This window comes from Amblyraja radiata, chromosome 27, assembly GCF_010909765.2.
Source record: "Amblyraja radiata isolate CabotCenter1 chromosome 27, sAmbRad1.1.pri, whole genome shotgun sequence".
Taxonomy (NCBI): domain Eukaryota; kingdom Metazoa; phylum Chordata; class Chondrichthyes; order Rajiformes; family Rajidae; genus Amblyraja; species Amblyraja radiata.
The window spans coordinates 18,291,965-18,436,143 of record NC_045982.1 but is presented as its reverse complement, the minus strand read 5'-3'; the positions used below and the strand labels follow the sequence as shown (position 1 = coordinate 18,436,143).

General features: G+C 43.4%; 1 protein-coding gene across 2 annotated transcripts; it reads right to left on the bottom strand.

The window, feature by feature from the left end:
- Positions 1 to 27,569: 27,569 nt before the first annotated feature.
- fhl3 (four and a half LIM domains 3) lies at positions 27,570 to 126,431 on the bottom strand. 2 transcript variants are annotated; one of them, XR_004415978.1, is made up of 7 exons: positions 126,122 to 126,431; positions 43,989 to 44,163; positions 40,975 to 41,149; positions 39,173 to 39,342; positions 36,852 to 37,038; positions 29,864 to 31,131; positions 27,570 to 29,830 (listed from the first exon to the last, which is right to left on the bottom strand). XR_004415978.1 is itself a non-coding variant. In XM_033045332.1 (6 exons), exons 2-6 carry the CDS (start codon positions 44,142 to 44,144, stop codon positions 30,980 to 30,982), a joined length of 840 nt encoding a protein of 279 aa, XP_032901223.1. In that variant the 5' UTR covers positions 44,145 to 44,163; positions 45,974 to 46,277; the 3' UTR covers positions 27,570 to 30,979. The 2 variants fall into 2 exon arrangements, 1 of the variants encoding a protein (XP_032901223.1); XM_033045332.1 differs by lacking the exon at positions 126,122 to 126,431 and adding an exon at positions 45,974 to 46,277 and having other exon boundaries at positions 27,570 to 31,131.
- Between the last annotated feature and the right edge of the window lie 17,748 nt (positions 126,432 to 144,179).

Here is a 144,179-nt window from a genome sequence, read left to right as displayed (position 1 = left end):
GGTTAAGTACTGCCTCTTGGTGGATGTTCGAAGGGATGCCGACATGGTGGTGATGGTTTGTTTGGACGATCCCAGTTCCAGGTAAGGTCTGTTCAAACTTGCAACCCAGGCGTTTAATTTTCTCATGGCATAGTTCCGTAGTATTTATCAATTTGTAACCGAACATGCAAGTGCTGCATATTAGATACATATGCTTTTAAACCATAAAAGGCGCCCAACATCTCTAGATAGTTAATGCCCAGTGTAAGTAGTAATGATGACTCTAGTTTAGTCCATCTACCACTTGTGCTGGATATGGAGTTAGTCGCTCCCCAGCCTTGAGCACTGGCATCTGTTTGAATAACTAAAGTAGGGTTAGTGATAAAGATAGGGCTGAAACTATGCCAAACGTTTTCTGCCCACCACTGTAGCTCTGATATTGCTTCAGTGGGTAAGTTCATGACACGATCATAGTGACCTGTATGTCGTTTTATTGCCCGTACCTTTGCTCTCTGTAAATTTTTTGATAGTGCAAAGTTCCGAATTGTGTAGCCGGAAATGCTGCTACCATTTCCCCAATTACTCTTGCTACTTGTCGAATAGTTGGTCGCTCGTTGACCATTAATTTGTTGCATGATTGTGCTAATTCAACCATTTTTGACTTTGGCAAGGTAACAGTCATATGGACTGAGTTAATTGTGAAGCCCAGGTAGTCCATGATAGTGGATGGCTTCAACTTAGATTTATCTGGATGTAGGACGAACCCCAGAGTTTCGAGGAGCTGTTTTGTAGCTGATACTGCTGCCACAGCCAATTCCATCGTTTTCCCTACTATCAGAATATCCTCCAGATATGCCATGACAATATGTTTTTGTTTTCTTAGTATTGCCATGGCTGGGTTCAATATTTTGGTGAATAATCTTGGGCTGAAGTTCGCCCATAGGGCAATGCTTTGTACCATCCAGATAAATTTTAGGTATCTGCGATGATCCTTGTATATGGGTACTAGATAGTAAGCATCTTTAAGATAAATGCTTGCCATGAAGTGTCCTTTGGAATTCAGTTGTTTGGCAGTAACATATGTCTCCATTTTGAAATGTATATACTTAACAAATTTGTTTAGTGATGTTAAGTCAATGATGATGCGACAGACACCATCTTTTTTGGTTTTAGTGAATATATTCGATACAAATTCCAAAGGTTCATGTTTGGTCTTTTCGATGACCCCCTTTGTGATAAGTCTCACCAGTTCAGCTTGTCCCTCACGTTTCTCTTTGACGGAGGGAGAAATACCCTTTGGGGCCATTGTTGAACTGGCGGCGTTTTTTCTGACATGAATTGTATTTTATATCCTGTAATGTTGTTGAGTATATACTTGTCACTCGTGACCATACCCCATGCTTCTTTAAACAAGTGTAATCTACCCCCTGTTAATAAAGCACCCTTATTCTCTATATGCTGGTAGGGACCAGACCCACCTACCTCCATGGTTATTGGCGATTCTGTTTCTTCATTTTCCTGAAGATTTTGTTCTGACGTGCTGGCGATGTTGGGGGGAGGCGCATTTTCCAGAGGGTCCGCTGCGGGCCCTGATCTAAAAGATCTTTGGGGATAATGTGCGGACCCCAAGCGTTCACCAGTCCCATATTGCGGACGTCGACTGGTGGATGCCGTGGGGTGCTGCCGCTTGGGTATCGGAGGTCTTGGTTTGCTCGTCCCGGGGCCTGCCCTCATTAGGCCGAAGGTTTTTGATGCTTCCTGCATCTCCTTCAGTTTTTTATTGAAATCTTTCCCAAATAGCAGCGCGTCCGTCTCCGCAGCTGGAGCTTTACACAAGCCAGCAAATTTGGGATTGAGGGCAAGTCTTATGTTTCCCTCCGGAGATTGTTGATCTCAAATTGTGTGGTACACATTAATGCCAGCACATCCTGCTGGCAGGTATCCATCTCCGTGGTCTCCACGGAATGAGCAAAGGCTGTGATGGCCGACGTCATGAGCCTTAGGATCCGCTGTAGCTTGAGTTCTTGGGTCCGGATGTGTGACCCACATGCCCCCAGATTTGGCTGTTGACACTTTTTACTTTGAGGGCCTCACCGTTTTCTGGTGCTGTGTTGTTTCAGCACCTCAGCGAGCACCTTTTCCAGTAATGGTTGATGCTGGCCGCCATTCTTGGTTCCAGCGGTGCTCCAGCCCGTGGGGTTGCTACAAGCGGTCCATCACACCCAACAGCTCTTCATGTTCCTGCACCCCTGGCATACTCCCGAATTTGTCCGCCTGCCCCTGTTCCAGACCAGCCCAGCCCTGGTCACCAATGCTAGCCTCCAGTAATGAGGGAGCAGAGGGCAGTGCATGAAGCACTGTGGAGGGGGTGCCTGACCTCCCTCCACGAGAGCGCTCTTTCTGCGCATCTCGCTGGAGCTGCTCCAATTGCTGTTGGATGCAGCTCAGGCGGCTGTCTCTCCTCCATTTAGGTGAAGACATGTCCCCGTCCGACGGATCGGACGCCACCGGCCGGATGCCTGTTTGGATGGCTAGACATCCAGCCCGCAGTTCAGGCACTAGCGGGACTGGGCTCGGCGCGGTGATGGGGATAGCGGAGCGCCCGGTAATTGTTCCTACCGCCTTCTTCTGGAGCTTTTGTGCCTTGTAGTAGCGAGAGCGCCCCTCAAGCAGCGCGTCTCGCAGGCACCTGCACCGAGAGCCGCTCCAGCGGCTCAGGCGGCTCTCTCTCCCCTCGTGCGGGTGGAGAGACGTCCCGTCCGACATCAGGAACACCTGCCGGATGCCTCTCGAGTGGCTATGCGTCCAGCCCGCTGCTCAGGTACTAGCGGGCTGGCCTCGGCACGGTGTCAGGGAATTACGGAACACCGGGTAACGCTCCTACCGCCTGTTGCTGCCCCACTCCCCAACGGGAAAACGGGGGACAGTTTTGTTCTAGAGCCTTTTTCTCTGCCTGTAAAAAACACAAGCAGAAAAAGGCTCACCTGTAAAAGAAAACCCGACCTCAGGGTACTCACCTGACGGTCCGGTTAATTCTGTAACGGGAGAGCCTAACTCCCGTGGCAGCCGCTGTTGCACTGCTGGCGTAATGCCGCGCCTGCGCACTGAGCGGGTTCTTCACGTAGTCACTCACGTGACTCCGAAGTAAAATAGTTGATGTAAAAATACCTACTCATTCTATACCTTTGCTGTTTTATGCTCCCAGGGATTTTATCTGATATATCTATCTTATATTTTCACCAGGAGTTAAATTCGCCCTCATACCTCCCGCCATGTGATGTGAATATCATATTTGATGCACATGGCAGCATTGACCTTTGCACAGTGTAGGCTGTAACCTCCATCTCACAAACCTGCACTTAGATCAACAGCAGTTCAACAGCTGAAGGCTGCCATTGTTCTGAAGGTTTACTTTACTCTTTTTCGTAAACTTTGAAGAGTCGGATGCTTAAACAAGACTATGGCGTAATTGTAGCGTAAACCTGGCAGTGGAAGAGATTAAATTGCTTCATATGGTGCTCGCTGAATGGTACCAATTGTCTGCTTGGAAAAATTGGGGGTAGGGCAAGGTGAAGGCTGACCTTCATGTTCTTACTTATATTCTGGTCTTCATTTTCTCTCTCTCGCGTTCCTTTTAAAGCCGTTATTTGTTGTATCAAAAAATAAAGTCCTAGATACTTTGTCTCTGGATTTGGCAGCTCATGGTTTGTAGCTATCCCTATCAGTTCTCAGGCTCAGGAATCTAAAGCTATATTTACAGAATCACATTCATTATGTATTACGTTCACATTTACGTGCAGTTTGTTTGTCCTTCAGGGCATGGTGCCAGTTCCAACTGCAGGTCCCTTGAACTTTAGAAAATCTCACCTTTCACACTGTCTCTCTCACTGGACCACCAACAGTCTTCTTCTCCCTGCACCCTATGTTCACAATCATCAAACTACTATCTGATGACAAGCCACAAATCCAATCCAGTTCCCACCACTACTTCCACTACTTCCAGCTCTTACCGTTCCACTCCCTAACTTTGTTAGAAGTGGTAGCTTCAAAATCAGTTGGCTTCAAGTGTGCCATCAGAGAGTCCGCATCCCCTGTGTGGGCTCAGGTACATGCATCATTAGTGTGGATTCCCAACCAGAGAGATGTCAGCACAAATAACCAGTCCAGCACGCCACTTTGGAAGAAAGTGCTCCACAATCAGAGACGCCACTGACCCATTTAACCAAGATCCCATCTTTTTGCAGGTAGATGTAAAATATCTCATGGCAGTCTTCAAGAAGAGCTGGAGATTCCTGGCCTGTGTTTAGCCCACATTCAACAAAGTAAGATTACCTGCGTAGGAAAGAACTGCAGGTGCTGGTTTAAACCGAAGTTAGACGCAAAATGCTGGATAACTCAACGGGACAGGCAGCATCTCTGGAGAGAAAGAATGGGTGACGTTTCGGGTCGAGACCCTTCTTCAGACTGAGAGTCATAAGGAATAGGAGCATAATTAGGCCATTCAACCCATCAAGTCTACTCTGACATTCAATCATGGCTGATCTATCTCACCCTCGTAACCCCATTCTCCTGCCTTTTCCCCATAACCCCTGACACCCGTACTAATCAAGAATCTATCTATCTCAGCTTTAAAAATATCCATATGAGTCAGGGGAGAGGGCTCAGAATTACCTTTCAGTCAGCAGGTTTTAGGTTCAAGACTTCTTAGGTTGGTGTTGCATTCAGAGCAATGCTGTCTTTCAGCTGCACCGTTAAACTGAAGTCTTATCTGCTCTTATAGATAGATATACTTTAAAGATCCCAAGGTAATGTCTTAAAGAAAAAATTGTTGCAGCCAGTGTTTCCCTCAAACCCTAACATCACAATAACATATTACCTGGACACTACTGTATTGCAATCTGGGTGAGTTTAGTCTGCACAAAATGTCTGCCATGGTCCCCAGTTCATAACAGTGACCACACTTAGAAATACTCAAGTGATGGTAGAGCACTTGGAGACGACAAGAAAGGCGGCATTTAAATGGAAATCCTTCTTTTCCCTTCTGATTCTTCGGAATGAAGCCAGATGCAAAAACAATTGTCAATATTTTACAGCTTTTTAATCCAAGATACTGTGTTTTTGGGTGGACACTGGTGTCTTAATGATTGAAGAATTTTCCTAGCCCAAGATTAACACAACATGATTAATTGCTGCATCGTACAGTGCACTCTATGTACCTGACAAACAGCTTAACATAGTAGAGGCAAAATGTCACAGCCTGACATTCCAGGGCTACTGGGTGCTATGTGGCTAAAAAAATAAATAAATCCCTTCTAGGCTTAACAATTAAGAAGTGAGATTCCAATGTCATGACTGAAATAGAAGAATTGAGAATGAAAATCAACTTTAGATAAATAGACCCTAATGCTGACTGCCGCTTGTGATCAGTTCATTAAACCACACCTCACCCATGTTGACAGATTCATTTCCCTGCTTCCACACACGTCACGCATACCCACCTGATGTACACACAGCATGTCGTGATAACATCAATCATTGTGCAAGGCACATTTGGCACGCAGCCTGCCAAAATCAGTCTACATTTATGAAACTAGCACATGATGGGGGCAACACATTAAAACCGTGGTAATTTAAAGACACCATCAATTATGTGGAGCTTTGTTGAGGATTCACTTGAAGGAAAGATTGTTGGGAGCAGCAGGACTGCGTTTACAGCTGTAAATCACTGCGCAGATTGTCCTGAACTGACTCTTGTTTTATTTCCAAAATTGGGTACTGTGGTGAAGTCCTATGAAGCCTAACCAGTAGCAGCAACTGATGGGGGGCACAAAGGAGGGATGGGATAAGCCTTGTAGAGCTGTTGTCTTCGAGTTCCACTGACCCAGGTTCAACCCTGACCTCAGGTGGTGTATTTGTGGAGTTTGTAAGTTCTCCCGGTGATCATGTGAGCTCCCTCCTGGTGCTCCAGAACCCTCTAGTGTCATAAAGACAGCTGGGTTGGTAGGTTAATTGGCCGCTGTGAATTGGGCAAGGGGTACAACCTGAGGGGATTTGATGGGAATGGGTGGAGAAAGAAATGGGGAAACAAGGAACTAGATGCTGGTTTATACCAAAGATAGCTACAAAGTGCTTGAGTAAGTCAGAGGATCTGGCAGCATTTCTGGAGAACATGTCTAGGTGACGTTTCAGGGCGGGGCGCTGAAAAAGGGTCCAGACCCAAAACGTCACCCATCCGTTTTCGCCAGAGTTGTTGCCTGACCTGCTGAGTTAATCAAGCATTTTGTGTCTATGTTTGAGGATAAAATGGGATTAGTTTAAATGGGATTGGGATTAGGAATGGCTGAAATCAGGATTTACGGGCCCTTGCTGCGATATGTTTTGGCATTGTGTGGGGAGTGTGTGGAGGAATGGTGGTGGATCAGTGGCTAAATGGTGTAAGGGGTGGAAGGAGGACACGAATGGGCCAAGCAGCAGTCTGATGATTGGCTGAGGTGATTGGGGGGTAGGAAAAAGGGGAAGTCAAACCCCAACCTTTGCAGCAGGGTCTTGAGACTGGAATATCCGACTTGCCTGAGAAAGAATGTTAGGGTAGCACAGAGGAGCAGCAATAGAGTTGCTGCCTTACAGCGCCAGAGACCCGGGTTCGATCCGTGCTGGGTGCTAAAGACGCTGTCTGTACATAGTTAGTACGTTCTCCCTCTGACTGCGTTGATTTTCTCTGGGTGCTCCAGTTTCCTCCCACATTCCAACGGTGTACAGGTTTGGAAGTCGATTGGCTTCGGTAAAAATGGTAAATTGCCCCTAGAGTGTAGGATTGTCCTAGTGTACGGGGATCGTTGGACAGCATGGACTCGGTGGGCCGAAGGGCCTGTTTCTGTGCTATATCCCTCAACAAAAGTAAATGTTTTTGCCATGGAGCGAAGGGTCACCAGACTAATTCTTGGGATGGCAGGATGGGATGTGCAGAGCGATTGAGATGATTAGCTTCTATTCACAGAAGAATGAGATTTATAAAATCCCGACGGAACTGGCACACTAGTTGCAGGAAGAATGCCGCTGATGGAGGGAACATCAGGACGATGGATCACAGCCTCAGTATGCAGGGCAGGCCATTGAGAACTGCAATGAGGAGAAATGGCTTCACCCAACGAATGATGAGCCTGTGGATTTCTGTACTGCAGAAGGCAGCTGGGGGAAATCATGAAATATATTCAAAACTGAGTTGGATGTAATCCTAAAGAGATCCAGAAATGTGGGGAGAGAATAGAAACAGGGTCTGGTGGATAATCGGCAACCATCATATAGAATGATGGGCAGATTGGCCAACTCCATCTTGTGGTCCATATGTTTATTCCGCCAGGTGGATGCAGAAGAGGAGCAAGGCCAAAGTACAAAGAGTGGTGGAATATAGAAGGTACACAAAATTGCTGGAGGAACTCAGCGGGTGCAGCAGCATCTATGGAGCGAAGGAAATAGGCGACGTTTCGGGCCGAAACCCTTCTTCAGACTGATGGGGGGTGGGGAAAGAAAGAAGGAAAAAGGGAGGAGGAGGAGCCCGAGGGCGGGCGGATGGGAGGGTGGGAGGAGACAGCTAGAGGGTGAAGGAAGGGGAGGGGACAGCACAGGCTAGCCAAATTGGGGGAATTCAATGTTGATGCCATAAGGGCGCAAGGACCCCAGACGGAATATGAGGTGCTGTTCCTCCAATTTCCGCTGTTGCTCACTCTGGCAATGGAGGAGACCCAGGACAGAGAGGTCGGATTGGGAATGGGAGGGGGAGTTGAAGTGCTGAGCCACCGGGAGGTCAGGTAGGTTAAGGCGGACTGAGCGGAGGTGTCGGCGAAACGGTCGCCCAACCTACGCTTGGTCTCACCGATGTAAATTAGCTGACATCTAGAGCAGCGGATGCAGTAGATGAGGTTGGAGGAGATACAGGTGAACCTTTGTCGCACCTGGAACGACTGCTTGGGACCTTGAATGGAGTCGAGGGGGGAGGTGAAGGGACAGGTGTTGCATTTCTTGCGGTTGCAACGGAAAGTGCCCGGGGAGGGGGTGGTGCGGGAGGGAAGGGAAGAATTGACGAGGGAGTTGCGGAGGGAGCGGTCTTTGCGGAAGGCAGACATGGGGGGAGATGGGAAGATGTGGCGAGTGGTGGGGTCACGTTGGAGGTGGCGGAAATGGCGGAGGATTATGTGTTGTATTTGCCGGCTGGTGGGGTGAAAGGTGAGGACCAGAGGGACTCTGCCCTTGTTGCGTGTGCGGGGATGGGGAGAGAGAGCAGTGTTACGGGGTATGGATGAGACCCTGGTGTGAGCCTCATCTATGGTGGCGGAGGGGAATCCCCGTTCCCTGAAGAACGAGGACATTTCGGATGCCCTGGTGTGAAATGTCTCATCCTGGGAACAGATGCGGCGTAGGCGGAGGAATTGGGAGTAGGGGATGGAGTCTTTACAGGGGGCAGGGTGGGAAGACGTGTAGTCCAGATAGCCATGTGAATCAGTGGGTTTGTAATGTATGTCGGTCAGGAGTCTGTCCCCTGCAATGGAGATGGTGAGGTCAAGGAATGGTAGGGAAGTGTCGGAAATCGTCCAGGTGTATTGGAGTGCCGGATGGAAGTTGGTGGTGAAGTGGATGAAGTCAGTCAGTTGTGTGTGGGTGCAGGAGATGGCGCCAAAGCAGTCGTCAGTGGTGGAATATAGTTTAGTTGAGAGATACAGCAGGGAAACAGGCCCTTTGGCCCACCCTGTACGCACCGACCAGCGATGCCCGTACACTAGCATTATCCTACACTCTAGGGACAATTTACAATCTTATGGAAGCCAATTAACCTACAAACCTGTAGGTCTTTGGAGTGTGGGAGGGAACCGGGGCACCCGGAGAAAACCCACGTGGTCATGGGGAGAAAGTGCAAACTCCGTACGGACAGCACCCATAGTCATGATCGAACCCGGGACTCTGGCGCAATAAGGCAGCAACTCTACCACTGCGCCACCGTGCCGCCTTGTCAGGATGGGGCTGGTGTAGTTTTAAAGTGGGAGGAAATTGTAAGCATGTATCTCAGTGTTTCACTCAACCTTCAGACTACCAAAACCTACCCAGTGGCCATCAAATCATTTTGTCCAGCGAATGTCTATCAATGGCAGCTCCCAGGACCACATGCGAGGGACTATGCCAGTTCCCCTGCCGTGTTTACAAGGAATGTATGACTTCATGTTCCTGATACAGTAACCACATTGGAATTGCAATGGTGATTCATGACTGGAAGTGCCTGGTCAAATTTCCTGACTAGCCTTATTTGAACTGGAGATGTTACAAATGTGAGTTACTCCGGGATAAAAAGATTTTTCAGTTCCAGAGTGCCAGGAAAAGCAGCAGGATGCAATCCAATCCCCTCATTCAATGTTGAAGTTTTGTTCTTTAAAATGCTGTGCTTTCCTTGTCGAATACGTGCGCTGAAGGGTTTTTCCATTTCTCCACGATGTGGTTCAGAAGACTGAGGCAAAAATGCAATTCAAACCAGATGGATGAAATGCACTCACCTCAAACTCCTTTGCTCTCGGCTCCCTCTCCTCCCCTTCCCCCACTCCCCCTCCCCCCATCTACTCCACAGGGGCAGCTAACGTTCTCAGTCTCCATATATGGAAGAGCAGACTGCTGTGTGAGTCCGCCTGTCTGTGACTGTTCTGATTGAAGCTGACCCACATCTGCAGGGCTGATGCCCTTTCTCAAGAACGGAATCTAATACTAAAACCCAACGTTAAACGGAGACAAGAAAGGTCTACGCACGTAACTTCAAGACAGTATTTGAGGACTATTTCTACAGAGGGAGGGGTGGGAACTGAAAGAAAGGCAGAATGTGTCCAGAAAACACAAAAAAGAATTATAAATTAACTTCCAAACAGCTCATGGGGTAATTTATTTTACAAATATTTTAATTGAACCTCTGTTAAACATTATAAAATTCACAATAAAAGGCCACAGTGTACTTCTTACGGTACACTGTAAAAATAAGTTCCTTGAGCTTTAGAGTTGTGTAACATAGACGAAAGACTTGGATGACAACATAAAACAGCCACATCAAAATCTGAGCAATTACCAGATTAATCCCAAAATCGGATCCCCGCCATAGGTTTCTTGCGATGCCTTTTATGTGTGTTATGTTTTATTATATTAAGTTTTCGGTATGTCAGAGAGGATTCTCTTAAACATCCACAGGTGTACAATAGAGAGCACATTGACTGGTTGCATCACGGCCTGGTTTCGGCAACTTGAATGCCCAGGAGCAAGGAAGACTGCAAAAAAGTGGTGAACATTGCCCAGTCCGTTACGGGTGTTGATTTCATTAAATGGCTTGCAGATCTCATCGGTGTCGGACGTCTCTTTATTGTGCTAGTCACAACAGGGTCCTACAGCAGATATTACACTCCCCAACACTGAAGGGATTTACAAGGGTTGCCAGCATTATCAGAGACCCACCCCTGGCCACACATTCATTTCCTGCCATGAAACTATCTCCCCAGGCTATAGAATACTGCAAACTCCATAAGAGCTCTGAACTAGAGCTTTAATGACTTGGGGCCATTGGTTTTGTATTTTTGACCTATTATTTTTTGTTTTTATGTGTACGCATGCACGTATATATATATATATACTGGACCAAATGCAGACCCGTTGGGTCTGCTCCCCCAACGCAGCCGTTCCCTACCCGTAGCCCCCACGGGAGACGTGGTCCTCCAACTGAAGATTCGAGCACTCAGCAGTGCGGCTATTTTTAAATGACGTCTTTGAGGCGAGAGGCGGGCGCCAGCAACTGTTATGGTCGCTGGCCAGCAGGAGGCAACAGAATGAATGAGTGGTCGGGGGGGGGGGGGGGGGGGGGGGAGAGGGGAAGAGTTGGCAGTGACAACAGACCAGGACAATCTGGACTAGCCGTAAATTACCTCAGGCAGGGTTGTGCCTTAGTGGGCCCATTGTATAGACAGATGCAAAATGCTGGAGAAACTCAATGGGGCAGGCAGCATCTCTGGAGAGAAAGATTGGGTGACGTTTCGGGAAATGGAAAAAATCTGGGCGGTTGTGGGTCTGGTGTTGGCGTAGCAAAGGCTGGCACCCACAGGCTGGCAACCACAAGACAGGCAGAAACACACACACACATACACAGTTTTAAAGAAAGATAGATAGATAGATAGATAGATAGATAGATAGATAGATAGATAGATAGATAGATAGATAGATAGATAGATAGATAGATATAGATATATATATATATATATATATATGTGTGTGTGTGTAATGTTCACTACATATACTTTATATATAGTGAACTTTCTCACTTATTATATTTTTTACAGTGTACCATGTTTACATATTTTGTTTATTGGGTTGTGCTGCTGCAAGTAAGAATTTCATTGTTCTGTTTGGTATAGATGGCAATAAAACAGTTGACTCTTGGCTCTCTTGTCAAACGTGGACTGATTTCCCTTGGCCATGTGCACATTAAGCTGGTAAATAGACTTTTTTTTTAATAGGGTGCCTCAGGATTGAGGATCACCTTTTCCCACTCCAGTTTTGTGGGCCCTGAGATGTGTGCTGAGGCCAATTGCAAACCACACGCTCTTCCCAGCTCTTCCACAGATGGGACAGGTGATGGCTGACAGGACGTGTTCGTGGGTAGTTTCTGAGGTGGTGTGTTCCTCCTGACACGTTTGCACGGTTTCTGGATGCTCCCACTGTATGGAATCAAGGTTCTCAATATCATCCCAAAGATCTAGCCCAGAACTGTTCCAATTGGAGATAAACATAGAAACATAGAAAATGGGTGCAAGAGTAGGCCATTCGCCCCTTTGAGCCAGCACCACCATTCAACATGATTATGACTGATCATCCAAAATCAGTACCCCGTTCCTGCACTCCCCCCCCCCCCCCCCCCCCCCCCCCCCCTCCACCAATGGATATGGGGGGGAAAGCAGGAACGGGGTACTGATTTTGGATGATCAGCCATGATCCTATTGAATGGCGCTGCTGGTTCGGGGCCGAATGGCCTACTCTTGCACCCATTTTCTATGTTTCTATATTTCTACATCTCTCTCTGATTGGAACAGTCCTGGGCTAGTTCTCAGGAATCAGTGGGAACATTGCATTGTTTCGATGTGTCTATGAGCAGATTCTTGAATATTTTCCTGAGTGTCCTGGCTAATCTCTTCTCATGACAGAGCTTGGAATTAGTGTCTGTTGTGGGTCTGGTGTCTGATTACCCTTTTTTTCAAACTGGCTGATAATGCACACAACATGATCTCAAAAACAATAGTGTCTTGACCTCGGCACGGCTCCGAACTTCCAATTTTTTCCAATTCTCCCATTTGTGTATTATCATACCAGATCCCAGGTTACTGCATATAGGAAGTCAGGCCAGGGGAGGTCCTTCACAGTGGATGGCAGGACCCTGGGGAGTATAGTGGAGGAGAGGGATCTAGGAATGCAGGTTCACAGTTCCTTGAAAGTGGTGTCACAAGTAGATGGTGTGGCCAAGAAGGCTTTTGGTACATTGGCCATCATCAGTCAGGGTATTGGGTATAGATAGACACAAAGTGCTGGAGTAACTCAGCGGGTCAGACACCATTTCTGGAGAGAATGAAAAGGTGATGTTTTAGGTCAGGACCCCTCTTTAGACAGAGTTGGGGGTGAGTGGGGGTGAGTGGGGGTGGTGGGGGGGGGGGGGGGGGTGAAGAGTTGGCAGTGACAAAAGACCAGGACAATCTGGACTAGCCGTAAATTACCTCAGGCAGGGTTGTGCCTTAGTGGGCCCATTGTATAGACAGATGCAAAATGCTGGAGAAACTCAATGGGGCAGGCAGCATCTCTGGAGAGAAGGATTGGGTGACGTTTCGGGTTGAGATCCTTCATTGTATAGATGTTTGGATGTGATATTACAGTTCTACAAGACCTTGGTGGCTTGGTTCTATGCCTCCTGGAATTCAGCCATTTGTTTCTCAATATGATCCTTGCCCATAAATATGTTTTGTGAAACAAATGATATAGGTCTAGAAATTCTAACACAGCTGAAGATGCAGCAGTGGAAAGTTAAAATGAATCTTTGCAATCTTTTGTATTCGAAAGGTGTGTTTTGAAGGAAGAGAATTTGGGAGCAGAGGGCAGGTCTGAGTTAATGGTTGTGTGGGAACCAGCATAGGGTATTGATCAGTCTGAAGAAGGTCTTGACCCAAAATGTCACCCATTCCTTCTCTCCAGAGATGCTGCCTGTCCCGCTGAGTTACTCCAGCATTTTCCTACACATGGGGTATTGGAGCTTGCCACTGCTGAGTGGGAGGAGGGAGGAGGGTGCAGCTGAAAGGTGCACCAGGAGGAGGTTGAAGGAAGAGAAGGGCACTGCTAAAATGGAGAGGTTATTGGGTAGATAGAATGCTTCAAGAGATCTCATCACTTAATAGGCTACCTCAAGAATGATATGATCTTGTAGCATTGATTGACTAGGGCTGATACTGATGGGGTTTCAGGTTCCTAGCTTCTATTTAGCAAAACCCCCCATAAAAACTGGAATAAGCTTGTGAGAATCACGAATAATTACAGCAACAACAATAAAGCAGAGTGCCACTACATCTGAAGTTTGAATCTTGGGAAGTGGGATAGATGCATGTTTGGGTTTGAGATAGGGATCAGAACATGAACGTGGAATGGTATTGTCACACGAGACACCAACGATTAACCGGCAAATAACAACATGGACATGATTTTCACATCCCTGTATTTTTGTAGTTTAAATGCCAAGAAGAAAAACAAGGGGCTATTTCAGAAACAACTGAAGTAGTTCATCAATTATCTCACAAATTTGTATCTCTTCCTTATTTCCCTCCTCTTCTCTCTCTTCCCTCTATCTCTCCCCTCATCTTTCTCTAGAGGTAGTGAACCATTTTGAAGGGCAGTTACAATTATCAGCTTCCCCAAAGCAACTACTGAGTCCCACAGGCAATAATAAGATGACAAAATAATACATGTATTTTTGGTGATATTATTGTGATAAGAACGGTCTATAGGACAGGAGCAGTGCAACACCACCACATGCAACCTGATAGTATACTGATGGATCACCATTCTTTTATCATTGCTGTGTCTAAATCCTGCAACCCCTCCCTTACATTGCTGTGGAAGTACTTGACTCACCACAACCATGAGTAACTCGGGATGGGAATAAATACTGCCTCAATAACCAGTAAACAAATAAAACAAAAATATAAATATTCCCCTACTCAGATGTCACTTCTCAGAAAGCATCCAACTTTTTGAAATGTAAACCATGACGTTGCGTTCATGTCCTGGAATGGGGATGATGGCAGCTTACTCAGGGCCAAAGACCTGGGTTCAATCCCGACCTCAGATGCTGTCTGTGTGGAGTTTGCATGCTTTCCCTGCAAACATATGGATTTCCTCCAGATGCTCAGGGTCCCCCTGCATCCCCAAAGATGTGTGGCTTGGTCGGTTAAAAGATTGGCCACTGTAAATTGCCCTGTGTGTGTGGGTGATCAATGGACAGTTGATAAGAAAGTGGTGAGAAGAAAAGAGTAGGATGAATATGTGGATTTTGATGATCAGTGAGGATTAGGTTGGCCACAGGGCTTGTTTCCGTATGGTGTCTCTCCCTGACTTGATGGCCACAATATAACATATGCTATGAGAGATGTTATTAAAAGGGGAATAACAAAGAGAAACAAACAAAGTGGAGAAACGTATGTGAAACTTGTTTCTAGTTTGGATATTTTTTAAGGAATGTAACACATGACCATCTCAGCCACCTGAAAAGATCGCAAACCTCAGAGAACTAGGGTCTGAGTTGGGCCTGAGCGTATACTTGCTAAGTTTAGTTTAGAATTACAGCTGGTAAACAGGCCCTTCGGCCCACCGAGTCTGTGTCGACAATTTAAAATTGTACCAAGCCAATTTTACTTCGTAGTCACGTGAGTGACTACGTGAAGAACCCCGCCAGGATGCATGCGTGTCATATCGCTACACGCATTGCGAAACAGTCAGGCGGGGTGGAACGACGTTCCCCCGCAGCGGCAAGTTTAAAAGCCGGGACCTGCAGTTAAGAGATACTCTGCGGTCTTTTTTGTTGTTCCCATACTGTTTTACAGGTGGGGAGTCAATGGACAAGTCCAAGAAAACAACGAGGGCTGCGACAAAGCTGGCAGGGGAGGACCGCGGCGTTGCGGGCAGCCAGCAGCGTCCAGCAGCACATGAATCACCCGTAATGGGAACAGCTGTGCCCGACTTCGCCCCCGCACCGGCCAGATCCACACCGCGGCCGGGCGGTAAGGCAAAACAAAAAACCAACAAAGTCGTTGACTCAGATGAGTCCGACTTTGAGCAGCCGTGAGCGGCCAGCGACCGTGAGCGCTGGAGCCGGATGGAGCGGTGTGTGGAGCAGATGCTCCAACGTGACAGGCTCCAGGAGATGGAGTCCAGTCACTGTGGGCACTATATCACACCCACAGCAGCACCTCTTGTAGGGCTGCACAGTGCATCTCCCTCGTCAGAGGGGAGTACTGGGGGTCAATTCTGGGCTGATCCTGAAGAGGGGTTTGCAGAACAGAATTCAAGTGTGCAAGGGGGGCAGGAACATGAAAATCTACTGGACATGGTGTCCAACTTTATACAGCCAGACCAGACTGGCCAAAACCTGGAACAAAAACTAGCCGCCAGTATTGATTATATGTCCTTTAACCAGCTACAGGAACAGGCTGTGATGGACACCACGGCAAGACACTTGGCACCGGGTAACTGTATATCCCTGAATGTTCCCATTGTAAATAATTACATATGGAAACATGTCGGAGCAGGAGTTAGAGGCATGGATGTCAAACTCCAAAAAGTACTAAACTCCTAACAGCGGGAATAACAGCTTTCGCCCGTACTGTAGATGAAAAGGAGATGTCGCAGGATCAACAGGATGCACTGGCACTGCTTTGCAACACACAATATGAAATAAACAGCATCAGGAAGAGTGCCATCCGACCTGCTCTAAACCCGAAATTCGCAGGTCTGTGCAAACCTGGAAACACAAAACCACCAATTTTACTATTTGGAGGTAACCTATCCAAGCAAGTCAAGGAGCTCGATGAGGAGGCAAAAACCCTGGGGCTCATAAAAGCGACATGATCAAGAACCTACCACGGCCATAAACAGCACCCTTACGCACCCACCAGTAGAACAAGACAAACTGGTGAAAGCTCAAAGGCCCGGTACACCGAACATCGGTCTTTTTTAGGCCATGGCCCAGACCGGCCTTTTTGGAAGATACGCAAACCTTCAACACCACCCCAACCACAAACCCAGACACCGGCGCCTCAAGCTCCACGAAGGATTTATAAAAAGAAGTAAACCTGCCACTGGTAACCATGGAGGTAGGTGGGTCTGGTTCCTTACAAATTGCAGGGAGTATGGAGGTTGGGGGAGATTACACTTCTTTCTGGATGCATGGAGTATGTTAACTACCGACACTTATATTTTAAGCAGTATCCAGGGATATACCATAGAATTTATACACAAATATAGCCCTCCAGTTCAGCATGTACCGAACCGAATGTTCGTACTTTCAGGTAAAGAAAAATCAGAAGCACATGCTGAACTGGAGCGGCTTTACGCAAAAGGGGTAATTGAAAAATCCCAACACGAATCACTGGAATTTGTGTCCAATATCTTTATCAAAAACAAAAAAGATGGTGGTTGTCGCAACATCATAGATTTGACCAATTTGAATACATTTGTACAATATATTCATTTAAAAATGGAAACCTTTGTTACTGCAAAACAATTGATTTCCAAAGGTTACTTCATGGCTAGCATTGATTTAAAAGATGCTTACTATTCAGTGCCTATACGAGGTGACCACAGATGTTACTTAAAATTCAACTGGATGGGACAGCTCTGACAGTATAGAGCGCTGCCAAATGGGTTAACATCAGCCCCCAGGCTGTTCACAAAAATTTTGAAACCAGCCCTAGCGTTTCTGCGGAAACGAAAACACATGGTCATGGCATATCTAGATGACATACTTATTGTGGGCAAAACTTGGGAATTGCCCAAACAAACTGTAACAGCCACAAAACAAATATTTGAAAAACTGGGGTTTATTATCCATCCAGTTAAATCTAAATTAACGCCTTCCACTACAATGGATTATTTGGGGTTCACCATTGACTCAGTTCACATGTCGGTGACTTTGCCAAAGGGAAAGGCTATAGACTTAATAGAGGCTTGCAATAACCTCATTGACATCAGTAAACCGTCCAACAGATTGGTAGCAAAAGTAATTGGCAAAATGGTGGCTGCTTTTCCAGCCACACAATTCGGACCTTTACATTACCAAAATTTACAGAGGGCAAAAATACGAGCACTCAAAATTAATGCTGGTCATTTTGACAGACCAATGAAGCTACCAATCAAAGCTATAATGGAACTGAAATGGTGGAAAGATAACATTCGGCATTGTTCCAATCCAATCATTATCAGCAACCCTTCTATGGTGCTACAAACTGATGCCAGTGCACTTGGTTGGGGCGCTACCAATTTCATCTCCAGCTGTGGAGGTAGATGGAATGCACAGGAGGCATCATTATTACAAACACTGGGCATAAACTACCTGGAAATGTTGGGTGCATTCCATGGCCTAAAGTCATATTGTTCTGGGTTATATCACCAGCATGTTAGACTACAGATTGACAATACCACCGTGGTAGCATATATCAACCACATGGGTGGAAACAAATCGACATCTTGTGACAATCTGGCTAATACAATTTGGCAGTGGTGTATCCAGAGAAATATTTGGATATCAGCTACTTACCTACCAGGTAAACTAAATTTAGTGGCAGACACCAGGTCACGCCAATTTAATGAAAACACCGAATGGATGTTGAATAAAAAAATATTTGCTGATATTACAGCACGGTATGGAACACCAGATATCGATCTATTCGCATCCAGACTTAATCACCAGTTATCAAACTATGTTTCATGGGAACCAGACCCTGGGGCAGTGGCGACAGATGCATTTTCGCTGCATTGGGGGAAATTGTTTATTTATGCATTCCCTCCTTTCTGCCTCATCAGTCGGGTATTAAGGAAAATACAGCAAGACTCTGCGTCTGGTATTTTGGTAGTACCCGATTGGCCTACTCAACCATGGTTCCCTGTGATACTCGACATGGTATTAGAACCATGTATCACCATCCCGAATAGACCAGATTTATTGGTTCATCCCGTAATAAGGGATAGCCACCCATGTCATAACTATATGAACTTATTAATTTGTAGAGTCTAAAAATACCTCTACTACAGCTGGGACTGACGGACCGAACAGTGAACATTATTTCGGCGGCCCACAGACAGTCCACCAAAAAACAGTATCTGGTATATATCAGGAAATGGGAGATGTATTGTCACAGAAACAGCATCACCTACAGATCAATGAACATCCCGTCTGTTCTGGAATTCCTGGCAGGCCTCCATTATGATGAGGGGCTCAGTTATAGTGCCATCAACTGCGCCAGAAGCGCCCTGTCAACATATCCATGGCAAGGAACAGAGCGTCATTCTGTTGGGACTCGCCCCCTGGTAACAAAACTTACGAGGGGAATTTTTAATATCAATCCCCCAAGAACCAGGTACTCTCAAATATGGGATGTGAGTAGTGTCCTGACTATGCTAAGGAATTGGTCTCCAGCAACAGCTCTGTCCCTACAAAGACTGACACTGAAAACAGTCATGCTGATGGCTTTGGTCACGGCACAAAGGGTACAGTCGTTACATAAATTAAGACTGGACAACATGACTTCTTCATCTGGGAATATAACGTTTCATATTTATGAATTAGTCAAGCAGAACAGACAGGGGTCAGCAGGCCTCAATATAGAATTTAGGTCTTACCCGACAGATGATCGTCTCTGTATAGTAAGACATTTGTTGTTATATATGGAGAACACTAAAATCATCAGATGCAATGAGATGGCACTTCTAATCAGCCACAAGCAACCACACAAAAAAGTGACGGTCCAGACCATCTCAAGATAGCTGAAAGGTTCTAATACAAGCTGGGGTGGATACTAACATTTTTAAATCTCATTCCACCAGGGCTGCAGCTACATCGGCAGCTATGCAGTTAGATGTACCAATGGACCAAATCCTCAAGACAGCAGTTTGGTCAAGGGAAAAAACATTCCAACTATTTTATCATAAACCAGTAATTAAACCTGGAACGTTTGCAGAAACAATTTTAAGTTCTGTAATATAATTTCACCCCATAAATAGGGGCTATAATTTGGTGTTAATAAATTTATCATGGATTTCAATGTCGGATTCATGTCTAAATTAGGTTAACACAATTCCTCCCACAGTCATTAAGGCAGATGTGATGCCTGGACTCGTTTCCACGGCATGAAATCACAGAGCTTTGAAATCTTCACGTAGTCACTCACGTGACTCCGAAGTAAAATAGTAAGATTAAACGAGAACTTACCAGTTCGAAGTTTGATCGTTATTTTATGAGGAGTACGTTGAGGGAATACGTGCCCTCCGCTCCCACCCTTGATCATATACTCAACTGGTATCTTCTTCTCTAATCTTACTATGTTCAGTCATTACAGTTATCTGTGATTTCACACCGCTGCTTTGAAGAATGACACGCATGCGTCCTGGCGGGGTTCTTCACGTATTCCCTCAACGTACTCCTCATAAAATAACGATCAAACTTCGAACTGGTAAGTTCTCGTTTAATCTTACTATTAACCTTCAAACCTGTACGTCTTTGAAGTGTGGAAGGAAACCGGAGCACCCGGAGAAAACTCACGCGGTCACAGGGAGAGATGTACAAACTACGTACAGACAGCACCCGAGGTCAGGATTGAACCGGGCCTCTGGCGCTGTAAGGCAGCAACTCTACCGCTGGGCAACCGTGCTGCCCGTGCTTTGCTGCTTCCCAAACCATCCACAGGAATGCCCTCAGAATTTCCTGCCTATCTGTATTGATAATCTGCCTCTGAAGCCAAACATTTACAAAACGTGACACTGTGTCACAGCAGACAACTTACAACAAGATCAACGAGAGTTCCACAACGATCGTGTTTAACACCTCTCTTTTCTCCTGCATGCTGGTGTGTAAAAGTGGGAAGGGAAGGAGAAAGGAAAGAGGCAATGCTTAGAATTTAAATAAAGGATTAGGCAGAGCATTCATTAATACGTGCTTTTACCTCTTATTACAGTGAAGAAGTAAGAAATCAGGAGAAGTCTCATCCTGGCAATACTTTCCCATTTTCAATTGAAACTCCAATTTATGTCTGTCTTCTGTTACATTCAGTCAACGGATAATAAAGATGTCATCACTTTAATGATCCAGTTCTTCCTGTCAGTCAAAGGTCCAGACCACAGGGTTAGCGTGTCAAGTGCTGAGCTATGCCCATGTGATCCTCCTCCTTGAAATAGACTGCAGTCTCTTTGCCGGGAGTGTATCCTTTAGTCAAATTATTTTCCAAGAATATAAGGGTGGAGCTCATTGTTTTTGATAAATGCCCAATTAGTCCCACAAAGACTCGTTCCTCTTGACCGGAGCCAAGTCAGGATTATAATGCAATACCAACCAACCACATGGATAGATGTAATTGTAGCAATGGTTCATGATTCTCCCAGGATTATGTGGTGCATTTGATAAGTGGTCGTACATTCACAAATTCTGCATTTAACTCTTCCACTACTGTGGCTCTGTGATGTACCATCTATGGACTATGCTGCAGTTACTCACCAAATTTACTCATAACACCTCCCTGTTCTTCAAGCATGAAAGGTGGAACAAGGAGGACACAGTAATAACATCACCTTCTTATCCAAATCATGCTTGTGGTGTCTTACAAAACCATTTCCAAAGTCATTCAATCTGCAGAATTATATTGAAGCTCTAATTCAGATTCAGATTAAATTATTATTATTTATATCAGGGTGCAATCAAATTCCTTGTTCGCATGAAGCTCATATTGTATATGATGATAGATACAACAGTAAATCTGGTGTTATTTTACAAATAAGTAAACAAAATGATTGAAAATTCACCATTCTAGCATTGGAGCTATGTAACTCAATGTTTATTATCCATAAATCTTTAACAGTTATTCTGTTTTGATTTAAATTTTTTATGTAAACTTTAAAGTTCTATGTTTGAAAATTCTGGAAATATGGCTGGTGAACAACCAATGATTAATCAAAAATGATTCAGCACTTCATTCATGAATCCAAACACATCAGTTGATGTTTAATGCATGTTTGCTTAGAGACCATATATATTGTTGTGTAAGCATGCTCGCCTTATGATGCAGTTACACATATGGGTAGCTATCACTGCAGAATGTATTTGGATTGGATCCCATTGATCTGAAACAATCCATCCTCTAGCAAATAAGCTGATAGAACTAAATTTCAGGAACAATACATAATAAGCTACTAGTAAGTGCATATCTGGTGTAAATAGAGGATGTATTTCTACCCCTATACCACTGTTTCTCTCTCCATCATTGATGTCTAACTTTCCTGAACTTACTCTGTTTTGGTGCTGATTTTCAGAATCTGAAGCATTTTACTTTTGTCCTTTCAATGCAGGCACTGCATTCAGAACCAGGTGTAAAGATTGGGTTGTTGATTAAACACAGTTGAAAAAAGTAATGAACACAGTTGCAAATCAACATGTTAAACTTTTACTGCTTTGATTTTGAGTCTTCATGAAAGAATGCAGATGTTGTAGTAAAAACAAAGTTTCGCACAATGGTGCCAAGGATCACATTGAAACTCAAAGATAGACAAAAGTGCTGGAGAAACTCAGCGGGTGCCGCAGCATCTATGGAGCGAAGGAAATAGGCAACGTTTTGGCACGAAACGTTGCCTATTTCCTTCGCTCCATAGATGCTGCTGCACCCGCTAAGTTTCTCCAGCACTTTTGTCTACCTTCGATTTTCCAGCATCTGCAGTTCCTTCTTTATCACATTGAAACTCACATCTTTTTCGAGCTAAGGCCACATCGTTACATCAGAGCTCCCCCAAACCAATACACATTGTCTCCTATCACTGCCACGGCCTGAATACCTAAACAGGGTGGACAACTGAGCTAGTACTTCCCTAAACCCTGGATGTCAGGAGCTTCTCAAGTCCCTGTAATCCTTACATTACAAGCCCTCGCATTTCCTTTACTGGGTTGCTTGAGGCAGCGCATTCCTTCCTTTATAAAGACCATTGAATAGGAGATAGACAAAAATGCTGGAGAAACTCAGCGGGTGAGGCAGCATCTATGGAGCGAAGGAATAGACGATGTTTCGGGTCGAGACCGTTCTTCAGACTGATATCGGATATCTCTCCATACCCCCTGATCCCTTTAGCCACAAGGGCCACACCTAACTCCCTCTTAAATATAGCCAATGAACTGGCCTCAACTACCTTCTGTGGCAGAGAATTCCACAGATTCACCACTCTCTGTGTGAAAAAAGTTTTTCTCATCTTGGTCCTAAAATACTTATCCTTAAACTGTGACCCCTTGTTCTGGACTTCCCCAACATCGGGAACAATCTTCCTGCATCTAGCCTGTCCAACCCCTTAAGAATTTTGTACGTTTCTATAAGAAACGTCGCCTATTCCTTCGCTCCTTAAATGCTGCCTCACCTGAGCTGAATTTCTCCAGCATTTTTGTCTATCTTTGATTTTTTTCAGCATCTGCAGTTCTTTCTTAAACATTGAATTGGAGATCATTTTTTGGTATTTAACTCACTTGGCATAATACGTAATGTTGGTCTCTGCATGGTTTGCCCACTCAACCTTGGACCGTAACTCCAAGTGCACAGTGAGCGGGTCGAAGGGCCTGTTTCCATGCTGTATCTCTAAATTAAACTAAAAGCAGGGAACAAAGTTAGATCCCAAGTTAGTAACTGCTTAGATGACCAGGGCAGCATTCTTGTGCTTTCTATCTTGTGCTTTCTTTCATCCTTACATTCATTGAAAGCACAGCAGCAAAAAGGAACATATGCACCAATGCCCTTGGGCACAATTTATGCTCTCTGTTGAAACTCAGCCTAGTTTAGAGTGTGCGATGTCTACTGGGATATCCATTACATCATTGCTATCTTACATAAATTTGAGGTTATCCGTGACCAACAACATGACAAGGATAGAATCCAGATGTCCAGTGCTAGCTTTTCCAAGAAAACATTAAGCTCTTGATTTCCTTTTTTGGCAATAATAGCATAGACTTTTTGCAAGGTTAGACTCAGACTTAAAGGACAGTTTGTGATGCACACACACGCGAATATACGTGCAAACATGTACACACACGCTCCAGTAGAAAATACATATTAAAATGTTTTTGTTTCTTCCTGTAAACATCGCAAAACATTTTCAAATTATCTGTTTCTATTAACCAAAATGAGTGCAATTTCCAGACCAATTTAGGTAATTAGTTTTCAAGAAGGAACTGCAGATGCTGGAAGATCGAAGGTACACAAAAATGCTGGAGAAACTCAGCGGGTGCAGCAGCATCTATGGAGCGAAGGAAATTAGTTTAGTGAGATTAAAAAATATTTGTGTTTGATATCATCACAATAGTATGTTGTTCTAATTAGCACAGAAAATGTTACGTATTAATATTAAAAGTACTTTAAAAGTCAACTGCCAACCCACCTTTTGTATTATTATCTTGCCGACATTACATTAATGATTGTACTCGCAAAGAATAGTTAACTTAAAGGAGGACTTTAATGCAATTCACGGTGAAATCACTGTCTTTATTACAGTTTTTATCATGTTTCATATGTACGAGACCAAACTGCCTTACAAACGTCAGTTACAAGCTCCTCCTCTCAAAGTGATGATTTACCTTTCACCATAATATTTAATGTTGCATTTTAAACAACTGCTACCAGTGGGATTTATGGGGTTAGCAACTAAATAATTTTAATCATAGGGCACTTTTAAGATTGTGGGCAATGCAAGGGTGGCACAGTGGCACAGCTGGTACAGCTGTTGCCAAACAATGCCAGAGACCCAAGTTTGAACATGACCTCGGGTGCTGTCTGTACGGAGTTTGCATGGTCTCGCTTTGATCACGTGGGTTTCCTCCTGGTGCTCCTGTTTCTTCCCACATCCCAAAGACATGCGGGTTTGTGGGTTGCCTGGACTTTGTAAATTGTCCCCAGGGTGGAGGAAGTGGATGCAGAAGTGGGAAAAAACATAGAAATGGTGTGAACAAGTGATTGATGGTCAGCATGGACTTAGTGGACCAAAGGGCCCGTTTCCATACCGTTTCATTCAATCAATCAAAGTACAAATTTGTTGTAAATAAATGATGCTATGCTTCGTTTGGAAAAAATACTTATCACAAAGATATTACAACAAATATAGAAAATGCTGGAAATGGTTAGCTTGTATGATCCTATCTTGGGAAAAGAAGAGATTCTTTGTTTAAAACATTGACTTTTTTCTTTTCCACACTGATGCAGCCTGACCTGGTATTTCCAGCATTTTATGCTTTTATTATAAATTTCCAGCATCTGCAATTAAAAACATTTCCATTACTTCAACAAACTATTTTAATGTAGTATAATTACCTAGTAGAACTTGCCTCCAATTTTTGAGCTGTCAACCAAATTCATGGCATGTGCTGTATCAGTAAGACAATGTTTTTGCACAAAGTCTGATTGATTTGTGTGGGGGGGATGGGGGGGGGGGGTGGTTGACTATCAGTGATGAACTTGGTGGGTCAATATTGGAAGTAATTTCAAACTTGCTTTTCGGCAGCAAGATGATCCCTGTGGTCGGGCTGGATTCAGTACAGGAAGGATGAATGAATTAATAAGTTTATTGGCCAAGTATATTCACGTACAAGGAATGTGCCTTGGTGCTCCACCCGCAAGTGACAACATGACATAGAGGGACAGTTAGGAATGACACAAACATTAAACATTAATAACAAAACATTATCGATTAAAATGTGACAAATTTAACCGTGGGGATGTTATTCCATCCCCAACTCTCTTCAAAATGCCTGAGCAACAGGGAGAAGTGGGGTATCAGGTAGGAGCAGATCATCACCATTTTAAAGTAAGTTGTTTAGTAGACAGTGATCATGTAGGAATCGTGATGGGCAAGGGCAGGAATGAGGAAAGAACACACGCTGCTCTGACTGCTTTGGAAATCCGTATTTCACATTTACATTTCCCAGCCTCGTTAAATCCACGCCCGACATGCATCACTTCTGCATTCAATACCTGACTTGGGCAGCATGGTGGCGCAGCAGTAGAGCTGCTGCCTTACAGAGCTTGCAGCGCAGGAGACCCGGGTTCGATCCTGACTACGGGTGCTGTCTGTACGGAGTTTGTACGTACTCCCCATTACCGCGTGGGTTTTCTCCGAGACCTTCGGTTTACTCCCACACTCCAAAGACATTCAGGTATGTAGGTAAATTGGCTTAGTAAATGTAAAAATTGTCCCTGGTGTGTGAAGGATAGTGTTAATATATGGGGATCGCTGGTCAGCACAGACCCGGTGGGCCGAAGGACCTGTTTCCGCGCTCTATCTCTAAACTAAACTTGGCTGGGCTAACACTGGTGATTTGTCAACAACTGAGTCATCCCCTCAGTTATAATTCCCTCTACCACCAACTGGTTCACACGGAGGTGTCAACATTCTGTCCCTTGCATCCCCCAACCAATCTGATTCCTTCGCCTTTCTACATCTCTGTTGTGAATGTGCAGAGTATTCACAGTCACACTTCAAACAGTAACCCCAGACAATGTGGTGAAGAAGGCATTTGGCAGTCAAGAGTCTTTTTTTTTTAAACTAAGTACAGCAGTTGGGACATGATTTTACAGTTACACAAGACATTGGAAGCCCATATGAAGGTTAAAGAATTATGTGGGGGCATAAAGAGTGTAGATACTCACAATCATAATCATGGTCTTTTTCCAAAAGTAGCTCTTAATTTTTTTTAAAAACTAGAGGGCATAGCTTTAAAGTGAGTGGCATGATTTTTCATGCGGGCATGCGGAACAAACATACATGGAACAAGCTGCAGAGATAATGGCAGAGGCATGTACAATTAGAACATTTGAAAGACACTTGTGCAGATACATGGAAAGGATGTGAGAGATATGGGCCAGAGACATGCAAGTGGAACTCGAGCTCAGTTAAGCAACTTGGTTGGCATGGATGAGTTGGGTCAATGCCTGTTTAAGTACTAAAATTCTCTGACTTTAATGGACATCATCACTCTTTAAATCCGACTTTCTTTAAATTCATTTTTCTGCACTTGCAAATCCAAGACGGATTTGATCTGAACCACCACTTCCCACGAGCTCTCAATGTTCCTCCGACCTCTCTCCCCCATGATCCTGCCTTCAATTTCAGGCATCGTAATTTTCTTTGTGAGAAAGCTAACCACATGACCTTACAATATACCTGAAGAGTACAGTACAATCCTCGACCCATTCCCTTTCCCTTCAAACAGAGCATTGTTTTCACTGGGTCAAAGCAACATGCCGTGAGTGGACACATCAGCTCAGTGCACAATGCTGCTGATATACACTTTGGCATATTACAGTTCAACCTTACACAGTAAATATCCAAACTTTGGACCCATTCTCTATGGATACAACATTGAAAAATCAGGGTGTGCACGTTGCCAGAATTGGAGAAGTTCAGAGAATTTTTGCTGAAGAAATTGAAACAATCCCATCCTCTCTTTCAATATTGCTGTGCACTTCTCAGAAAGTGATGAGGAACTAGGAACCCAACTTTTTTTCCTCAGGTTGGGGCCAGAGACCAATTGGTGTGGCCCATTGGTCATTGTGTTGTGTTGTACAAGGGAAGCTTTGTACAAGGGAAGACCATTAATTCTGCTCTTCAGTGTCTTATCCTCATCTTGGCACTAGAATGGATGTTCGCATTTAATGAAAGGACAATATACAAATGGGATAAAGTGAAATCAGGGCCAACAGAAAGTTCAGGTTAATTTCTTTATTTTTGTGCAAGCATTTTAGAAAAAAACATAAATGAAAAAGTAAGTCAGTCAGGCAGAAAAACTAAACTAAACAGACGTTTTAATGCTACGGTGCATATGTTAAACAATGCACAAATACTCTGACTTACCAGCATCAAAGCTTTTACAAGTGTTATATATGAATTTGGCTTAAGTGGTTAATTTAAAATAAAACTTGACATGCATAACATTCTGCTATATGTAAACTCTCTCGTGAGGCGTGGGACTGGCCTACTATTCCCAATAGTATTTGGTTACAAATCACGTGATCAAAACAGGCAAAAAAGATTTCAAAAGAACAACAAACAACAAGAAAAAAAAATCAATGCGCACACACACCAACATTTGGCAATTTTACACTTTTTTGTTTGTTGTAACATCAAGGGAATTTCCATGAGGGGATAAGCAGGAATGTGGGTACCACAACACAGAAGCCATCACCAAGTTTCCATTGTTGGTGGACTATTTTATTTTACTTTTAGTTTTCTCACACATTCATTTTTTATGCACCGTTCCAATATCATAGCTTTGGGTCGCAGGGTGGTGGAAGGAGGTTTGATTCTGCCAACGGTTATTGTTTTTTTTGGGCACTAGTAATAAATCTTTTGGGCTTCTGGAATTCGTTGGATAAGGAGCATACCAGGTTCATGTGATCTACATGTAGGGAGCCAAGTCATTTAAAGGTTATTTTGTACACTTTGAGGCGTCTCTCCTCAATAACAAAGTCAGTTTAAGTAAATGGTATTTGATAAATCACGATCAAGTCTGAATGTCCTCAGCTGGCACTTCTAAATACCTGGTGATGTCTGATATTTGTTGCGGTTTTATGGCAAATTATTCCTTCTTGAGTGCAGGACTGTTGTGGCTAACTTAGTCAGCTAATAGAATAGAGATCATGACAGGATCTGTGCTTGCTGTTAAACATTGTATTGAGTGAAAGTACTGCAAATATTCCATGTTGTATGTGATAGTTGGAGCCATTTTGCTATTCAGTCATCCCACCTGCAACAATGTCAAAGAGCACATTCATTGAAAACCATTCTGCAGTACCATTACTGATAGATCAACTCGAACCAACTATTCTACCCAACCCTTCTACCTGTAGTTAGGCCATATCACTTCAGCAAGGGGCTCAATTGAAGAGTTTGACAAACCAAGCTCAAAGGTTCACTGGATTGATGAAACAAAGTAAAATCCACAATACTTATGGTGATTTGCGGCTCACCCCATTGTGTCTCTATAATGATTAACCACTGTTCAAGTATCACACTGCGACACACAATTACCGGGAACTATTGTGAATTCCTCAAACAGGAAACTTGTTACAGTAAATACAAAAAAGAGATGACTATATCTGGACATATGAATGACAAACTACAAACCTCTAAATCAGAGAGTTGAAGTGTTTGGAATTGTATCAACTCATCTGTAAACAAGAACTCCGTCTCAGTAAGATTTTAGACTGAAGCCAGTGACGCAGCACCAATGTTTGCATTTCCAATCCTTTAATCCATCTACTTCTGAGCAGTTGAAATGTAACTTACTCATTGACTTGATAGAATCAGCTCTCAGTGAAACTCAGCAACTTATCTTATGAAACTAGTGAAGATATAAACCTCCTAGTTTCAGTGAGAAGAGTGTTCAATATTGCTGTAGGGCCATATCTGTGGCCAAAACAGATGATAAAAATCTAGTTGTTGCTTCTAAAATTATTGACAAAGCAGCCAATTGATGATTAATATTGCACATCTCTACTTATTATATTACTGCTTGTAGAGCGTTGTAACCATGTCTTTCATTAAATGAAAAGAAACCCTACGTGCACAGAGCATCTTCCCTCTCTTTTTCTCTGACACTGGTCAAAACAAGAAAAAAAGCAAGTGCCAATTTCAACATTGGGTGAAATACAACATTCCAATCATGGTGGACTATTAACTTTAAATCTCTTCAAAACAAGTGCAGCCATGCACTTCTAACCCATTTGAACCCACTGAGCCGCATCACAACACACGGGTAAAGGAATGATGATGAACCTTGCAAGGTCGGATGCAACTTTGCTAAATACCAACAGGTGGAACGGGCCAGGTTTTTGTTTCAAATTTATCGAATCTTCCAAATTGGTGGACGCAGAGAAGGCACAATCTGCTGCACAATGTGTAAAGGGCATAATCACTTGATTGCATATTCGCATAACAGAGTTTTAGAGAAGAGATTAGGCAAGCATTGATTGAGTGATCTATTAATTGATCCTAAGAGCTGGGGAATTGTTCAATCCAATCGCGCAACACGCAAATTCAAGAATTCACTCACGGCCAACTTTTTTCATGTGACTTACTGCAATCCGAGTGGTGTTTATTATGCCTTGCTAATAAGAACTGCAATGAACCATTGTGTTATTGGCAAATGAACTGATGTGGATTCTGGATGGCTGGCTGTGGAAAAATGCGTTTATTTAAAGATCGGGTCAATTAACTGGTGGGCGGAGACAGGGATTTCATCAGCGAAGCAGAGTTAATTATACCAGCTGACGAGTAACAGATGGAATGATATCACTGGTTACCATCAATCAAGGAATGGGTATCCAGTTTAAAAAATAACTGGAAGGGTATTGAGTTGCGAAGTCTATTTTCTCCTAGTCTTCCAGAATACCAACTTGGCTGCCTTTTGAGTTGCAATATTGGTGTGTTTCATAAATTAATTTAGTGTTTGCACCTCAGCCACTCCACTTGAAAACTGCTCGAAAGGATGGTAACATTTTCATAAATAATTACTCCCAGATGTCTAATCAAAATCTCCATCTCCCCATTTCCAAACAATTCTGTTGTGTTCTGCTGCCATTGATTTGCCCAAATGTAGTGGGATGATATGGGACACGGCTGCATTTCAGGTTCCTCAGGAGGTTTACACACCAACCCATGCACGCTTGTGTGTAAGGTGTGTAATGTCCAGTATCACTCCTTGTTGGTGTCAGCGATGTAGAAAAACACATTCTGAGTGAATACCTAGTGATGGCAATGATTTCACTATTCATTCAACCAATTGGAAATGGTGTCTTGCAGGAGAGACAAGAAAAATATTCCATCTTAAGTACCTTTATGACAAACTATTTGCTTGTATAACCTTGGTCAGGCTGTGGAGGAGAGGGTAGGGATGGGGTTGGAGTTGGCGGTGGAGGGTTGCAAAATAACTGGCAGTCCAGTTCTATCTTTATTTAATATCCATACTCAGGGGTGCTTCAACCAGCGATCACCTGCTCTGGACCAGCAGTATTAGAGCTAGCAGTATCTTTGGCTGTGGTTCTGCAATTGTAACATCGTAAGGTGACCATGACTGAGAAGAACACATTCACCACAGTCTAGGGAACAAACCAGAGTTCTTCAGGTATGAATGGCTCAATATGATCTTAGTTTGAGTGGGCATGTAGCATGGTTGGGACCAGAATGGTGCTTGTCACGCATACATCTCGTTCTATCCATGGACTCAATGGATGATGATATGTGATGGGAAGCATATTTAGCATCATTTTGTGCCCTACGGGTTGAGTTTTTAACTTTTTGAACATTTACCTTTTAAACCATTCAGAAGTTTGTGTTACTTATTTGGCATCTTAAATGTGTCGCGATAGAAAGCATAACTTTAACACTATTGAATAAGTAACAGAAATTACTAATTTCAGCGATGTGATTAGGAGAAAATATCCGGCTGCAAAAACTCTTGTCAAGAGTTGCTTAGCCTCTCTATCTGTAGAGTGATGCTAGGAGGAGATGAGGCATCCTGCATGGTAATAAGTGTATAAAATACCACTAGGAAAGTATACAGAGGAAAGATCTCCAGGATACAACCCGTGCTTGAAATGGCCTAATGCTGGACTGGTGCAACTTAAATGTACAAAAAGGTATATGAAGAATGGAACTGGAGTCAACAATCAATTCACAAGTCACTGTTACATTCACGGCAAAGAATATCAGCCTTCTCGGGAAAGAATCCTTTTCCAACCAGCGAGGCCGAGCATCGTGTGCAGGAGAAGCAGCTCTGGTGCCACTGGCGATCTTCAAAGGAAATGTATTTGCCGCCTCCAAAACCTTTAAAGACAGATAGGTTTGTTAAGAAACATTTAATCAATGGTGGCATGCCTCAGACAAACTGTAATGGTGCTCTGTAAATCCTGCCAGGAAGCTCTGCTCAATAGTAGTGATCACCAACTCTTGCTCTATCAGTCGGTCATAAGCTTTTATACTCAACATATACTTTTATCATTTTGACAGCTTGGAAATGTTTGAGATTTTATGTAATGGCATAAATTTTAATTCTCAACCTTGCTATTAATAGCAGTGGGAGCAATTGCAAACATGTTTGTCTTCTGGATTTGCCATAAACATCCATATTGGACATGCATCTTCCAAATAAATGTTGCAGAAGGTGAACTATAGAAAGTATCAGCACGAGGCGGTGAATAGACTTTTGACAAATGTATCATTTAACTTTCCTCTCTTTTCAATAAAATGTACTGATTTCAAGACAATTACCGTTACTCTTAATAGTTGGGCATCACCAGGTTTGATGTGCAATCTCTGATAGTCCAGAGAAGTTTCCAAAGGTTCAAAGCACCTTGGAGAGACTCACACTCTGTTTGGCACTTGCCGCATCCAAGGTCAAAAACTGTAGCTGCATTAGTTCCATTAACTGAGTGCATGGATGAGTATCAAGATTAGCAGGTCACAAGCTTGAATACTTTCAAACTTAACAACAAGTAATTATTGAGCTTTTCCAAGTCACACCAGTTTCTCGTTCTCACCTAGCAAACAGCTAACGGGGCTGTCCCACTTGGGCGACCTAATTGGCGAGTTCAGGAGAGTTTGAAAAAAATGTCACGTTGAAGACCTCCTTCGACTATGGAGAAGACCTTCTTCGACTGTAGAAGACCTCCTTCGACTATGTTGAAGACTAGCTTCGACAAACTATGACTAACTTCGGGAAAATTGGTCACCGAATAGTGGAGAGTGAAGACGACCTCCTTCGACTACCTTCGACCTCCCTTCGACTACCATGCCGACCTACTACGACTAAACCTATGAGTAACAAAAGTATCGATTTTTTCCTTGGCGACCTTTTTTTTACTCGCGGGCATTTTTCAACATGTTGAAAAATACGCCGCGACCTAGCTGAGGTCTCGAGTACACGGGGACTCCTCTCGAGCATGAAGGAGAGTTACAAAGACCTCCTATGACCTCATGTCAACCATGCTGCGAGTATGAGTTGAGGGCAAACTCACCAGAACTCGCGGATTGGGTCGCCCAAGTGGGACAGCCCCTTAACAATGGCCGGTTTCCTCTATCATCAGTACTTTTTGCATATCTTTCATTCATTTGTTCCATCTATATCTTACGTTTTCCTTTCCCCTAGTCTGAAGGAGGGTCTAGAACCGAAACGTCACCCATTCCTTCTCTGCAGAGATGCTGCCGGTCGCGCTGAGTTACTCCAGCATTTTGTGTCTATCTTTGGTTTAAACCAGTATCTGCAGTTTCTTCCTCCAGACTCCATGTCCTTCCATCTCTCCCACCTCTGCGTCTGCACCATAACATTAACCTATCTTCTTTCTTGAAACCACAATATTGAGAGCCCTGGGTTTTGCCATTTATCAATGTAGGTCTAACCAGCAAGTCCCAGTAGAGTTTTTGACTGAGGAGCTGGAAGTGGGTTGAGGCAGAATCCAGACCTAGACCAGTCCTCCAGCATTTCCACTGTTCGACTGAAATCAGTATATTATTGGAGGAGAAAAAAAAGACACCAATTTTAGGAGGAACTCAGCGGGTCAGGCGACATCTCTGGAGAACATGTGTAGGCGATGTTTTACAGGACCCTTCTTCGAACCTGAAACCAGATGTGTGTGTCCTGTCTGAAGAAGGGTTCCAACCCAAAATTTCACATATCCACGTTCTGCAGAGATGCTGCCTGACCCACTGAGTTACTCCAGCAATTTATTTATTTTTCTCTAAACCAGCGTCTGCAGTTCTGTGTGTCGACAATTAGAGAGTTAAGAGTCCCCCATAAGTGCTCCAGTGTTCTTCCTGCTACTCCACCTCCATTGAACCAAACACAGCTTTAGACTAAGCTCGCCGACTCCCACTGTACATATTTCAGCAGCATACCAACTCTCCTATTTACATAATCTGGGTTATTTTTGTCATTTGATTTTCTCTGATTCTTAGTTGAAGGAAGGAGGGGAAGCAACCTTATTACAAAATTCAACCAATTTGCAAGAATTACTTTAATTCGCTGGAGTTAGCCCACTCTTAGTTCACTCAGCCCACTCCCAAATGCACATTACACTGTGACAGAAAGTACCCAAAGACACATAAGCAGTATTTCATTCAATTCAAAATGACTTGCCTAATTCAATAATAATTCCTGAATCTCAATTAAACACATGCACACCTATAAAGCTTTATTAATGGCCCCAGAAATGTGTGTGTACAATGAAGTTGGTAATTAGAAAGTCATAAATTAGAGCAGATTATTTCTATGGCTTTTAATTAATACCGGATTAATTAGCATTCACTGCCTAATGCTGGTCCAATTATCAGTATTAACAATGCTTTATTAGAGCTAATTTAAAAGATGCCACAGTGTTTACTGAACAACTTTATCAAACAATATTTGATCCCAGCGAGACCTCTAATCAAAGCTTTATCTTTAGAGTTTTGGCACAGGATTAAGAAAAATACTGGGATATCTATAATTCTGACGTCTGCCTTTCAAGTGTGAGAGAAATGTTTCTGATATTCCTGTGACTAGGGCAAATCATGCCTGGAGGTGTCACTCACAACTAGAAGAGAACCGTTTATTGCATTTTAAAAAAGATATCAATGACATAGCTTTGTAGTAAAAGCAAATAGGTTAATGGAACTATTTAAAACAAAATTGTCAACAGTCACTGCCTCCACATTCAACACATTCTCTGACATTTTTCTCCATCTTCAACGTGATCCCACCACCAATACCATTTTCTCATCCTCACTCTTTTACACAGACTACGTCCTGCACAACTCCTTGGTTCATGATCCTTTCCTACTCAAACCATCTTCTTCCCGGGTAGTGCTTGAACACAGCCCTTGAATTGGAGTGTCAGCCTTAATTTTAGTACTCGATTCTGGGAATAAGGCTGGAGGCCACCATCTACTCCAAGGAAAGATATCCATTTATAGAAAGATGACACTATTTGTTTCCTCTCCATTCCAGAGATGAATTCCTTCTTTAGTGTACAATGCCAGTTCTGAGCCACAGAGTACAGCTTACAAAGCAATCAAATTCAAATATCATGTGCGATTGAGGCACACAAGTAGTGTGGCGGTTTCCAAAGCTAGAAGAATGGTGTGAAAGTTTACTTGGCAAAGTGGTTCAAAGGGACACAAGAAAATTGGGCATCATTTGCACGTCATTTACGCAACAGGCCGGTAGTGACTGACGAGCGACAGTTGCGCGAAAATCGTCTAGCAGTACGACAGTCGCGCGCCAAGTGCTCTTGAGGGCCCTGCTTCTTTTGGGAGCCATTTGCAATGTTGTTCGTAGTTAGTCCAATCTCCGTGGCAAGGATTTTCCCAGTGACAATTTTTCAAAACTACGCGCGCTTTATACCCAGGTGGTCACGAGGTGCAGCGCTCAAATGACGCGCAAAGGGCACACTGACGGCGTACGGGCGGTGCATGGTTATGGACGTTGACGCATGGTGATGCATAATAAATTAGCATTGGCGATGTTCGTGCGTCACCGTGTAAACATGCGTCACCAGGAGCTACACGTACGGCGTTAGCGTACGCCATCAGTACGTCAGCGTGTGCAAGGGATATGTCACGTAGGTGGCACGTGAGAATTTTGAGCATTCCAAAAACCTGGGTCACCGCGCGTTACTGCAAACGCCACGACGCGTCAACCAATTTTTAGGATGTTGCGTAAATGATGCGCAAATGACACCCAAGTGGGACAGGCCCTTAACATATCTCTGCTAAAATCACTGGATGATGCCAAAAAATCTACTTTTGGCATTGACGTAAACTTTTTCCACATGACAATGTTTTTCATTACTTTCGGTAGACGTACAAAAAAGGTCTTGAGCACAAATTGATGATGGGATTTGTTACTGTCCAAATTCACAATACTTTGTTCTTCCCAGAAACACTACACGCTTACAGGGTAAACCTGCCTCATAATCGGCTGATGTTCACCGCATTGCACAAAACTGGTCTAATCTAATCTCAAATCAAGAAAAAAAACAGTTGGTTCTGTATTTGGTCATAGGTGCGCCGTTTAATGCTGTCTACATCACTCGAGAGCGTGGGCCTTAGTTCAAAGCTAATTTTAAGTGAATGTGCTAAGTTGAGCCATCTCAGTTTTGGTGACAATTAAGATAAAAAATTACAACATTTAAAAAGACCATTCAGGCCTCTCCACAACTTCCACAAACACACTCCCAAACATCTGACTCATTCACAAATTCATTCATCCTCTTTCTGTAACCATTTATCTATTCCTAAACCAGTATCTCAACTTCAATCATTAATCATAATGTATACATCACAGCTTCACAATCCATGTACAAAAATCCTTCCTCGTCTCTGTCCCAGTCTTTTCATGTGTAAATCTTTTATTTTTCTTCATTGCGGTCTCAAATGCCAAAACCAACATGTGTCTTTCTACTGTGCCTCATCACTTCAGAAATGTATCCGTTTATCCTCTGATACAATGAAAACATTCTTAGTTTAAAAAAAAAATTTGCCTTGTATTTATATTCCTTCCCAGGTGGCAGCGTTTTCATGAATCTGCTCTGCACCCTCTCGATAATGTTGCCATCCTGGGGCTCCTTGTAACCTTGAATCTTCAATGCAAGGGTTTGCCCCATTGAAATTGTGGTATTTGCCACATAGATCTTCAATGCAAAATGGATACCTTACTTTCCATTAGCTCAACATGAGAGACTGGACCACTTGGGAACTTTAAAGGAACACAGGTGAACATCTCACCTTGTTGGGAATATTGTTTGACAGCCTTCCTGTGAGGTGCCAAAAGATATTTAGCTACATAGAAAATGCTCTGTTAAATGTTTTTGCCAAGTTTAAAGGCCACATTTATAAAGCACTTGCACAAATTTAAGAACCCTCAAAACAGTTGACTGCTAATTAAGAGTTTTGAATGCGTAGTCGCCCTGGTAATGCCATCAATTTGAGTACAGATTATTTGATATCTGTGCAAGTAAGAGCAGATGGGACCTTGGTTTAATATCTCATCCGAAAGACAGCACCTCTTGCGTTATGTCAGAACACAGCACTACACAGCTCCTCCTCAGTGTCAGCCTCAATGTGCTTATGGCCCTGAAATTCGACCAAAAGGGGCACAACTAAATCAAGACAGACACCTGGCATTGCTTATAGTCTGTTAATTGCTAACCATGATTGCAATTAAACTATGAGAATTGACCCACAATTAAAGCACTTAATTATAAATAACCTGGACTTGCCTTGCTTGAAAATTGTGAGTCCAGAACATTTCTGCCAATGGCCACCATATACTCTACAGTTAAGGAAACGGAATGCAACACCACCAAGCTCTTGCTACAAATAAAACTTTCTTATGATGTTACAATCTTAACTTTCAATAATGGCAATTTAATTGATCTACAAAAGTAGCTCCACCATTTTTCTGCAAAACATCTGACGGAAATTCTACCACAGAGTTCGCAGCTTGAGTTGTATTGGCAGTCAGCCAGGAGGGCATTTGGTAGTGGAGGCTGCGGCGCACAGCTATTTACCTGTGATGGGTTTAACACAGGCTGCACATTTCTTGGCATACAGGTTCCCAAAGCACTTGAGACAGTACGGAGATTCCTCTCGGGAGGTGAAGTGCTGGCCAGCCAGCTGAGTCTTGCATCCACAGCAGACAAAGCATTCCTTGTGATAAGGCTCCTCGTGGTAGGTTACCCCTCCTTTGGTCAGAGCCTGCAGGAGTTTTAGAAGAGGAGATTTGAATTACCACTGCACAAGATTAATTCTTTACTGTTTACATAAGCACAGTCAGCAGTGTATAGAGGCTGGTAAAAACTTTGTAAAAGGATATTCAACTTGTATTAATCAGAACCAGCAAGTGGCTTAGCTATTGTTGACACCATATTTCTATGATATTAATCTATGATATACAATTGTTGTTCTGACACAAGTGTTATTAAAATGGGAGAAATCAACACCAGCAGAGAAGCAATGATATGTTGAGCTCTCCAAAATAATAGGAAAAAGATGTATGAAAATACATCCTAGTTACAGAGAAAGGTTGAACAAGTTAGGGCTTTATTCTTTGGAGCGCAGAAGGTTAAGGGGGGATTTGATAGAGGTCTTTAAAATGATGAGAGGGATAGACAGAGTTGACGTGGATAAGCTTTTCCCACTGAGAGTAGGGAAGATTCAAACAAGGGGACATGACTTGAGAATTAAGGGACAAAAGTTTAGGGGTAACATGAGGGGGAACTTCTTTACTCAGAGAGCGGTGGCTGTGTGGAATGAGCTTCCAGTGAAGGTGGTGGAGGCAGGTTTGTTTTTATCATTTAAAAATAAATTGGATAGTTATATGGGCGGGAAAGGAATGGAGGGTTATGGTCTGAGCGCAGGTATATGGGACTAGGGGAGAATACGTGTTCGGCACGGACTAGAAGGGTCGAGATGGCCTGTTTCCGTGCTGTAATTGTTATATGGTTATATTATATGGTTATATGGTTATATTGAGTAAAATGCTGATTTTATTTAGTTGGGGAAAACATTCATGACTATCACAGAAGGGGATAAATTGATCCAGAAAACCAAGTTCATTCTGTCCACCACGAGAAATCGAGGAATAATTCCCCCCCCCCCCCCCCCCTCATGGTGTGGGCTTGAAACACACTGCCAGAAGGCTAATGGAGGAACATGCCTCCTCATGTTTATGCAGTACCTGGCTGAGATCTTGAGGTAGATTAATTGACATGACCACGGACCACGAGATGATTACTACAATTCATCTCAGTTGTTCTCTTCCACCCAGGATGGAAAGGCAGCCTCGACTGGAAAGTACATTCTTACGCCTTTGAGAGTTTAATTTTGACCACTGCTAGAGTGTGATCCGAATTCTGCATATTCCAAAGCTCAAAATTCAGACTTAAATATACTCTGGTTTCTCAGCTAAAATTCTCTTAATAGCAACTTGTGGGCACGGAAATCGCTATCAAAACATGCGGGGGACAATTTCTTGGCGGCCGCGCATGCGCATACACAAGTACACGCACGCGCAAACATGCGAGGCTTCAGCTGAAGCTGACCTGGTTGATGACCGACTCCGAAGTGCAGCAACAGCAGTTTCGTCCGCTCTGAATCGTGGGGCTTGAATCGGCCCGTTCACGGGGTCTTTCATCGGCCAGCTTTCATCAATATCAGGAGCCTCGATAGCCTTGATGCAGCAGTTTGATTTTAAGCTATGCCGGGCGCTGAAAGGCCCCGCGAATGGACCGATTCAGCCCTTAGAAAGCGTCTGATAAAGTCCAGATTACAAAACATGGGGGGGATTGTCCCCCACCTCTCAAAGCATGGGAGGCGTCCCCCCCCCCCGGATTTCCGCCCATGGCAACTTGTACATCTGTTTAAGTGACAATCCCACAGCTAACAATTTATTTTTCCATACAGTTGCAGTTTATACCCTGCAGTGCAGACAAGAGGTTGCACATGTCACAGATATGACTGTGCCCACTTTTAAGAGTCGAATCAAGAGCGTTTTATTGTTTGTACCAGATAGAACAATGACATTCTTTAATCGTGCAGCAACACAACAGAATATGTAAACAAAGTACACTGTAAACCATATAATAAACAAGAAAAAGGTTATATATACACAAATATATACACACACACACACACATATCTTTATATATATATATAATAAACCATATAATAAACAAGAAAAAGGTTATATATACACAAATATATATACACACACACATATCTTTATATATATATATATATATATATATATATATATATATATATATATATATATATATATATATATATATATATAACACACACACACACAACATCAAGGTTCTGCCATTACCTTCTTGCAGTGGAAGCATCGTGGAGCAAAGTGGTTCTCGTAGCAAGGCACACAGTAAATCTCACTCTTGTCAGGCACAAAGGCCTTTGATCCTATGGGCTGCTCACAGGTGTGGCAAATGAAGCAGCCTTCATGCCAGGTGTTGCCGTTGTATTCAAGTTTCCTGGTACCTGATCGGGAGAATCAACCAAAAAGACCTCATTAGTAACAAGCTCCAATATTGAATTAACCAAAAGGTTCTCCATGAAAAAGAGTAAAGTTCATAAGTTATAGGAGCAGAATTAGGCCATTCAGCCCATCAAGTCTACTCTGCCTTTTAATCTTGGCTGATCTATCTTTCCCTCTTAACCCCATTCTCCTGTCTTCTTCCCATAACCCCTGACCCCCGTACCAAACCCGTACAAACTCCACCTTAAAAATATCCATTGGCCTTCTGTGGCAATGCATTCCACAGATTCTCCATCCTCTGACTCAAGAAATTCCTCCTCATCTCCTTTCTAAAGGTACATCCTTTTATTCTAAGCTATGGCCTCTGGTCCTCGTCTCCCCCATTAGCGGAAACATCCTCTCCACATCCACTCTATCCAGGCCTTTCACTATTTGGGAAGTTTCAATGAGATCACCCCTCATTTACAGGATACAGCCGTCATTTTCTGTCCCTGCCACAAACTCTATACCTTGGACCTGAGCTACAGAAACTAAAGGCTACCAAATGCTCTCCGACCCAGTCCAAACTTGCATCACCCATTCACTACACTTGCTGGCTTTAACTGGCTACTGGTTAAGCAACACATTAAAAACAAATGATCACCCTTGATTTCAGATCTTTTCCTACTCTCCCAAATCAAATCAGAATTTATGGCTGTTGAGGTCACAAGCTTCGGAACTCCTCCCATAAATGTCTTGGCTTCACTGCTGCTCTTTTCATCATCAAGGTGCTCTGGATTCTTTGATCAAATCTTTGACCACTTTCCCCAACACCACCAGATGGCTGAACACCAACATTGGTTTGGCATTGCTAATGTGAAATGGCTTGACATACTTCACTGTTTCAGAGATATTGTATAAATATTGAAGTTGATGAATATTGGCAGGATATTTATTAGTATTGTAGGGCAAAGAGTAAAAACAAAATCATTAGTGCTGAATTCAGCCCTGAACATACAAGCTTTCAAGAAAATGTGGTTTTAAAATGAAAAATATCTCTGTGGAATATGCATTTATCAGATGTATACAGCAGTGTGGTTGCCCTCGTTATCTCAGAATCTTAGTTTAGCTTAATTTATGTAATGTCACTTTTATGTAATTAATAATGTTACCTCAGAATCTTAACTTAGTTTAATTTAGAGATACAGCGGGAAACAGGCCCTTCGGCCCACTGAGCCCGCACCGACCAGTGATCCCCGCACATTAACACGATCTTACACTAGGGACAATTTTTACATATATACTGAGCCCATTAAACTACAAACCTGCATGTCTTTGGAGTATGGGAGGAAACTAAAGTTCTCTGAGAAAACCCATGCGGTCACGGTGAGAAGGTACAAACTCCATACAGACAAGCACCGTACGCAGCCAGGATCGAACCTGGGTCTCTGGCGCTGAAAGTGTTGTAAGGCAGCAGCTCTACCGCTGCACCACCGTGCCGCCCTTAATCTTAATTATAGACATTTTATTCGTAAACTTCGGAGATATGTTATCACACGAATTGATGGAAGAAAAGACTTGGTCTGACGGATGACCTCAGCAGAAGTAGGAATGAGCAATAAAGTGTTGGAAATATGAAACTGCAAGGCACATACCAGGCATGACAACCTTGTCACAGGAAATACATTTTGAAGAGAATTCACTGCAGTAGCAATCATTGCATAACAGCTCCTCTTCTTGGCATGTAAATGGCTCATCTGCCAGAGATCTGTCACACCGATAACACCTGAAGCAATGCTCGTGGTAATGACGGTCTTCGTAGAACAGTTCCTACCCAAAGAATCAATAAAAATAGATGCTTAACAGCAATGAGCAAGGCAAATTTGTAATACCATGAATCAAGTATGATTCAAAAGTTCAACAATCATTTTCAAACTCCCGTCAATAATTCATGAGAGGGAAGAATTCACATTAAAAAAAGCCTTTTATGAACTTATCATTGCTCCAATATACTACCAGCCAATGAATTACTCTCAAGTATGGTAATTATTGATACAGAGCCAAATATAGCAGCTAATCTGTGGGCTAGATGTCACAAACAATAATGAGATGACTGAATAATTCATTGTTTTTCTGTATGTTGGTTGAGTAATGATTCTTAATTACTGTTATCAGATAGACAGAGAGTCTGTATAACAACTGCCAGGCAACAAAATCATTCAACAAGATACTCAGCCACAACAGCAAATATCTATCATAATCACTAATGTCTCTCATTTTTGCTCCAGTTTTCTTTGATACCTCCTTAATCAAACATGGTTCTGCCTGGTACCTTCGTTGATCGTGTAAATTGTGTTTTGACTTGGGGTTGAGCAGAGTGCATTCTACCTTAATCTTCTCAGGTAAAGGAACTCTGGGTATGTTTTTCCTTTCAATGATGCAAGGGTAAGTAAGCACTGATACTGCAATTGGTTAATACAGCGTATATGGCTCTCCAAGCATGGGAACATCCCAAACATCAGCTGCAGTTCCACATGGAACAGAACATTTACCAACCACAAAATCAGAGGCTTTCTTCTGCATTGTGGCATTCTTTCCACCGTGACCCTCTCTACCAGCCATTCACAAGTTAATATGCATTTAATACATTGCACGAAAATGTACCAAGTACTTTCAACCAAGGAAATGATGACGTCAATGTTTGCAATTTGAAAGGCAGGATATTCTTTCGTGATCAGCATCGTCGAGAACATATCTCTGCATTTCTAATGGAGCCAAATGCGGTATGAGAAAACAAAGGGCTACCTCATTCTCTGCGCCAACCATCATGTGTTGTCAGTTCTGCGTAGTTCCAGCTACATCAAGGGCAATGTCTAAATAGTGCAGTGTGGACTGTTGGACATGCCTGGAGATGCATTGGTGCACAATGATTGTGAGTGGTGCACTTAATAGCTCTCATCCGAAACGTCACCCATTCCTTCTCTCCAGAGATGCTGCCTGTCACTCCATCATTTTGTGTCTATCTTCAGTTTAAACCAGCATCTGCAGTTCCTTCCCACACATTTTGTCCAGTTAGTTAGTTTAGTTTATTGTCACATGTACTGAGGTACAATGAAAAGCTTTTGTTGCATGCTAACCAGTCAGCAGAAAGACAATACTTGATTACAATCGAGCCATTCAAAGTGTACAGATACATGATAAATGGAATAATGTGTGTAACATTTTAGTGCAAGACAAAGTCCAGTGAAGTCCAATTAAGGATAGTCCAAGGGTCTCCAATGAGGTAGATCGTAGCTCAGGACTGCTCTCTAGTTGGTGATAGGATGGTTCAGTTGCCTGAAAACAGCTGTGAAGAAACTGTCTCTGAATCTGAAGGTGTGCGTTTTCACAGTTCTATTCCTCTTGCCTGATGGGAGAGGGGAGAGGAAGGGAGTGGCCAGGGAGCAACTTGTCCTTGATTATGATGATGCCTTGCCGAGGCAGCGTGAGATGTAAATAGTCAATGGAATGGAGGTTGTTTTGTGTGATGGTCTGGGCTGTGTCACATTAGGAAACATTGAGACTACTAGTTTTGAAGCTTGGTCTCTGAAAGTTGACTTTTGTCTTGCATTTCACACTGTGGAAGCCATTAGGTTGCTAGCATAACCTAATAAAAACTGCAGATGTAGCAGTTAATGGCTGCAGTTAAGCACATGGAAACTATTCAGTTTCTGACGTGCTCTCACTGCACAGATGATCTGAGAGAAAGTAAACTTATTCTTGTACTTCTGTGATGAAATGAACTTTTCGAACATTAAACAAAAGTAATCTTCAAAGCCTGATCTTCCTTTAAAATAAATAGGCTAATGAGGTTATCTGGCATCATCCCAAAATAAAACAATGAAACACTCCAAAGGAAACTAAGCAAATTTACCATGCTCCCAAAATCCTCGGAAGGATCAACTGCTTTGGGAACAGCAATTATAAAGCAACATTTTAAAAAGAGAACTATTAATTTGGACGGGCAAAGTTTATGTACACATCAAATCCTTTGTTTATGATAAATTTAAGCAATGTTTAATTCATTTTTTGATTGATATTCATTAAGTACCAGACTGTGTAATACCAGGAACAAGACAAACATTACGTCTCTGCTGTCCGGTCATGTCCTCATGGAATGCAAGTTTGGTGGGAAGTGAATAAACATTATTTATTGAGGCAAAAGAGTAATATGCACAAATCGGAAAGTGCTCAGGTCATGCTTATTTTCAACAGGAACCAACTTCCAATTAGAGGAAATCGTTTAATTCGTGAAGAAATATAATAAAAGCAAATTTTCAACCTTCATATTTTGGAAAAGAACGTGATGGATGGTTGGCATGGACTTGGCGGGCCAAAGGGCCTGTTTGCATACTGTATCTTTAAACTAAACTCCAGCTGGATTGAATGGTCTGGTCTTGAACCAAAATGTCACCTATTCATGTACTCCAGGGATGCTGCCCGGCCCGCTGAGTTACTCCAGCACTTTGTTTCTTTTTTTGTTGTAAATCAGCATCTGCAGTTCCTGGTTTCTACATCTTGAATAGCTTAAGTGCATGTGTATATTCAGAATGTCACAGGTTTGGCGGATAACCAGAGGGCATCAGCATTAAGTCATCTATTTTAATGAGATGCAAGTCACGGTACTTACTCTAGCTTCATGGCCAATTAGTTCTTTGCACTCATCACAGGTATTGGCAAACAGGGTATCATAGCATGGGATGCAGTAGGGGTTTTCTTCTGAGAGGATGTATTTCCTGCCATACAGCGACTCCTTACAGTTGTCACAATCGAAGCGCTCACTCATCTTTCACGGGCAGCTGTCACTGCAAAGAGAAACGAGTGAAAGCCGTTATTTAGACATTATCCGTTAACGCCACATGAGATCGCTGGCATGCGTATACCTCGAGCAGAACTTTCTGCAAGTGGAAAGCCTGCTAATCTGCAGTAGTTGGCAAGATTCATGGAAAAGTGACTGGAAATGTAAATATTTCTCCTCCCATCCTGACAGGAGCTGAATAGGAAAATTGTGAGGAATGGGACATGGAATCCATGGACCTGTAGTGAACTCTTGGTCCATACTCCAGCCCCAACGCTACTTATTTCCCTGAAGGCAATGACTCATGCTGGCACACAATTCCACACAGGCAACGTGCCAACATAGTCGCTGATTGTATTTTGAATCAAAGCAATGAGTCTTGCCAGACAATTCAACCATAAAGGATAACAGAAAGATACCTCATCCGTGCCTTCCTGATGAACATGCCTGTACTTAGTGTCACATCTTGGGTATCTCAACTGATAGGAATTGTAGCAAACTTGATCATGGGCCCCCATTGCAAACTTCTACAGTGCCCAAGACTTGTGGAACTGATCAAACGTGTCTGGTTAAATATCTGGAACGGTGCCAAATAACACAGAATTTCACTACCAAAAGTACATTTTCAATTTGGGGAACGGCATTAAATAAAGAGAGAACAAAGCAATCTATTTTTTTAGGCTATTCATTTTGGTTCCCCTCCCTCCTCCTCTTATCCAACCCTGCTCATATCAAATAGAGTGTGGAGCTACAGCTCCAGAACCCATGAACTTAAGGTAAAACTGAACCTGAATGTAGATTCATTTGCAAACACGAGGAACTGCAGATGCTGGTTTTCAAAACAAACACAAAGTGCCAGAGTAACTCAGTGGGTTAGGCAATATCTCCAGAGGACATGGATATCTAATGTTTCACGACGGAAGTAGGGTCCAGACCCAAAACATTGTCTATCCATGTCCTCCAGAGATGCTGCCTGACCCACTCCTGCTTTTTTTACCCCCATGTGCAGACAATTCAGTTCCACATGGCAACAGTGCCCTCATTTACTGAGCCGTCAGCTTAACTGTTAATTGGTGTTGGTCAATAGGTCAAAACAGCGAGGTACGGAGAATGGAACAAAAATAGCCACACATTCAGCAAAGTGTAGAACGGGTAAAAGCCAACTAGAACCAGTTACAATAGAAATGACAATCAAATTAATTTAAAACCATTGGCTGTAAAAGGCTGCCGAGAAGATGAAAGACAAGAACAGGTTTGTTAAAAATGACCAGACATTCTTCGAAATATAGGGATCGAGATATATGTCCAACAATAAACCTTCGTTCACAGAGTGGATATGTTATAGTTCTCGGCTGATTGCCAATACTCCGTAAATATACAACTTTTAATACAGATTGTACATTGGGAGTCTGGAACTCTACAGACTGGGATTCCCGATTGGTGTGGGATGATTAGGACTATCTATATTAAGTCTCATTTGCAATACACTAACACTTTACTACCGAGTTGATTAGAGCGTCAATCGTGCATTTAATCGTGGAAAAAAACATCTGTCATTTTTACAACTGATGATTAAAGGCAACGACCAGGTTATTACTTTAATCTCTAAAGATTGACTTTTTGAAACTTTCAAAATGCATACTACGCCTGCAAGGTTTTTTATTGCTGAAAAGAGTCTTGAGGATATAAAACTACAGCAAACAATGTGTCCCACTTCACAGCATTCCTGAAGAAAACAAGCTGTGATTAGGTTACGATCATCACATTGTTAGAACCAGCATGACAAAAATGTAAAGGAAATAAAGTTAAAAACTTACGAGGTGATTCCAACAAGTATCCACAGCTATCAACAGGATTAACACTGACAGGCTAGGATACACAGCACTCCACAATTCTCTCACACCAAATGCCACACTTAATAGACTCGTTTAGGCAGGAAGATGACTTATCACAAGAAGATGTAACACATGGGCTATCAAAGTAGCTCGTTACTAATTCAAATTGTCATTCTTTTATGTCCAAGAGAATGTAATTCGCTCAAAGAAGGGTTTAAAGAAAGTGAATCACATTTGCGGTTCAACTGGTAGCTTCTCACTGAGTCAGAGGAGTGTGGGATCAAGTCCCACTTCGATCCATGCAAAACTAAAGAATTCCTGGCTGTGGGAGGTACTCGTTTACAGAGGAGGTGTCACGTACTCTGCTCTCACTCCGCTGGATGTGAAAGATTCCATGGTATAATCTTAAAGAATGACAGGAAAATTATTCCTGGGGCTCTGACTGATATTTACCGTTCAACCACTTTCACTGAGGGAAGTCCAGATTACCCACTCGTTATCCCAGTGCTGTCTGTGGAAGCTTGATGTGAACAAATTGACTGTCACCTTCCTGATATTACAGAGTAACTGCATTTCCAAACTATTTATCTGGTTATGAAGCTCTTTGGTACACTGTATGAACCTGAAATAAATATCTGAATGATATATTAAAAATTGGGGCAAGCAAAGCTTTCAGTTAAATAGTTCATGAAAACGGCTGAAAAGCCAGAGGTTAATACTCATTCAACTCTGGGTGAGAGCTCAAATGTTGGTAATGGCAATCTGTTATGGTAACCCTTTCTGGCCCTACCCTGTTCTTGAGTCTAACATGCATCATCTTTGCTACTTTGGAGAAAGCATTAGTAATTGCTTCTGAGTAATTGTCTTTTTGCATTCCCCCATGGATCAACTCGCAGAGTTCTACTGCACATCGTGAAGAAATGCATGTATCATATTTGAAGTACCTTTTTAGATCAACCACTGCCATAATGGTGCAATCAAGCAGGGTAATATGTTCCCACATGTCCATGATTGTGCAACTGTTAAATTAAATTTGGGCATTCAAAGCCTGCAAAAACCTGCCTCTTTGAATGTACTTCATTCCATTCCCCACCTCTGGCTCAAACCCATGACTTGATTAATTAACTTCTGATTGATTGCAACTGTTTTGTGAAGCTTACGTGTGTCAGATGTTGATGACGCATTGCTTCTTGATGTTGGAGCAAGCCTTATGTTGAGTGTTAGCATTCCCCTCAGTAAGAGAGCAGAGAATTTGAACCATTGTATATACTTCACACTTGGCAAATGGAACTCTTGCTCTGCAGTTCAGTTGACATCCAGTGGGTTGAATGAATATTTTTTTAGCTCCTCTTCACTGTACAGCTGGATGATCCCGTCAAAAGCACCAGCCTCTAGGATCAGCCACCTGGTAGCCAGTTACACACTGACGTTATGACAAATCAGAGTGTTTATCAACCTCAAATCATTCCTCTGTATGCTACCCTTCAGGGGAAGAGGGCAAGGACAACTACTCTATTTTCTGAAGCCAGTGTGGGATGAATTTCCAATCACCAGTATGAAGTGTGGCCCACAATTATAAAGTGTAGCTGTTAGTCTACGTTTTTTGTTTAGTTTAGTTTAGAGATATAGCGTGGAAACAGGCTCTTTAGCCAACCAAGTCCGCACTGACCAGTGATCCCCACACATTAACACTATCCTACACACACTAGGGACAATTTACACTTATACCAAGCCAATTAACCTACAAGCCTCTACGTCTTTGGAGTGTGGGAAGAAACCGAAGATCTCAGAGAAAACCCAGGTGGTCACGAGGAGAACGTACAAACTCCGTACAGACAACACCCGTAGTCGGGATCGAACCCGGATCTCCGGCGCTGCAAGCACTGTAAGGCAGCAACTGTACTACTGCACCACCATGCTTCCACTATTATTAAAGGCACCGTGAATCCATGGAAATAAAAGGGGTAGTTGACAGATTAATGAATCATACCTGTCTTCTTGAACTATCCTTAGGGCGAAATACTTCCATTGACATTGTAATAGATGCTGATAACAGACCGTAGTGCCTGTGTTGAAAATGCTGGAGAAACTCAGCGGGTGAGGCAGCATCCATGGAGCAAAGGAATAGGTGACGTTTCGGGTCGAGACCCTTCTTGACATTACCTATTCCTTCGCTTCATAGATGCTGAATCACCCGCTGAGTTTCTCCAGCATTTTTCTCTACCTTCGATTTTTCCAGCATCTGCAGTTCCTTCTTAAAAATAGTGTCTGTGATGGCGTTTTGATAGAGCAATCCAATTAGTCCCACTCTCCTATTCTTTCCCTGGAGTCCAGAGCCATCTCTTCCTTTCAAAGTGTACATCACAATCCCTATAAACGTTACTATTGAATCTGCGTTCACCACCCTGGCAGAGAGGAGGCTAGACCACAACACACTGTGCAAAAGTGAAGCTGCCACATCTCCTCTCTGATTCAGGCCACCCCTGCCAATGGAAACAATTTCTCCTAACGCTAAGCCAAACTTCCGACAAATTCTTCAACTCTGAGATCAGGGCAATGCTGAAGTCAAGGGCTGCTAAATTGAAAGAAGAAAAATGCACTTTTATCCTTTCAGGTTCTTGCCGAGTTTGGTGACCTCTGCCAAGCCAGCAGTTTGTTTTTTTTTGTTGTCGAGATGCAACGTGGAAACAGGCCCTTCGGCCCACCGAGTACACGCCAACCAGCCATCCCCGCACACTAACACTGTCCTACACACACTAGGGTCAATTTAAAACTTTACCCAGCCAATTAGCCTACAAACCTGTACGTCTTTGGTGTGGGAAGAAACTGGAGCTCCTGGAGAAAACCTGTGCAGGTCACAGGGAGAACGTATAGACAACACCCGTAGTCTGGATTGAACCTGGATCTCTGGCGCTGCAAGGCAGAAACTCTACCGCTGCGCCACCATTTAGCAGCTCTAAGCTCTGACTGTGACGCCAGCCAGCACTGACTTGGCTCAAACAGGATAAGCCAAAAAAAGTCCATCACCTCAAGAACTGCAGCCCAAACCGAGCCAAAACTGCAGGAGGGAAAAGAAAGAAAACAGGCTATTGTTCTATATTTATTCAAATTTATAACCAAAGTGTTTCAACTGATATAACCAACTGTTATTCCAAAATGCCACTGTGAGAGTGGCAGCTGATAGTGTGGAAACCTCTGGCTCCAACAATGTTTACATTTATTATACAACTTGTCAGCTGCTTTACTGCCTTCAAACCTTCCAGCTGTTTAAATAAAAAGGAAAATAGCATTTATTCTCAATCTGCAAGAGAGGGGGGCAGATTGAATCTACAGCTAGATAGTCTTTTTAAATGGGTTCCACTAACTCTCTTCGCGTATAATTACCAATTAAAATCATGCAGAGCATATTGAATCATAACTATTAAAGGCAATATAAGTTGTGTCATCTCAATTAGTTGATGTGTTAAGATGAGCAGGTGTTTAAGAGGAACCAGAAAAAAGAGAACTTTTGAGTTTTGTCTTATTAGTTTTATCAAGCTAAATTGGTGATACATGGACTCCTATATCAGACATACAGCACAGAAATACACAATTTCCCCTAAATCACTGTTGTCCATCAATGACCAACTTAACCCTATATTAATCATTATTAATCTCCCCATATTCCCATCAATTTCCCTCAGATTCTACCACTCACCCACCTATTAGGGGCAATTTACAACAACTAATTTAGCTGCCACGTGTATCTTTGGCATGTGGGAGGAAACTGAAGTGCCCAGAGGAACCAGGGAGAACGTGCAAACTCCATGTAGGTCAGGACTGAACATGGGTCTCTGGTGCTGAGAGGCAGTTACTCTACGCTATGCTGCCCACACCCTCACCCTCAGAACCGCCAACATGAACCAATTGCAGAAATTGCGCGACAAGGAATTTTGAGTAGTTTTCTCTGAGCCGCATAGCTGTGGCACAAAAATCCAGGGGACCATTTGACAAACTCCTGTCTCCATCGAAAACCATGTTTTAGTGTGTTGTGAGTGCACATGGCATTGCAAACATACTGTACATGCATCCACTCAATGAATCTTTGGCTATCCATTGAAATAAGCACATGGAACCCCTGAGAGTTGCCATTCTTAATGTTGTTAAATTTAATGATTTTATGGATGTTCATTGTAGCCATTCAAGCTTTGGACAGTAAAGGATATAATAGCTAAACAGATCAGCCAACAGCTGAAAGGCATTTCTAATACATAAAGTTTCGAGGAGTCAGTGGCATAGATTTAAAGTAAAGGGAAAACATACGGAAGGAACGTGTGGGAAAAGGCAGAAAATGAACGATCTGGAACCAGGTGCCCGGGAGGATGTGGAAACAGAGGCAACACACGCTTTCAAAAGAACAACAAATAGCCATTGTTCGTACTGGAATATTTAATGGCCTGATTGGCTTTATTACAGGCTGTAATGATTCAATGATACTATGATTCCTTGAATTGATCATATGGAGCACTCTTGGAGGCATTCACTTGCTATGTTAGCTAATTTACTAAACACAAATAGTACGTTGGTATTGCTCCATGCAGCAACTGAAAGAAACTTACATCAACATTACATATATGATTTAGCTGTCAGAGTTACCTGGTTGGGAGGGGTTAGGGGTTAGTTATGTGCAATCTACTCAACCCAGATTTCAACCTGGATTCTACCCCAAGTGGGAGGAGTTGGGAAGGAGCAGCTGCACCTCCTACGGGAAAGGCACCTCCATTTCTCGTGTGCCTTAGTTGCTGCCCAAAGGCAACACACCTGTTCTCAGTTGGAGAAACACAATTCCAGGTGAACATGAATGAATCAATCTCATTAAAAATATATATATTTTCAAAAAGTGCCAGATGTACAGTCCCATTTATATTCCCTACATTACAGGGACACAATTACTTGCTTTGAGAGTTAAGGAACTCTCAAAGCACCTAATTGTGTCCCTGTAATGACTTGCCTTGGAGAGGCCACATCACACAGATTATCGATAACGGATTGATTGAAACTAAAATGAGAGAGGATCAATATTGAGAATTTAATTATAAAATATACTCAAAATGTTCTTGCTTGTGGGTATAAAATTATTGTTAATTTGGTCTGATAGAGAAAATTATTAATAAGGATATTCAATAATAATTGCAGTGGCTACATAGGAATTTTTAATTTACATATTTGTATGTAGAAGGGTGGCACGGTGGTGCAGTGGTAGAGTTGCTGCCTTACCGTGCTTGCAGCACCAGAGACCCAGGTTTGATCCCGACAATCGATGCTGCCCGTATGGAGTTTGTACGTTCTCCCCGTGACCGCGTGAGTTTTCTGCAAGAACTTCCGTTTCCTCCCACATTCCAAAGACGTATGGGTTTGCAGGTTAATTGGCTTGGGTTTGTATACTTGGTATAAGTGCTAATTGTCCCTAGTATGTGTAGGCTTGTGTTAATGTGCAGGGATCACTGGTTGGTGTGGACTCGGTGGGCCGAAGGGTCTGTTGTCGCATGTAGGAAAGAACTGCAGATGCTGGTTTAAACCGAAGATAGACACAAAATGCTGGAGTAACTCAGCGGGACAGGCAGCATCTCTGGAGAGAAGGAAAGGGTGACATTTTGGGTCGAGACCCTTCTTCAGAGTGATCTTAATTCAGACAGATATTAATAATACTACAGCAGGTACTTTCATAGTGAAGAAAAGCAAAATTTTAGATCCAAGCATTAAGACTGCTGCTTTCTAACAGTGGTTTCAGATTCTTTCATGAAGCACTGAAGCCAGAGGGTGCAAGGTTCAATTCCCAAACTGGGCTCTGTTTGCTGTGCCATCACTGGACTTCCGTTGCACTGAGCCAGGGTGGAGAAAACTGAGCAAGGATCAAATGTTATTTCATCATCAAATGTATTCCAAATCAAACGTATTTCCTCTCATCATAATGAATTAATAGATTGAAGTTGTCACTGCCAAAATCCTTATTCAGTACATAAAACCCAAGCTTAAATGGATAAAGCACCGGTCATTGTTCTAGCTGCAGGCAGGAAGATATCCAAGGGCATATTTGGACAATGCCGACACAATTTTGCCTCGATGATTTAATGTGCCTGAGAAGAAATGCCTCTTCTAACATCTTCTGGTCTGTCTGCCACATGCTCATAGAGGTGACAACATTTAACAACCAAAGGTAGTAGCATAGCATTTGGTTCCAATTTATATAATTTTAAATTATTGACCCTTTCCAAAAAATAAGGAAGTTAGATCAGTTTTAGTTTAGTTTTGTTCAAAGACACAGTGTGGAAACTAGCCCTTCAGCCTATGCCGACCGACAATTACTCGTACACTAGTTCTATCCTACACACTAGGGACAATTTACAGAAGCCAATTAACCTACAAACATGCACGTCTTTGGAATGTGGGAGGAAACGGGAGCACCCGGGGAAAGTCCATGCGGTTACAGGGAGAACGTGCAAACTCCGTAAAGACAGCACCCAAAGTCAGGATCAGACCCGGGTTTCTACCACTGCCCCTAAAGACAAATGGTGAATGCGGGCATTGATCCAGCTACCTTTCGCATGCTAAGCAAGCACTCTACCATTTGAACTAATTACCCAGTAAGTTGTGATCCTCTAAGCCAATGTAATTACAGTTATAGTATCAGGTGCAGCACAGTGCAGACAGATACTGTAGATAAAGAGGAGTAAAAAGTTTGCATCATGGCCTGGTATGGCAAATCCAAATCATAAGAATACCAGATGCTTCAGAGACTGGTGGATTCAGCCCGCTCCATCATTGGAAGGAACCTCCCCACCATCAAAAGCATCCATCTGAGGCGCTGCCTCAGCAAATGTATCATCAAAGATCCTCACCATCTAGGCCAGGCCTTCATCATTGCTATCATCAGGCAAGAAGTACAGAAACCTGAAGTCTCACAGCACCAGGTTCAGGAACAGCTACTTTCCAATAACCATCTGCTTAAACCAATCCTACCTTGACAGGGGTACACTACAGACCACCTCTTGCACGACTATGAATGTGTTTTTCTAATTGTGTTTTGCACTAATGTCTTGCGCTGTCATTTTCTTCACACTACCTTGTATAATTTATGCTTCATTGTGTGCTGAGTCGAAGTGCCGGTGATTCTGCTATAAGCCAGATTTTCGGTGTATCTGTACCTTACTGTTCACGTGCATAAGACAATAAACTTGACTCGACATATCTGTATGAAAGCTTTTTTGAAAGTTCCAGCAGAGCCAATTTTTACTTTAAGCAGCTTGTCCTTCACTAATGCAGCCGTTCTGTTCCCCTAGCTTAATCCAGGACTTTCTGGGGATCAATGATCAAGAACCAAGTGAGCTGAATAACTTAATTATGCCAGACTTGTTAAGGTCTTTTCATTTATACAAAGGCAAGTAATAATGCAGAGAGATAATCTGCACCTTCTCAACTTTTAATGGGATGTGAGTGCCTGTTCTTTTAATGCACTCTAGAATAAAATCCTAAAAATACAAGGTAAATCAATCTAGAAAAATTCTATTACAACCACATTGGTCTAAATTAGAGATAAAAACAACAATTTTCAATGACTGCTGTGAGGATTATATTTCAGCAATATATTGCAAATAAAACAAACCAAAATTCATTTTACAAAAATAATTTTGAGATAGTACCAATGTCTTGGTAACATCAGCAATGTAGAGGATGCGTTTAATGCTATATAACTGGGAAGCATGGATGATGCTTTGTAATTAACAGTTTTACTTGTAGAAGCAATTCTGTGTAAATGCTGTGAATAAGAAGTGGTTGGTACATCAGAATTCCATGTGTAATCAGAAAAAATGGTCTCGACCCGAAACGTCACCCATTCCTTCCCTCCAGAGATGCTGCCTGTCCCGTTAAGTTACTCCAGATTTTTGTGTCTATCTTCAGAAAAAATATACCTTTACTTTGGATTGTGAGAAGTTTGGAAGTTCGAAAGACTGCAAAAGGTAAGTCTACATTTATTACATTGGACCATGGCAAACATGTCAGCAGCCTACCATTGTCAGAATGTAAGAATTAGCCCACATCGCATAAAAGGTAAGACTTTAGGCCCATTGCATAGAATGCAAGATTCAGGCTCATCATATAGAAAGCAAGACTTGGGCCTATTGCATAGAATGCAAGATTTAGGAAGTTGCAGCTCAGTGAGCATTTCAGGATTTCATATACAACATTCACCCAAAAAAATACATCAAAATGTTAGCTAGAGACACTACACAATTGTTTTTTGTGGACCAGATCACTGTTAGTGGGATCAGCTGTGCCCGACTTGGCTGACAAGTCGAACTGCAAAGAAATGCCGCGGGGACCAGCGTTACTGGGGCCAATTGGAGCGGCTTATGGAGCACATGCTCCACTGTGACAGACTCTGGGAGATGGAGTCTAGTCACAATGGGTATATAATACACCCATGGCAGCACCTTATCAGGGCTGCACAGTGCATCTCCCTCGACAGAGGGAAGTACTGGGAGCAAATTCTGGGCTGGCTCTGAAGAGGGGTTTTGCTGAAGGAAGAAATCAGTGTGCAGGGGGTGCAAGAACAAGGAAACCTCCTGGAAAAGGAGTCCAAGTTTGTACATCTAAAAACAACTACAGGAACATGGCTGTAATAGACACTACTGCCAAATATTTGGCACCGGAAAATGGGTATCCCTCAAAAATTTCCCACGGTGAACAGGTACATCTGAAAACACATTGGAACGGGAGTCAGAAGGCAGGATGTTTAGCTAAGACGCTGTGGCATTATTCTGCAATACGGAGTATGAGATTAATAGTCTCAGGAGAACGCCATCCGCCCAGCTTTAAACCCTACATTTGCAGAGCTGTGCAGACCTGGAGGGATTAAACCACCAATATTACTACTTGGGGGCAACCTGTCAAAACAGGTAAAAGAGCTCAATAAGGAGGCCAATACCCTGGGGCTCATAAAGGCGGCAACAGGCAGGATCTCCTACACACGACAACAGCTCCTCCACGCACCCACCAGCAGGAAGACACACAGAAGCTGGTGAAAGCTCAAAGGCCGGGCTACAGGACATAGGTCTTTTAGGCCTGGCCCAGACCGGCCTTCGTGGAAGACGTGCAACCCCAAATCCCAAATCCAAAAACCGACGCCACAACCTCTACGGCGACTGCAAGGAAGAAAACAAACTTTCCACTGGTCACCATGGAGGTAGGGGGGTCTGGTCTCTTCCAAAAAACAGCAGGTGTAAATAACACAAATTGGTGTGTAGATTACATTTTCTTGGGAGGCATGGAGTGCAATAACTACTAACACTTATTTTCTACCTAGTGTTCAGGGATATACAATTGAATTTGTGCACAAAATTTCCCGGTTCAGCATGTACCGAACTGAACGTTCGTGCCTTCACGATAAGAAAAACTGGAAGCGCATGCTGAACTGGAGAGGCTAGATGCTGGGGAATCCTGGGGAAATCCCAACACGACTCTTTGGAATTCGTGTCAATATCTTTACGAAAAACAAAAAGATGTGGTTACCAATCATTCAGGTCTGACAAACCTGAATACATTGTGCAGTAAATTGGAAACCTTTGTTACTGCCAAACAATTGATTCCATAGGCTACTTTATGAATTGCATCCATTAAAAGATGCTTATTATACGGTGCCTATGCGGAAGGATTATAGAGGTTATTAATTCTAAGCTAACACCTTCCACCACTAAGGACTACTTGGGGTTCACCTTTGACTTAGTCTACATGTGAGTAACTTATCAAAGGAAGGTACAGACTTAACTGAGGCCAACAACCTCATTGACATCAGTAAACCACCTATTCGACTGGTAGCAAGGGTAATTGGCAATACTGTGGCCTTTCCAGCCACACTGTTTGACCTTTGTATTACCAATAATTACAAGAACAAAGGTATAAGCACTTAAAATCAATACTGGTCATGTGTAGAGACCAATGAGGCTACCAATCTAAGCAATCACGGAATTACAATGATAGGGGAAATATTGGGCATTGCTCAAACCCTATCATTGTCAGCAACCATTGAGTGGTGCTACAAACTGATGCCAGTGTTCATGGTTGGCGTGTTACCAACCACACCTCTAGTTGTGGATATAGATGGGATGCACAAGAAGCATCATTGCTTCAGATACATGTCATAAACTACTTGGAAATGTTGGGTGCGTTCTATGGACTAAAATCATACTGTTCAGAAATGCATCACCTGCATGTTAGACTACAGATTGATAACACCGCCATGGTGACATATACTAACTACATGGGTGGAATCAAATCGGTATCATGTGATAATCCGGCTAACACAATTTGGCAATGGTGTATTCAGAAAAACATTTGAATATCAGCTAGTTACCTACCAGGTAACCTCAAATTTAGTGGCAGACACCAGGTCACGCAAATTCATGACAAACATCGAATGGATGTTGGACCGCAAAGTGTTTGCTGATATTGTAGCATGATATGAAACACCAGAGATTGATCTATTGCATCTCGGCTTATTCACCAGTTGCCTATTTGTGTTTCTTGGGAATCAGACTGGGGCATCAGCGATGGATGCCTTCTCGCTGCATTGGGGGGGGGGGGAGTGGGGAATTGTTCTTTCTATGCATTCCCTCCTTTCTGCCTCATCAGTCGGGTATTACGCAAAATACAACTAAACATGGCTCTCCGTTCCGAAATAACCAGATTGTTGGTTCATCCTGTAACGGGCGGGAAAATCATCCCTACCATAATAGGACAAATGTGTTCGTCAGCAGAATCTTAAGTAACCATTTCCGGACCTGGGACTAACGAACCGAACAATGAACATATACAGCGGCTCACAGGCAGTCCACGAAGAAACTATATCGGGCCCACATCAGGAAGTGGGAAATATTGTTCTAGGAACAACATCACTACTGTACGACGAACAAAACGTCTGTTCTGGAATTCATGGGAGGCCTCCATTATGATGAGTTAAAGTGCCATTAACTGCGCCAGAAGTGCCCTTTCAGCATATCTATGGCGAGGATCAGAGCGTCATTCTGTTGGGACTCACCCCCTGGTAACCAAACCTATGAGGGGAATTTTTTAATATCAATCCCCAAAGAACCAGGTACTCTCAAATATAGGATGTGAGTGTTGTCCTAACGTTGCTAAGGAACTAGTCTCCAGCAACAGCTCTGTCCCTGCAAAAGCTGACGCATAAAACAGTCATGCTGATGGCTTTGGTCACAGCACAAAGGGTACAGTCTTTACATAAGTTAAGGCTGGACAATATGACTTCTTCAACAAGAAATATAACTTTTCATGTTCACGAATTAGTCAAACAGAACAGACCGGGACCATCAGGCCTCAAAATAGAATTTAGGGCTTACCCTATAGATGATCGTCTCTGTGTAATAAGACATTTATTGTTATATATGGAGAACACCAAAAATATCAGAGGCTATGAGATGGCACTACTAATCAGCCACAAGCAACCCCACAAAAAAGTGTCGGTTCAAACTATTCCCAGATGCCTGAAACAGGTTTTAACAACAGCTGGAGTGGATACTAACATATTCAAATCTCATTCCACCAGGGCTGCAGCTACATCGGCAGCTATGGAGTTGGACATACCGATGGACCAAATCCTGGAGACAGCAGGATGGTCAAGGGAAAAAACGTTCCAACAATTCTACCATAAACCAGTGGTTAAACCTGGAACATTTGCAGAATCAATTTTAAGTTCTGTAATATGATTTCATCCCATGAAATTGGGGCTATAATTTGTTGTTAATAACTTTATCATGGATTTCAATGTCGGATTCATGTTTAAACATGTTAACACAATTCCTCCCTTAGTCAATTAAGGCAGATGTGATGCATGGACTCGTTTCCACGGCATGAAATCACAGAGCTTTGAAATCTTCACGTAGTCACTCACGTGACTCCGAAGTAAAATAGTAAGATTAAACGAGAATTTACCAGTTCGAAGTTTGATCGTTATTTTATGAGGAGTAACGTTGAGGGATTACGTGCCCTCCGCTCCCACCCTTGATCATACAGTTCAACTGGTATCCTCTTCTCTAATCTTACTATGTTCAGTCATTACTGTTATCTGTGATTTCACACCGCTGCTTTGAAGAATGACACGCATGCGTCCTGGCGGGTTCTTCACATAATCCCTCAACGTTACTCCTCATAAAATAACGATCAAACTTCGAACTGGTAAATTCTCGTTTAATCTTACTATTTATCATCTCCTGCAAAATGCTTCATCTGTCTACAGAAGCTAAACTAGTTTATGATAGTAACATACACATAGAAAAATAGGTGCAGGAGTAGGCCATTCAGCCCTTCGAGCCAACACCGCCATTCAATATGATTATGGCTGATCATCTAAAATCAGTACCGTGCCTGCTTTTTCCCCATATGCCTGAAATTCCTTTAGCCCTCAGAGCTAAACCTCTCTTGAAATTGGAAGGACTTAACTTACAGAACATCTTCCTTCTCAATATAAGCATCTTATCCTTCAGTGTTCCTTGATACCAAAGCATGTCAATTGTGGTCAGCAAACAATTCCAAATTTATTTCAACTGCAAAATACACCACAACACTCACTCCCTGAAAAACTTGAAATACTGCAGAATTTAAGGCAAAGAATTCCACTAACTCAAAAGAGCCATGATTAATGTTTTTCCAAAAAATCTGAGGAGACTTTGGCTTATACAGAACACTAAAGAATAAAGCAATAATGAAGATGTACCATAATTGTTATGCTTGGATGGCAAAAAAAAGTCAGACTGCTAAAAAAGAAACCCTACACTTTAAACTTAATTACTGGGTATAAGCAGCATTGGCAGCCTAACGGAATTCCTTAAAATGCCATTGCACCTCTCGCTTTTGCTTCTTCTTCTTGGTCCAACATATTACTCAGTCTCCCACTTGGGTGTCATCCCGGGGTAGAATAGTGATGGGGAATCAAAAGCCCCTGTCACTGGTTTTAATAGTGAATGCGCTAAAAATAAGGATGATTTCTATTGCGACTTTTAGTTTAGTTTGAGATACAGCGCAGAAACAGGCCCTTCGGCCCACCAGGTCCACACCGACCAGTGATCCCCGCACACTGAACACTATCCTTGTCTTGAAGGGATTTATATTGTGGTGACAGAAGACAGTGTCCTGTGATATGGGGTTATGCACAGTTCATGATGTGTATGCTCAGCTTTGAAAAGTAACCCAGTGTCTTTCTGTGGTGGGCAGCTGTCTTAAAAATGGAACTGTCCCATTTGAATTCCCGAAACGTCTGCACTTCTAATTCTGACCCGTCACAGCCTTTGTTGTTTCCTCCTCCTTCCAATTCCGAAGTTAATGAACATGAAAGACAAAATTGAATATCCCATTGCTGTTTTTCACTGAGATTGCCAGACAAATTATGACACCACAAATTAACATTGTGTATTTTTATCCATTCTCGTCTTTTGCTCAGTGGTTATCATGAATCTGTCTTATCCAGAAGGCACTACAACGGGTGGTGAAAACCGCGCAGCACATCATCGGTGCCCCGCTCCCTGCCATGGATGCCCTCCACTGAAAACGGTGTCTGAGACGGGCTGGGAAGATCATTAAAGACCCCTCCCACCCCAACCATGGACTGTTTGCCCTCCTCACATCAGGGAGACGGTACAGGAGCCTCAGGTCTCGTACCAGCAGGATGAGGAACAGCTTCTACAATTATACCATCACATTGCTGAACTCGGAGTCCCGCCGATAGATTTCTCTGGTCCCTCCGTCCCCATTGTTTAATTATTCTGTATTTTTGATTATTCTGTATTTTCTTTTTTTTTAAATTTCTATATTGCACTACTACGGACTGACGCAAAGCTGCATTTAGTTGTACCCATACTTAGTATTTGTGCAATGACATTAAAGTTGAATTGAATTGAATTGAATTGAATTATGTGAAATTAATTTTGCTTTACCTTTTAATTTGTCATCAAGGCTGGGTAGGTTTTGCAAAATAGCAGAATGCTTTTTTGTATAATTAGCAATGCAAAACCAATCGAATATCGAAAAGACAAACAGAATATGGCAGGCCAAAGCCCAGCTCAAAGAAAAGGCTAAGTATCATCAGCCACAAAAAGGCTTGCATTTATATTGTGTCTTTCGTAGCTTCAGTATTTACAATGTGTAGGATGGAATTAAATTAAATTAATTTAAACCGAAGTTTGACTTTAAAAAGATGGAGTCATTCATCGGGTCAGGATCTCTGAAGAAAAGGATAGGTGATGTTTCGGATCAGGTCTTATACAATAAAAACGTTTGAAGTCTACTTGCTTTGTGGTACTGGAGCCACTGTGGTCAAGCTAATTATGAAAGTGCGGATTAATAATAGCAGCAAAAGTGAACAACAGGTCAAAAGTTTTTAGGGTCTTTGAATATAAACATTAACTCTCCTTCTCTTTCCACATACACTGCCTGTTCTGTCGAATGCTTCCGACATTATCACTTTTTGCAACTGTTTTTATGACTATTATCTGGAAGGATAAATATTGAACAGAATAATCACTTCTTCAAAATAGTACAGGTGCACAACCTTTTATCCGAAATTCCAAATAACGAAAAGCTCCGAATAGCGGACATTTTTTCGGTCCTTGAAGAAAGGTCCTTGAAGACGTTGACCGAGGGCGGCCCGCAGAGGTGACAGCGGAACCTCCGGTCGGTCCTCGAAGAAAGGGGAACTAAATCCCCATTCATAAAAGAGAAGGTGAGGGTATATTGCGCGGGAGGGTTAATAATTGACAATCTGCTGCTGCCTGCCCGCTGAGTTAAAAAGTTCCCACGATAGACTCACGATACACAGTGCATCGTGAGTCTTGCGTGGGAACTTTTTAACTCAGCAGGCAGGCAGCAGCAGATTGTCGCTCCCTTCAGTTTCACCACACCTACACCCCTCTGCTTCCCGGCCATGTGTGTGACCCCTTCCCTCCCCTCTCCAGCTCCCCGCCCATTGCACCGGCGCGGGGGCTTTGCACTGTCTTCACGTCGGCGATGGCAGCAGGTCAGTGCCAGTCACCGGAGATGTCAGGACCAACGGGACACCGACCCCCAGGCCCACTGCAAGCACGGAGATCCCAGAGACCCACAGCCAGCAGCAGCCCAGCCCCGTTCCAACTCCAGAGGAACACGCTCCCCGTAGGGACAGAAGCTGATGGTGTGCAAGGTACGTCTTGTTCTTGGGGTTGCGGATGAGGGGGCGCAGCTCGGGCTGTGACGTCTCCGGCCACCCCCCTGTACAGGAGCTGAGACTGGGAACTGTACCGCCCTTGCAGGAGAGTGGGGTTGTTTGCAGTTGCAGAGGGAGGGGGCAAGGGCGGTACAGTTCCCAGTCTCAGCTCCTGTCAAGGGGGGTGGCCGGAGACGTCAGGACCAACGGGACACCGACTGCAAGCACGGAGATCCCAGAGACTCACAGCCAGCAGCAACTCTAGCCCAGCCCTGCTCCAACTCCAGAGGAACCCGGGTTGCGGATGAGGGGGCGCAGCTCGGGCTGTGGGCGAACTGCCATTTGTCGCTGTAGCGGCCCATCGGGGAGCGGGTTCCTGTTGGTCCTGACGTCTCCGGCCACCCCCCTGGACAGGAGCTGAGAGACGTCAGGACCACCAGAAGCCACTCCCCGAGGTGCCGCTACGGCGACAAGTGGCAGTTCGCCCATAGCCCGAGCTGCGCCCCCTCATCGGGACACTGACCCCCAGGCCCACTGCAAGCACGGAGATCCCAGATCAGCAACTCCAGCCCAGCCCCGCTCCAACTCCAGAGGAACATGCTCCCCATAGGGGCAGAAGCTGATGGTGTGCAAGGTACGTCTTGTTCTTGGGGTGGCGCAGCTCGGGCTGTGGGCGAACTGCCACTTGTCGCCGTAGCGGCCCATCGGGGAGCGGATTCCTCTGGAGTTGGAGGGACAGGGAGACACAGCGGCTTTTAAGAATGGTGGGCAATCACTTCCAAAGTTCTGCCCACACAGTCAGTACACCTCTCCTACACTTGTCTCCCACACTAAGATCATCTCGCAGAGAATGATCCCAGCCTAACCCTCCCTATTCTCTCCTGCACTCGGAACAACAACCGGCTCCTCTCCCTGCCCTGTAGAACGGAGCGGTTCAGGAGATCCTTCACCCCTGCAGCCATTAGATTTTATAATTCGGACTGCTAGGCTGTAGGGGGATGCATTTTGCAATTTTTAATTTTTAACTGTTAATTATTGGTCTTTTTAAGTATTTATTGCTCTCAGGTAGTGTCCACATTGTATTCTATGTATTTTCTGTCTGCGTTCGTTTTGAATCTGTGGGTTTGTTGGTTGGGGGCTTCTGGACATCTGAATTTCCCTGAGGGGATCAATAAAGTATTTATTATTATTATTATTATTATTATTATTATTCTGCAAGAAAAAACTACATTGAAGACTCAAACTCGCGATCGAGTAACTGCCGGGATCGAGGCGCAAACTCGCGACCTTGCGGATATAAGCCGAGCATTCTATCACTGAGCCAGCCGTTAAAATCTACGCTAAAAATCTTCCATTCCGAAAGCCGAAAAATTCCGAATTACGAAAAGTGTCTGGTCCCAAGGCTTTCGGATAAAAGGTTGTGCACCTGTACTATCATTGTTAAACTTCTGTTGAGAAGGAATACAGATATCTGATTAAAAGTCTCACGTAAAAGAAAGGTTAAAGGCTCTGTCCCACTTTCCCGAGTTACTCACGAACTCTCCCGAGTTTTCCCCAAGATTCGAACTCTGGGAATGTCGGGTAATGTCGGTAGCGAGCCCGTAGGATTCCGTAGATGTTTCGTAGCGGCTCGCAATGTCAGCCGTAGGAACTCGGGGCATCAGGTAAGTCGGGACATTTTTTCAACATGTTGAAAAATGTCCACGAGTTAAAAAAAATAGCCCTGAGTACCTACGAACAGCTGTTACCGTAATTCTCTGCGTTCGAATCAAGGGGAGAACTCGGGAGAGTTTGTGAGTAAATCAGGAAAGTGGGACAGGGCCTATATTCAAAGCATAGCATGCACATGCAATACTGTACTGGAGAACAAGTAGATTTGATGGTCAATAGGCTGGGATTTGAATTCACAATCTTTAGTGATACCAGCAGATTCCAGCACAAGTAACATGCTGGATCGCTGGAATCAATGTGCCTAATTGGTTTCCTAAATTATAACAAATAACTTCAATTATCAAGTACTTAATTGGCGGTAAACCTCAAGGATGTCCCGAGATTGTTCAAAAATGATCTGCAAATACAAATCTTTTTTTTTCCAATGTTACCACCTGGAGCATCAGCAGTGTTCACCTCCAGATAAATCTCAAATCATGACATTTCAAAGGTGTGCCAGATCTTCCACACTAGATCAAAAGTTGGAGACACTGTGTGACTATGGGCTTTCGTGTGCAATTAAACTTGTATCCCCAGATACCAATTCTTAAAATCCAGAATGGTTATCGCAGGGAGAAAAGAATGTTATCTAACCATGCTAGATGAGAACCCACACAGATCTAGATCCAAAGCTATGATAATGAAGCAGTTTACAAACATTGTGGGTTCAAGATGTTTGCATGTTAAAATTATGTAATACCAGCAAATTGTTGGCCATTCATTTTGTGTTTGACTATTATTTTTCCACTCTGCACAATTACCACAGCTTACAACCCAGCAGTATTAAAATTTGATTTCTCTAACTTCAAGTAACCCTTGCACCCCCTCCCACTCCGCCTCTCCCCCATCCTAGTCATCGTACTAGTTTCACTGTCGTCTTGTTGAGTTTCAATGTCTGTATAACTCGTCCCACAGACAAGAATAGACCATAGTGGGCTTCACCTTTCCTTCATCATCGTTACTTTTTGCATATCTTTTATTCATTTGTTCTATTTCTCTAGATCACTGTCTATTTTATCTTGTTTCCCTTTCCCCTGACTCTCAGTCTGAAGAAGGGTCTCAACCTGAAATGATGTTACAATTATTGCCTCAACTATTGCTTCTGGCAGCTCATTCCATTCACCCACCACAAAGTTGCCCCTCAAGTTCCTATTAAATCTTGCCTTGGTTTCAGGTTTTTGATTCAAGAGAAAGTGTGAACTTTTCATTAAAAAAACAGATTTTCCATTGAAGGGTTTTAAAATATAATCAAAGACTTTTGAATATGAAGGAGGGTCTCAACCTGAAATGTCACCTATTCTTTTTCTCCAGTTTAGCTTTGTTTGGAGATACAGCATGAAAACAGGCCCTTCAGCCCACCGAGTCTGCACCGACCAACAATCCCCGCACATTAACACAAGCCTACACACACTAGGGACAGTTTACACATACTAAGTATACAATTAGCCTACAAACCTGTACATCTTTGGAGTGTGTGAGGAAACTGAAAATCTCGGAGAAGACCAACACAATCGCAGGAAGAACGTATCAATCCGTACAGACAGCACAGACAGTGATGCTGCCTAATCTGCTGAGCTACTCCAACTTTTTGGGTCTGTCATTGGTTTAAACCAGCATCTGCCGTTCCTCCCCACACAATCTTGAAACAGGTTAAGGATGTACAGATAGTTGTAATTATAATGGCAAGTGGTAGACATCAACACAATGCATGCATAGCAGAGAGGCCAGGGAATGATGGGCCTGAAAATTATGATCTTGAGTCCCTTCAATGTAAAGTTTTCTTTCCCCCGGCAGAAAGACACTGATTTATGTTGAAATGATGTGTGCTTTGTGGCCGAGGTCGAAACATTGGAATGAACAGACAATGAGTTTCCTGTTTTGTTTTGGTCTTCTGCCAATCCCAGCCTTTGCACTGTTGGGGTCAGTCCAGCATCCCGAGCACAATCACCCGGCAGCCAAAGAAGGGTTTCAATGTTGTAGCGGAGAGCAGCAGTAATGTAAAATGCCAGGGAGAGAGAGAAGAGCGAAGGAAAGATGAAGAGAACGAAGAGAAAACCCTGAAGACGGGTAGAAATTACGGTAGAAAGGTGAGATAACAATGGATAAATGAGAAGGAAAGTAAAACAAAATTGAGGCAGAGAGAGCAGAACAAAGATAAAGACAAAGTAAATCATTTATTAATAAAAGTCATTAAGTTATACGCATGCAGCCATAGGACAGTTTGTTGTATCTGCACCTGAACACATGAAGGCCAGCTAAGGAACACATGAAGGCCAACTGCAGATGCTGGTTTGAACTGAAGATAGACACAAAAAGCTGGAGTAACTCAATGGGACAGGCAGCATCTCTGAAGAGAAGGAATGTGTGACGTTTCGGATCGAGTGAAGGGTCACGACACAAAACATCACCCATTCCTTCTCTCCAGAGATGCTGCCTGTCCCGCTAATTTACGCCAATGTTTATGTCTATCTTCAAGTCCAGCTAAGGGCTTGGTTAGGACAGCACAATGGCATAGCTGGTAGAGCTGCTGACTGACTCATAGCGCCAGAGACACGGTTTGATCATGATCTCGGCTGCTGTCTGCATGGAGTTTGCACGTTCTCCCTGCGACTTCATGGGTTTCCTCCGGTAGCTCCGGTTTCTACCCACATTCCAAATACATGCAGGTTTGTAGATCAATAGGTCTCTGTAAATTGCCCCTAGTGTGAAGGGAATGCTTGGGAAAGTAGGATAACATAGAACTAGTATGAAAAGGGTAATCGATGGTCAACATGGCCTCAGTGGGCAGAAGGGCTGGTTTCCATTCTGTATCTTTCAATCAATCAAATATAGAAGATGCAAGGTGTAGGAAGGAACTGCAGATGCTGGTTTAAACCGAAGATAGACACAAAAAGCTGGAGTAACTCGACGGGAGGGGCAGCATCTCTGGAGAGAAGGAATGGGTGATGTTTCAGGTCGAGACCCTTCTTCAGACTCAGATGCAAGCTTCAGAGAGAGAGCTGAGAATGAACTTTGGGAAGAGCTGTGGTAGGTGTTACTAAGTTCCAGAGTTCGTGTTTTATAAACCTTGGAATCTGACTGAGGAAATGGAAGGCAATTGCTCATGAAGCGCAGATGAAACCCACATCCTTGTGGCTTCCAGCCATAGCTCAAAGGTGCCTGAAGTGATTTAACCATGTGCTGTCACATAACAACTGGGCTTGACGCAATGTTCACTTCTCATTAATTCACAATGCTTCCTTCGTGTGTTGCTTGGAGCAACAATAAACATCAGAATTCCCTGCACACTAAGGCTGAAGCTATTTAATTGGTCTTTGCACATGCCTTACAAGGAAAAGATTTAACTTGTTGGATTCAGAGTCCATAAATCAGTTTGAATGGAGTCATGGAAAGTGTTTCTGAGCTGGAGATAATTTAAGTGACAAGCAAAGGTAAGTCAGTGAAGCAAAACTGTTTACCAGGATAGCGTAATCACACAAATCTGTGGCCGATCCGTTACTCCAGAACGGGAATGAAAGCTATCCGTGAACTCACACGACAGCTGAAGAAACAAACAAAATATACCCTATGTACTGGCAGGTTGTTCGAAAGAATTCAAGTCTACATCAGGAGGGCAGAGAGAGATTTGTGAAGGTTAAATGCCATCATTGTTCATAATCACCACATTTTCTTGCTTCTCACTCCACAGGTTTTCATTCACAACCAGCAAACTTGGACCAATGAGGAAAGTCCAGATCAGTTCAAGCAAGCAGGGAGAACTCACAGAGTAACCTCCTCATCTCACCTAGCATTGCTTATAGGCAATCTTTGACCGTGTTGCTAAATTAGACCACATTTTAAAAGTCACCTGATAATATTCCTTCAAGTCGGCACATTGCAAATTCAATTTACTGCCAATGAATGAAAATGTTAGGAATATACACATCAGTCAGAGTGGAAACCTTTGAATCCATTTTGTCAATATCATAATGTGTGTCCTGAATAAGAATAACAGATGAAGGTGCAGTCAGCAGTGGCACAGCGGTAGAGTTGCTGCTTACAGCGCTAGAGACCCAGGCTCAATCCTGACTAAGGGTGCTATTTGTACAGAGTTTGTACGTTCTCCCTGTCTTCTTCTTGTGTAAGGCGTGCACAGCCTAAAGTTGTAGATCGAGGGTAGACATCCAGGCCAGGACAGCATCAGTTACTGGGTGGATGGCTTTGATGCCCCCGGGGAAAAGCCTCAATGAGCATTCCTGCACGATGTGTGGGATGGTCTGGTCTGGATGTCCGCAGTCGCAAGCAGGGCTATCTGTCATCCCCCACTTATGCAGGTGATGGGCTGTTCTTGCAAGGAGGGTGCGGATTCTGTTCAGGGTTAGCCATTGCTTGCAATGGAGGTTAAAACCCAGTGGTTTCACTGTGAGGTCTGTGATGACCTCTCCGTTGTTGGTGTTGGCATCTTTATAGGCTCTGCGCCACTCAGTCTTGGAGTCAAAGCCTTCCAGGGATTTAACGGAAGACCAGGAGGGTTTGCGGGACTTCAGGCGCATGTTGGGCAGATTGTTCAAGTCAGCATGGATGGGAAAGTCAGGGTTAGCCTCGATTATGCTTTCTTCCTGTGAAAGCTCTCTGTAGGTTTTCTCAGGGTGCTCTAGTTTCTTTCCACACTCCAAAGATGTACAGGTTTGTCAGTTAATTGGCTTAAGTAAATTGAAAATTATCCCTAGTGTGTAGGATAGTGCTAGTGCACGGGGTGATCACTGCTGGCCATGGACATGATGGGCCGAAGGGCTTGCTTCCATGCTGCAAAACTAAGACTATTTTAAAGATGTTGGTTTTGAAATCTTGCAAAGAGCTTTTGAGTGAAAGCTCCATAAATAAATTGTGTTACACTCAGCCACTTACTTTTATTCCACGCAAATTTAGGCTCCCAACTATTCAACAATGTGAATTCAATTCTCATAATAAACACAGCAGATTGTGATTGGTTATAAAACAACTCAGCAGTGGACTAACTCTCTCCAGCTCTGTTTTATTGTCATTTATCTGGTATCTCCAAAGGCTACAGAGCAATTTGCTGAATTTGTTCATGTCCTGGACACCTATTAAAAAAAAAACTGGCAAGCACAAGTCCTCGTACATTAATACCAATAAATGTTCAAGTGTACGGATTCAGTGGTACAATACCAAGTACCTGTCCAGTATGTATGTATCTATAAGGTGCAAGGGCACATGCAGGGGACATCCGGACGTTATGGCAGACAACATTTATCAGGGGTGTTTCTAGTGATTTAATACAACACAAGCTGCAGTAGAAACACAAGGGATGCACAAGGATTGATCACAGTGAGGAATGTGGGAAATCCGCTGTGGTGGATGTTCATGTTAACTTATGTAGTTGTGTGTCTTGGTGCTTTATTTAGTACGGCAATTCGAACATCACTGTACCGTAATTGTACCTTGAACACTAGTTAAAATTGAAAGAGCCGTCTAGATAGGGATTGTAATCTGCATTGTCATTTACTATGATTTAACAGGAGAATAATTATGACTGATGTACATAATGAAATAGCATGAAGATTATTGAGGCACTTTGGAGACGTGTTCTTTCACATCACTGGGAATGTGCCCATTCATTTGCCAGCATGTTGTCAAGCGTATCAAGAGTGTGCTTTTCTTTAAATTCTTCATTATAAGGACATGGTGACATGTCTCCGGACAATAAATAGTCATCTGGAGAAACATATTCCACTGGTAACTCACAACAGTGTTAAATTATATAAAATTGTGTTGACAAAATCATTTGTATGAAAAGTAAAATATGGCGCTGCAGTACAAAAGGTGGGAGAAATATGTAACTTATGAAATATCTTTCCTGTGGATGTGTAGTTCAGATGAGCACCTTTCAGAAGAGGTGTCCATCATGGACACAGCCCTCTCCACCAATGAAAACATCCACATGAGGTGGCTCATGTAGATATTTTCAATAGTGCCCTGTGTTGGATACATCTTCTGAAAGGCGCTTACTCTTGGTGCCTCAAGGGAAATCTATCATCAAGGATCCCCACCATCTTGGACATGCCCTTTGCTCGCCGCTATCGTTAGGCAGGCGATACAAAAGCCCAAGGTCTCACACCACCCGGAACTGCTACTTTCCTACAACTAACAGGTTCTTGAACTGACCAGCACAACGCTAATGCTACCTCAGATGCCTTGGACCACCTCTTGCACTACCATGCACTTGTTTTCTCATTGTGCACTGATTTTTTATTTTCATTAATTTTCTCTTTCTCTAATGTCTTGTTTTTTTTTTTTTTAAACAGCCTTTTTTCTCATTACTGTCATGTAAATGTTTGTGTAATCTATATATAATTTATGTACATTATATGTTGATGCAAGCTAGATATAACCATACTCGTACCTCACTGTACTTGTGCAGATGATAACATTTGATGTGAAAATAAGCAGATTGTTAATAGCAATGATGATTTTTTTAACAGCAGTACTCTTAAAGATATCATTATTACTGTACTTTCTATGTATTTTAATATATACCCTTATATTTTCCTCGTTAAAAAACTTGGAGTCAATCAATAAACTGTTTTCTTTCATTGTTCATAAGTAAACACGAATATTAAGTTGTCCTGGGTGAGTTAGCCAAGTGGATACAAAATAGGCTCGAAGGTAGAAGAGGTGAGGGTAGATTAATGTTTTTGAATACTGGAGGTATGCAACACATCGAGTGCCACAAATGTTGGTGCTGGGTCCACTGTTTCAAACATGTACTGTATGTTAACAATTTTGATGAGAATGTAGATGGCATGATTAGAGAGTTTGCTGATGACACTAAAATTGGTGGTTCAATCAGATTGGAGAAGGTCATCCAACATTACAAAGGTCATAATAAACCTTTTGCCAATGGGGTGAGAAATGGCAGGTGGAGTTTAATTCACTTAAGGCGAGGTATTGCATGTTGGTAAGACAAACCATGACAGGAATACACAATAAATGGTGGGGCCGTGAAGAGTATTATAGAACAGATAGACTTTGGAATGCAGATATATAGTTTCATGAAAGTGACAACAAGGTAGACAGGATGATGACGGAAGCATTTGGCACGTGTGCCTTCATCGATCAGTGTAATGAGTGCAGGAGTCGGTGATCATATTACAGCTGTGTAAGATTTTAGCAAGGCCACATTTGGAGTGCAGTGCACCAGTCTGATCACACTGCTATGGGAAAGATGTCATTAAACTGGAAAGGATGCAAAAAGTCTCTACGAGGGTATTAACAAGCCTGGAAGATTTGAGTTATACAGTGAGGCTGGACAGGCTGGGAATTTTATTCCCTGGAGTGTGGAAGGCTGAGGGGTGAACTTTTAGCAGCTTATAAAAACATGAGTGGCAAATATATAAGGTGAATAGCTGCAGATTTGCCCAGGATAGGAGAGTCTAAAATTAAGAGGGCAAAGCTTTAAGATGTAATGAAAAAGATTTAAAAAGGTCACAACGAACATTATTTTTCACTCAGACGGTGGTGCATATATGGAAAAAGCTGTCAGGCAAGTACAGTTAAGACATTTAAGAGGCACTTAGACGAGTATGTGGATGGGAAATATTTTGAGGATATGTTCCAGGCACGGAAAAATGGGACCAGCTCGGTTTGGCAATTTAGTTGGCATAGATAAGTAGAGCCAAAGGGCCTGTTTCTGAACTCTTAACTCAATAGTACAGCACCGTGGCACAATGGTAGAGTTGCTGCCTTACAGCACTTGCAACACTGGAGACCCAGGTTCAATCCTGACTACGGGTGCTGTCTGTACGGAGTTTGTACGTTCTCCCCGTGACTGCATGGGTTTTCTCCGAGATCTTCGGTTTCCTCCCACACACCAAAGATGTACAGGTTTGTAGATAAATTGGCTTGGTACAAGTGTAAATTATCCCTAATGTGTGTAGGATAGTGTTAATGTGCGGGGATCGCGTATTAATGGTCGGTGCGGACTCGGTGGGCCGAAGGGCCTGTTTCCGCACTGTATCTCTAAACAATAAACTAAATAATCTCAATAACTATGCCAAATTTAGTTTTCAGTTGATCCTAGATCCTCTTCATAATAAGCAAAGAAATTACATTGCAACATCTAATTGTGCATGGATGTAATATTATTATATTCATATGTATATTATTATGTCTAACATGGGGTCAAAAAACAAGCGTTCACGTCTTGGCCCCACAAGAAGCGCAAGACGCCATTGTATGCAGGTACCGGGAAGTGTGTTCAGCTCTGGCTGAACAATTTCTAATCTTGTGATGTGGACTCGATACGAAGATGCCTAACATAGGGATATTCAAATTTGTATTTATATTATATTGATGTGTACATAAGATTGTACATATAAATGTGTACAAATTATATGTTTATATACACACACAGGACACACGTGCCCATATTAAAAACTTATTTGGGAATTGTATAGAAACCAGCCATCTGCCGTTAGCTCAGTCTCATACATTGTATTGTGCTAGGCAGAAGGATATGGGCTTCAAAACAGAAAAACAGCAAAGTGACAGGAAAAGGAAACATATTGTTCAATCTCAAAGAGTAAAATACCATTACGGTTGGCTGGTTTTAATTAAAAGCTTGTGACATCAATTTTTGTTATAGAAATCCAGCTCAGAATAATGAACTTAGTGTGTGTGGCTGTGCTGCCATTCCCTCTTTATTTTTGTACAACATTTCCTGAATTGAAAGGATTTACACATGGCAACAAAGAAGGAATGGCATTATATTTCTAAGTTGGGATGAATGACAGTTTGCTGGAGGCCGTGCAGATAACGGTATCAGATTGAGACATTGTTGGATGTGAAATAATAAATGGACACCATTCCCATGATACCCTCAATGTACTTTCTCTGAAAACAATTGTATCGTTATATTCTTAGCTCTTCATATTTGAAATTAGAAGCTGTAATGAAAGCACTGTTTCTAACATGGAGACCAACACAGGCAATTATTTGCATGCTAGAAGGAAATCTACAAACTCATATTACAATCACTCCGCCATTCAATCATGGCTGATCTATTTCTTCTACCTAACCCTATTCTCCTGCCTTCTCCCCATAACCTCCGACACCCGTACTAATCAAGAATCTATCTATCTTAAATATATCCACTGACTTTGCCTCCACAGCCTTTTGTGGAAAATAATTCCAGATTCACCACTCTCTGAATAAAGAAATTCCTCCTCATCTCCTCCCTAAAAGAACATCCTGTTGGTGCATAAATCTTTTTTTCCTGTGTCTGGTATTGTTTACATGCTGTTTATATCTCATATATGTTATCATATGTTGGTATGGGTGGCAAACACACCAAATACATGGATAATGATGGGAATGCTCTTAGATCCATTGCAGACAAGGGTCACAGTACACTGTTAATTCTCTTCCAGGAGAAAGATACATTATAGTGAAACATCCATACATTGCAAATAGGATTGCTCTCTCTTCTCACAGTACAATCCTTGGCATTCTCGGGTTCTGCAAAAATTGTACAATGGACATATAACGTGTATAATTAAAAATAAGGCTCAATTTCATCCATTTTTGGGATTCAAATTTCACACTTCATATAATACTGCCTCAATGTACCGTATTATGTTCATTCTTTTATTCATCAAAACTCTCTAGAGTGAATGCTAAATTGAACATGATTTAAAGTCTGTCTGTGCATGCATAAGATCTACTCTCACAGAGGCTGCGGCTATTCGGGTCACATCTTGTCACTTGCATGTTCTGAGGCGCATTCTGGGACATGAGCACTTAAACCAGGCTCTCGCCCTGGTTTAGCATTGAAGATAATGCTGTGTGTTCAGAAGCCCCACAGATAAAACATTAAACTTGGACTTTGGATAATGTCGCATGCTGATTCCAAGTGGTACGCCGGCAGAGATAGCAGTCAGTGAGGAACAAATTGTCCAAGACTATATAAAGCACCAGTTCAACCAAAACAGTTTGATGAACTACACTGGTACAGAGGTTTCTTTTCGTTTTGGGGCCATATGATTTATTCCACAGGATGAGAAGCAAAAGAGACTTCAAACAAGGCATCATGTTTGCTCTAAGTGCCTGACGTCAGCAGAACTACAAGTTTACACAAATTCATTCGCAAATGAGCCATTTTTCAAACCACAGAAAGGAAAGCAGCTGTGTTGAAACTCTCCAGTAGCCAAACGCTGGGTCATGTTAAAAGGTTATTTTTCACTCAAAAATCCATTTCTTTATTTTCTGCACAGTGGAGAGCTAAAAAGAAAAATGAAATACTTTCTCCCACGTTTCATTTAATTTGCTGCCTTTATTTAGCAATCATACATGACTTCAGGAAACCCCAAAATGCTTCACAATGACTGAAACATTTTGGACGTGTAGCTTTTGCTGTGATGACAGGAAAATAGTTAGTGATTTGCAACAACTTGCACAACCCAATGTGATTATGTCAAGATAATCTATTTACAGTAAGTGATGTTAGTGGCAGGGTAGGTATTGGCTGGAATACCGTTGAGAATGCTCCTGCTCACTTTTGTAATACGATGATTTACATCTGCCTGAGGAAATGCAAGACATCAATTTAACAGTTCTAAGAGATTAATTATTTCTTTAAACAAAATCAAATCGCTGATGAATTTAGTTTCTGAAGGGCAGGAAAAAAAATGCTTTTCATGGACTCGATATACCTCAGCAATTGATATCTGAATGTGAAGCATTAGAATCACAGAATTACAGCACTATACAGCATCGAAGCAGGCCCTTCGGCCCATCACATCAATGCCGACCGTCATGTCTCTCTACACTAATCCCACTTGGCTGTAATACTTCCATATCTCTTAATGCCTTGCTCATTCATGCAACTACACAGATGCTTCTTCAATTTAGTCAAAAGAAACAAAGCATATGTAAGCTTAATGAAGCTGAAAAGGACAGGACCCTTGGGGAATATAAAGGAAGTAGGAATGGACGTAAACAGGGAATCGGGAGGCTCAAGGGGACCATGGAATGTCCTTGGAGGGACAAGGAACTGCAGTTGCAGGAATCTTGCATGGAACACCAAGTGCTGGAGTAACTCAATGGTGAGAGCATCTCTGGAGACCATGGATAGATGATGTTTTGGGTCAGGCACAAAATGGAAATACGATGTTTCAGACTGAAGAAGGGTCATGAAGAAGAGTGTGGAAAAGGAGCAGGTAGCTGGAAACATGCAAGGACAAAGGACAAAGGAGGGAATTAATGTCTGGAGCCGGAGGAACTAAACTACTAAATGAATACTTTGCATCGGTATTCATCAAGGAGCAGGAAATGGAGGATAGTGAGATCAGGATCACTGCACTATATTCTGTGTTAAATGCTGTTACAGTTCCTACATGCATTATCTCCTTGTCACCTTATTCCAAATTGCAACTACTCTTTGTTCACAAACTCATTAGATCTTATTCTGCTTAATTTTCTTGCTGGATGAAACTGGGGTAGGATGGCAGTGTTTACTCAGCTGGATCAACTAACCAGACCCACACACCTCGTTTAACATTCTTCAGGGAACTATTCAAATTCAATCACAGAAACGGAGAAATCTAATGTAAAATAATAAATTTGAAATTAAAACTGAATATCAGACTGGTGACAAATCCATGACAATGGGTTGCCATTTCCAGCTCCTGCTCTTTAAATGTGACAATATTGCTAAGGGTTTCGGCCCGAAACGTTGCCTATTTCCTTCGCTCCAAAGATGCTGCTGCACCCGCTGAGTTTCTCCAGCTTTTTTGTGTACCTTTGCTAGTTCACTTTATGCAGCTCAAAAACGGACCAGGATGATGGGATTAAAGACAGACACAAAATGCTGGAGTAACTCAGCGGGCCAGGCAGCATCTCTGGAGAAAAGGAATAGATAACGTTTCGTGTCGAGACCCTTCTTCAGATGGGATTAAAGGCTGGTTTTATTGCTGACAAGTGGTAACAAAGTCTGCTCTACATTTACCAAAATAAGGACATAAAGGAGATGGTAGACACAAGGAACTGCAGATGCTGGAAACAAGCAAAAAAAAAACACAATGTGCTGGAGTAACTCAAAGGACATCTTTGGAGAACACAGATACACGAACCAATGCAGGAGGTTCATTGGAACGAGATGAAAAAGAACATTGGAAAGAGGCATCATGTCGGTAGAGTTGGAGAAATAAGCATCTATTGAGATTGCCCTCAACACATCTCTTGGAGGAATGGCTGAGGACAATGTCATCCCAAATTCAAAGCAAGCAGTTTCAGATTGAAATGATGAAAATGTCACAGAGAGTGGCGAGCCTGTGTAATTCTCTGCCTCAGAGGGCAGTGGAGGCCGGTTCTCTGGATGCTTTCAAGAGAGAGCTAGATAGGGCTCTTAAAAATAGTGGAGTCAGGGGATATGGGGAGAAGGCAGGAACGGGGTACTTATTGGGGATGATCAGCCATGATCACATTGAATGACGATGCTGGCTCGAAGGGCCAAATGGCCTGCTCCTGCACCTATTATCTATTGTCTATTAAATGAGTGGAATAATTTTTTTACAAATTATGTATAAGTATGAATGGTCATGTTGTACTTATCATGACATTCATTCATATATTATAGTAACAATAGTTGGAAAAAAGAATTTTCAACTGTCAGTGGCTCTCAAGATAATACTTTCCACTACTTTGTTTATGGTTTTCCTCACACAGATCCAGCTACTAAAATGATAGTTTATGGTTGTCTCTTTACAGGTCTCGCTGGAATACTCAGTCATATCTTGGTCTTTCTCAGTTAGAGGATCTGCAACGTATCATACAGAAACACGTCAGACTCCACAGTAGGAGGTATAATCGAACAACCTTGTTATATTGCACCCAAAGGCATTTTTGCAGAGAGGATGCACTGTACTTCGGTTTAATTAAAGAATAACATAAAACAAATTTTCCATGGCGATGGGGATAATTAGATATATTACTGCAGTATGGTTTAGGTTTAAAGTAGGGGTACATGACTGTATAAGTAGCCTGAAGCACCAGGGCTGATGTTGGAGAGGTAGTTGGTGCCGTTTTGTTGCCCTGTGAACTGTTGAACTGGGAATGGAACGATCTGACCTCATTTTCCAAGGCAGATGGGAGATTAGTCGAGTCAGACGTTGCCTTTGGGTCTGCTTAATAACCAGACATGAATCCCAGCACTGAGGATGGATTGTCATGGCGAACACTGAACCAACATAGAGGTGGGCTTTCAATAAAAGAAGCCAAGGACTAAGCAATACATTAAATTCCTCCCACCCAAATTATGTGTGCGGTGGGCGTGTGTGGTGGATGTTAAATGGGAACAACAGCCTCCCCCAATTATCATTACAACAGATTGAGATAAGATAAAGATGTATGAGAAAGTTCTGAAACTTCTAAACCTCTGAAAGTTGCTAGGTCGAACGCTCCACTTTTCCCTCCTATTGCAATCATATCATTCACTTTTGCCCACCTTGAAGAGTGGTTTTTAATTTATTTGTCATCTGAACCTGAACAAGGAAAGTCTTGTGTAGAACGGAACTGCAGATACTGGTCTGAAGAAGGGTCCCGACCTGAGATGTTACCCATCCTTTTCCCGCAGAGATGCTGCCTGACCTGCAGAGTTACTCCAGCACTTAATGTCTCACGAGGAAAGTCTTACTTGCTGCACTTTACAAACGCATTGGTCAGAACAATAACAAATAAATATGCAATAAATGTTCAATTATGCTAAGATTGTGAGAGTGCAAAAACTGATGTAAAGCAACGCTAGTAATTTGGTGCTGAGGTAAGGTTGTAGTTAGGGTTGCACAGGGTGGTTCATTAACCAGAGGGTTGATGAGAAGGAGCTGTATTTTGAACATGGAGAAATCAATTCTCAGTTTCCTGTACCTTGTTTCTGATGGTAGCAGTGAGAAGAAACCATGGCCAGGGTGGTATGGGTCCTTGATGGTGATGTGCCTTCTTGAGGCAGTGCTTCTTCTAGATCCCTTTGATGGTGGGGAGGATGGTTCCTGTGATGGACCGGATAATGTCCATTACTTTCTGCAGCCTCCTTCATTCTTGAGCATTTGAACCAGGCCGTGATGCCATCAGTTAGTATGCTCTCCACCTGTGGAATTTCGATACGAGTATTCAACGACATTGAATTTCCTCAAACCTCTGAGGAAAGAGGCATTGAATTAGCTTTCTTTGTGATTGTATCAAAGTGCTTGGCCCAGGACAGATCATCATAGATGTGTATGCCCAGGAATTTGCAGCTTTTGACTCTCTCCACCATCGTCCCGCCAATGATAACGGATGTATGGTTCCTTGGCCTTCTCTTCCTGAAGACAACAATCAGCTCATTAGTTTTGCTAATGGTGAGAGCAAGGCTGTTGTTCTGGCTCCATTCAACCAGATCATTGATCTCCTTCCTGCACTGATCCATCATTGTCCCTTATTTGTCCAACCAGGGTGGAATCGTCGGTGAATATAAAGATGGCATTAGACCCGTGTCTGAGTACACTGTCATGGGTATAGAGAGAATGGAATGGAGCATTCAACCTTTAGACTTGAGGTGCCCCTGTGCTGAAGGACAGCAAGGATTGAGGTCTGTCGATGAGGAAGTCGAGGATCCAGTTGCATCGGGAGAGCAGAGACAGAGTTCCCTGTGCTTGACGATGACTTTGGAAAGCTCAATGGTGTTGAACGCAGATCTGTAGTTGATAAAACCTGACATATGTGCTCCTGTTGCCTCAGTGGTCTAGTGCAGAGTGGAGAGCCAGCAAGATAGCATCCGCTGTCGATCTGTTGTGATTTAGTTTAGTTTTCGTATTAGAGATACAGCACAGAAACAGGCCCTTCGGCCCACTGAGTCTGCACCAACCAGCGATGCCCGCACACCAACACTATCCTACACTGCTAAAGGACTATCTGGAGTGAGTCATGAACTGTGAATTGACATATTTTGTCGTAGCTTTTAAAAATCGCTGTACTGAACTTTATAGAATTTTCCAACACAAAAACATGTGGTTTAAGGAGCATTTGTTCTGGGATCAATTACTGACAGTAGAGTAAAGGAAGATTCTGTGAAAACCCAAAGTTCTCTTGGCAAATGGGCAGTCCTCTCAAGAGTAACTGACTGGAAGAGATTGATTTGTACGCTTTTCTTTGCCTCACGTAAAAAAAAAAGGTCAAAAACTTTATTTGCCATTTGTGCTTACACACATAGGAACTCTTGTGCGGTTGTTCAGAAAGTCAAGTCAAGTCAAATTAAAAAGACACACAGAAAGACACATAATCTATAAAAACATATGCTTCTCTAGAAATAAAAAAAGAGAAAGTGACTAAAACCCTATATAAAGGGGAAAGTGAGAGCATTGTAACTTGTACAAACCCTATATAAAAGTGTCGATTGCATTGTAAATTTACAAGTGAGAAGTTGTTTTTAATGCTGCAGCTACAAATTGCAAGCCGCTGATCAGCTCTGCAAATCCACACCTCAAATTCTATGTGGTGGCTATGAATTAAAGAATGTTCCAATGCTCTTCACAGAGGTGTCAGCTAAAATGGTTATTGGCTTAGAAATGAATCCGAGTTGAATGGTCAGAGTGGTGAGAATAGAGAAAGGTCTGAAAAGTGGAAGAGAAAGGAGAACAGATTTCGAGGGAATTCTGGCGTGAGGAGTCAAGATAGTGTTGTCTCCAACTGAAGCCTTCAACATGGGATCAGAATTAGAAAGCAGAGTTTGGGTGTGAATCTACGTACGAATTTTAATACCAAAAAATAGACACAAAACGCTGGAGTAACTTAGTGGGTCAGGCAGCATCTCTGGGGAAAAGGAATAGGTGGCGTATCAGGTCGAGACCCTTCTTCCCGGTATTCGGACCAAATACCAGGAAGATTGACTTATCTAAAGATACCCAAATAAAATAGGTTTGGGGAATCTAAACCTACTCTGTCTCAATGGCCTATGGTTTCTTCACAATGACTGACAATAATGTAACTGTTTTGGGTGAACAGGCCACCAAAATGCTTGGTTGACAAAGAGATATTCTGTCACAGTGACGTTGATCAAGCAAGTTCCAGGACTAGGTGACACCGTGGCACAGTGGGTCGAGATGCTGCCACACAGAGCCAGAGACTCTGGTTCAATCCTGACCTCGGGTGCTGTCCGTGTGGAGTTTACATGTTCTCCCTGTGACTGCATGAGTTTCCTCTAGGTATTTAGTTCCCTCCCACATCCCAAAGATCTGCTGGTTTGTTGGCCTCTGTAAAATTACCCCAAAGTGTGCAGGGAGTGGGTAAGAAAGTGGGATAACATAGAATGAGTGTTAACAGGTGATCGATGGTTGGGGTGGACTTGGTAGGCATCTCTAAACTAAACTATTGAGGTTGGGAGGGAAGGGGAGGGAAAGTCGTGTCGCTGATGTTGGAGGAACTGAAACAAAGTCAAAGTATGGAGAAAACTACAAACATCTGGAGATGGTACACAAAATTGCTGGGGAAACTCAGCGGGTGCAGCAGCATCTATGGAGCGTCTATGGGTGCAGCAGCTCCATAGATGCTGCTGCACCCGCTGAGTTTCCCCAGCAATTTTGTGTACCTTCGATATTCCAGCATCTGCAGTTCCCTTTTGAACACAAACATCTGGAGATTGCAGTTTGCTGCAGAATCTAATGAGAGTAAACAGATACACAACACACAAAAAAATAAAACAGACCTGTGTTCAGTGCAACATCTGCTTTGCATTTTGGAGATATGCATCCTGTCTTGGAAGGCCACATTGGCTCTCGAAACACTTACGTCATAACATTGTAACTGTTTGAAACAGTGCCGCTCCTGTCCGGTTTCTCTGCGGTATGTAAATTACCCACTTAGTTCAGTTCTAACTTTGATCTTTAGAGCACAGCAGGCTGTCCAAAGTAATATGTGCAGTCACCAAAGCTAAAGGCGCTTCCAAACTTCCTATGGAGCTTAAACAGCATGAGCCCTGGAAGCAATCATTTTCTCCTTATCCTATACTCCAGCGTACTGAAAAATTCCTTCTGGCAGCTCAGCCATCACTTTTTCCATTGAACACTTCCACATTGTGTGCTATATCTTTGCACCCATAACACTAATCCGAGCTGCCCAGAAGCAATGCTCCGATGGAAGTGGCATTGCCACTGCCTGCCCTCGCCTGCTCTCCAGGTTGACTCTTTGCTAGAGTCTAGGTTAACCAGGATGCTGCCTGGAATAGAGGCTATTACCCACATGGAGATGTTGGATAAACTTGGATTGTTTTCTTTGGAATATAATAGGTTGAGGGTAGACCCGATAGAAGTATATAAAATTATGAGTAGGAAGGAACTGGAGATGCTGGGTCACACCGAAGATAGACACAATGTGCTGGAGTAACGCAACGAGGCAGGCAGCATCTCTGGGGAGAAGGAATAGGTGATGTTTCGAGTCGACACCCTCCTCAGGAAGTCTCGACCCGAAACGTCACATAAAATGATGAGAGGCATGGATAGGGTAGACAATCAGAGTCTTTTCCAAGGGTGGAAATGTCAAGGACTAGTGGGCGTAGGTTTATGATGAGAGGGGCAAAGTTTAAAGGAGATGTGCTGCGCAAGGTTTTTTTTTTTACACATCGTAGCGAGTGGTTGGAATGTGCTGCCAGCGGTGGTGGTGGAGGCAGATATGATCATAGCGTTCAAGAAGCTTTTATTAATGCACATTGATATGCAGAGTAGACAAAAGTGCTGGAGAAACTCAGCGGGTGCAGCAGCATCTATGGAGCGAAGGAAATAGGCAACATTTTGGGCCGAAACCCTTCTTCAGACTTCCATGGATAATCAGGGAATGGAAGCATACGGATCGTGTGCAGGCAGAGGATTTAGTTTAACTTGGTATCACGTTCAGCATGGACATGACGGCTGAAGGGGCTGTTCCTGTGCTGTACTGTTCTATGTCTTTGTAAGAGTCTTGGTTTGCAGTCAGAAAGTTGCAGCCCCCAGCTGGAAGCCAGGAGTTGAGCAGATGACCTGGGCTACCATATGCAGTGACTACAGTACTGTCCAGAATGATATTCTTCTGACAAGATGGATGTAAAAAATTCCATGGAACTGTTTAAAGATGGACAAGATGTTCTTTCTGGACTCTGATCCGCATTCCTTCCTCAGCAAAGGAAAATGACATAATCTATCATTATTTTTCTTTGGCTGTTTTGAGGTGTGCACGTTGTATTTGTCCATTACATAGTGTATATCATGACAAAAGGAAATCAGAATTATTTCACAAATTGCCAAATACTCTCAGCCATCCTGATGATCTGTCGGGATTGCATGTGAACCATGTGGCAGAGTGCACTGGCACTAAACCTTCGCTCTGTGTGCGTGCGTGTGTGCACACATTCAGATTCAGGTTTGTTTATTGTCCTATACACCAGAGGGCAATGAAATGCCAAATGAGTGGAATCATCAAATGAGGTGGAGTTGAGAGCAGCAGTAGGTGGCAGCATCTCCGGGAGTGGGTGTGAAAGAGGTGATTAGTTCAGGAGTTGGATAATATTTGGAATAACCTGTTCTTACTCTGGGTATCAAGACTTCTAAGCCTCTGTATCTTAAAAGGGAAAACCTCAGGATATTTGTGCTAAATGATAATATACATTCTGCTTGACTTAAAATCTTTACTCTGCGTTTGAGTGTGCAGTGTTCACCAAATCATTGCACTTTGGACCAGTGTATACAATCTTCCTCATTGTGTCATGATGCTTACAAAATGGCTGGGCTACTCTACATACATGTATGAAAGTTAGCTTAATACCTTGGGGTGAAATAGTATGAATGGTGCACTGAGATAGAGAGCTATAACAAGATGAGTGGAGTTCTCTGTGGGTGGTGTTGAATTGGGATTCTGTACTGTAAGTAATTTGAAGTAGTTTCCCATTAATCTAGCAGCCCGCATGCACGTGGGATGTGGGAACACCAGAGGACACGGGGGGAAGAGCAATGCAGCTACAGGGAGAGCTTGTAACTCGACAAAGACAGCACCCAAGGTCAGGATCTAACCTGGGTGGCTGGAGCAGTTATATTGCAGCATCAGCTGCTATTCCGTTCAGTTTAGTTTATCGTCACGTGTCACAGGTACAGTGAATAGATTTTTTGTTGCGTACTAACCAGTCAGCGGAAAGACAATACATGATGACAATCGAGCCGTTCACAGTGTATAGATACATGATAAGGGAATAACGTTCAGGGCAAGGTAAAGTCAGTAAAGTCCAATCAAAGATAGTCCGAGGGTCACCAAGATAGTAGTTCAGGACCGCTCTCTAGTTGTGGTAAGATAATTCAGTTGCCTGATAACAGCTGGGAAGAAACTGTCCCTACATCACCCTGTCACCCATGCCAGAGTTTACACTACAGAGAGTGAGAGAGAGGCAGGAAGTCAGACACTAAAGCAACACAGAACAGGATACAGGAGGATTTTGTTGCAGTGTAGTCAAAAGATAAGTTTTTGTTTGTAACTTGCTTGTTTTGGTACTAGGACCACCTACAGAGTCACTTGAAACAGGCGGAAAGACTGACTCTTGGGGATAATGATATTGATCTACTTAAGGAAAAAAAACTAGTAACTCCCTAATACCACTTCAAGCTATTGGGCGAGCAGCAAATGGAAGAAAACCTGTGTGGTTTCAGAAGATGAAACCTTTGTCCCCCACTCTGTAACCCCATCCTACCCACATCCCAATCATCCTTCTTCGCATTACCAGTTCAGTTTTTCACTAGAAATGTCTGATTTTGGCTTCAGCTGTGAGATGGATCTTTCAGTGAGAATTCAGGATTAGAATCCAAATCAAGAATGGTGTTTCAGCAGATCCACCGGGATAATAGATATGGTCCTAAAGAAATCAGCGAGATTTTGGATGCCGATTGCTATCAATGTTGCCAAAGGTCTCAATCTGTAACTGCATTAAACATGGAAAGTCACATGACAGTTTATCCAGAGACACTACTTGCACTCAATAAACCAATCACTTTTAGCAATCAAGTTTCCATTCACCCTATTGTGTTGCACATAAAAAGATAGCGCTATACAATAGAATTATTTGCCTCTTGAGCTCACTGCAATTTAGATTTAGACCTTCCCTATTTAATTATTAAATATGAAGAGAGACATTTGGTATTTAACACAGTTGGATAAGGAAATGGAGATTTTAAAACCATCCTCGATCTAAAACATCACCGAGTTAGGTTTGTATGAAGTTAGAGATCATATCTGGACTATCAGCAGATTTTTTGAGGGGCATTTCTGGCAAGGTCAGCATTTACTGTCTATCTCAGGGTGGCGAGGCCACATTTGGAGTGTTGTGTTTAGTTTTTGTTCCCCTGCTGTAGGAAATATGTGATTGAGCTGGGTAGTGCAGAGAGGATTTTACAAGGGGGAGATGTTCCCAGGACCTGAGGGGCCAAGCTATGAGGAAAGGTTGGACAGGTTGGGACTTTTAACCAGAGTAGGGGAATCAAAAACCAGAGGACGTAGGTTTAAGTGAGGATGGCAAGATTTAAGAAGAACCTGACTGGCAAATATTTCAGTCGGAGTGAGGGGGGGGGGGTATATGGAATGTGCTGCCCGAAGAGGTATATGGATAGGAAAGGTTTAGAGGGATATGGGCCACATGGGATTCGCTTAAATGGAGGATTTTAATTGGCATGGACAAGTTGGGCCGAAGGGCCTGTTTCTGGGTTGTTGTGACTGTGACTAATTAGTTTTGACAAGGTGGTGGTGAGCTGCATCCTTGAACTGTCGCAGGTTTTTTTGAGTCGGTTGATGGCTGGGACATCCAGGATTTGAACCTGTCTTAGACCCAGCAACGTTGAAGGCCCAGTGATATATTTGCAAATCAGGATGGTGGAAGACTTGGATGGGACCTGCTCACTGCAGTCATCCATATTATTAAATACATAGTACAATGTACGTAATACATAGTTCAGTGCACGCTTTTTTGTCACCATATTCTGGCTGGTGGTATATTGAGGGAGTCATCCCTTAACACTACAACAAAAAGTGTGTATTATGGATATCTGGTGTTTTGTGCTCAGAAACTTGCATAGCAGCCACTGTATTTTTTTCAATATTCAATGAGGTTCTATCAGCCAGGATGTACTTCATTGTAAATGTGTAATTCAACAGAAGTTATCGCTCCACACTTGAAATAAGTAGTTATAGTCACACAATTGTACCTAACTGTTGGCTGTAGTCTGTGCACTCGGTAGGCCAAAAGGCCCGTTTCCATGCTGTATCTCTAATGTCTAAACCGTCAATCTACAGTGGCTTATGTCACAGTCACAACCAAAATCACGGTTCGAGAGCTGCTGTTAGAATACCCTGAGTGAGTAACTGCAGTACATGTTGTACAAGGTGCACACTGTCACCACTCTGCCTTGGTGGTGGAGGTAAGGAATGTTTGACGTGGTTGATGGACCACCAGTCAAGATGAATGATGTTCAGTCTCTTAATTGTTGTTGGGATTGCACTCAGCCTCGCAAATGGAGAGTAATTTGTGCCTTGTAGATGGCAGAAAAACCCAGCGACATAATGTGGGGCCATATGGTTTCCTAGTGCCAAAACAGAGTGGAACAATCAGCGTCCTGAAATAATATTTGCTTTATTGAGCAAGGTTTACTTGAGGGAGCCCAACTCGTCAGCTTTTTATTTGTAATAAAGAGTCATTCAGCAAAAATGCTCTTAATCCTCATAATCATAGACCCTCCAGTCTGCTGACTTGATGGCGCATTTTTGGTGAAACGACTAAGAATTTTAACAAATCTTAGTGAATTTAAAGCCAAAAATGTTAGCACAAAATTACAACATAGGCAAAGAATGCAGGACGCATTATCCAGAGTGCAGGGCCTCTCAGTTTTCAGAGTCTGTTCTCCCTGTGCAAAAAAATCTTTCAGCAAGAACACTTTTAACACAGTGAGAGGTCTAACTACTGAAAATAGGTGGAAGTCCAAGCCTATCTGATCCCAATGCACACAGTGATTTTGTAGAGAAAGCATGCCCCTACGTGGGGTATTGGTAGATTTAAATACCACAGGAAGTCTAATCACTGTTGTAGTTACCTCCGACTGCCTCAGAATTAACCTTTTTACCCACATTTGCTCCAGACAGCAGAACCATTAGCGTCTGTGCACAATCCCTTGGCTACAGAGGATGCTCATTCCCATTTCCAATGGGCACATGTGAGTTCAGCTGAAGGCCACTTTGGCAACTATGAGGGACTGGGCTGCTGGCCAGAGATGGAACAATGGTGAAAAGAGAGTATTATATAGAATTCAAAAGAAAATCCAACAAGAACATTGATTTTTAAGCTTGCACGAGTTGCGCATGACCAATGGCAGCCTCCAGGAATGCACAGTTGTGACGGATCACATGCATCTAATCACCAAAAGACAAGACAGCTGTTTCTACTAACCCATTCCAGCCCTCTATCTGACGTAGCAGACAGCTCTCTTACAATCTAATACGCTTTTCGTTACAGTGAAAGAATTTCAAATGTCCCCGTGAAGTGGCAGAACAACTGCTATCTCCGAATCTGGTGAAACTCCACTTACAAGTGTATGTGCAATTCACTTCAATCAAACATAGAACTGGGAAAAGTACAGCACAGGAGCAGGCCCTTCAACCTGCAATATCTGTGCCGAACGTGATACGAAGATAAACTAATCTAATCTGTACATATATGATCTATCTCCCCCCATTCTCTGCATAACCACATGTTTTTCTAAAAGCCTTTTAAATGTCATTGTTGTATCTGCCTCTACCACCACCCATAACCGTGCATTCAAGGCATGCACCACTCTCCGTGTAAAAAAATTGCCCCTCTTAAGTTACAGCTATGCCCCCTAGTCTTTGACATTTCTATCCGGCGTTCTACCCTATCTGTGCCTCTCATAAATGTATACATTTCTACCACATCTCTCCTCAACCTCTGGTTTTCTAAAGAAACCAACCCAAGTGTCCAACCTCTACGTAGCTAGTACCTTCTAATCCAAACCTCCTATATTCAATTAAAAGTCACTTTATTGCTAAAAACCTCTCCATACCACCATGAATGATCCTTCTCCTGTTTGAGCAGTCAAGGGCCAATGGTTCCCAGCAGTTGGTGGAGGTGCTGCACTTCTTAGACAGGCAGTGGGCACATTCAGAGTCTTCTCCCCTATTTGGCTAGTAAACTACAGGAATTTAATGTAAATCACATGACATGCCCAAGAAAAGTAATCGATGTGTAACTTGAGCGAGATTAAAAATGTTATTTCTAGCTGAACCTATCACCTTTCATTATGGAAGTAACCACCAGTTTTGCTTGCAAATTTGCTTTAATTAGGATTATAAAGATAAATTACAGTTTGGTAATTCTGACAGTTCAAACAAATATTAAATTGTACCCAGCTAGTAGAAGTTGCTATGTGTTTACCCATCTTTAGACTTTATAGTTACAGAGATACAGCAGGAAACATGTCATTCGGCCCACCAAGTCTGCGCCGACCAGCGATCATCCCGTACACTAGCTCTATCCTACACACTAGGGACAATTTACAATCTACAGAAGCCAAGTAACCCAGGGGGATACTTCTTTTTTAATCTCTTACCTCTTACCTCGACGGAAATGCGATTTTTTTCCCGTATCGTATCTCCGTCCGCACTACAGCCTAACATCATGGAGCTGGCAGCCTCTGCTAGGGACCGACATCAGGGACCTCCAACCGCAGGAGCCTGCAACTTAACATCGTTGAGCTCGCGGTCCCTGGTTAGGGACAGACTTCGGGAGCTCCAAGAGCTTCGACTGCCTCGTTGCGGGAGCTTCGACCGCCCTGACCCGGGTGCTTCATTCGCCGGCTGCAGGAGCCTCGATCGCCCCGACTGCGGATGGTTCGACTTCCCCGACCGCAGGAGAATAAAGAGGAAGAAGTTGGACTTTATTGCCTTCAGTCACAGTGACGAATGTGGGGAATCCACTGTGGTGGATGTTTATGTAAATTTTTATTTAGTTGTGTGTCTTGTTGATTTTTTTTTAGTATGGTTGTATGGTAATTCGAACTTCACCGTACCTTAATTGGCACACGTGACAATAAACTTACCTTTGAACCCTTGAACTATGAGAGGAAAACCCTCATGGTTACAGGGAGAACGCACAAACTCCATACAGACGGGGGGGGGGAAAGAAGGAGTGGAGACAACTTTTAAGAAGCCAGACGACTTTTAATAAGCCAGAGATACAGCTGTGAAGCTCGGCGGACATTTAACATTACCAGTAGGTTATCCTTGGTTCTGAAAACTACTGCTCAGGTTTCTTTCCCCCAATGGGCCAATGAAATTCACCGGTCACGCTGGCTACAACCTACGAGACTCTAAGAGAACCTTCGACCTCCTGGCAACCCACTAGGACCTCCTTGCGAGCCACCTACGGCTCGAGAATTGTCGCTACTCTCTATGGCGTTTTCATTCTAGTCACCACTAATCTTTCAACATGTTGAAAATTTTTCTGCGACCATAATGAGGCCGCAACTAGTTCCCAGAATGTGGGAACTCACGACCATGAAGGCAACTCCCCGGCAACCATCCACGAACATAGTCTCCTGCAGTCGCCTAAAAGGTTGCCAAAGTGGCACAGGCCCATAAGGGAGAAGAAGGGGCAGCCAAAGACCTGTTCATCTGAGCAAACCATCCTTTCACTTTCTATGCAAGATATATAATGGGGTGATATAGAGTGGTGGCGCAGTGGTAGAGTTGCTGCCTTACAGCGCCAAAGATCCGGGTTCAATCCTGACTACGGGTGCTGTCTGTATGGAGTTCCTACGTTCTCCCCGTGAATCTGCATGGATTTTTCCCGGGTGCTCAAATTTCCTCCCACACTCCAAAGACAAACAGGCTTGGAGGTTAATTGGCTTCAGTAAAATTATAAATTGTGGCTGGTGTGTGTAGGTTAGTGTCAGCGTGTGGGGTTCGCTGGGCCGAAGGGCCTGTTTCCGCACTGTATCTCTAAACTAAAACTAAATATAATGCAAACAGCTTTACAAGCCACACAGACGGCAGCCATCTTTCAATCAATCTCCACCACATCTGATGTGAACATGGAAGTGCAGCATCCTACGTTTGTATTGTCTAGGTTAAGCCCTTAGTGTTGTGGTTAGAAAGTCTTATGACTCAAGGTGCTTTTTGCTTACGATTAAATTTTAAGCTTACTCCTACAGAATGGTGAGGAGGGGGAGGGAAACCTATGTTTTTATGCTTTGCAGAATCCTGCTTGTCAAATGTCAGGGCACCAGTCAACCACACAAGAAAAAAAATGTTACAGAAGGACTTTACCTACTACAGGAATATATTTCTCGGCATATGGTTCTCATTTGCATGAGATTTGAATCTTTATTTCATATATTTTTCAATGCTATCAACCGTCAGTCACATACCTTGCTGATTCGAGACAGGGCTAAGAATATATTTCTTGTCATATTAAAAATGTAGGGAGAAACAAAACCCTGCAGGATAAAATCAGTGCAGGAATGAACAGATTCATTCTTTCAGCATTCTCCTTAGCTTGTTCAAGAAATGCCACATGTGGACTTGTAAGTGCTTGTGACCTGAATAGCACCTTCCTACTGGAATAACTTTACATCCTCTCCAGCCCCATTACACAATTAAACAAGATTCACATTCACATCTGCAGGGGACAGTGATTCCAAGATACTGGATCTATCCCAGGTTGCTAACCAGCATAATGCTTGGTGTGCAATGGATGTCCCGGCTGGTCAGTGGATGTGGGTTGGATTCTTGAAAGTGGAGCAACTGAGTAACTTCAAGCAACTCTGAGCATTAAGTATACAATAATCATCCTGCTATTCACCTTTTGGATAGCTGGTCCACTTGTGCAGCATCTCTTGTGCAACATCAGGTATTCACTTCCCTCCTCAAACCTTTGTCCCCTCCCTCGCCAGTATGCACATACACACCACTTCATGGGGGGCAGAGAGCAACATTATTAGTGCCACTCTGAGATAACCCTCTCCCCATACTCCCATCACTATGACGCTACATTCCAGCATTTTGGCCATTGAAATCATGCCTCTCCTCAGCATCCCGCAGAAAAAATGGCGGGGTACCCAGCTCTTGTCTCTGACTGGAATGTCTATACAAGTGTGATATACTGTACGGACCCAGTGCCACAAGAGATCTGCTTATTTCAGATAAATGCTAGAAACTCAATGATGATTCAATGATATATTATAGACAAAAATGCTGGAGAAACTCAGCAGGTGAGGCAGCATCTATGGAGCGAAGGAAATAGGTGACGTTTCAGGTTGAAGAAGGGTCTCAATCCGAAACGTCGCCTTTTTTCTTCACTCCACAGATGCTGCCTCACCTGCTGAGTTTCTCCAGCATTTTGGTCTACCTTCGATTTTCCAGTTCCTTCTTAAACAATGATATATTATTGTCACGTGTACCTAAGTAGAGTGAAATACTTTGTTTTGTATACAACCCAGTGAAATCATACAGCAGACCTCACCTAGACAGTACACAGGAGTCGCCACGACAAAGTTACAAAAGTTCACCGAACAATTCTCTCTACTGCATGCCACCGCAAGTGGCAGCAGACTTCCTGAATCCATGCGACCAAGTCCTTGTGAATCCCGTATATCTTAGGTTTGTCCAACCTCTCCTAGTTAAGGGTCTTGCTATCAACCGTATGCCTTCTCCTTACATTCTTCAGGGTATAGACAGAGAGACGCCAGTTGTATTTATAATGAGAAGAGATATTACAACTAAACAACATTCCTTTTCACTATCTGTTGACTTATTCACAGATTCAGTACAGAAAGAAATCATTTACATTTAATGCCTGTCCATGTACATTGAACAAGATGATCAATTTATCCTACCCCCCTGAACTTGTCCTGCAGCCTTGTAAAAAAATATTTTCATCCAATTCCCTTACAAAATATATTATCCAATCTTTTTGGATTTCCTTTTTAATATTGATTTCTGGTCTTGCAGATTGTGTTGTGCATTATGTATTGTGTTAATAATATAGAGGTGTTCCATTTAGCTCCCTTTTATGTTAGGAGTTGCTCTTCAAGCAGTCGGTTCCACATCTGTACCTATGACTTTATTGCCCAGTTTGAAATTGACAAAATTTTGTTTGGTCTTGTGGTCATCTTCAATTTCAAGGAAATTGATGCAAAATCAAAAGAGCTCAGGTCGGCATGAGTCACACATGCCCCAGACCTTACCTCACTGATCATAACAAAAGCTGTCTGCATTTGCCTAACGCAGGCTATGATTCACTCTAATGTAGGGTCAAGTGGACACACTTCAGAAAAATTATCTTGCCATTAGGTGAGGGGTGTGAGAGGGTGGGGGGAGGAGAGAGATTCAAGGTGAGGGGGGGACAACTTTTTTTTTTTTTACACAAAGATTAGTGGGTATATGGAACGAGTTGCCAGAGGAGGTAGTTGAGGCTGGTACTATCGTAACATCTAAAAAACGTTTGGACAGGTATATGCATAGGATAGGTTTAGAGGGATGTGGGTCAAAAACAGGCAGATGGAACTAGTGTAGTTGGAGGAAGTTTGTCAGTATGGCTAAGTAGGGTCGAAGGGCCTGTTTCACACTGTATCATTCTATGACCCTACAGGAGTTTGGAGAAGGGTCTCAATCCCAGCTCATAAGCCATCTCCCCAGTGATAATAATGAACATAATTGCCATTTTTCAAAATTGTTTGCGCTATTGCCAACGAATACATTTCAGTTATATATTTAAATTGTACTTCAACTGTTTAGAGGTTAACAGAATCAAAATACGCAGGATGCTAGGAATCTAAAATAAGATAAAACTGCTGGACTAAAGCAGATCAAGATAATCAATTATTCATTTGAATGTCATTTGACAGTCAGAGATAAGGTTAGAAAGAGCCTGGGTAAGTGGTAACATCCAAGAGAAGTTGCATCCTAAAATCCACAGCATCTCCTTAAATTTACACTAAAGAGTTAACCTCGAAAACTAACCAGCCTCTAAAAACTAGTCAAGTTGGCACATGCTGTTGGTTCCTGTGCCACCAGGCCAGGATGGGGTGGCACATGTAGTGGTGCCCACTTTCTAAGCAAAAAAATGATCAGCACAGCAATTGGAAAAGTGATCAGGAGTGAGTCCATTTCAGCAAAAATTGCAAGAGCAATAAAACAGTGGATTATTTGCATTTATCGTGTTAAATTGTACAGCCTTCAGGTAAACAATGGGTGGGAGACAAAGATTCACGTGAACCCTGTCAGCAGGGAGTTACACACACACACACACGTACACGCACACGGGCCAATTGCTAGCTTGCTGGCTGATGCCAACACATGGGTTAATGAGAAGCACAAGTGCTGATCATATACAGCATAACAACAAAGAAGGTGTTGTAGGTAATTCACATCATTTCCTAACCCTCTGGTGTGAAGCAAGACAAATGAAATGTGACTTTAACGTTCTCTGTCTGGATTAAGAGTCTTGGTGTAAAACAAAACACAGGCGCAATAGGGACTTGGTCGTCAGGGTCATTGACTTTTACATCTTCCCTAGGTTCAGATAAAGGATATCTTTAGCTTGACCTCAGTGCCACTAAGTTTCTCCTTTCATTGTCCCAGTGGACTGTGCATTTTCCTGTGTTGAAAGAGGCTGGCTGTCTCATCAAAGGTTTTGAAGGACAAGCCGTGAAAGCAAAGGGCTTGCTCAGCATCGCAGCCTGTTGTTTTTAAATCCATCTTCAACACTCTCCAACCTCTTCCATTTTGCTGAAATGTAATCACTCTTGATCACTTTTCCAATTGCAACTTCATGCCCAGGAAGTGTGTATCATTGTAAGTGCCACCCTATCCTCACTGGGGGGGGGGCACAGACACCAGCACCATGTGCCAACCTGGCAGCATTTCCAAGTTGACACTAGTTTAGTTTAGAGATACAGTGCGGAAACAGGCCCCTTCAGCCCACTGAGTCCGCACCGACCAGCGATCCCCACACATTAACACTATCCTACACACGAGGGGCAATTTACACTTACACCAAGCCAATTAACCTACAAACCTGTACGTCTTTGGTGAGTAGGAGGAAACCGAAGATCTCAGAGAAAACCCACGCGGTCACGGGGAGAATGTACAAACTCCGTACAGACTGCCCCCATAGTTGGGATCGAACCCGGGTCTCTGGCATTGCAAGAGTATGTGTAGGATAGTGTTAATTTGCGGGGATCACTTGTCGGTGGGCCGAAGGGCCTGTTTCCGTGCTGTATATGTAAACTAAACTAAAGGTACTGGAATCTGGATTTTTTTTAAACATCCTCCTGGAGCAACTCAGTGGATCAGGCAGCATCTAAGGAGGTGGGGGGGAAGGATAGGAAGAAACCTCTCCCCACAGATCTCTTCAACCCACTGAGTTCCTCCAGCAGTTTGTTTTTTGCATGTGATTTAAATTTGGATTAAGAAACCGTGAGGTATTATCTGAGCCATTACATGATTCAGTGGAACCAGAAAAACAAAGGATGCCGTCAAATCCAGTGCTCTTTTTGAGATGGTTTGTGCTAGTACAAGATACCAGCACCTTTAAAAAAAAAATGTAAACGCATGATTTTGTTTTCCAGCCATATGTCATGTCGATTTATGAATTGGTCGTACAGGCACCTTAATGAGTTCAAAAAAGCGTTGCTCAAACCAATATTCGGTGTTTATTTCATTGGCAAAAGATTAAATTATCCCCACAAGGCCCTGAATTTCTTTGGCTTTTCGGTTACTGTGCTTTCAGTAGATTTGCATTGTAAACTATATTTATCTATGTTATAGGGTGTTGCTTGAAAGTTTCAGCTCAGGCAGTACCATTAAAAAAAAAACGTAGGACAAATGAACAGAATACATTGGCCTTTGAGATTAACTGGCTTTAGCGGTTCACAGTAATTTTACTTCGGAGTCACGTGAGTGACTACGTGAAGAAGGGCCGTCCATCTGTGTGCGCGTCGTTACGTCTGAAAGCAACGCGCACAACGGACGGGAGCGGCACTGCGACCTCCCAGCCGTTGTGATTTTTAAAAAGCGGCAGGTAAGAAAAGTTGAACCACTTACCCTGCGCTTTCTGTTCGGGCTAAAGAAGTGATTTTTCTTTCAGAGCCCCAAAAATGTCAAAGAGAAGGTCCGCGGGGAAACCGGCTGCCGAAGACCGCAGCATTCCCGGTAGCGGACGACGCTCATTCTCGCCGACATTACCGCCGGCGTTAGAACTGGTAGTAGCAGAATTGGTGCAGGAGAGCAGCACCGTGGTGGTCCCGGCGGGACGTAAAGCCACCCAAAAGTCTGCCAGACCCGTAGACTCGGATGAGTCCGGGGAAGAGGGATATCCTCCCTCATCGGGAAGCGTCCGAGGACGACTCTCCCACATGGAGCAGCTGGTGGAGAAGCTGCTCCACAATGATAAACTCCGGAGAAAGGAGCATTATCAGCACGAGTCCCATTTACAGACCGTGCCAGCAGCCTCATACTCTGGGCAGCAATATGTCTTCCCCATGGAAGGGGGAAGCACATACGGGGATTACCCGGACTCAGAGTTTGGAAGCACAGTGGGGGAACACTCCCAGGGGGGACTGGAGGAAGTCCCCCTACAATCAACTAAATTTGCGATCTCCACAGCACTGGGAGCACCCTTGGATGAAGACCTAGCAAGTAACATCAACTACTTGGCGTCTCATCAACTCAAGGATCTTGTCATAGAAGAAACCTTAAACAGGTACCCCCCACCATCAAACTGTGCTTCCCTCAAGGTACAAGCGGTGAACCGCATAATTTGGGGACAAATAGGTCCCATAATCAGGAACCAGGAACTAAAGTTCCACAAAGTGTTAAACCTGCTGGGGTCAGGAATCACTTTGTTTGCAGGAGGTGTGGAAGGAGGCATCCTCACTGAGCGGGAGCAGGATACCATGGCACTGTTATGCAATGCCCGTTTTGAAATAAATTGCATACGGAAAGAGGCCATAAAACCGGCTATAAATTCAAAGTTCGCAGCTCTTTGCAAAGCTAGCGACACCCAGCCCGCAAACTACCTGTTTGGAGAAGACCTGCCTAGACAGGTACGGGACCTGGATGATGAGGCAAAAACCGTGCGCCTCATAACAAGAGGTCAGCCCACAGCCAGGGGCCCATCCACGAGATTCCACCCCTACAGCTCTCGGCGTTTTACACCTAGAGAGCCAGGCACCGGAGGAAGATTCACCCCTGAGACAAGGAAACAGGAAAAACAGGAAAGCAGACTATTGTGGCAAAAACAGGAAAGCAGACTATTATCTAAATGGTGGCCGACTAGGAAAAGGGGAGATGCAGCGAGACCTGGGTGTCATGGTACACCAGTCATTGAAAGTGGGCATGCAGGTGCAGCAGGCAGTAAAGAAAGCGAATGGTATGTTAGCTTTCATAGCAAAAGGATTTGAGTATAGGAGCAGGGAGGTTCTACTGCAGTTGTACAGGGTCTTGGTGAGACCACACCTGGAGTATTGCGTACAGTTTTGGTCTCCAAATCTGAGGAAGGACATTATTGCCATAGAGGGAGTGCAGAGAAGGTTCACCAGACTGATTCCTGGGATGTCAGGACTGTCTTATGAAGAAAGACTGGATAGACTTGGTTTATACTCTCTAGAATTTAGGAGATTGAGAGGGGATCTTATAGAAACTTACAAAATTCTTAAGGGGTTGGACAGGCTAGATGCAGGAAGATTGCTCCCGATGTTGGGGAAGTCCAGGACAAGGGGTCACAGCTTAAGGATAAGGGGGAAATCCTTTAAAACCGAGATGAGAAGAACTTTTTTCACACAGAGAGTGGTGAATCTCTGGAACTCCCTGCCACAGAGGGTAGTCAAGGCCAGTTCATTGGCTATATTTAAGAGGGAGTTAGATGTGGCCCTTGTGGCTAAGGGGATCAGAGGGTATGGAGAGAAGGCAGGTACGGGATACTGAGTTGGATGATCAGCCATGATCATATTGAATGGCGGTGCAGGCTCGAAGGGCCGAATGGCCTACTCCTGCACCTAATTTATATGTTTCTATGTTTCTAAGGTCTTTTTTAGGGGCAGGCCCCAGCAGGCCGACAGCGAGGATGAGGAGAGAGCAACCACTAGCTCTGCTCCCGAAACCTCGTGGACAAAAGCCAGCACCACGACGCCGGTAACAACAGAGGTAAGTAAAACCAGTTCCTCAGGGAACATACCAAACGAACCTCACTTACAGGTGGGGGGGAAGGTTGAAATACTTCTTAAATGAATGGTGTTGGGTTACTAAGGATCCATTCATACTGCACAGTATAGAAGGATTCAAAATTGAGTTCAAATTAAATTCATCACCACCACCAACACATTCTAATACTCGTACATATGTCTTTTCCCAAAAAGAGACAATGGATATACAAAAAGAAATTGAAACGCTATCTGACAATAATGTAATTGAGAGGTCATACACAGAACCTCACCAATTTATATCCAATATTTTTCCAAAAGAGAAAAAGGATGGAGGGATCCGTATTATTTTGGATTTTACGGAACTAAATATATATGTGCAATACAAACACTTTAAAATGGACAATTTTGGAACAGCAACTCAGTTGGTTTCCAAAAATGGCTATATGGCATGCATCGATCTAAAAGATGCATACTATTCGGTGTCTATTCACTAAGAGTATAGGAGATATTTGAAGTTTACCTGGATGGATCAGTAATGGCAATACAACGCTCTACCAAATGGGTTGACATCAGCCCCTAGCCTGTTTACCAAATTACTTAAACCAATTCTGGGGCTGCTAAGATCTCAAATTCACATAATCATGTCATATTTGGATGACAATTTCATCTTTGGAGTTACCAAAGAATTGGCGGAAGCAACAGTCAAGGCAACCAAAACCCTGTTTGAAAAACTTGGGTTCCTAATCCATCCAGTTAAATCAAAATTAACTCCTACCAAGGTAATTGATTATCTAGGATTTACTATCAACACAGTAACCATGTTGGTGACTTTGCCAAAAGGCAAACAAAAAAAAAACTTGAGGAAAGCCTGCAATGATCTGATAGAAAAACACAAACCAACTATCAGACAAACAGCAAGTGCTTTAGGCAAATTGGTAGCTGCCTTCCCTGCAGTACGCTACGGACCTTTGCATTACCAGCATTTACAGCGGGCAAAGGAACGAGCATTGAAATTGCATGCAGGTCAGTTTGGCAAATCAATGCGGTTACCAGCTGAAGCCATTATTGAACTACAATGGTGGATGGAAAACATAAGACTCAGCTCAAGGGAAATCTTAATTGAGAGCCCATCAGTGTTTCTCCAAACCGACGCAAGCGGGTTAGGATGGGGAGCCACTAACACAGCCAGGAGCTGTGGAGGCAGATGGAATGAGCAAGAGTCAACTATACTCCAACAATATGGAATCAATTACCTAGAATTGTTGGGGGCACAATATGGACTCAAGTCTCTCTGTAACAACATGCAACATGTGCATGTTCAAATTCAGATTGCTATAACACTACTGCGGTAGCATATATCAATCACATGGGTGGTGTAAAATCTGTATCCTGTGACAGATTATCTAACCTCATTTGGCACTGGTGCATCGAGAGGGATATTTGGGTGACGGCAGTATATCTACCAGGAAGATATAACACGGTGGCAGATGCAAGGTCACGAATGTTTAATGACAACATAGAATGGATGTTGAATCGTACGGTATTCAATGAAATAACTATACGATTTGGCACTCCAGATTTGGATCTGTTTGCATCTAGATTAAATCATCAATTACCCAGATATGTGTCCTGGGAGCCAGACCCAGGAGCAGAGTCAGTGGATGCCTTTTCCCTAAACTGGGGAGGAATGTATATTTATGCATTCCCACCATTCTGCCTCATAAACCGATGCTTGACTAAAATCAAGCAAGACAAAGCCACAGGCATTTTAGTAGTACCAGATTGGCCTACACAAGCCTGGTTCCCAAAAATACTGGGTATCATAGTGCAGCCATTAATGGTTGTACCTAAGAGGAGAGATCTCCTAGTAAACCCAGTTTCAGGGAGCAGCCATCCACTTTCTGACCGGATTGATTTGTTGGTTTGCAGATTCTAAGGAGGCCATTTCAAGACATCGGATTATCCGAACGAACTGTGGATGTCATCACAAAGGCATGGCGGGACAGTACCAAAAAACAGTACGTCACCCATATTAAGAAGTGGGAAGCTTTCTGCCATGCAAACGATATAGCATACAACACAGTTCGGATAACGGATGTCTTGGAGTTCCTATCAACCCTGTACTATGACTATAAATTAAGTTATAGCGCAATCAACAGTGCCAGATATGCACTATCCTCCTATTTAACACTGGAGGCAGGGCACGGGCCGATAGGAACGCACCCCTTCATAATAAAATTCATGAAGGGAATTTACAATTCGATACCCCCAAGGCCTAGGTACACGGACACATGGGATGTGAGCATGGTACTGAACGTACTTCGTCAGTGGGGACAGCCAACGGCCTTATCTTTGTCTAAACTAACATTGAAAGTGGTAATGCTGATGGCGCTAATAACAGCCCAAAGAGTCCAGACACTACAAAAACTATGACTGGACTACATGACCAGCAACACGAATAATATAACATTCGTTGTTAAGGACCTGATCAAACAGAGCAGGCCAGGAATGCCAGGGATGAAGATCCAGTTCCTGGCATATCCAGAGGACCTACGATTGTGTGTGGTAACACATTTACACCACTACCTGAGAGTCACGGAAAACCTCAGAGGCACAGAACAATTGGTCCTCATCAGCCACAAGAAACCACACCGAAAGGTGTCGACACAAACTATCTCCAGATGGTTAAAGGAGGTAATGGTGGTAGCAGGAATAAATACTCATATCTTTAAATCTCACTCCACCAGGGCTGCATCTACGTCGGCAGCAAGAACGATGGACGTGCCCCTTGATGACATCCTAGCAGCTGCAGGATGGGTGAACGAAAGAACGTTCCAGCGGTTCTATAATAAACCCATAATCGGACCAGGGGTATTTGCTCGTGCCATCTTAAGTTCTGTTACCTAGCTTCCCCACAGGTTTGGAGGGGAAGCAAATAAAACATTTATTTTTCCTTTATTTTAAAGCATCAGTGTCGTTACTAACTACGTTATGTCTGAATGCTTTAACAATAATCTCATCCATGGTCAATCCATTCAGTGAGTGACGCCTGGATTCGTAGCCGGCGTAAAATCACAGAGCTTTCAAATCTTCACGTAGTCACTCACGTGACTCCGAAGTAAAATAGTAAGATTAAACGAGAACTTACCAGTTTGAAGTTTGATCTTGATTTTATGAGGAGTTACGATGAGCGATTACGTGCCCACCGCTCCCACCCTCATATTATCAAGGTCACATGGAAGTTCTAGTTTTTTCACAATCTTACTATTCTCAGGTCTTCTTAGTTATCTGTGATTTAACACCGCTGCTTTGAAGATTGACGCGCACGCAGGCGGACGGCCCTTCTTCACGTAATCGCTCATCGTAACTCCTCATAAAATCAAGATCAAACTTCAAACTGGTAAGTTCTCGTTTAATCTTACTATTAAACATCCCTGCAAAAATACAATGGTCTCATAAAAATACAAAGATTAATAGATACAAGGGAAAGGCTTCGAGACTGGGTTCACTGATTAAAGACTGATCTTGCGGTTCACCTTTGTGATCCATGGTGTTATATGAGCCTTGGAAATCCAACAACAGCCTTGTAATGACATCTAACTACCCATAATTTTCTATTTAATAGATAGAACATGAAGTCAGTGAATCAATGGAGCTGTCACTACTTTTGGCTGTGAGACAAAGTTTCAAACACACTCAATCTACTCATCCACATCCTCTTTCACACAATACTGCTGACAGTTGCGTGATGATATAACTCTGAAATAAACTGATACTCTCCAGTCAATTGACATTTATTGGCTGAAACATAGTGATGGAGCAAGCTGTGAACTCACTCAGCAAACAAGCATTCAAGACCTGGCCATACGTTAACTGCAAATGGTTGGAATGGTTTATGTACTGCATCCAACGACCTAATGACTGGTATCAGTAACTTATAGGATATTCAATTACAGGAATAAATGGCTGGCCTTCACCTTCACATCACCCCATTCTTCACCCGGAGTTTGGCTGGAAGTAACAACCTCATCCCCCACAGGAAGTTATGATGAGCAAAGGTTTCAGTTAACCTTGCAGTTATTTTGAGAAACAGGGAAATTGGGTGCCTGAAACAATAGCGGCATCCTGTTTGCCAGAGAATACACAGAACTCAAAGGTAACCAACAATCTGCAGTTAAGCGATTATTATTTATTCATTTCTTGGGAGATGGATAGCTGTGGCAAGGACAGTATTTATTGCCCTTCAAACAGCAGTCACTTTCTCCAATTACTGCAGTCCTTCTGTAAAGGTACATCCACAGTGCTGTGGGGTGAGCAGTTCCAGGGTTTAGACCCAGGAATAAAGAAAGAAGGGGAATATGTCAGTACAATCAAGATTGTATGTAACCTGAAGGAATATCTGCAGCTGGGGGTATCATCAGGTGCGTGAAGCCCTTGTCCCTCTTAACGTAGAAATTGCAGTTAACAAGGCATTCCTTCATAGCCAAAGAATGTAATTACAGTGTGTTTTTGTAGATTATTCAAACTACAGCATGTTGTGGAGGGAGTGAATGTTTAAGGCGGTTGGTAGAATACCAATCAAACAGAGTGCCTTGTCCAGATGTTGTCGATTTTGAGAAGTGTTGGAGAATTGTAGGAACTGCACACATACACTGGATATAAAGGACATTCCAACATGAAGAAGGGTCTGAAGAAGGGTCTTGACCCAAAGCGTCACCCATTCCTTCTCTCCAGACATGCTGCCCATCTCGCTGAGTTACTCCAGCATTTTGTGCCTATCTTCGGTTTAAACCAGCATCTGCAGCTCCTTCCTACACATTTCATCATGCTCCTGACGTGCCTTGGAGATGATGGAAGGGCACTGACTCAATCAGAAGGCGAGTTACCCACTGCGGGATACCCAGCCTCTCACTTGCTCTTGTAGCCACAGTATTTACATGGATGGTCTGACTTTCTCGTAAACAGTGCCATCCTGAATGGTAGAGGACTCGGCATTGGTAATGCTGTGAATGTTATGGCTAAAGTGGTGAGAATTCTGTTTGTTGGAGATAGTTGCTACCCAGCACTTTTGTGGCTAACCCTAACCCTAACCCAGGTCCATGTCTGAGTATTGTCTAGGTCTTGCTGCATGCAGTTGTGGACTGCTTCCTTTGCCGAGGTATTATAAATAGAACAGAACATTGCATATTCATGAATGACCAACCCTTCCTCTGACCTTATGGTGAAAGGAAAGCCATTGATGACGATAGTTGGGCCTAGGACAATGCCCCGAGGAACTGCTATTGCCATGTCTTGGGACTGGATTGAAAAGTTTCCCAACTACCAAAACTTTTGTTTGTGCAAGACATGACCAGCCATCCCTTTGATATCTACAGACTAGAGTTTTGGCAGGGTTGCTGGAGATAGGAATATAAGTTCCACTCTGTTTTCATTATTTAGTTACATAGATCGTAAAAATAAAAGCACAAAAAAAATGTTTTAAATAATTTGGTACTTATTTTTCCAGCGAGTTTAGAACAACAGCTGTGTCAAAAGAACCTTTACGATGCACCATAATGATTATATTCCTATGAATTTTGCACGACCTCAAAATCCAGTTCTAAGGTAAACTCAGTAAAGATGTATAGATTCTGGTGAACATTTCTGAGTGGTCTATAGATATTTTTAATCTTATCTTAAATAAAAGCAGCATTTTTATATTAAAATCTCCATTTTGCAACTAAACATTTTGCGGCCTAACAGCTTGGATTGGTGCAGCCTTTCCGGGAGTCGGGTCCAGAGTTTCAGCAGTGGGCGCAGCGCGGACTTTCCATCGCGGAGCCGGGCGATCCCTTGCCGGGGCTCGCTAGAAGAAGTGCCCAATCGCTGGCCTGTGGACTATGACATCCTGAAGCCGCGGTCTGCGGAGCATCTAGTCACGGGCGCGGGGTGGACTTTCCATCGCAGAGCGGGCGAGTCCTTGCCGGGGGCCGCTAGAAGAAGTGCCCGATCGCTGGCCTGCGGTCTATAACATACTGAAGCCGCGGTCTGCAGAGCTTCTAGCCGCGGGCGCGGTGTGGACTTTAAGAGCTCCGACCGCCGGCCTGTGGCCTATAACATCGTGAAGCCACGGTCTCCAATAGGAAGCGGCCGATTCAGGACCTCCAAGCCGTGGAGTGTCCATCCATCCCGATGTCGGAGTTTTGAGCATTGGCACGTGAGGGCCTGTACATCTGTCCATCCGTAGCGGCGACTGCGGAGGGTTCATGGCTCAACACAGGAGGAGGACTGACTGAACGTTATTGCCTTCATGTTATATTCTATTTTGTATTGTGCTCTTTTGTTTGTATAGCTGCATGGTAAATCAAATTCCACTGGACCTCAATTGGTGCAGGTGGCAATAAATGTGAACTTGAACTTGAGAATCAAACTATCAATTTATAAAACTTATAAATGAGCAGGAGTTGAAGCAAATTGTCCAGCATAGCAGGGGGTACATTCAGCCCTAACCATTGTACTAGCCACAGGCAACCTGGAACACAGGCACCTAGTTAACCCATACCCATGAAGCCGAACAGTCGAGCAAAGTCTACAACTGCTGGAGTCATCACAGCACACCAAGCTCACCACAACCACCCTACTAATCTGCCAGCAATTACAACTTACCACAGTCATCCCACCTCAGTTATCTGGTCACCACAGCACTAAACTCGGGACGACCGATGGCACAATGGGCTAAGTGTTCGGCTGGCAACCGGAAGGTAGCCGGTTCGAATCCCGCTTGGAGTGCATACTGTCGTTGTGTCCTTGGGCAAGACACTTCACCCACCTTTGCCTGTGTGTGAATGTGTGTGAGTGATTGGTGGTGGTCGGAGGGGCCGTAGGCGCAGATTGGCAGCCACGCTTCCGTCAGTCTGCCCCAGGGCAGCTGTGGCTACAGAAGTAGCTCACCACCACCGAGTGTGACTGAGGAGTGAATGAATAATGCGATGTAAAGCGCCTTGAGTATTAGAAAGGCGCTATATAAATCCCATCCATTATTATTATTATTAAACTGTCACAATTGCCACCTCTCCATAGTAACTCTGCCAACCAGTTCACCACAGTCACTTCATATGGTCATAAGTGATAGGAGCAGAAGTGGGCCATTCGGCCCATCAAGTCTACTCCGCCATTCAATCATGGCTGATCTAACCCCATTCTCCTGCCTTTTATCCCCATAACCCCTGGCACCCGTACTAATCAAGATTTTATCTAGCTCTGCTTTAAAGATGTCCATTGACCTGGCCTCCACAACTTCACCGTAGCATCCCCACTACAGTCAATCAGCAACCAGCCATTACTGTAATTTCACCAATCTGACCAGCTTTATCATCCCATCGGGTACTCAATAACATGGCCCACCATACAATTTATTTCAATCTTTATCTGTCTGTCTATCAGTCTGTGGCTGTATCTCCATCTCTATTTAATGCCTACATTTATTTGGGGTCTGCTCACCACATTGTAAGTGACTGAGCGCAGATCACAATACATGCCGCTGTATTTAGGCAGTGGGTGAAGAAGGGCTCATCGACATCGCAGCAGGTTGCATCTGAATAAAAGATATGCAAAAAAGTAATGATGATCAAGGAAAAGGTCCATTGTGGGCTCTGAGCTAGGTGATAATGAGTTATACAGACAATGAAACTCACCAAGACAACAGTGAAACTAGTACATGGGTGGGAGAGGGACGTAGAGAGGGGATGCTAGAGTTACTTGAAGATAGAGGATCCAAAATCTTATGGCTGGGGTGTAAGCTGCTGAAGCGAAATATGAGTTGTTGTTCCTCCAATTTGCATTTGAGCTCACTCTGACAATGGAGGAGGCCCAGGACAGAAAGGTCAGTGGAAAGTGCCTTAGAACTGGATAATGAATGATCACAGTGTTTCTATGAATATTGGTATTGTTGAATTAAACTAGCTCCCTGTGAGTTTAGCATATGGCAAATATTGACATTCTAGTGCGTTGTGTTCTGTATCAAGTATGAGCTGGCATGAATTGAAGTCTAAAGGTTGTGCATTCATTATTCCTCTCAAGGAACCTGCCAGTCACTCCATCACAGTTCATCCCACAATGAACACAGAGTGCTGGAGTAACTCAGCGGGTCAGGCAGCTTCTCTGGAGGACATGGATAGGTGACGTTTCGGATCGGGACCCTTCATTGGGCAGTTTACTCCATCACAGTCACATCAATAGGTTATAAAATATAAGGAATATAATTAAGCCATTCGGCCCATCAAGTCTACTCCACCATTGAATCATGGCTGATCTATCTCTCCCTTCTAACCCCATTATTCTGCCTTCTCACCATAACCTCCAACACCTGTAATCAAGAATCTATCTATCTCTGCCTTAAAAAATATCCACCGACTTGGCCTCCACAGCCTACTGTGGCAAATAATTCCACATTCTCCACCGACTAAAAACATTTGTCCTCATCTCCTTCCTAAAATAACATCCTTTAATTCTGAACAATCATCATCGACTATCAGTACTGCAAACTTTTAGCCAATTGATGTTCCCACCCAATGTTCTGCCCTCAACCATTACTACCAAGAAACCAGTAAGTATAATGAGTAACTGGTAATTAATCTGTGAATGTTTGTGGGATGTTGCCTGGTTTATTAAGAAACAGATGCCTTTATTCATCAAAAGGAATTTTATTGCAAAGGAATATTATCTCCACGTGTACAGTTGATTCAGGCATTACATCAAAACAAATACATCTATTTTTATTATCCGCAAAACTGCTTAGAGAAGGTTTCTATATCCATAAGCCTTTTGGCTTGAGTTTATGTGGTAACAGTTTGAATTATTTTCCCATGAATGCAAACATGCAAATGTCAGGCTTTTGAAAACAGCAAACTAGTGACATGGATTATAAACCAACTGAAGTGAATATAGCTGGGGTTAAATATACAAAGAGGTTATATTTTTTCACCAAGAAAAAATATTAGGGAAATGGTAATGGAAATGTGAGGCTTGGTGGTTCAGTGAGATGAGATGGGCCTGTGTTGAGATAGATGGGGCTGTGGTGAGGTCCTAGATCACAGGTTATTTCTGCACTGCAGGGAAGGAGAGCGATGGGAATGAGCCTTGCCCATTGCCAAAGTCATCTGAAGCTAAGGGATTTGCTGCAAAAGCATTCAATTGAATCAGGTCAGATCGTCTGTGTAATCTAACATGATTTTATCACTTAAAAAAAACATGTTTAATGAATTCTCAGCATTTTTCAGTGCAAATGGCCAATTCCATTGTAACAATGTCACATAGCAGCAGGGCAGTGAGGTCCAGATTTGTAATGGGAACATGGAAATACAGTTGGCAGACTGCAGTTCAGTGTCATTTCAGTGTTTTACAGTCAGTGTTGCGTTCTTTTCTGACAAATACTCTGTTGCTTTTGTTAGCAGTGTTGGGGTGAAGACAATAGGTTTCCAAATCGTTAAAAATTCCAGTCAGATTATTTGAACCAGCACCTTCCTGCAGCATCGGTTCAGTGAAGGACATTTGTTTGTCAGCTTTGGGAGATTAAATGTTTGGGTAAGGCTTTCTGATCTGAAGCCAAAGCTTGTCTTTGTGTAAATGAAAACAAGCTAGGCAGTCAATCTAATTGATGTGTCAAGGTTTTTGAAGTGTCTGCATTTCAAAGATAGCCCTTGTACCATTACCACTCACCTCATGTTTGAGGTCAGTTCGGCTTAGTCCATGTGGGAAAAACCTGAACAAGTACTTGTCCTTCTATTTCTGGTAGTTCACAAGCAGCGATCCCCTTAATGCTACAGGTTATAGACTTCCCTGCGCACTGCTGTGTGTATGTATTGCTGCCATATAATGTTGTGGCAGAAGGCGACACAAGTTGGTTTCTAATGGAAAATTCCACACGATACTGGCTCCTTCAAACCTCTCCTTCAAAGTCAAAACAGGCAATTCCTTATACGGGTACAGTTGCTCCGATAGAAACAACAGTAAATGAGTGCCTAAACTATATAGAGATATTATGAAGAGCAGACTGAGCCAAAGCTGTGGGGATTAAAAGTCCATCGCTGATAATTGTGGTGTATAAAGTCATGATTGCAAAGTTATGGAATGCCACGTTGGCTTACGATGAATTGATTGCTAAAATCAGCAAGACTTTTCGATACCTTAAACTGTACATTTGAAGAGTCACGAACTGCAGGATGAGGGATCAACTGTTGAAAAGTGGAATTAGCTCCAGGGGCTCAGTGTCAACTAGAAAAGACATAGGAGGCCTTATGGTCTTTTGCTGAACCATAGGTTTTCTAGGATTCAATGCCCTATTATCAGTTGCCCGTTACAATTACAATTCAGAGAGAGTTCCCAGCCTTGCTTTAACCACCGACAGGTCCTCTGGCTCCTTTGAGCTTTTTCATGAGAATTAACAGGGGTCAAAACTCTGGTGGAAAAGCAATCAATAATGGATAACTGCGGACTCAGCTCGAGTTGACTTGGTATACGAAGTCAAAGGTTACTTATATTCGTCACAAGGCCCATAGATAATGGCAGATAATGGCGCAGGGGATGAAGTGCATCTCTGTCGTGTTTTGTCTCGTAGTTAACATTATGGGCCATGACTGAATGTTGAAAGTGACTCATGCTAGATTGAATTACAGCAGGTGTTTTGGCTGAAAGTTCATGGTCTAAATAAGACACAATATCCAAACATCAGCTAACCGCATTGTCAGATGTAAAGCAGATGCCAACAGCTGAAGATAGACACAAAAAGCTGGAGTAACTCAGCGGGACAGGCAGCATCTCTGGAGAGAAGGAATGGGTGGCGTTTCGGGTTGAGACCCTTCTTCAGACAGCTGAACACTCTATTACCCGTTAAACTCACCCATTTTCCCCCAATCCAACGTCCACAAACCACCTTCAAGTGCCTAATCTATTTTACATCTTGCAAGTAAGGAAATATGAATTAATTGCAAGCTGACCAGGAGCTGTTTTTTCCACTCATTCATGCAATGAATGGGTGGAAACGCATTGTGTTGTTTTGCACTGGTGTGAGTATTACTTCCTGGACTCATTTTCATTGTTACCATTATGCAAAAGAAATTAACTACACTATTATGTGATGGGTTTATTTCAGTTATGTTGCCGCTCTATGGATGGGAAGTTGTCCACATAAATAGAGTCATACAGTACAAAAACAGGCCAACAAGTTTACGCCAACCATCGCAGATGATAGGTTTCACTGTTTGGAGTTTGTACGTTCTCCCCATGACCTGCCTGGGTTTTCTCCGAGTGCTCCGGTATCCTCCGGTTAACTCCAAAAAGACGTACAGGTTCATTGTAAGTCAATCGGCTTTGGTCAAATTGTAAATTGTTGCTGTAGGATAGTGTTAGTGTGCGGGGACCGCAGGTCGGTGTGGACTCGTTGGGCCGAAGGGCCTGTTTCTGTGCTGTATCTCTTAACTAAACTTTGCAACTAGTTCTGAGAGTTCCACTGCAAAAATTCACTTTCATCAGGGTAGATTGATGGACATTAATACTGAGTAATAATTAGACAGCCTGTATGCATGAGCCCTTGGCACGTATCTTTTACACGGTCAGGAGTTTTATTTTGCAAATGCGCCATAAATTCAGGCATAGAAATAAGATTCTTGTAGTGGGCATTGAACTGTTTTTTTGTCGAGGTTCACTTGTTGCTCCATGTCCCATATTAAACTTAGAAACATATGCTTGTTATCTAATTGCCGTGCAAAGCTTGTCTTTGTTTAAATGCAAAGTTATTGATTGTAATTCCCTTTAAATTAATTGACGTGACTGTTCTGACAGAGGAAGCACCACTCTTATCGGATAAAGGATAATTTGTAGTGGTTGGGCAGACAGCAATGATTCTGCTCAGACCACAAACCACAGTTTCCATTTTCTCAACAATAAGGCATGTTTTGGGAGTGAGGTAATGCGTGCGACTCATGCTGCCTTTGCATTTATTTGAATTCATCTGCGTCTTTGGGAGGAGAGGCAAGGCCATTAAATGTTATGAGCGCTCAAATCTATCCAGTAATTTGTTCAGGCAAAAATGGCATGTTCGAATAGTTTATTAAAGGCATTGGACAGACCAATGCATATCAAATTCATCGCCACACTGGCAGTCTGTTTCTTTACGATCTATGACTCAATAACTAGCTATCACAAGAAAATTTCAAACTGAACCACACAATGTTAACAACAGTTCGGATCTACAAAACTGCTTGAACATAGTAAAATAACTCGAGGCACTTCAGAGGAGTTTTATCAAACAGAAATTCGCATTGAAACATACTTGAGTGCAGGTCACCAAAAGTTTGATCAAATAGATAGGATTTAGGGAGAAACATGAAGGGGAAAAAAAAAAGGAGGGAGAGGAGCCAGACATTTTAGGAGGCTATCTCGCGTGTAAAGGGCATTGGTGATTAAAGGCATGACTGGTTAGAGATGGATATATTACAATCAGGTACACAAGAGTCTAGAGCTGAAAAAGTATAGCTTCCTTAAAGAATTGTAGATTGGGAAGAGATTCAGGATATGGCCCAGCATTGATTTTGCAAACAAATATTCACTACTTTGTCCATTTCAATTACTTAATTTAATGTAGTAAATATTATTCAGCTCCAGCAAAAAATCCCTTCTGTCTTAAAGGTGACCAATAGATCTCAAGCAGAGAATAGGGAACACAGCCCAGTCTATCAGTCTTGTCACATCCTTCCATTCAGTTCACCTTCATGGTGCATTACAGCAGGAAGGCTGGAAGTATCCTCAAGGATGCCTGCCACCCCCTGGCCATTCACTTTTCCTTTTCTACCTCCTGGGTGAAGTTTCAGGAGCTTGAAAACTCAGCCGTCCAGACTTAAGGACCGCTTCTTCTTCACATCTATCAGACTCCTGAACCAATTATTTATTTCACACACACATTCCCAGAGAGCTTGACACATACTTGTGCTCTTTACTTCATTTGCTTATTCTCTGATTGTATCTCAATTTTACCCGAAACGTCGCCTATCCATGTTCTCCAGAGATGCTGCCTGACCCGCTGAGTTACTCCAGCACTTTATTACCTTTTGTAGAAGTTGAACTTGTCAATGTCACCCATGAGTAAAGCTCTTCATAACACCATCATTTCAGTTATGAATTCTTCTTAACTGGTGCTTATTTAAAAAAAACCCTAAATAGGTGCAGTCTGATTAAGAAACACCTGTTTGAAGGCTGGAATTCAGCATAGCGTTTTCGGGCTAATTGATGGCTGTTGCGATGTGGACGTGCCCACAGGTGATGAAACCGACTTAATGCAGGTTTACCACTTGGGCACTGACTGGGCGTGGAGGTGTCTGTGGGAGCCTACTCTCACTCATCTCCACCGAGAGTGTTAGAACTCAGCGACACTTCTCCAAATGTCCAAGGGACGGAGTGGAAGTCTGCCCTTGCTCGCCGGCGTAAAGCTGGGAGTGCTAGGGTGCAAGACTGAGGTGGAATGACATCCTGTACTTTACAGGCAGGAAGGGTCTTCCTTGCCCTCATATCCCTCTCCTCTGCCCTAATAGCTTCCTTTCCTCAACCACTTCACGGCAGTTTCTTACCGATAGGCTGCCCATTAATGCATTGTTATGTGTGTGAATGATTTATTTCTGAATAGGCTTCAGCAAAATACATGGAAAGTACACATTAATTTTTACAAGGATAGAATACTCAAATGATGTTCTGTGAGGGCTGCCTGTTTCAGTGTACGCTGAGTTACTGACACGACAATAGCACTTGCCGAAGATGACAATATCCAACAGAGCTCTCCCCTTTTAAATTTCTTGGCTGCTACCCATGATGTCGTAAATGCTCAAATTCCACACCCGCTCAGTGATAAATCATGAATTGTAAAAGTTTTATTTCCAAAGCTCCTGATACCATAACTCTTTGAAATATAGACGCAACATGTTTAATTGTATTTATCCAACACTTCAGCGCATCTCAACTTTGCAGGTCAGATCCTGCAGCTGTTCTTCATCCCACAGACTGGCAGCGAGGTTTTATGGCCCTCGTTAAAGAACATCATATTACAAGGGTGCCTTGGTCTACAGAATAATCCCCGAAAGACAGGGAAAGTTCTAAACTTACATTGTTGTTCAGCAGCCACATAGCATTGAAGCAGTGAACAGTTGCAATGACTGAAAAGGACAATCAAAGACTTTCTGTGAGAGACTGCTAGAAATATATAGCAGCCAAAAACAACACCAACTCAATGAATGCACTGGTAGGTCAACCAATAACCTTCCCTCTCCCTCCAATGTGACCCATAATATTTTACCCTTTTCACTCAAAGGACCCAAGGAAAGTCCAGGAGAACTCTGCATCACCCCATTGATCCGGGTGCTCTGGTTTCCTCCCACACTCCAAAGACGTACAGATTTGTAGGTTAAATGGCTTTGGTAAAATTGTAAATTATCCCTAGTGTGTTGGGAGAGTGAATGTGTAAGGCAAGGCGATCGTTGGTCAGCGTGGACTCGGTGGACCGAAGGGCCTGCTTCCATACTGTATCTCCAAACTAAAGAACAAAAATGTCAATATCATTACGGTCTGTTTATCTAGAGCATCTTTTTTGGCCTCAGAATGTCCTAAAGGACTTTCCCACCAGTGAAGTCCAATTATATATGTAAAATTGGAAAGTGCATCAGCTGAAGCTAGTTCAACAAGGTGCCTATCAGATAAATTTTTTTAAAGAGGTTGACTGAGGAGAGTTATTGGCTCTACAATAGTGTTATTGGCTATTTACATCCACCTATAAAGTGAATCTCCAGTCACAAAGATTCACTGATAATAAAACAGGAAGCAAACAAATGTGCAGTAACTTTAACTTCCCCCAAAATGTGTCATTGGTTGCATTACATGCCTGATCCAAAGGAGTTAGGGCATTGTACACCACTCCAGAAATTTGGTTCCATTGACAGCAATGGAACAGCGTTTCCCCAAATAGAGCACAACACGCTTCTGTTACTGCATCACACGTGTAGCAGGTGCAAACATTGTTTTAAATATGCATCATAAGAAAACAATCACAAAAAAATCTCAAGAAACAAAACCTTCTGCTCCTGCGAGCGTGCGCCACAATGAGCCTTAATCACCACTTGAACTAAGTATAACTTTATGAGTTATTTTGCAGCTATTCCCATTGTCCAGAGGAGGCAGCAGGGAGACATCAGCTGGGGCCGTGTTTTCAAATTGAATTCCAGTGACTGGGACTGCATCCCAAAATCTCAAGAGCATGAATTTACTTCAATGTTCAAATTCAATTTGAAAAATAAATTAGATCCAGTGAATTAAGACATGACAGAGTTTGTACACATGTCTGCCATCTTGCCCTCAAATTTCACCCATCTTTTCTTGTGACAACATCCTAAGATATTAGTTCAGTTTAGAGAGACAGCGCGGAAACAGGTCCTTCGGTAACACCGAGCCCGTGCCGGCCAGTGATCCCCGTTACACTAGCACACACTGCACACTAGGCACAATTTACAATTTGGAGCGAACCCAATTGATCTACAAACCTGTATGTTATAGAGTCATAGAGTGATATGATACAGTATGGAAACAGGCCCTTCAGCCCAACTTGCCCGTGGTGGCCAACAATGTCCCAGCTGTACTAGTCCCACTTGCCCACGCTTGGTCCATATCCCTCCAAACCTGTCCTATCCATGTACATGTCTGTTTCTTAAACGATGGGATAGTCCCAGCTTCAACTACCTCCTCTGGCAGATTGTGCCATACGCCCAGCAACTTTGGAATGTGGGAGGAAATCGGAGCACTCGGGGAAAACCCACGAGGTCATGAAGAAAACGTACAAACTCCGTACAGACAGCACCTGTAGGCAGGCTCGAACCTGGATCTCTGGCGCTGTAAGGCAGCAACTCTACCTTGGCGCCACCGTGCTGCCCTATATTTCTTGAGACTGAGTACTTTGTCTGCGGTCTTTCTTCAGAATGGTAATACGTTTTTAAAATTTCAGACAGCAAATCAAAAATCAATATACCTGACTATGATAAATTTCAACTTGGATTCTGGGGAGACCCTTCAGCAGAGGGTCTTCTAGACAAGGTACACAAAAATGCTGGAGAAACTCAGCGGGTGCAGCAGCATCTATGGAGCGAAGGAGATAGGCAACGTTTCGGGCCAAAACCCTTCTTCAGACTTCCTTCAGACAGTTCCTTCTTTAACACGTCTTCTAGACAAGGACAGGTAAAGGTATCCTGCATGTGTAGACCTAGATATTAGGCATCAATGGCCAGGTGACCTCAGCCACCAATAAAACCCAGTTTGATTCTTCTTTTATCTGACTAAGAGCAACAATTTTTCCATCAAAGATGGTGGTCAAGCCTTCAGGAATTAATCATAACTTTAAATTTATATTATCTCAGCCATTACCAGAGAATGGCCAAGAAACAGAGAAAATGCCTGTAATTCTCAGCAAGTTAGGCAGCATCTGTGAAGAAAGGAAAAGATTGAACATTTCTGGTCTTTACCCTCTACTTCTCTTCCCATTGTTTTGTTTATTGGCACCGAGGCGTGTGTTCCGTACTATCCAGTCAGCGAAAAGACTACACATGATTACAATCGAGCCGTCCACAGTGTACAGATATCAAATAAAGCAAATAATGTTCCGTGCAAGTCAAAGTCCAGAAAAGTCCGATTAAAGATAGTTCGAGGGTCTCCAATGAGGTTGATGGTAGCTCAGGATCACTCTCTAATTGATGAGTAGGAAAGAACTGCAGATGCTGATTTAAATCGAAGGTTGACACAAAATGCTGGAGTAACTCAGCGGGACAGGCAGCTTCCCTGGAGAGAAGGAATGGGTGGCGTTTCCGGTAAAGACCCTTCTTCATGCTGGACGAGTCTGAAGAAGGGTCTCGACCCGAAACGTCACCCATTCCTTCTCTCCAGATAGGCTGCCTGTCCCGCTGAGTTACTCCAGCATTTTGTGCCTACTCTCTAGTTGGTGATAGAATGGTTCCGTTGTCTGATAACAGCTGGTTATTTCAGCTTTCCAGCATTTGAATATTTTTTGATTTTCAGAGATTAGAGAACTAGCAACGTCTTGATGGCCGTTGCACTGTATGATGCCATTATCAGCTGACTAATTAATGTAAACATGTTGAATTCTTAATCCATTGACATCAATGGGATGAAACGTATAGATTTTTTAAAGTGTACAGGGGCTTTCAAACAGGTTACCACATTGGGAATACAGTTGAAAATTACCCCATGTACATCAGAGCCAGGGAATGTAGTCTTTACATGTTACAAGTTTTGAAATGGAGCAACATTAAGGAATTAAAAACAGACGACAACAAATCATCAAACCTCAGCCTCCAGGCTACTCCTGAGAAAACCTCTTTGTTTCAGTGTCTCAAAATTACACAGAGGACAACACACAACCTCCAAAGTAAGTGCCTGATCTTTGATCCTGTAACTGACAACTAACTTAAAATTATGTCTGTAACCTGATATTACCAGTGGTTAGACAGTGTCAGGCCTGATGCCAGACACAGACTGAGAGAATCGACACAATCAGTCTCGCCACATTGCCATTTCAAGGCTTGATAATAAACTTATTTTGTCACCACATACAATAAGCGATTCCTTTGTTAATTAGACTCACACAAACTTATACCAGCAATGTAAAATAGCAATTTCAAAAAAACAAATAAAAATGAGGTAGGATGTGTGTAGGAAGGAACTGCAGATGCTGGCTTATACCAAAGATAGGCACTAGGTGCTGGAGTAACTCAGTGGGTCAGGCAGCATCTCTGGAGAAAAGGAATAGGTGACGTTTTGAGTCTGAAAAAAAGTTCAGACATGAAACGTCAACTATTCCCTTTCTCCAGGGACCCGTCGAGTTAGTCCAGTACAAAGTCAGGCAGATTTTGCTTTTCCAATCTCTGAAGTATCAAGGGCCAAGTGCAGACATGATAGAAGTATATAAAATTAACAGAAGCATAGATAGGATAGACAGTCAGAACTTTTTTTCCCCCCAGTGTGGAAATGTGGAAAAGAAGAGGGCATAGCTTTAAGGTGAGGGGCAAAGGAGATGCGTAGGACAAGTTATTTTTTTACAGAGAGTGAAGGGTACCTGACAAATGCTGCCATATGATGGTAGAGGCAGATATGCAAATATAATTTAAGGGGCTTTGGATAGACACATGACTCTGCAGCAAATGGAGGGATATGAATCACGTCATGGATTAGTTTGACTTGGTAACATCTTCATCGTGGACATTGTGGACCAAAGATAGACACAAAAAGCTGGAGCAACTCAGCGGGACAGGCAGCATCACTGGAGAGAAGGAATGGGTGACGTTTTGGGTCAAGACCCTTCTTCAGACCAAAGGGTCTGTTCCTGTGCTACACTCCTGCGTTCCATGTTCTTTGCTCTGTTCATTCAATTAACGAAACATCATCTGCCTCGGGTATCACATTCTCCTCGCCCACACTAATTTTGATGACACTGGTCTTCTGATACCTATAAAGGGAAAATCTAGCAGATAAATCTAACTTGTTCGAGTCGGTCAACAAATTGGTGTCGGGAATTTGTCCCTTACTTTGACCTTTTGTCACTTATTTGGGACTGAGAAAGTTGACAACCCCATGCAAACCAGAGTAACACCATCACATATTCCACCCGGGTAGTTTACAACTCAAAGGTAAGAACATTGAATTCTCCAAAGTTAGGTAACTACATAACCCTTGCCTTCTCCCTTCCCTCTAACCCGCCTCCCAATGGTTCCCCTCCCCGCATCTCCTGTGTGCCCCAGCTGGCTTCCACCTATTTCTCCCCTCCCTCTCCACCTATATCTCCGCTCCCCCTCCCCTCATATTCCTTTGTCTAGCTTCACAATATGCAACTCTTCAATCCTTTTGTTTTATACTTTCTGTCATTTCATCACTGGCCTTTGCCTACTATTGGCTATCAAAACCTCCCCTCACTTGTCTCAGCCTTTTACCTGTCTCTCCTTTCTTCTACCCCCCCCCCCCCCCCCCTCCCCGACCCCACCAACCACAGTCACTCTGAAGAAGGGTCCTGACCCGAAATGTCACCTAACAATGTTCTCCAGACATGCTGCCTGACCCGCTAAGTTACTCCAGCACTCTGTGTCCTTTTTTGGTTGAAATAGTTTTTCCTTCGCCACCAGGAATTCTAAAATAGCTTTTAAACTAGAACAAATCCATATATATATATTCAACATTTTCAGCAGATTCCACGTAGAAAACCACAAGCATCCCCCTTGCACAGATCATAGGAACAAAATTTATCGTTGTACATTAATTTCTTCTTGTCAGTTTGATGTGTGGCCATGTGAAATTCATTATCACATTTAAGATTCTTCCAACAATGAACAGTTTCCAACCGTATCTCAGCATTACTGTCTCCCCTTCACAATGCCATCCAACATATCATTAATGAAATCATTGCATTTTAATTGCTGACAGTGGATAACCTTCCATTAGTCACCTTTGGGGCTGTGTAGGATGAGTAAGCTGCTAATCTACCACAGTATTGCAGCTGGAACATACATCTCAGATACACTCTAACACATGAATTAAACACAAAAAAAAACAACCATTCATTTTCTGCTGTTACAAAAGAAACCTGAGTGAGCAACCTTTTCACTCAGAAGGATAGGACAGGTTACAGGTCACTTACATGGATAGGATAAATTTGGAATGATGTGGACCAAGCGCAGGCAGGTGGGACTAGTGCAGCTGGGACATGTTGGCCGGTGTGGGCAAGTTGGAACGAAGGGCCTGTTTCAACTCTGTATCACACTATGACTCTAAGGTAGTACGTGTATGGAACGAGCCATCAGGGGAGGAAGTTAAGGGCAGGGACATTTAAAAGACACTTGGATAGGTACATGGAAAAGAAAGATTTAGAAGAATATGGGCCAAATTGGGCAAATGAGACTGGCTTAGAGGGTTATCCTGGTTGACATGGACAACTTGGAGCTAAGGGCCTGTTTCTGCGATATGACCCTATAATTCCATCAGGCTGATTATCTGTAATTAACTAGCATTCAATTCCCTCTCTTGGATGGTATTAGTATAATTTGTGTCATTTAAATAACTTTGCAATTCCTCCCCTGATACAATAAACACAGTTGTTTTCTCACTTTTCTATATTACTGATGAAAAGTCATGGACCTGAAACATTAGGTCTGTTTTTCTCTCCACAGATGCTGGATGATCTAATGAGTATCAATAGCTTTTTCTGTTTTTATTACAATCTTGTGAACTATTTCTGCCAATTTATTTAAGCATGAACTGGGAAGAAAGAACACCTTTTGCCATCCACAGGACATGTTAAAGTGCCTCATAGACCATTAGGTGGACTTATAGTCACTGCTGCAATGAAGAAATTCAACTGTACCCAGAGCTAAGTTCCACAAAGGGCAATGAGCCACTGTAGACGAGCAGGGTTTTTCTGAGTGATGGGTGGCATGGTAGCACTGCGGTGGAGATGTTGCCTTACAGCATTTGCAGCGCTGGAGACCCGGGTTCGATCCTGACTACGGGGGCTTCAACAGCAGCAGTTTGATTTTAAGCTGCGCCGGGCGCTGAAAGGCCCCGCAAACGGGCCAAATCAGCCCTTAGGAAGTGGCTGATGAAGTCCGGATTACAAAACTTGGGGGGGGGGAGATTGTCCACCTCTCAAAACACGGGGGGTTGTGCCCGCCCCCCAGGATTTCCGCCCATGCTGATTAGGTTGAACTACAAAGAGCTAGCACAGACTCAATTGCCTAATGATTTGTCTGCAACATGACTCATAGTCATTGAATAAATTCAAGGAGAGATGAATAGGTTCTGGATATTAAAGGAAACAAGATGTGAGGTTATTACAGGAAAGTGACATTGAAACAAAAAAAAAAAAAAAAAAAAAAATGAATTTATTGAACGATCACAGTCGTTGGGTGATAAGAGCCCTACAGCACAGAACCAGGTCCTTTGGCCCACAGAGTTCATGCTGTCCATTGTGTCTAGTTGCATGAATCCCATTTATCCATGTTAAACAGTAGCCTTCCCGATTCAAGTTTTCGGCCAGATGCTTCTTAACTATCCTGAGAGTATCTGCCAATAACATATGTTAAAGCACTGGATTCCAGACTCCAGCCACCCTCTATGTGAAAATAACCCTGCATGGAACCCCTCGAAAACTTCTACTTCTCATCTTAAATCTATGTCCATGACCATGGGAAATGAATTTTACTTTTTGGCCCAGCTAACCCCCTCATTATTTTATATGTCTCTATCAGGTCAGCTCTAAGCCTCCTCTGTTCCATGGGAAACCAACCAGACTATCCAGACTCCTTATAATAGCAATGATCTAATGCCAGGCCATGTCCTGGTAAATCTCCTCTGCACCCTCTCCATTGCACGAGTCCAAGTGGGAAAATAACATATACATCTTTCTATATCTTATATTCTCAGGTGTTGGCAACAGACCACTGGAACAAATTTGTGTAGGAAGGAACTGCAGATTCTGGGTTATATCGATGATAAGACACAAAAGCTGGAATAATTCAAAGGTAGCCAAAAGTGCTGGAGAAACTCAGCGCGTGAAGCAGCATCTATGGAGCGAAGGAAATAGGCGACGTTTCGGGCCGAAACCCTTCTTCATACCCTGGAATAATTCAGCAGGTTCATGCAGCATCCCTGGAGAAAAGGGATGGGTGATGTTTGAAGAAAGACACAAAATGCTGGAGTAACTAGGGTCTTGACCCGAAACGTCACCCATTCATGTGTGTGTTACTCCAGTATTTTGTGTCTACCAATGGGTGATGTTGGAGTCTGAAGGAGAGTTCCGTCCTGAAACGTCACCCATCATTTTTCTCTGGAGACGCTGCCTGACCCGCTGAATTACTCCAGCACTTTGTGTCGATCAGCGCTGTAACCAATTTTAATGGATTGGCTTTCAATACCTAAAATTCCAGCTCAATTTCTCACTGCTGCTCAAAGGTCATACCTCTGGAAAGGGCAACAGGGAAAGTGAAGAACATTCCTATTTTTGGTATTGATGGGACAATCATATGGCTGTCACAGTTGAACCCAAAGTGCTAATGTGATCGTCAGCACAAACACTTTTTTAGCAGGAACTGTGATATGGGAGGGAGTGGCCAGACTGATTAATTTAGAGCTCTCTAAGCTCCCTCTTACGCACAAGTCCACTGGTTTAGTTAAATCAATTGTGACCCTTCTGGTCAGTGTGGATCAGTGACACACTATCATTAGTAATCGAGCCATCAGGAGAACATTCCAACCTCATCATAGGTCCATATATAGTCAAGGCCAATGGCAAGATTAATTCAAAAAACTCGAATGATGTACTGCCTACCAAGTCCCAACAAGCCATTCATTACGGTGCAGTACATACCGCACCCACATCTAATCTAATGGAGTGCACACTGCACATATCACACAAACCGCACATACAATACCTATCACTCATGAAGTATATGTTGCATAAGTCAGTGGAACAGGTATTGCGTTTATTTTGAAGCATTTTATCAACTGGCATTCAGCTGGAGTGTTTTTTGAGTCACCATTTCACATTGCCATGTCAAAGTCTCATTGAAAATCTTACCATTTCTTTTTGTGTTGTACAGGTACTAATATGTACCTGCAAGTGAGCTAAAAGTTTTTCAGCCAAAGAGAAGCCCAGATCATATTGTAAACCTTAAATTACAAGCTTCGAGCAGTTTGCAAACATCTAGGATTAGATTACACTTAATAACACGCCCAGTTTTGCCGAATAAGAGTCAAGAGTCAAGAATGCTTAACTGTCATATACTGTACACCTGGTGTTGGTAATATATGTTCCATGTTGAGTTTTAACTCCAGAAATTCAGTTAGAGCTCCAGGTGTATAAATAATTTCAAAGAGAATCTTTGAGCTGGAGATGCTTCAAGTACGAAGATATTACACCCCTGTCCACAAAGCTGTGGCCAACACACACAAATGTGTGTGGGATCTTATAAAAAGTCCATGCCATCTTTTCTCCATCCCACACACATTTGATTGCAATCATGTTGCGAACACTCAGTTCAGTGTTTTAGCACAGACTCAAACAGCTTTTGTTAAAATGACACACATATTGTAAGAATTACATTGCACCAATTTAATTGCTTGATACCAATAACATAAAAATTCGATGTTCTAATTAAATTGGGCTAGATCGGCCATTTTTAAATGGCAAAATCTGGACATTTTGTTACATGAAATTAAACCATATATATGTAACAAAATGTCTAGATTTTGCCATTAAAAATATAGACTTTTTACCCGATCTAATTTAATTAGAACATCCGATTTTTATGCTATTGGTATCAGGCAATTAAAATTGGTGTGAAGTAATGCCCATGTGTGCCATTTCAACAACTTAATCTAAAAAAAAAACTGCCCATGAAATGGGATTAGCTATCTATAAATGTTACTTTCCCCGAAATCACCCACCATCATTTGAATGAAACAACAACAAACTGTTATGAAGTCTGAAGAAGGGTTTTGATCATTTTTGATCTCCTATTGGGAGTGGCTGCGCTGCCTTGCAGCTGCGGCTCGCCTGCAGTCCGTTTGTCTTTTCTGTTTTTTGTTTTCTTTTGTCCTGTTTTTGCGGTTTGTTTCGGTTTGTTTGGCTGTGTGTGTGTGGGGGGGGGTGGGTGTGGTGTGTTTTTTGGCTCTTCCTTCGGGGGGATGCGACTTTTCCTGCCGTATCCCCGTCTCCGTGTCCGTCTGCGCTGAGGCCTATCGCGGAGCTGGCGGCCTCCAACTGCGACCGACCTCGAGGCTGTGGAGCAGAGCCAGGACTTACCAACGCGAGCCTGGCCGACTTCGGGGCTGTGGTTGCGGTGCGGCACAACTTCCGACCCGACTTTGGAGCCTCGGAGGCTCGGCCGCGGGCCAGTGGACGACATCATCGGGAGCTCGAGTTCTGTTTTCCGGAGCTCCCGCAACTACAGCTGCGTCCGCTGGACTGGAGGACGCCAGCTTCGGCAGCGTCGACCGCCCCAGGCCGCGGAGTTTGAACCGGCCCGTTTGCGGAGCTCGGATTCAGCCTGCGGGACTTACCTACCATCACCCGGCGGGGTCATAACATCGGAGGCTTGGATTGCCTCAGCGCAGAGGGAAAGCAAGGAGGGAAGAGACAATGACTTTGGGACTTTAAACTGTGTTGAGTGTTTGTTATTTATTCTATGTTATGACTGCAGGCTAAACCATATTGTTTGTTTTGTTTTTGTTTTTGTCTTTTGTTTTTACCTTGTTTGGGATGTGTTTTACCTTGTGTGGGACTAAAGATGGAAATTAGCTACTGGCTACAATCTTGCATATTACATGCAAATGTTTATTAATATGCACTGTCCCTAATAAAATCAATTCAATTCAATTCCTTTTCTCTAGAGATGCTGTGTTATTCTAGCATTTTGTGTCTATCTTCGGTGTAAACCAGCATCTGCAGTTCCTTCCTACACATATTATGAGCCATACTGCTATCCAAATGGCTCGACGACAGTATGACGAGAAAAAGAAATATTAACTGTGAAGAAATTTGAGGCATAATTTTACAAGCACAATAGATCAGACACACGCTTTACTCTTTTGCAAATGAAGGTGTCCTCTTGAAAGTCTTGCTAGATCTAACTACAAGGCGGAGAGTGAGGGAGATTGACTTGGTGATCTTGAACAACCTTTCCATTGAGAGTCAAGTGCCTCTTAACTTGATAGCTCTTTACAGTAACATACAGTATAACTGCTTTGCATAAGCTATTACCAGTGAAGATCTGTCGATTGTAAGCAAACATTCAAATAACATATGCTCTCCTGCCAAGAATCTTTCATTAAGCCAGACCCAAGGCCCACAATTTGGTCCTGATCAGAAAGCAAGAGTCAGTTATTTGAGACCTGGAGAGACATGATCTGGTAAAGAGATTCTGCAGCTGAACATTATAAAACAGAGTCAGGGACACATCAAGAATAAAACAAAAACTTGCCAAAAGCAATTTCTGAATAGTTTAGAAATAGCTAACTTTATAAACTTGTGCCTTCTTGTGGCATTCCCATGATTTTAAGGTATGTTACAAAACTATCAGAGGGGGGAGGTGGTCCCAAATGCAGCTTCAGGGTCTTCTGCAGTTCCTGCAGCATCATGTTGGACGAACACAGTCCTTCTTACATTCATTATATAAAAGCCTTGTGCAGAAATTGTCCCTCTCCACTCTCCTCGAGATGTTTGTTCTTTTTTCCCCCCCAAACTCTTTGTTTTATGCTTAAAACTGTCACTGATAATACAAGCCAATGTAGCCGAATCTGGGACCTTCAAATCTGTGTAATTGAATGACTTAACCAATTGTACTATCAGTAGACCTCTTCCACTTGGCTCTAGGGCTTTAACAGGCAAGGTCAATAATGCAGTAAGTGCCTTTAACTAATGTCCATACTGCCATCATTTTGTAATTCCATACGCAATACCAGAATGACTTTGTGAAGTGGATTAGACTACAAAGACTTTAAAGTCCGGTTGGCATGAAGCCCAGCACTGGACAGCAGCCACTTGGGCCAGTAAACTGGAATTCATGCCCAGCACACTTCATCCCTACACACTGAATCTCTCTGTAAATGAAGGAGGAGGGGGGGGGGGGGATTAGCAGTTGCATGCCCACAAATGACATGTACTGTATGTGGGTCAGGTTTCAACAGGAGCATTCCTTAACCTTCCACCTCTCATAAAAAACCCAGCCTCTGCTCTCCTGTGTACATTAAAGGCTAGAGGCAGACAAGTAAGATTTACGAGGAACCATCACCTTAAGCCTGCACCTGTTCCATAGTGAAAGCCACGTGTGTGAGTGACCTCACCAGAATTTATGATTTAGAATGAAGTCGACTTGGAGCTTCAACTTGAGGGTCTATTCTCCCATTCCCCTGGGGTCTGGCATTTAATTATTTGTTGCAGCACATTTATTCATCCAATGGTTAGCCTCTGCTTTGAACAATAGTGAAATGTTCATCTGCTATTCAGAATAAAGATCACAGAACTGCTAGAGAATGGAGCCTCCTATTGATTGGTTTAGTTTAGAGATACAGCGCAGAGGCCCTTCTGCCCAATAAGTCCGGCCAGCCAGTGATCCCCGCACACTAATACTATCCTCTATATACCATGGACAATTTACCATTTTACCAAGCCAATTAGCCTACAAACCGGTTTGGCTTTGGAGTGAGGGGAGGAAACTGGAGCTCTCAGAGAAGCCCCCGCAGGTCACGGGGAGAACGTACAAACTCCATACAGACAGCACCCGTAGTCAGGATGGAACCCGGGTCTCTGGCGCTGTAAGGCAGCAACTCTACCGCTGCGCCATGATGCCACCCAAAGGTGCCACCTGATAGCGACCTGAATCTGTAATTTGGCAATATGAATTTGGAAATATGAAATATGGAATACAGGGAAACAGATTAAAAGCAAGGTTGCTCCTATCGCAGCAACCATTAGTATGTGGGTGGGCATATTTGCCACCCACCTACAGCCAGACCCTATCAGTACACAGAGTTCCCAGGACATTGTCAAGAGCTGACTTTCACGCCCATTATTCTGGTTGAGTTGGTGTGAAAGGAAAAGGGATCTGTGGGATTCTTAGGTTCAAGTAAGTTAGAAGGCTTGAAAGAGCATTGGTTTAATATTTTCATTCGACAACATCCAAGAACAAAAGAGACTAAAAAGAGTGATCAAAAAGAAATCTCCCTGAACAAACAGAGATCTCAGGCGGTTCAAAGTCACCTCTTAATCACCAAGTAACACTTGCACAGCAGGAGTTTTAGAAGTTTGTTCCAATACAAACAATTAAAACGCAAGGCTTTCTCAGGTACTGTTAGTCTTCTGAGAAAGCATATATCAGGGACGTATTTTAGCAGGACACATGACTGACTGTAAGGACATAATTCTGGAATTGTTTATTCACCAAACTGCCAAAATGACATCTTCCCCGCAACACTAAAACGTAAAAGGACAACAAAAACGACATCTTTAATCAGTGCTTCCATGGGCATTTTTATATGTCCTGGGCACATTAAGAAAGATTTAAGCCGCATAAAGACATGTCAATGAATATCATTTTAATCCCCCCCTTTTTTTCCTAAAAGTGACTTGAGAATTACAAGTAATTATTGTTTTTGTAAAAATGTTATTTGTGCATCAAATCCTATGAAGCCATTTTAACAAAGGGATTACCAGTAAGAGCTTAAATAGTTTGAAGTGGTGAGGTTATTAGCTTCCAGAGAGAGTCTGCACAAAGTTGATTCAGGGGTGCATAACAATTGACAGCCCTGGTAATAAGATTACAGTAGGCCCCTTGTCATAATCTTGAACTCCTTGCTGTGGCCCCGAGCAGCTTCTCGAGACACTTGCAAAGTATGTTTTGAACAAATTCATCTTCTGTTCAGAATGAAAGCTGAACAACGTAACAAAAATATCTTTGGATGTGTGTGCTTATTGTATGCGATCTTGGTGTGATGCAAGGCAGTGCAAATGTTAAAATAGCTGGAGATTGCAGATATTGCTGGAGATACTCAGCAGATCAGGCAGCATCTGAGGAAAAAGAGCAAAGTTAACATTTCATGTCCTTTTGCTTATCACCCTCTGATGAAAAGTCATTAAGTTGAACTGTTAACTCGGTTTGTCAACAGCTCCTCCCCAGGTTACAGGAGAGTCCTGACCCTGTGAGCTGTTCATAACTCTGAAATGCGGCCGCATATTGAGTTCCCCCACGACATAGATGCCTGCAGCAGCCGGAAAATCCGTCCCACTGGTCTCCAAAATGCTCCATCGTATATACAGGCTGTGCATAAGTTAGGCGCTCGTAAAGAAATTCACATTCACATATGAAAACTGAACTACTGACCGTTTTTATTTGAGGTTAATACGTTGTTTCTTTTTTTTTTGTTGCAAATCACATCCAGCCCAGAGCCACAAAATGAGTTAACACATGCTGTATTTAGTAACTTGGTTGGCTGTAACTTCAGCGTTGGCTGCTGGATATTTGTGGTGCTTGGATCCTAGGCCAGCAAAAAGAATCGCCTTCCAATGATTCAATGGTCAAACAGAAGGTCAAACAGAATGGTCAAGAAGGTCCCCAAACTGTGCTGAGTGACTTACCCCGAGAATACAGTCAGAGGGAATGTCACTATTCATTGCAGTGACCACAGGCTAGAGATGAGAAAGTGATCCATTCGGCCCCACACCACCACCCCACTGCAACATAAACACAAGTGAGGACATCTTTCAGCAGGGCTTTAGCTTCCCCTCCTCCACAGTGCAGTGGTAGAGTTGCTGCTTTTAATGCACCAGAGTCCTGGGTTCGATGCTGACTTGGAATGCCATCTGTGCGCAGTTGGTACATTTTCCCTGTAACTGTGTAGGTTTCTCTCCTGATGTTTTGGTCTCCACTCACATTCTAAAGACATGCAAGTTCGTAAGCTAATTGGTTTCTGTAAATTGTCCCTCGAGTGTAGGATAGACCCAGTGTACAGTTGGTCGGTGTGGACTCAGTGGGCTGAAGGGCATGTATTTCTAGAACAAACTGAACTAAATGCAGTCCACACAGGGTTATGAACACTCACTTTCGGTGCAGTGGTGCAGCTGGCAAAGCGGCTGCCTCAAGCATCAGAGACCTGCGTTTGATCCTGACTATGTGGAGTTTGCAGGTTCTGTCTATGACCACTCCCGTTTCCTCCAATATCCCTAAGACGTGTGGATTTGTACATTAAATGGCCTCTGTAAATTGCCCCTAGTGCGTAAGGAGTGGATGAGAAAGAGCGATAACATGGAACTTGTATGAACGGGTGATAGATGGTCTGCATGGATTAAGTGGGCTGAAGGGCCTGTTTTCATGCTGTATCTCTAAACTAAACTAAACTTGCGTATAACCCATACATACGAGTGAGCGTTTGGGAGACTGGGAGCTGCCTTTGACAGCTATGGCAGGGCTCAGAGCTGAGCGGGAACTCAGTTTGCGGCTGCATTTCCGACTTGCGAACTGACCTGGCTACGAACAGTTCTCAGCAATGGAACCCTGCTGTAACCTGGGGCCGACCTGCACTCAACTCCTATGTTCACCGACACCATTTGCCACATGAGCGAGATACCAACAAAGTCGAATATATCCCATGGAAAGACAGAGATTAAAATTAGCAAAAGTAACAAACTGAAGTTTTTATTTCCTGCTTATCTGTGCTTACCTGCATTTCGTTACAGTATTTAATAATGATATATTTCAATTGTAAAACTGAAAATTTCTCAAACTGTTTTAGGCAACAGCAGTTATTTTTGGTGGTGCTGTTAATATTATTACCAATATCCAAGTTTGTTTCTTTATTTGTTCATGAATTGTGATACTGTGACCCTTGTTTTATGGCAGCTTGACATTAGTGGTTTAATCATTTCTAGCAGAGCACTGGTTAATGCATCAGCATCAAGGTCCACTCCTTTAATGCAGTTTTCACTCACTCACAGCTAATGTCTGCGTTAACACGGCGCCCAAGGGAAGCTTACGTAAACCCATGCTTCATCAGTCTCGTACCACATCAACAGCAACACCACCCCTCACCCCCTCCCCACTACCACAAACAGTGATGTCTGAAATACTTGGAGGGACTGAGGAATGTTCCTCCATATCTATTATCATATAAATCACCCTGTTTTGAAAGCAAATAAATCTCATTTGAAACCGCAACGAATATTTGAAATGTTGTCTGAGAACTGTGAAAAGAGCTTCAGTTTGCAAATTATAATCTGTTACAAAGAGCAAGTCCTGCCTCAGGAAAGTAAGACCACATGGTATTGCCCTTATTTTGACGAGTACAATCCAGCATCTCAGTTTAACTCCATCTTTAAATGATCAGGGGAATCTGCTTTCATTCAAAACTGCAATTAATTGTCTGCCCATCTAAAACCTTGAGAGTTTATGCAGTTGACACAGTTAACCTGGAAGGCAATGCATCTGAAATTTATTCACATTTATTCAAACAAACAAATTTATAGAGAAAAATCAGTATGTTGTGATTGTAGGGAGCTGATTGTTGTTTGAGGTCAGAACGACCAGCTTCAGGCTCCACTTCCTGACCTCCTGCAGAAGCATCTGCTGCCTCTGCCTTTTGGCTCTCACAAGACAAGGGAAGCTCCAGGACTGGTAATCTAATACAGGACATGAGATAACGGGAGCTTGGAAGGACAGCACTTTCAGGACTCAGCCTGCGTTTTGTTGAAAGCTGATGTGTATTGCTTCACATTCAGCAGGCAAGCTTCAAAGCTTCAAAGACCGTAGTTTTACAAAATATTCCCTTAATTTCCCCTTCCTTATTACCCAGTGGGTGATTCAGGGGTAGAACTGTAAACATGGCTCTTTGGACCAGACAAAGTCAGACTGTGGTTGGTATTCCCCATTAAAAAAAAAGCAGCTCCGTTCTCCAGTCTCCAGGTTAGATGGTGTTGGAGATTTGTGTGTCTGTTAATAGTATTTGACTTCATTCGTGACCACTTGCCCTGAAGGAGTATTGGGTAATTGCAGTGGTCAGGAGCCTGACCCATTCGAAAAGGAGAGGCTGCTCTTTGATTGAAGTTGTAAACTTTACATTCCCCATGTCGTCAGGGAGACATTGGAAGCTAAAGCAAAATGTGAGCTGTTAAGTTTCTTTCTTCCCCTGCTTTAAACCACCAGTAATTCCAATGACTTCACACACGCAGAAGGCCACCCTGTAGCAAGGTATTCTGCAGGGCATTCAGCAGACGAGAGAAACATTGCAAAGGCACGCAGCTCCAGAGAGCTTCCAGTCTGCTATTTACAGACAACAGGCACGAGCAGTGGTTACAGTAGACTGGAGATTTCAAAGAGTAAAAAAAAATTGGACACTTACCAACAGTATCAGCAGTGAATTCAGGTCACTGATCAAAGTGCTCCCTGTGAAGGTAAATGCTTGAGTCGTTCACTGTGCTCTCTCCTGCTTGTGAAGTGGTTGGGGCTTCTAACATACAGTCTGCAAGGCAGGCAGGCTGAAGACTGACTGCTCTGACAGAACTGAGGCAAGAATAGGGGCCCAACAAGCACAGGAAGTGACTCACACAATCCTGCCCCGAAACCCTTGTATCCAAGCCAAGGTAATTAGCAAACAGCTAACCAACTCTGACTAGGAGGCTCCTTCCACTCACTTGTGACGGCATCGCTGGGAGGTGTGACTGATTGGCACCTTGGAGCTGTCGATCAGTGCACACTGATAACAATATCAACACCGACTCACTGTGCCCTTTAGCAATCTGACCACATCTAAGGAGGAACTGCTGCAGAGTTTTCTGAAACAAATGAAAGGAAGAAAGATGTCTCTTCCTTCTGAACAGAACCATCAGAACGCCCTGACTGGTTCCAGGGAACCAAATAGTGTATCTTGTACCTCGAAAACCTGCTGATTTATTCCTTTCAACACAAACAGCAGCAGATTTAAATTACAGAGCACATTGTCACCCAATGTGACTTCAATCAATAATTAACATTGAGCAACATTACAATATGCAGGCGGTCTCTTGGTGGTTAAAGAAATGCGAGAAAATTATTGAACATAATTTTAATAAAGGTCACGAAAGGTGAAGATCCAAAATTACGGCGTCAGCATCTGAGAGATGCAACTAGATAAATATTTGGGTCAGGCACATCAAGTTCTACTGTGGCATGCAACAAAGCTGGCTCCTTCCATGAGTGTGGCTCTTTGTTATTGAATTCTAGCACATAGCACAATGATTTTTATGTGTAGTGGAACTAAAGTCAATCACAATCTGGTAACGCACTTCAAGGAATTTAATTCTGGATCTCTGTGCACATGTCAGGCATATTTCGTTGGCTCGTGTGCAAAATTCTTGTGGTGTGCACCTGACCTCCTAATGGAGGAGACCAGATGGTGGGCCAGACCCTTCCTGGTACAGTGTTAGGAGTTTCTGGCAAAGCTTCCATCATTTTCCAGACAGCTTCTCCTTTCGATAGCTTCCCCAATGTTCCCTTTCATCCAACCTCTTGCTGACCCAGGACCTTGGATTACACATTGTCCAATATCGTCTGATCTCGAAGACCGTAATCCTCAATACTGAAGTCTGGAGAAGAGTCCCGACCCGGAAGGTCACCCATCCATTTCCCCAGGGATGCTGCCTGATCCGCTGAGTTACTCCAGCACTTTGTGTCTATCGCCAAGGCTACAGGTCCATACCACTCCATCGTCAGAGTCCAACTCCCAATCCTACTAATCCCAGGATTAGGGCTCAATCCTATGATGCTCTCTGCCATTTCAAGTCAGAGCCATCCTACTCTATCATTAATCCCCTCACTACATCTCCGTCCATCCAGAGAAAAGTATTTTGAGCACAAAAGGTTACTTGAGCGGCGCGACTCACCCGTTGCAGCGGCCCCTACAGCCTGTCTGTCTTTTTTTTATTTTTTGTCTAGTTAAATGTAGTGTTGGTGTTTTTTAATATTGGTTTTAAATGTGTATATGTGGGGGGGGGGGGGGGGGGGGGGGGGGGGGGGAAACTGTTTAAATCTCTTCCCTGTCCGGGAGACCCGACCTTTTCCCTGTCGGGTCTCCGTTGTCGTTGGGGCCTAGCACCGTGGAGCGGTCTCCAGCCTGAACGACCCGGGGGCTCGGGAGAATGCGGAGCTGCGGACTACTCACCATCGTGGGGCTGGCCGGCCTCGGAACGTGGGGAGCGGCGGTGACTCGCTGCTGCGACTCGACTCCTGGGGCTCGGAGGCTCCAGCAACGCAACCGCAGGTCCGGTGGTCTGGAACATCGGGAGCTCGCGGGTCCGGGGGGAGAGAGAGACCGCTTCCCGGAGCTCCCGCAACGCGACTTCTCCAGCCCGTGTCGCGGGGTTGGAACGACCCGGAGCGGGGTCGTACATCGCCCGGCACGGCTTCATGGCCGTGGGACATTCCAGCGCCCGCCGGGGGCTCCAACTTTGTGACATTTGGACCAGGAGCGGGGCCGTAAATCGCCCGGCACGGCCTAAAATGGCCGTGGGACTTATCATCGCCCGCCTGGGGCTTGGACATCGGGAGAGACATGGAGAACAGGGGAGAGAAAAGACTTTGCCTTCCATCACAGTAGGTTCACTGTGATGGATGTTTGTGTGAACTAAATTGTGTGTATGTCTAGGAATTGTCTTTGTTTGTATGGCTGTGGAAACAGAATTTCGTTTGAGCCTCAATGAGGCTCAAATGACAATAAATTGTATTGTATTGTATTGTATTGTATTGAGACATGGGGGGCTTGTACAAAACAGTTGTAGGCTTCCTATCTAATGGCCGCTTGACGCCATGGAATTATTAGCTTGTTGTTCTTATTAAAGCATTTAAACTATTTAGCAACACTTCTGTTTACCCCGCACCTTTAATTTGTGGGGTGCGGAGACAATAATCAGACACCCAAGTTCAGTGCTGGGGAGAACTACAACAATGGACAAGCTGCAATTTGGATAAAATGAACAGAGGTTCTGTCTGCTTTCTCGGGTGGATATGCAAGAACCCATGTCACAATTTGGAAAACGATTTATAGCCCCCTTTTCCAGCCTACATTTATCCCTCATTCATACAAAAGAGCAAATAATCTGGTAATTTTCCCATTATTGTCTGTGGGATCATACTGTGCTCCATCACATGTCCTACATAATAACAATGACTAAAATGTACTGTTTTATTTTTGAAATACTTTGGTTCATCTTAATTTTGTGAAAGGAGACATGTACATATAAAGCATCTTTCAACTGATTTCAATTGTCCCACCCTGACAGATATGGGTTGTTGGCACCCACCCTTCTAATGCAACGTCCCAGAGGAGATCAAAGCCTACTTTTAGAAAGCGGAACAATTTCATTGAGGAGGCAGTGCTAGAGTAGGGTTGGAAAATATACAGGTTGAGATCAAAGGCTTGGTGATGACGGGGAATAAGCGGGAGTGGGGAAGGATAAGATCTAAGGCTTGGTGATGATGGGGAATAAGCGGGAGAGGGGGAGGATGAGATCTAAGGCTTGGTGATGATGGGGAATAAGCGGGAGAGGGGGAGGATGAGATCTAAGGCTTGGCGGGATGACAGGTAAGTAACCTCTTCCACTAAATCGGAAGATGTGTAATTGTGGTTTGGAGCAGTGAGAGGGTCTAAGAAGCAGAGAACACAATTAGGATTAAATGCAGGGACGGAGGAATTGGAAGTCAAAGAAAGAGTGCAGGTCAAGGATCAGGAACACCAAGGATCAGGAGATCATAAATCAAAACACACTTTTGTTAAATGGGATATTTGCTACTTTGCTACTTTTCCTGGCTTCACATTCCTAAGGATGAAGGATATGAGCAAGGTTACAAGGCACTTGATGCTGTCCAGTTTTTATGCTCAACATCTAATTGTTGTGTGTAGGAAGGAGCTGCAGATGCTGGTTTACATCAAAGATAGACACAAAAAGCTGGAGTAACACAACGGGACAGGCAGTATATCTGGAGAGAAGGAATGGGTAATGTTTCGGGTCAAGACCCTTTATCAGGCTTGTGATTGTTCATTAACTTAATTATTGTGAATGGAATGCATCTTGGAGTTATGATTATTAATCACATACCTTATTGTTTTCATCTTTGGCTTGATGTTAGTATCATAATTAATGCATGACCCATACTGATCTTTCTGTCCTGGGTCTCCCCAATTGCCAGAGTGAGGCTACATGCATCCTGGAGGAACAGCATCTCATATTCTGCTTAGGTAGCCTGCACCCAATGGCATGAACACTGAATTCTCCAATTTTAAGCAATAACCCACGTCTCAACCCGAAACATCACCCATTCCTTCTATTCCAGAGATGCTGCCTGTCCCGCTGAGTTACACCAGCTTTTTGTGTCTATCTACCCCATCTCTACTTTCTGTATATGCATTACACCCACTATCCTGCCCCTCGTCCCCTCACTCTCCATCCCCTTCCACCTATATCCCTCTCTCTGGCTTCACATTTCACTCCTCTTATCCCTTTAACTGGCATTCTTTTGTCTCCTATTCATCTCTAGCCCTTGTCACTTACTCCACCCATCTGCCAAACAAGCCCCTCTCACCTGTACATATCTATCACTTTCCAGGCGACTTCCCATCTCCACTTCACTTTTCCAACTTTCTTGCCCCTACTACAGTCATTTGGGAGAAGGGTCCTGACCCAAAACATCACCTATCCATTCTAAAGATAGACGCAAAAAGCTGGAGTAACTCAGTGGGTCAGACAGCATCTCTGGGGACAAGGAATAGGTGTCGTTTCGGGTCGAGGCTCTTCTTCAGACATCCACTGAACCTATCCATTCCATCCACAGGTGTTGCTTAGCTCACTGTTAATGTGGAATTTGATCTTTGTTGGTTTGTTAATTGGGCACTGTAAATTGCTCCTTGTGTGAGTGGTAGAATCTGGAGGGAGTTGATGGAAATGTGGGAAGGATAAAATAAGATTAATGCCGGATTACTAATAATGGGTGTTTTACGGTAGATGGGGACTCAGTGAACCCCAGACCTATTTCCATGCTGTATTACTGACTCCCTACACAATGCTAACCCCACACCTGTCTGTTCCATTTTAATAATCCTCAGCATTAAGCAAGCTATTAGTCACATACCTTATTCTTTTCTTCTTTAGCTCGGTGTCGGTACAGAAATGATTAAATGTTTCTGACACACCTTTGATAAGTTTTGCAAGTCAAATGTTCTGCAGAAGTGCAAAATGCTTCCACTTCTCTTTGCTGCTAAGCCAATTCCTGCATGTATTCCTGCTCCCAATCTTCTAGCAAACGTTATGCTTCAAGAAAAATCTGTTAAAGACTGTAGACTTTTTAAAAAAAGAAAATTTTTGCTGACAACTCGAAAACAATGGTGACGGAAGGGAGGTGAAACTTACAGAACAAAATGTGACAGAAACAAGAATCGATTGAGCAAGACAGTGTGATTCAGTGAGTAGGGTGACAAATGTGTGTCATACTAAGGGGAAGTAATGTTTCAACTGCATTAGATTGTGAGACAAAAGCAAATAAAACTGCCGGTGCTGGAAATCTATAAATAAAACAGAAAATGCTCAAAATACTCAGCAGAGCATGCAGTTTCTGTGGAGAGAGAAACAGTGTTAATGTTTCAGGTCAATGATCTGTCATCAAAATTGTGAATGGCCATAAAAATATTGCGGAAAACAAGTGACTGGCAACTTGGACATTGCTGAGGGTCAGAGGGGGGTTGGTGGATTTGGGGGGAATTGTTTGTCAAGCTGGGTGGAAGGATGGATTGTTGGTTGGAAGAGTTGGGATGGGCATTTGGGATGCTGTCTGAGATGGAGAAGTGGGGAAGGAAACTGGGTCAGGACTGGCCTTAGGGATGTAGTGAGATGTGTGGGCAACTGAGAGTCAGGGCCAGCAGAACCAATGCAGAGGGGTCTGGTCAGGCCTTGTGCAATCACAGTATCAGATAGGGGCTGAAGATCAGGGAGGTGGGTGATTTAGTGAAGTTTTAGGTCATCTTGTGTCTGTCAGCAAACATTTTGGAAATATTCAACAAATCAGGCATTATCCACAAAAAAAAACATAATTGAGAGAATGTTTCAGATCAATTATTTTCTTCACCACTGGAAAATTGACAAAGCAAGTATGTTTTAAGTTATAGAGACGGAGAAGGCTATTGAACATGACAAGCTGCAGGAAACACAAGCAAGAATGGTGTAAATACTCAGCAGATCAGGAAACAACTGAGGACACAGCAAAACTGACTTAATACAACTGGTGATGACCTTACATGTTGGCTGCCACACAAACAGGAAAGGCTGGCTATCTGCAATTACTGCATTCAATATTGACTCCTGAGGGGTGCAGTTCTAGGGAAGCGTATTGAACGGCATTCTTTGATCAATGTGAGTGGACATTAATTACATGGACCTGTGTAGGAAGGAACTGCAGATGCTGGTTTAAACCAAAGATAAACACACGATGCTGGAGTGACTCAGCGGGACAGGCAGCATCTCTGGAGAGAAGGAATTGGTGATGTGACTAGACTGTTTTACACTTTAAAAATTACTCTGGCATCGGAAATAACGTAAAATTATTATAATTCAGAAAGTGTGTTTAAATACATATTAAACGTGATTTAAAAAAATTCAAAAAGAATAAAGTAAGAATAAAGAAACTTGTTCTTTTTGGATTGGTGTTTGTCGTTTTTATGCAAATACATGGTCTCTGTGCATCCCTATGTAATTGGATCCTTGACTTTGTCATCCACAGACTTTGTCATCTGTTCGAATTGGCAGAAATACTTCTTCCTCATTAACAATCAGTATGGGAGCACATCAAGGCTGCGTGCTCAGTCCCCTGCTCTACTCACTCTATACTCATGACTGTGTAGCCGGACTCCATTTTCAAGTTCGCCGACGACACCACCGTTGTTGGACGAATTACAGGTGCTGATGAGTCAGAGTATAGATGTGAGTTCGACCGATTGACCAAATCGTGCCAGCACAACAACCTGGCTCTCAAAACCAATGAGCTGGTTGTGGACTTTGGAAGAGGAAGGATGAGGACCCACAAACCTCTCCTGGTGGAGAGAATCAAAAACTTCAAATTCCTGGATGTGCATATTTCCGAACATTCTTCCTGGACCCTGTACACTGATGCAATTATAAATAAAGCACATCAACACCTCTACTTCCTGAGAAGATTACGGAGATTCGGTATGTCAGTGAGCATTCTCTTGAACTTCTACAGGTGTACAGTAGAGAACATATTGACTGGTTGCATCATGACCTGGTTCAGCAACTTGAATGCCCAGGAGTGAAAAAGATTGCAAAAGGTTGTGAACACTGCCCACTCCATCACCGGCTCTGACCTCCCCTCCATCGAAGGGATTTATCCGAGTCGTTGCCTCAAAAAGGCAGCCAGCATCATCAGAGACCCACACAATCCTGTCCACACACTCATTTCACCCCTGCCATCGTGAAGAAGGTACAAGAGATTGAAAACTATAACATCCCTACAGCCATTAGGCTATTAAACACTTCAACCTCAAATAAGCTTTGAACTAAAATTGACTGTTATTATTATTATTATTATTATTATTGCACTACTATTGTGTGTTTTTTGTGTGTACTGTACGAATGTCAGCGTGTGTGCGTGTGTGTATGCAGTATGTGTGTACGCAGTACCGTATATATGTGTACTTGTGAGTTTGCTTTATAGACACTGAACTTTATTTTCTCTCTCATTTATTATATTGTTTACAGTGTACTATGTTTACATATTCTGTTGTGCTGCAGCAAGGAAGAATTTCATCGTTCTATCTGGGACATATGACAATAAAACACTCTTGACTTGACTCAGAGAAGAGAAGGGGCCGTTAACATAAGTGATAGGAAAACAAGTTCTTTAATGCTGACAAGGACTTAAAAGCGTTGTTGAGTTGCCAGACTTTACTTTGATGTCAACATGGACAATAAGAATGTCCAAGCAAAAAGCTGGGACCCTTTTGTCAGTTTAAGTGGGGTGATGACATAAACAATGTGCTATAAGTCAGGAGAGCTGTAAGAATGAAGTAAGTGAGGCACAAAGCAACATTTCTCTAAATATTTTGACAAGTTTGTTTTGATTTCTCCGGAAACAGGCAGGGAAAATCATGCGGTCAATTTAAGAACGTCAAGATATAAGGAAGAATTAAGAGAGACTCTTCATCCAAATGTATTTGTATTTTCATCCAAAAATATCCAGAATAATAACTCGCAATTAGTGTATAGAGCTGGAGAGGGAGGTTGGGAGTTCTGCTCCGGACCATTTTCCACTGGTCCCAGGATTTATTTGGGTGTCGGGCTCAGATCGGGCTCAGTTTCACCAGATGCCAGTGTTTCTTGCCCGGTCTAAAAGAATAAGAATAACCTTTTGGTTAATGTGATTTTTAGGCTGGAGGTGGAACTGCTGCTTCCCAGTAACAGAGACCCGGGTCAGACCCTGACCTTGAGTGCTGTCCATTTGGAGTTTGCACCTTCTCCCTGTGACCACATGGGTTTCCACCGGGTGCTCTGGATTCCCCCCACATCCCCAATAATTGCAAGTCTGTAGGTTAATTGCAAATTCTCACTAATGTGCAGGGCGTGGATGAAAAAGTGGGATAATGGAGAACTAGTGTGAACGGGTGTACACAAAATTGCTGGGGAAACTCAGCGGGTGCAGCAGCATCTATGGAGCGAAGGAAATAGGCGACGTTTCGGGCCGAAACCCTTCTTCAGACTGATGGGGGGTGGGGAAAGAAAGAAGGAAAAGGGGAGGAGGAGGAGGAGCCCGAGGGCGGGCGGATGGGAGGGTGGGAGGAGACAGCTAGAGGGTTAAGGAAGGGGAGGAGACAGCACGGGCTAGCCAAATTGGGAGAATTCAATGTTAATGCCATAAGGACGCAAGGACCCCAGACGGAATATGAGGTGCTGTTCCTCCAATTTCCGCTGTTGCTCACTCTGGCAATGGAGGAGACCCAGGACAGAGAGGTCGGATTGGGAATGGGAGGGGGAGTTGAAGTGCTGAGCCACCGGGAGGTCAGGTAGGTTATTGCGGACTGAGCGGAGGTGTTCGGCGAAACGATCGCCCAAACTACGCTTGGTCTCACCGATGTAAATCAGCTGACATCTAGAGCAGCGGATGCAGTAGATGAGGTTGGAGGAGATACAGGTGAACCTTTGTCGCACCTGGAACGACTGCTTGGGACCTTGAATGGAGTCGAGGGGGGAGGTGAAGGGACAGGTGTTGCATTTCTTGCGGTTGCAACGGAAAGTGCCCGGGGTGGGGGTGGTGCGGGTGGGAAGGGAAGAATTGACGAGGGAGTTGCGGAGGGAGCGGTCTTTGCGGAAGGCAGACATGGGGGGAGATGGGAAGATGTGGCGAGTGGTGGGGTCACGTTGGAGGTGGCGGAAATGGCGGAGGATTATGTGTTGTATTTGCCGGCTGGTGGGGTGAAAGGTGAGGACCAGAGTGACTCTGCCCTTGTTGCGTGTGCGGGGATGGGGAGAGAGAGCAGTGTTACGGGGTATGGATGAGACCCTGGTGTGAGCCTCATCTATGGTGGCGGAGGGGAATCCCCGTTCCCTGAAGAACGAGGACATTTCCGATGCCCTGGTATGAAATGTCTCATCCTGGGAACAGATGCGGCGTAGGCGGAGGAATTGGGAGTAGGGGATGGAGTCTTTACAGGGGGCAGGGTGGGAAGACGTGTAGTCCAGATAGCCATGTGAGTCAGTGGGTTTGTAATGTATGTCGGTCAGGAGTCTGTCCCCTGCGATGGAGATGGTGATGTCAAGGAATGGTAGGGAAGTGTCGGAAATCGTCCAGGTGTATTGGAGTGCCGGATGGAAGTTGGTGGTGAAGTGGATGAAGTTCGAGCAACCTATACCCAGCCACTGACACTCTCCTCCGCTTAGCGGAGTTGGTCCTCACCCTCAATAACTTTACATTTGACTCCTCCCATTTCCTCCAAACACAAGGCGTAGCTATGGGCACACGCATGGGCCCCAGCTACGCCTGCCTCTTTGTCGGGGACGTTGAACAATCCTTGTTCGAGATGTACCAGGGCCCCATCCCCGACCTCTACCTCCGCTACATTGACGACTGCTTTGGTGCCACCTCCTGCACCCACACACAACTGACTGACTTCATCCACTTCACCACCAACTTCCATCCGGCACTCCAATACACCTGGACGATTTCCGACACTTCCCTACCATTCCTTGACCTCACCATCTCCATCGCAGGGGACAGACTCCTGACCGACATACATTACAAACCCACTGACTCACATGGCTATCTGGACTACACGTCTTCCCACCCTGCCCCCTGTAAAGACTCCATCCCCTACTCCCAATTCCTCCGCCTACGCCGCATCTGTTCCCAGGATGAGACATTTCATACCAGGGCATCGGAAATGTCCTCGTTCTTCAGGGAACGGGGATTCCCCTCCGCCACCATAGATGAGGCTCACACCAGGGTCTCATCCATACCCCGTAACACTGCTCTCTCTCCCCATCCCCGCACACGCAACAAGGGCAGAGTCCCTCTGGTCCTCACCTTTCACCCCACCAGCCGGCAAATACAACACATAATCCTCCGCCATTTCCGCCACCTCCAACGTGACCCCACCACTCGCCACATCTTCCCATCTCCCCCCATGTCTGCCTTCCGCAAAGACCGCTCCCTCCGCAACTCCCTCGTCAATTCTTCCCTTCCCTCCCGCACCACCCCCTCCCCGGGCACCTCTCTGTCCATTCAAGGTCCCAAGCAATCGTTCCAGGTGCGACAAAGGTTCACCTGTATCTCCTCCAACCTCATCTACTGCATCCGCTGCTCTAGATGTCAGCTGATTTACATCGGTGAGACCAAGCGTAGGTTGGGCGATCGTTTCGCCGAACACCTCCGCTCAGTCCGCAATAACCTACCTGACCTCCCGGTGGCTCAGCACTTCAACTCCCCCTCCCATTCCCAATCCGACCTCTCTGTCCTGGGTCTCCTCCATTGCCAGAGTGAGCAACAGCGGAAATTGGAGGAACAGCACCTCATATTCCGTCTGGGGTCCTTGCGTCCTTATGGCATTAACATTGAATTCTCCCAATTTGGCTAGCCCGTGCTGTCTCCTCCCCTTCCTTAACCCTCTAGCTGTCTCCTCCCACCCTCCCATCCGCCCGCCCTCGGGCTCCTCCTCCTCCTCCCCTTTTCCTTCTTTCTTTCCCCACCCCCCATCAGTCTGAAGAAGGGTTTCGGCCCGAAACGTCGCCTATTTCCTTCGCTCCATAGATGCTGCTGCACCCGCTGAGTTTCCCCAGCAATTTTGTGTACCTTCGATATTCCAGCATCTGCAGTTCCCTTTTGAACAACATAGTGTGAACGGGTGATCGATGGCCAGCGCAGACTCGGTGGGCCGAAAGGCCTGATTCCCGGCTGTACCTCTAAACTAAACGAAATGGAAGGGCTGTTGGTGACTCCACAACCCTTGTCAGCACCTTCAGAAAATGAGAAAATAAAATTGATCAACTAAATTAGCCGTGTTGGGTTAAGCCCTTATCATCAAATATGTGCAAAATTATTATTTTAGAATTTCATTTGAAAAACATTGATGACGCTCAGTGTTAACTGGGAGGCATTTTTAAAGCAGCTTGCTCTAAGTGCATCATTGTTTGTTGTTGTGCAGACTGACGGCTGCCAAAATGGTACATGTCTTTCAACAATTCTGTACAGAAGTCATCCAGCTTGACCTGAGCTGCAAATTAGTTTCACGGATATAACCTGGTTTTACTCTTGAAAGTGTCCATTTAATTGGAGCATCTACTACTGAATGTAATATGGAAAGGAAAACATACGAAGAAAAAGATGATGCGAAAAGAACAACTGAACTATCTAGCTAGTCCTATCTGGTTGTTACGCCATTTGCATCTTATTACAGAGACTCCACCAACACAGAAACATGTGACCCCCTGGGAGTAGTGGAATTCTAGACAATATGATGTGAAATAGAGGGAAGACTTTGGAAACCTCTCCAAGCAATCCAACTAACTCTGCAGGTCACTATAGCTTTATACCTAGAGTAGGAACTGGTTGTAGTGCAGTTCAGGCAACATTATTTCCACACCACACCTGGTTTCAGGAAATGTATTTTCAAGATGCTTTTCCATAATCACATCTAGATTAGAAGTGTAACCTGTTTGCTAATCTCCCTATCTAGACACAAAATGCCAGAGTAACTCAGCGGGACAGGCAGCATCTCAGGAGAGAACGAATGGGTGATGTTTCGGATCGAGACCCTTCTTCAGACTGATCTCACTGCTAATCTCACTGTTTATGTGAAGATTTCCAAGTGGCATATCTGCTGCTACAGCTAGTTCCCTCATCCTCATACTGGCACAATAGCGCAGCGGTAGATTTCCTGCTTTACAGCACCAGAGACCTGGGTTCGATTGTGACTACGGATGCTATTTGTACGTTCTCCCTGTGACCGCGTGGGTTTTCTCCAGCTGCTCCGGTTTCCTCCCACATCCCAAAGATGTGCAGGTTTGTAGAATAATTGACTTCCTGTAAAACAAATTGCCCCTAGTGGGTAGGATAGAATTAGTGTTCAGATGATTGCTGGTTGGCACGGAGTTGGTGGGCTGAAGGGCCTGTTTCCACTCTGTATTAATTAATTAATCTAAACTATTGACAGAATAGTCGAATAGTTAAACATAGTTGGCAGGAGTAGATAACTGGGCCTGTTTATGCCGTGAAATTAGGTTTATTCAGTCACATTCAAATAGGCAAAGAGCATCAAAGGTTTATTTCAGCTGTGGCATACTGCTACTGGCGGATGCCAAAAGCTGTAAAAATGATCTGTTTATATAAAATGGACGTTTGATCAGAAGCCAGTCATTGTACACATGCTGAAGCTTGTGTGATGGCATAAATTTAGCACTGGCACTTTTCTCAATGTCATGGTGGCTCAATGGGATGTACGCAGATCTCAGGCCCGCTCGTGAGATCTGAGCACAAGGTATGATGCCAATGCTCTGGTGTTCTGGGGCAATACTGCACTGTCCAAAGGGCCATCTATGTCAGATGAATGTACAAGATCTCATAGCACTGTTCAAAAGGAAGGTGGAGTATCCCCCAAGTCCTAGCCCACAATCAACATGACAAAACAAACAGATCTAGTCATTATTACATTGTGTGAGCTTGCTGAGCACATATTGGCTGCATTCCCATTCCCTAACATTCCCACCAGTTTCAACACTACTCCACCACCGGTCACACCTTCCTCGGCCCACCCATTTCTGCCTTCCGCGTAGACCACGCTCTCCATGGCTGCTTGGTTTGCTCATCCCCCTCCTCACCCACCCCTTGACCTTCTTATAACCAGGCATTCTCCCCTGCAACTGAGGGAGTAACAACTGTCCATAACCTCCCTCTTTGCCTCCATTGATTGAACTACACGGCCCTTGCAAATGTAACATGGGTTTACATGCATCTCAGTACATGCCTCAGTAATTGCATTTAGCGCTCTTGACGTGGCCCCTTCTAAATCGGTAAAACCAAGTGTCGACCAAGTGACTGCTTCACTGAACAATTGTCCTCTGGTGGCCAGGGCCAGCTGAAGCTCCGTGTGACAAACCACTTTAATTCCCCTTCCCATTTCCAAGCCAACCTGTTTATCCTCGGCCTCCCACACTTCCAGTGTGAGGCCACACATTAACTAGATGAACAGCATCACATATTCTACTTGGATAGCTTATAACTCACTGGCAGGACATTACATTCTTAAATTCCTCTCCCCTCCACCACCTCCATTCATCACTCACCTCTCTCTCCACTGGGCTCCCCATTTTTCTTCCCACCTCCCAGTTCCCTTCTACCCACCATCCATCTCTCCGGTTCTACATTTCATTCCCTAAATTCCTTTTGTATCAGATCCCACCATTTCCACCCTTTTGTCTTCTCTACTCATCACCTCCAGCCCTTGTTACTATCTCCATCCTGCCTCCCTCACCTGACTCATCTCCCTGTCAACCCTTCCTGACCTGGATCCACCTATCACTTGTCAACTCTTGCTTCACTTTTATCCCTCACCTCCTTCTTCCAGCCATCTATGCCCTGATCTCCAAACACCAGTCTGAAGAAGGATGCCGATAAAAACCTTATCTGTCCATTTGCGTTCACAAATGCTGCCTGACCCACTGAGTTCCTCCAGCACTTTGGGGTTTTTTTGCACCAGTTAGCTGCTGTTGTTTCCTGCATCACAGCACTGACTACACTTCACAAGTAATCCATTGTCTAGGAAACACTTACAGAAAGCCTGATTAGTGCGCTATGAATGTAAATAATTTAATAATTATTTGATAGATCCATCTAGAGACTGTAAAATGTACACACACTGACAGGCAGAACATTTCACTGTCCGAGACTCACCAAACATGGACTACTTTAACCCAGCAGAAGCAGGATGTGGCCAGAGATAAAATTATTAAAAATCAGCAAGGGGAGTTGAAAAGGAAATTTGTGTGGAAAAGTAGGTGAAAAAGAGACACAATAATAAGCTCTTCTAAACCGTCTCAAAACAGATCAAACTGCTTGACTGTGGCAATTATATTACAATCTGTTTATTTCAAAAAAGACATACAAGTGTCAGGTGTCAATGTTCTGCATGTCTTCAAGAAAATAATAGGTCTCCTTATAAGAATTGTAATATGAATTACCAAAATACAACAGCAACTACAAAGGCTGTTAGCGATCCACTTCTCAACTTGCTAAAGGCAGAACAGTGTTAACCAAACTCTCTGAGATGCGAAGAAGTGTCTTGACCCGAAATGTCACTTCTTCCATTTCTCCAGTTGATGCCTGACCTGCTGAGTTAGTCCAGCATTTTATGTCTATCTAGAGACCCACCTCTCAACTTGCCAAGGACAGAACAGGTTAATCAGACTCTCTGAGATGAGAAATGGCTTGACCCAAAATGTCACCTATTCCTTTTCTCCACAGATTTTGTGTCTATCTCTGAGATGAGAGTCTGATTAACTTGATGATGCAGTGGTGCAAGACTCTATTCCTCAGACTAGGGCTGACATTTCCAATCAGTGAGGATTGGTTGATTTACCAATGAGACATTGCAGGAGTCCTCACTTGCGTGGATCTGCCCGAGCGTCTGTGACATTAAAAGGAATTCTGTGAGCAGTTTCCTTTCCCAGCCTGATGCCTGTGTACGAGATCGCGGTGACCTGATTGAACGTAGCAGAATAACAGCCACTATAAATCCAGAAACAACAATGTCAGCATGGATGTTTTCTTGGGGCTTTGACATATTTTACATAATTTCCCGCCTGCACAGGATGGTGAGTATCCTGACCAGTGTTGCTGCTGCCAGGGCTTTGGAAGGAGTTGGATATGACTGAGTTGTAATGGGTTGCCTATTTTTCTCTAAACTTCAGCTGGGCAGAAGTGAATTATTTTGTGAAGATTGACCACTTCATATCATGAGGTTGGGACAGAGCATTATTGCACAAATGATAGTTTAGTTTTAATGATGCTGAACCTGTTTGAAATAGACATTCCATTCATCTCTCAGTCAGCTGGTAAGATTTAGCGAGAAAATGGAAGAGCAGAGGGGTGGAATGACGACGCACCACTTTTTGTACCAGGATACTCCGCAATTCCGCAGAATTTTTCAAGGCACAGAAGTCCCAAACTTCCTGAGAGATGCTCCCCATGTTTCCGTACCTATTGTCCAATTTGGACTATTCCTGGAGTCTTGTGGTGGAGCGCTGGCATTTTGTCATTTTCCGGAATTTGGGTGGGGAATCTGCCTACTGAAGCTGTGCCAGGTTAGAACATGTGCAGGAATAGTTACTCCAATCATGTCACTGGAGAAGAATTGCTCTGTGGGAGATTTGGAAACTTTGCAACTTTTTATTTCATTCATAGAATCACAGAGTTGAACAACATAGAGTGGGCTCTTTCTTGAATCATTAGTGCCGGCTCTGATATGTTCTGTACCTTTTCATACCTCTAGTTTCCCTCTCCCCTGACTTGCAGAGTGAAGAAGAGTCTCAACCCGAAATGTCACCTATTCCCCTTCTCTAGAGATACTGCCTGACCACTTAGTTACTCCAGCTTTTTGTGTCTAACGTCGGTGTAAATCAGTATCTGCACTTCCTTCCTACACAAAACAATGCTCTTTGGCCATCATGTCCAGGCTGCCTACTGTACCTATCCAACTAATGTCATTTGCCAATATTGGCTCCATATCCCCCAAGTCTTTAGACACAGGGAACTGCAGATACTGGTTTACAAAAAAATAATAAAGTACTGGAGTAACACATCAGGTCAGGCAGCATCTTTGGAGACCATGGATAGGCGACATTTTGGATCAGAACCCCTTCTTCAGATTCCATGGCAATTCAAGCATTTGTCTTGGTGCTTCTCAATGGATGATCTTGGGAAAGATAAACTTAATGTTTTAAGTCCAGGACCCTTCATCAGAACAGAGAAAGAGAGAAACAAGTAGCAGAGAAGAAGGGAGATCAAAGATAGTTGAACAAAGGGTATCTCACTGATTGAATTAAATTATATGGTAGTTAAGCAGTTAAGGAGCAGTTGAAATCAGATGAGTCTGTCGCAAAGACTAATTGGATTTTAACTGCTAATGTTGTATAATTTGTGTAATGTTGTATGGCCTGGTCTGCAAAGAGATGCCTAGCAGGCTAGAGTACACAATTGAAATAGAACAAAGAATAATGGTTGGGGGAGGGGGTGGGGGCAAATGGCCAGTCTGATACAACATTAAGAAGAAGCGAGCCGTCTAAAGCTGGAGAATACAATATTGACTCTTGCAGGCTGCAAAGCGACCAATCAGAATATGAGGTGTTCTTCTTTGAGCTTGCTTTGGGTCCCAATGAAGCAGTGCAGCCAGAAAGGTCAGAGGGGGAATGGGACATTGAATTGAAGTGGCAGGCAACCAGAGGGTGAGTGTCACTCTAACAACCAAAGATCTTATAGCTATAAGATCTTTGCTAACAACTGAGCACTGGTGCTTGGCAAAGTGGTTGCCCAATCTGTTTTGTTTCTCCAGTGTAGAGGAGGCCCCATCATGAGCACTGAATGCAATGCAGTAATTTTGAAGAAGTGCAAATGAATTTTTGATTCACTGGAGTGACTGTTTGGGTCAGCCGTAGAGTAGTTGCCTTACAGGGTCAGACACCCGGCTTAGATCCTGATTGCGGGTGATGTCTGTATGTAGTTCGTGCGTTCTCCCTGTGACCACATACGTTTTCGCTGGGTGCTCCTCCCATACTCCAAAGACATATAGGTTTGTAGTTTTAGTTTAGATTAGAGATACAGCGTGGAAGCAAGCCCTTCGGCCCACCGAGTCCTCACTGACCAGCGATCCCCGCACATTAACGTTATCCTACAACACACTAGGAACAATTTACACTTACACCAAGCCAATTAACCTACAAACCTGTACAGCTTTGGAGTGTGTGAGAAAACTGAACATCTCTGAGAAAACCCACGCGGTCATGGGGAGAATGTACAAACTTCGTACTGACAGCACCCGTAGTCAGGATCAAACCTGGGTCTCCGGTGCTACAAGTGCTGTGAAGCAGCTACTCTATCGCTGCGCCACCGTGCTGCCCCGGGCAGGCTAATTGCCTTCGGTAAAAATTGTAAATTGTCCCTAGTGTGCAGGATAGTGCTAATGTATGGGGATTGCTGGTCGGCACGGACTCGCTGGACCAAAGGGCCTGTTTCCATGCTGTATCTCTAAATTAAATTTCAATTGTTTTTGTTTCATTTAGTATAGGCGATTGTATGGATTGGTATTTGAATGTCAGCATAATCAGCCTGTTACTGTTTTGTATTAATATTGTTGCAAATCAGAAAGTGTGCAATCAAACAACTTTTGGTATGTGGGGCAAACGAAAACTGCAGGTGCCCGAATCTTGAGCAAAAAACAAAGTGCTGAAGGGACTCAGATAAATTGTGGAGGGAATTGTGGATGGCATTTCCGGTCGGGACACTTCTTCAGACTTTGGGCGTGCTCTTCGCTGTGAATCTGGATATTGAGAATTGGCAGACTGCCCTCACATTGTGTCAGTTGTAGCTCAGGGATAATATTCTTCCTTCCTAGTTATAATGCTGTGGGTTCAAACGCCATCCAAAAGATCTGAGCACACAGAGTCAGCTGACACTTCGTTGGACTACTACCAGTATATTGCCAGAGCCACTTTAAAAAAAGACTTCAAGCACCTCCCAGGACATGAGGAGAAATGTATTTAGTCAGAGGATGGTAAATCTGTGGAATTCTTTGCCACAGAATGCTGTGGAGGCAAAGTCAGTGGATATTTTTAAGGCAGAGATAGATTCTTGAATGTTAAATTCCCTCAAATGAATCACCC

Bases quoted from the DNA above. Each gene is read 5' to 3' on its own strand.
- fhl3 (XM_033045332.1), bottom strand. From the start codon at position 44,144: ATGAGTGAGCGCTTCGATTGTGACAACTGTAAGGAGTCGCTGTATGGC. The intron at 41,150-43,988 runs GTAAGTACCGTG...TTCTTTGGGTAG, and splicing joins TAATTGGCCATGAAGCTAGA to GAACTGTTCTACGAAGACCG. The intron at 37,039-39,172 runs GTAATGGCAGAA...AAACTCCTGCAG, and splicing joins GATGCTTCCACTGCAAGAAG to GCTCTGACCAAAGGAGGGGT.